At 42.4% G+C, this 144,179-nt stretch overlaps 7 protein-coding genes across 11 annotated transcripts in view; 2 read left to right on the forward strand and 5 right to left on the reverse strand.

Moving 5' to 3' along the window:
• Positions 1 to 7,750: 7,750 nt before the first annotated feature.
• Positions 7,751 to 16,321, reverse strand: zfyve21 (zinc finger, FYVE domain containing 21). 3 transcript variants are annotated; one of them, XM_079224487.1, is made up of 8 exons: positions 16,178 to 16,321; positions 14,762 to 14,812; positions 11,970 to 12,138; positions 11,634 to 11,709; positions 11,300 to 11,391; positions 10,923 to 10,976; positions 8,828 to 8,958; positions 7,751 to 8,760 (listed from the first exon to the last, which is right to left on the reverse strand). In XM_079224487.1, the coding sequence occupies exons 1-8, from the start codon at positions 16,301 to 16,303 to the stop codon at positions 8,725 to 8,727; spliced, it is 735 nt and encodes a 244-aa protein (XP_079080613.1). In that variant the 5' UTR covers positions 16,304 to 16,321; the 3' UTR covers positions 7,751 to 8,724. The 3 variants fall into 3 exon arrangements, with proteins under 3 accessions (XP_079080613.1, XP_079080614.1, XP_079080612.1); XM_079224488.1 differs by lacking the exon at positions 10,923 to 10,976; XM_079224486.1 differs by having other exon boundaries at positions 7,751 to 8,958.
• A 233-nt stretch (positions 16,322 to 16,554) lies between these two features.
• Positions 16,555 to 51,155, reverse strand: klc1a (kinesin light chain 1a; the record flags this gene model as incomplete). The annotated part of the gene is made up of 15 exons (XM_079220253.1): positions 16,555 to 20,806; positions 21,666 to 21,732; positions 24,674 to 24,807; positions 32,780 to 32,941; positions 34,242 to 34,350; positions 35,448 to 35,515; positions 41,064 to 41,116; positions 41,290 to 41,389; positions 42,782 to 42,955; positions 43,423 to 43,524; positions 44,962 to 45,049; positions 46,023 to 46,251; positions 47,842 to 47,920; positions 49,917 to 50,147; positions 50,889 to 51,155. The coding sequence occupies 15 exons, from the start codon at positions 51,153 to 51,155 to the stop codon at positions 20,741 to 20,743; spliced, it is 1,929 nt and encodes a 642-aa protein (XP_079076379.1). The 3' UTR covers positions 16,555 to 20,740.
• Positions 51,156 to 57,809: 6,654 nt separating this feature from the next.
• Positions 57,810 to 65,464, reverse strand: coa8 (cytochrome c oxidase assembly factor 8). Its single transcript, XM_079232785.1, has 5 exons — positions 65,213 to 65,464; positions 62,741 to 62,938; positions 61,656 to 61,719; positions 60,603 to 60,693; positions 57,810 to 58,011 (listed from the first exon to the last, which is right to left on the reverse strand). The coding sequence occupies exons 1-5, from the start codon at positions 65,336 to 65,338 to the stop codon at positions 57,897 to 57,899; spliced, it is 594 nt and encodes a 197-aa protein (XP_079088911.1). The 5' UTR covers positions 65,339 to 65,464; the 3' UTR covers positions 57,810 to 57,896.
• Positions 65,465 to 66,935: 1,471 nt separating this feature from the next.
• Positions 66,936 to 74,393, forward strand: bag5 (BCL2 associated athanogene 5; the record flags this gene model as incomplete). The annotated part of the gene is made up of 4 exons (XM_079226332.1): positions 66,936 to 67,027; positions 70,825 to 71,305; positions 72,394 to 72,812; positions 73,853 to 74,393. The coding sequence occupies 4 exons, from the start codon at positions 66,936 to 66,938 to the stop codon at positions 74,391 to 74,393; spliced, it is 1,533 nt and encodes a 510-aa protein (XP_079082458.1).
• A 25,028-nt stretch (positions 74,394 to 99,421) lies between these two features.
• trmt61a (tRNA methyltransferase 61A) lies at positions 99,422 to 126,089 on the reverse strand. The gene is made up of 4 exons (XM_079226373.1): positions 126,010 to 126,089; positions 124,714 to 125,060; positions 118,281 to 118,547; positions 99,422 to 100,074 (listed from the first exon to the last, which is right to left on the reverse strand). Exons 2-4 carry the CDS (start codon positions 125,042 to 125,044, stop codon positions 99,782 to 99,784), a joined length of 891 nt encoding a protein of 296 aa, XP_079082499.1. The 5' UTR covers positions 125,045 to 125,060; positions 126,010 to 126,089; the 3' UTR covers positions 99,422 to 99,781.
• A 718-nt stretch (positions 126,090 to 126,807) lies between these two features.
• On the forward strand, positions 126,808 to 129,657 carry ckba (creatine kinase, brain a; the record flags this gene model as incomplete). 2 transcript variants are annotated; one of them, XM_079224446.1, is made up of 8 exons in its annotated part: positions 126,808 to 126,899; positions 127,351 to 127,552; positions 128,149 to 128,303; positions 128,381 to 128,513; positions 128,655 to 128,826; positions 128,895 to 129,018; positions 129,097 to 129,286; positions 129,367 to 129,657. In XM_079224446.1, the coding sequence occupies 7 exons, from the start codon at positions 127,360 to 127,362 to the stop codon at positions 129,543 to 129,545; spliced, it is 1,146 nt and encodes a 381-aa protein (XP_079080572.1). In that variant the 3' UTR covers positions 129,546 to 129,657. The 2 variants fall into 2 exon arrangements, with proteins under 2 accessions (XP_079080572.1, XP_079080573.1); XM_079224447.1 differs by lacking the exons at positions 126,808 to 126,899; positions 127,351 to 127,552 and adding an exon at positions 127,861 to 128,038.
• Positions 129,658 to 130,393: 736 nt separating this feature from the next.
• mark3a (MAP/microtubule affinity-regulating kinase 3a) overlaps positions 130,394 to 144,179 on the reverse strand; it is a 38,330-nt gene continuing 24,544 nt past the window's right edge. Inside the window, exons 11-17 of one of the 2 annotated variants that reach the window (XM_079220430.1) lie at positions 140,903 to 141,015; positions 140,212 to 140,356; positions 139,263 to 139,459; positions 138,938 to 139,044; positions 137,350 to 137,625; positions 131,679 to 131,723; positions 130,394 to 131,187 (exon numbers count right to left, since the gene is read on the reverse strand). In XM_079220430.1, the coding sequence (XP_079076556.1) occupies positions 130,842 to 131,187; positions 131,679 to 131,723; positions 137,350 to 137,625; positions 138,938 to 139,044; positions 139,263 to 139,459; positions 140,212 to 140,356; positions 140,903 to 141,015 (1,229 nt within the window). In that variant the 3' untranslated portion in view covers positions 130,394 to 130,841. The remainder of the gene's footprint in view (positions 131,188 to 131,678; positions 131,724 to 137,349; positions 137,626 to 138,937; positions 139,045 to 139,262; positions 139,460 to 140,211; positions 140,357 to 140,902; positions 141,016 to 144,179) is intronic. The other variant, XM_079220429.1, reaches the window with a different exon arrangement.

Below are 144,179 nucleotides of genomic sequence, written 5' to 3' on the forward strand. Positions count from 1 at the left end.
AATCCCCAAAGGATCCCCAAATCAACTTACCTATTTGGCATCTTGAAGCTCCGTCTGCCTTCTTCTGGAAAGGCTGACGTATCCTCAGCAGCCTGAGAGGTGCAGCACTGCATAAACACACATGAGAGAGGACTGACTGTAATTAGACAATTAGCAATATAACGCTTGCGTTACTTTAAAAAATGATAATTCGGTTGAACTGGACAAAAAATAAACGATTGTATGCAGTAACTGATTCATATGGAACTAATTAGCTTTAAAGTTAATCCCATGCAGTGCCCATGTAGTCAAAGGAGCATTTACAGTGTTTGCTATTTTACTGTCCTCTATGCACATTAAAACAATACAACACTGTCAATCCTCCACATTGAGCTCTCTTGCCCACATTGTCGAGTTTGATGCTAGATAGTTAGCCTTATTTTGGCTTAACTGTGCAGCACATTTAAGCTAACCTCCAACTAGGTCACGTTAGGCCTCTGCTATACAGTATTTCAAGATAAAAAAACAACTGCAGTGTATGTTTAACAACAATATAAAGGTATTCTAATTATTCTCTTCTGCTTAAATGTCAAAATGGGGTTTCAGAAGTGATTTAGAGAAACTTACCACAGTCTTTTGAGAAGTGCAAGATGGCGCAGTGAGAAAACGTATGATCCATTTGAGAGGAGAAGGAGGTGAGCGGAGCCTCATAGAGTACAGAGTACTTTCCAGAGTACACTACGTCCGTTTCTCAATACCCAAGTACGGACTTTTGGAGTCTGGACTTGGAGTCTGGACTTTAAGTCCAGACTTCCAGGCTTCGCGGACCCGTTTTCAGTGAATCGCGGACCTTTGCATGGGCCTTTATTTTGAAAGGGATTTTTTATGTGCTTTTATTTTGAAGGCGTTTTTTTTTATGGAGCAGTATGCCATCTATTCACACTCACGTGAGTTTACACTGGACTATTGGACTAGTTGTGATAGTTCGCTTTATTCCCAACCTTTTTTATTTCATGTTTGTGCATGAAAACACTGAGCCTTAAAAAAGGCTGAAGTTATAAAATGATTATGTGTGTTGTATTACCTCCTGTCCTTAAGATGCACTTTTTGGTTTTTAATTGAGTGTAAAAGGGAATATTTAAAACTATTTTGTTTTGTGTTGGCATACTGTGATATTGTGTACTTTCTCAGGTTTAAACTGCACCATATCATTAAATTAATTTGAGAAGTTGAAAATGTTCCTTGCATTGGATCTCAGCTTGTCATGAAGGGGTCAAGGTGGGTCCTGCAGCCAGACCAGTTGAACCACTGCCCCAGACCACATGCATGTTCTTATTTGCTCACAATTATTTGTTGGACCAGTTATGTCCTTCTCAACTGTGACAAAAAAAGCTTTGAAGAAAGTTAATATAATAACATGCGTTTGATCTTTGTCTTTGTTATTTTCTTCTGTTTTAAGTTTGATTTTTTTATAATTGTATATTTATTATAATTTAGTATTGTGGGTTTCTTAACCCTAAATTAAATGAATTTCTGTCATAGTAACAGAGGAATTTGCTTACATATATTTTTACATTTATATAAATGCATGTACAATATTTTTACACTTGAATAAACAATAATCTAATACAAAGACAGTGTAGCATCCCCGGCTGAATTATGGTCTAAGGTTTATTGAACTCACCGTAAGAACTCGGAAGAAAAACGGAAATAGCAGTTGATTAGATTAAGCTCTGACACAGACAAAAAACGTAACAATCTAAAACAATATTTTCTCAAAAGATGAACTTTAACAGGTACAAACCTTGTGCCCATATCAGCAAGGTGCTAAACAAATACATACGTAACCTTTGTATCACTGTTTTCTCGTTGTTATGGCAACTTTTCCTTTCTGCCGTTTCTTACGAACAACTTCCGTTTTTTCTACCTTCAAAATAAGAGCACAACCAGAAATGCACCAACTGCAGTAACAAAACGGACTAAAATAAAGGACAAAAAAAAAGGAACAAACTATTACAACACTTTAAACTCTCTCTCTCTCGTTACAGACAGTTATTTAACATTATGTTTGGGAGGAGTTACATTTATACAGTGTTACAGTTACAACCGGCCCTTTGAGGACGATCATGATGCTGATGTGGCCCGGGGTGAAGGAGTTCGTTAGAGATCAAGTAACATATGGTCTGTTATTCAAATCAAGGTCATATGAGCTGTAGAACACTTAGGGTCCTCTAATTAGGGGACCATATAGGGCTTATTTATGTCTCTCTTTTTTGTAATTATTATTAGGGGTTGCTTTAACCATGTTTTAACTATGTTTTTATTTGGTTTACTATATTTTGGCTCTGTGGCACTCTGAGTTTCTTCAGAAAGAAAAGTGCGTTTAAAGATGAAATTTATCATTATTATTATTATTATTAATTAATTAAGAGTCTGCGCTTCAGTCTGAGGGAGGGAAATATTTACACGAAGAGCAAAAATACTCCATCCATCCATCCAATCCATCCATTTTCAGCCGCTTATCCGGGGTCTGGTTGCGGTGGCAGCAGGTTCAGCAGCCCGACCCAGGCTTCTCTCTCACCCGCAACACTTTCCAGCTCATTCTGGGGGACCCCGAGGCGTTCCAAGGCCAGCCGGGAGATATAATCCCTCCAGCGTGTCCTGGGTCTTCCCCGGGGTCTCCTGCCTGGAAAACTTCTTATGGGAGGCGTCCAGGAGGCATCCTGACTAGACGCCCGAACCACCTCAGCTGACTCCTTTCGACATGAAGGAGCAGCGGCTCGACTCCTGATGTTCGAGCTCCTTACCCTATCTCTAAGGCTGAGCCAAACAGGACCACATCATCCGCGAATAGCAGAGAGGCGATCCCGAGACTCCCGAACCAGATCTTCTCCGCCTCCTGGCTGCGCCTAGATATCCTGTCCATGAAAGTCACTAACAGGACCGGTGATAAAGGGCAGCCCTGGCGGAGGCCGACACCCACCGGGAACGTGTCTGACTTACTACCTATCATTGTCCATGTGAGCGTTGAAGTCTCCCAGAACTATGGAGTCGGCAGGCGCCGACCTTTCCAGGACCCCTCCCACCGACTACAAGAAGGCCGGATACTCTGAAATGCTGTTCGGTGCACAAGCATAAACAACAGTCAGAGCCTTACTCCCCGCAACCCGTAGGCGCAGGGAGGCGACCCTCTTGTTCTCCGGGGGAAACTCCAACACAGCGGCGCTCAGCTGGGGGCTCGTGAGTATCCCTCCTCCCGCCCGGCGCCTCTCACCCTGGGCAACTCCAGAAAAGGACAAAGTCCAACCCTTGGTTCCAGAGCCCGTGCTGTGCGTGGAGGTGAGCCCAACTATATCTAGCTGGTACCGCTCCACCTCCTGCACCAGCTCCGGCTCTTTCCCCGCTAGCGAGGTGACGTTCCACGTCCCTAGAGCTAGTCTATGCTGCCGGCGATCGGCTCACCCAGGCCCCCTGCCTGGCCCGCCGCCCGGTCTGCATAGCAACCGACCCCGATGCTTCCCCCTGCGGGTGGTGAGTCCACAGGGTTGCTGGTCCATGATCTTTTTTCGGGCTGAGCGGCCGGAAAAGTCCGGCCACCAGACGCTCGCTGACGAGCTCCCCTCCCGGGTCTGGCTCCGGGAGGGTGCCCCGGTTTCCTTTGTCCAGGCGAGGTAGCTTCATTCTGTGGGCCGTAAATCATCAGGGTTTTTTGAACCGCTCTTAGTCTGGGCTCTCCCCCGAGACCTGTTTGCCTTGGGAGACCCTACCAGGGGCTGATGCCTCAGACAACATAGCTCCCAGGATCACTGAGCCACTCAAACTCCTCCACCACATTAAGGTGGCGATTCGCGGAGGAGCTCCAACAAATACTCCAACAGTCACAAAAGCCTCCAATCAAAGTTTCGCTGAGAGGCCGAGTGAAGGATGGGACACTGGTTTGAGTCCAGAAATCTATAATTGTATTTGACGAGAGAATACAATCATTAGGTCCCACAATTCAACTTCAGCACAGACAAAGATTTAATCAACTTCAAATAAAGATTATAATGTTTTTCTACAATGGCAGGTAGGTATTGATGGCAGATATTCATATGTTACCCATTATGTGTATTAATGATCTTCCCCTGCCCTGTAATACACGTGTATCCCAAATATTATCGTCGGCAAAACTTGAAGCATTTAGCTGGTTATATAATTACAGAAATCATCGCTGCCGTTTTAAACTTGATTATATTGGTCGCAAAGAGATTACGTCTCATGCAACAGGAAGCGGCTGCTGACAGCTGCTGAATTTTTGGTCCTAGTTGGTTCTGGTAGAAAAAAAGAGAAAGATCACTAAGGCGAAACAATTGATGATTATGATTATTGGACATTCAGCCACGTCAACTGCTCGATGCACAGAATTGCAAAGTAGGCATCAGAAAGGATCTTTTATTAAACCTAACTAAGTATTTCATCATCTTTACTAAACCTAACTAAGTATTTCATCATCCTTACTAAACATAACTAAGTATGTAATCATTTTATTAAACATAACTAAGTATGTAATCATCTTTATTAAATATAACTAAGTATGTAATCATCTTTATTAAATATAACTAAGTATTTCATTCTTTATTAAAACTAACAAAGTATTAACGATCTTTACCTAAACCTAAATAAGTATTTAACGATCTTTACCTAAAGCTAACTAAGTATTTAACCATCTTTACCTAAAGCTAACTAAGTATTTAACCATCTTTACCTAAAGCTAACTAAGTATTTAACCATCTTTACCTAAAGCTAACTAAGTATTTAACCATCTTTACCTAAAGCTAACTAAGTATTTAACCATCTTTACCTAAAGCTAACTAAGTATTTAACCATCTTTACCGTCAAAATGTTTGGTTGTTTTGCTTTGTTGTGCAGATTGAATAAAATACTTGAATAAACGGACGACAGTGAGATTAATTAAAGCATTTAAAAGAGATATAGTTGCAATACCTTTAGGTGGTGAGAACAAATATACTGCGTCACACCCGAAGCGCAAACGTTTAACTACACTGAACTTCTTCAACACAAAGCCCGACCAACATTTAGAGAAAAACAACCAGACAAATAAGAAACAAAGGAAACATATCAGAGAAATTAAGATTAAAGAAGAATTCAGAGGCTGCATCCCGATGAAGTATAGTCTTACTCATGAGAACCCAAAACCTTCGACAGTTCTGACTCGTTCATTCTATGATTTCCGTTGCTGCTCGGACGAAATTAACTGAATTAAGTCATCGAACAACCTGATGTAACACGGACCTTGTGGATAAGATGAATGTCATAATAAAGTTATTACAATACCTGTTTAGTTGGTGAAAAACAAAACTGCGTCACTGTTGAAGGAGACAGTGAAAGTAAGCAATTAAAGTAAGTAATTAACCCCTCCCCATGACGTCACCTAGAAAGGCCCTGTCCTCTGTGGTGTTACGTAACACCAACTATTTGATATAACACGTCAAAAACAACTTTATTTTGGACATTATATGAAATCCAATTATAATAAAAATCTGAAGTTACACCACTGTACTGTTTTTAAACAAAAAAGGGCTCGGAAATTCTAATAATAAAAATAACATTTGATCTGTATCGGTTTGCTAAAACTTGCACTGGATTGTTCATGATGTATGTGTATATATCTACATATTTATACATGTCAGATTTCATGTGACTTTACTCTACAGGTTTTGAGAAAAAGGCAAATTATGAATATAATTTCATTTGAGCTGACTTTGCCTTTAATTTTCTAATATATCATATTATTACATGTAATATAACTGCTTTAGGAATTCCTGTAATCAAAGTCCAAATACGAGGGAATTATGATTGTGAATGCCATTTTCCCCTCTGTTTATCTGTTAATGGAGGAATCTACTCTTTTTTTCATAAAGACACAATCGACACCACAAAATGTACAAACATTTGATTTTTATTCAACAGAATAAACAAAATGTGCAGAAGCGTTGTAATAAATGAACCGCTGGGATCGAACGCCCGGCATCGGGTCAGCTTTAAAGTGCAGGAACGAACACCGAGCCACGGGTGCTTCGTCCACGAGGAACCGAGACGCTCAGAGAGCTGCACAGAGAACATCACGTGACCATTCGCTTTATGAATTATTACCAATACAGAATCACTCATATTGGCATAGCAGGGAGCTTTACATGTTTAAAGCTGGCATGTGCTTTAAATGGAAATACAAAATGTAATTAAACTGCAGAAATGAACAGAAGCTTGTGTGTTTTTGTGATTTTAAATGAAAACGGGCAATTGTTTTTATAAAAAGAAAAATTAACATAAGTGCTAATACCACCAGATTTATATTTTTAAACTTGAAGAGATGGTGCATCTTACTGGTGGAAGTGGTTATTTTAGCCAACATGATAATTCCTGTTCAGTAATCGTCTCTTTACTGGATCAGCGCCGTGAAAAGCCTCAAACTAAACGACTGAACTGGTAGTTTGATTTCTTCGGTGAGCAGCGTATAAAAATAAACTTTATGTTACAAAGTGGAGGTGCTGAACGTTGTTTAATTGGGCGTTAGTGACACAAACAGGTAAAATACCAACAAATCCAATTCTGTTCATCAAAACCGGGAAGACACACGAACGGCAGCAGGATTAAAAAACAAAAACAAGCTAATTATCGTGAAAACGACGATACTTGGTAATCTTTACTAAATGCATCACATAGTGTTAGAAACCAGAAGAATAACAAACCCAGTAAGCGGACGCAGAGTTAAGATTCTTGTGTTACGACACTTAGTTCTTACGATATCGATCTCAACATCATAGACGAAACCTTCCGTGAGCTCGGAAAACGCAAAGCAGTTTTTAAAAACCTTAAAGAGTGACGCGGCATGATCAGCGCTAGGAAATGTTTAAATGTCGACTTAAAAAGCTATTTTTCGGCATTTTACATTTCGTGAGGAGTTGAACTCTGACTTTTAGTTTGTGCCTCTCGTGTAGCAGTGTTAAATGCTTTTAACGTGACGCAGAAGCAGCTAACGGCTAACAGCTGTCCCTCCCCATCCGGTGTGCCACCTTATTTTGGGAGAAAACAAGAGACACATATATTGTATTGATCCTGTTTGATTTTTGCCATGAAATAACATATTAAAAGATAAACAATTTTCTTAAATAAAGTCGTAGTTTGTCGCACAACGTCCAACACCAACATGGCCGTTAGCTTGGCTGGCTAGCGAGCTAGCTAACGTAACGGTGTTCCACACACAAGTGTAATGTTCCAACACTTTAAGGTCTGTAGTTTTTCTAATTACGTATTTTTTGTTCTATATGTCCTGTCGGGTCCGTTTTGCGACAAAAATGTGACTTTCTTGAGATGCAAAATTATCTTTTAAACTGACAAACATCCTCTGTGTCATTCATGGCACAATTCAAATGAAATGACATCATTGTTTGTCTCTTTACTGATGTAAATATATTTTTTACCCAATAAAAAAGGCCCAGTAGCATTACAAATAAAAAAGACCAGATTCGCCCCCCCCCCCCCCCCCCCCCGAATATTTATAGTTAAGAAAAAACAACAACGTGTAGTTCAATGTTTCGTCAAACTCTGACTCGACCAGAACTAAATGGCATTTGATTGATGGAACAACTCTGTTTTACAAATGTTACAAAAACGACACATCAGCGGTCAAAACGCCGTGAGAACGCACACACCGTGGGTTAAAAGTAGGAATCGTCCAAAATAGCTTGTACAAAACTTCAATACATGAAACTACATTTAAAGCATTTATTCGTGTGTTTAGTTTTTAAGTAGTCGTAGCAAAGAGGAGAATTATTAATATAACAATTTACAGAAAAGAAGCACAAACGTGTCACCGGAACCTTCTTCTGCCTCTAAAAGGACTAATCCAACTATTTTCTATTACTTTGTGGATAAATCAGAGATGTTCTTTGCATGTCAGGACGTACTCGCTCACGATATTTTCCCAGAATGCCTTTCACTCCGGCTCAGAACTCGAGCTGCTCTCTTATGTGCACATCAGGGTGTTTTTTACAGGAGGATTTGTCCGTTAACCTGCAGGAGACGTCTGGAAGTCTTGGTCCTGCTGAAGGACACTTACCCTCTACTTGGTGCCGCTGAGCCAAAATTAGGAATACAAAATAAAAAACATCCCGACAGGAAGCCGTAAAGTGTCTCATCACAAAAGAACTGCAGCATATAAAATTATTAAAACAACCGTTCCTCCATCTGACGTGTTGCTGCATCGCTGAGGTTATGAAAGACGCTTTATGAAAAGTTGTAATGACACATTTAACAATTTGTTATCATGTGACAACCTCTACCTTATCAAAGCATCATGAGGCTCACAAACAGAGAGACTGAGTTGAAACCTTCTTTTCCGGCTCGGTTTGCTCCTCGTTCATGTGGAAACATTAACGCTGCCGATTCATGTGTGAAATCAAAAATTATTAAAGAACTCTGAAAGACGTCAAATGCAACAATAAGATCTGCCTCTTTGTGATAAACAAGGTGTACAAAGTTCTGCTATAGAGGTAATAAATGTTTTCTGTTTCTATGTAAATCAACCGATCAGACGGAGAAGCAGAATCAAAACCGGCGTTAATAATAACCCAAACGATACCGAACTTTCCCAACCCCACCCCAAAATGTGTGTGCGGGTGTCTGTGTCTGCATGTGTGTGTGTGTGTGTGTGTGCAGCCTGGAGGGCTGAGGGCCGCCGGCACCTCACTGGTCCCGAGCTTCATACAGCAGTTTGGCTGCCTGAGGAAAAATGGCGATGATTAAAAAAAACATTACAAACTTTTCCACACGTGTGTGTGTGTGTTACCTTGTGCATCGCAGTCAGCCAGGACGAGGCCACCTTCTTGTCGTCTGCGGCCTCCATGCGGAGCTGCTGGGCGTCCTGGGAGCCCATCGGCTTGTAGTGGAGCAGCATACCGGTGGGGCACGACGTCCCTCCTGCACACACACACACACACACACACACACACACACACACACACACACACACACACACACACACACACACACACACACACACACACACACACACACACACACACACACACACACACACACACACACACACACACACACACACTTTGAGGAAAGCTATCTCAACATTTTAAAGTCTTTCTTTCTTTCTCTCGCCTCACGGTGTTTGTGTAAAGTTCAGGTTGAGGTTCAGGAGGTTTGAGGTTCAGGGCCCTATTTCTCGTACCTGGCTTACTGAGTTAGCGGGCTAATTGTCATTGCTGATAAGATGACTGATATAAATCACCATAGCAACACATCCAAAAATTTAAACCTGCTCCCGGGCAGGCTTACGGAAATTCACTGGATAAGCTGGACACTCCCACGGACAAAAACGGCAGCTCCCTTCCTCATTGATGAAGGAGCGATATTAGTTATATTAGTTTTATAGGGAGAGAGTTCTTCCAGATCGCCAGGATCCATCCTTTACATTATCATGACTTCCTGTACGCGGCGCTATAGATTTTGACGGCAAGAAATAATTTATTTAGGAAAGCTTCTCGAGCCGCGGACATTGATCACCACAGGTGCAGCTGATGGCCCATCTCAGACATAGACTATCAGCCGCTGCATGCTGTTCTTACGTTTATTTAGCTCTTAAGAAACGTATGGATGTGTTGAAAGCACTCATAATTATATGACAGTGTTATTAGTACACCATACATATCATTATTGTAGAACATGATTAAGGTGATCGTGATGAGATTACAGAGAATCACACATAATTTATTTTCACTGCTTCAATTGATTGAATTTCTGATTATGAATAATACATACATACTGATCCGCCCATACACATATTCAAACTCATATACACATATATAGTACATGATTCATACGTGCACAGTATATATATCCTTATAAGGATATATGTATTCGTAAATATAAATCTGATTGAGTTGGGTGATGAAGCACTTCAAATTAGCCGATACATTTTCTCAACACTGACGCATTTAACTTGTCTGATATATTTGCGACGCTTATGTCTCGCAGCCGGGGCTGTTAAAGTTGCGTTCACGGCAACAATGTTGCAAAAACGTTGGAATATTCGCAACGCGTTTGCTGTGAATGACTACGGTATTGACTTCCTCATATGCCTTCATGATCATCTCCTGCTTCTCATTAGAGAAATAAAAAGAGGTTCCTCTGAGTTTATTTGCCATTGTACTGTTAGAACGTCGTGGTGTCAGTGCTCCATTATTATCCCTTCTGAAGAGGAGCGGGCGCGCGCATTTATCCAGGTGACTGACGTCTGGCTAGAATTAACGAGACCGTTTCAGCGCGGATCAGCTGTGAAGAAACCCAGATAGCCGGATGTCAATCATCTCGCTAATTTAAGCTGGAGATTAGGACATTTGCTTGACTTTGTTTAGCCAGGTACGAGAAACAGGGCCCAGGAGGTTTGAGGTTCAGGAGATTTGAGGTTCAGGAGGTTTCACAGGTTCTAAACATAAAGAATAACTCGTCCCCTTTTGGCTTTTAAGATGCAGAATGTTTACCTGAAGGTATTATGTCTCCTGAACTAAATTAATCAAAACATCATTCTGCCCTCGACAAAACTAAACAATAACAAACCCTGAGCCCAAAACGCTGCACTGTTTATTATCTTAACACGTCTTATTCTACTGTAACTTGTTTGTATATTATGTCGTCTTGACTCTTAAATCACAGCTTTTAATTGAATTTAAGTTTTTATTTTGCACTTTTTTGTTTGATGTTTTACGCTCAACGCTTTGAATCGCCTGAAACTTTTTATATAAATAAACTTGCATCGCTTTAACAAATGATTAATGCGTGCACAGACACACACACAAAGAAATGGGAGGGAAATGAAGATGGTAAAGATGATCAAGATGATGAGCGAGCCGACGGGTGGGAGCAGAGCTAACCTTCAGAGAAACACTGACTGTCCAGCAGACTGGTGTAAGTGTGAATGTCATTCTCTGAGTCCAGAGGAAGAGGAGGAGGAGGAGGAGGAGGAGGAGGAGGAGGAGGAGGAGGAGGAGGAGGAGGAGGAGGAGGAGAAAGAGGAGGAGGGGGAGCCGCGCCACCAGAGTCAAAGCAGCAGAGGACAAAAGAGTTTGTTAGTGGAAAAGTTAATCAAGAAATCTCTCAGCTGGTTAGAGGATTCATTCAAGAACTGCAAGTAATTGAAATATAAAACAGAAGTAATAGTTTCACTAAATATTCATAAACAAGAGGTCTGATCTCTAAATATTCATAATCTCTAAATATTCATAAACATGAGATCAGGATTGATTCTCACCTCCTGGACTCGAGCCGTCTGTCAGAATCTGCATGCTGGAGATCCGAGACAACTCCACCTCGAAGTGGCTCTCACCGTCCAGGAACAAATACCTGAAGGAAGAAGAGGAAGATGAAGATGATCTTCTCAAAACCAATCAAAGCAGTGTGATGACCATCGAGGCTGAGGACTCCGTTATGTTTTTCATATTGTTTCGCACACAAAATAAAGTTTTCCATTGAACAGTTATTGTGTTGAGTTAGAGGAGAATGTCTCAAAGACTGGAGCAGAAACAACGTGTGATCATCGTGTTATTATGTTATTGTGTTATTGTGATTTTAAATGTAGAACTGACCTGTGGTTGTTGGAGAGGCGACACGTCATTGTCTCAGACTTCTCCGACGTTCCCAAAGTGACGACGAAGGTTCCGCCTGCAAACACAAGAACACGAGAACGGGAAGAGACGGGACGGCATCTGCAATACAGCAATATTTACTAAAGACAAAATACCATTTAAAATTAAATAATGTGGCGCTGTAGAAGACGTCCAGGCCGACACATCACATTCTACAGACTTAAGAAAACCTCTTCTTTTGGTGCAGATCCTCAAAAAAATTATAAATGATCCCACACTAATTATTTAATGTTTAAAAAAAAAAGAATATGAAATACATAAGTAAAAGCGTCTCACCTCCCAGCAGCACTTTGATCTGCTTGTCGTAGAACTCCGCCTCCTTCTGGGAGTTTAGGCTGCACTCGGCACACTGACGCACCGGATCCACGAAGCACATGCGCGGCAGCGCCACCTTCTTGCTGCAGCACTTGTCACAGAAGCAGCGGCCGCACCGCCGACAGTGATGCTGCAGGAAACGGGAGTTACAGTTTACATTGAAGGGACCTCGCTCATATTAAATATTACAACCATAAAGAAGTAAATCTTTAATAAGAGTGTGGGGTGGTCATCAGAATCAGAAACCGTTTATTGCCAGGAATGTTTGCACAAACAAGGAATTTGGTTAGGCGGAAGGTGCATACATTAGACGAGACAAACAACAACCAACGACAGCAACAGTGCAATGATGTCTAAATCAGATACGGATAAAGTGCTCAGACAACAGATAACATTAATATAAGTGTATGTTAAAGTGACGTGTGTGTTTAAGTTAAAGTTAAGTGTATGTGGCATGAGTGTTTATTCATTTACACTAGTCATGGGGTTATTCATTTCATTCACCAATGCATTAATGAGTCCTCATGAGGCCATTAAAGGTTCAGTCGGACAATTTTTTTTTCATCATTTAAAAGTATAATAAAAGACTTCTGGGGAAATAACACATGCAGCAGTAATACATCCTGCCCTCGAGACTTCACAGTATCTAAGTTGTGTTGCAGTTTGGGCAGAAAGTGGTCATTTAACCAGAAATCTTCAGAAAATCTGATCTACTGGAGTCATCTGGTGGGACAGTGAACAAGAACATGTTGAGTGCAGCACTTTTTAGAAGAAGGCAGGAAATAAAAATAAAACATCCGATTGTTTGTCCAGAATAATGTGAATCACAAGAAAAACATTGACTCGCCAACTTTTAGTAGATTTACAAAAATAAATAAAATGCAGACCAATATTAAAACAGGTTTAAACGTCTGGCCACTGAGCCCGCGGTTTCGCGTGGTGACACTCGAAACGTTTCTCTAAGTTTCTAAAATATTCACAGCTTCGCAATTATACATTGCAGAAATATAATTTTATGTCTGGCGGAAAGAGGAGACTTCCTGCTTCCGGGTGCCTGCCCAGGCAGAGCCCAGCATAATTTTAACATCATCAAGCAAGCGAAAGGGCAGCAGTGTGTCATCTGACGCTGGTAAAAAAAAAAACGAAAATCCTTCTCTGTGATTTGTTGAATCATATGTCCGTCGCCATTTCGTGAACTAAACAACCAATGTACACTCAGGAAGTCTCAAAGCAATACCCACCTGAGCATATACACACGCTACAGTGTTCAGTCAGAGAAAAGCGACATCATGACGGCAAAGAGATCCAACATGGAGGAAGCAAAACGCATGATTCTGGAGAGCAGCAAGGAGGACGACGACATGGCATCGTCGTCAGAGCTCGAAGGCTTTAAGTGTAGTTACTAAACTTTGCTACGTGTCTGTAAGACTGCATGGTGCAAACTAGTAATGTGTACACTGTGCACGAGAGCGCGCCACGCGGTGCACACTGCTGCTCAAATTACCACCACAGTCATGATCTGAGTAATATTTACACATAGTATGCGGAGCACTCTGCTCAAATTACTACGACAGTCATGATCTGAGTAATATTTACACATAGTATGCTCAATCGTTACGTCATCTTTCCGAGAGGCTCCATGAGATGGATCTGTGATGGCCACATCGTCTATGTGAAGTGGATGGACACGAAGCAAGTATTGGCCTGCTCCACATCCTCATGCCATGGCATGCCATGGCATGAGGATATGCCATTGAAGCAAAGCAAGCCATACTTGTATATTGTAAATAGTCTGACTAGTTTTTGTTCTGTTTTATATTTCTCAATATATATTCTGTACATACATATTTTTATTTCCAAAAAAAAATTGTTGTGAAGGTAATTTTTCCCCATGAAGCTTTATCTGTAGTATGAAGTCATTTCTCAGTCCCATTTCATCATTTTGGTGAAAGGTCTGAGAGACCATATCTCTACTCAAAAAACGATAATAAAAAAATTTAGTTTTAGACATTTATTTACATGTATCTACCATTTTATTCATATATTTCACTGCTTTTGTGAATCTAAAACCTTTGGTAAACCAATTTCCATCACCTAAACAGAGTTACCACATGAGTAAAGTTAGGTTTTTTTCAAGCGATCTGAATAATTTCAATTTTTCAGCTTTAGTGTCATATTGTTACGTTTTTCTCTTTACACTTTTGCCTTATGACAATGGTGCCTCCTTATATAGATATCTGAGATTGTTCTGCAATTTATGATGTAAAACATGGGTATGTATCTTATATGAAAGTGCCTTAAAAGGTGAATGTAAGAAAATTATGTCAAATCGAGAAAATCGACTAAAAATTACCTCCAGTGTTCAGTGTGTTAAACTGTGAGGTCATTGATGAGTGACCCATCTGTCACGCAGACGTGTTACTTTAAGTTTAGTTTAAAGTACACATGTAATAAAGGTGCAAAGAGAGATTGGAAAATTCTTCTGCTGATAGAAGGAAAAAAGTACTTTCTTGCAAATATGCAAAGACATTATGAGCAAGGGAACAGATGTACGGTGATATCATGTCAGTCGTCGTTGGAAAGAAGTGTCAGCAGAGCCTTCAGCGGGACTCTAAGCAAAAACAAATGAAATAATTCACCTCAACATTCACTTAATAAAAGCCTCAGATTCTTCAGTTTAACCTGCATGTGTGTCCTCGTTTTGTTCTTAGTCAGAGAAAGCTGTGATTGTTTTGGCAAAACAGGAAACCAACCTTTCTCCTGATGAAGTCAAACTTGGTGTCACACTGCTGACATCTCGGGCACTGGGAGACGGGAAAGAGCACAAACAGGATGTTACGCAACATGTGGAGTCGGGCGGAGTCAAGTTCAACAGCAGCTCAGAGAAACACTTTATAGATCTGCTTCAACAAAACAAAACAAAACAAAACAAAACAAAACAGACTCTACTGATATGTTGGTTTTGTTGCTGTGAGAAAGCCAAATACACCATATATACCAATATTGCAACACAATATAATAAAAACTGAACTAAAATAAACACATAATATAACAATAATATACACAATCATGCACTTTTTAGGTCAGAAATATAAGGGTGTATGGTCCTTGAAAGGAAACAAACAAATATTCACATGTGAAAGTCAAAACCAGTTACATTTTAGGCACTTTAAATCTGTTTAAAATGCTACAAAAGTAATTTCCAAAATGCAGGTAAATAAAGACTTAACTGCATTTAAAGAATACACAATGCCTTAGTGCTCTACTGCTTTATGGAGGATGATTAATTTTGCTGGGTGTAGTTTTGAAACCAGATGGAAACCAGTCGGAGTTTCTTCTTCTGTATTTGTTTTGCTGTAGCGACACAAACCCGGAAGCTACAACAAGACAAACAGGAAGCTGGCTCAGAGCAAAACCAACGGGTGTTTTTTTGTCGCTTTAACTGTCGCCAGGCCAGATATAACATCGTGACTTTCGTGTGACAGTTAGTTTAAGTCGTTAAAAAGCTGGTTATCGGGGTAAAGACGTGGTTAGCCGCCGGGCTGGCCGTGTAACGCACAGAGTCCTGCTGCCAGTTACCCGCAGTTCGAAACGGAGGAAACCGGATGTCAAGAGGCTTTCCACCCTTGAAATTAAAAGCGCTTTACTCAAAACAAATAAAGTGCTGTGCAATTCTTCCGGTATTCACACTACTACGACAACATTTTGGATGTTTTACTGCACAAGGATTTGACAGAAAGTACATATTTTAGTAAATTAATGTAGGAACTTTCCACCACTTCATACAGTTTAATAATTAATCCAATCCCAAAACTAGTTCACAGCCTCTCAGTTGTGAATTTTTGAAGGATCAGGTTGACACATTTCCTTTACTACTAACATATGCAAAATATGTTTTCTAGGAAATTGTACAATAACAGCAAGATTGTCTGAAAAGTGTCACTTTATACAAAAATACTAAAACATTAATATGTTTATACTAAAACACAATGTTTATTTAAAATCACTGCTTGATTTAAATGCTTGTTTATTTGTTTTTTAACTCAATTTTGTTAAAGTATTTTCAGTTCATAAACTGCTTTTATTCTGAAAGTCTCCACCGGAACCGTTCTGTTGACAGCCATCCTGCTTCTCCCGTAGCTTCGATAGCTCCCCCCGCCTCGCCTCACCTCCTTATCCGGGACCCACTGCGGCTCGTCGAGGGAGAAGGGGCTGTTGAAGGCGCCGTTTTCGGGCACCATGCGGAGGCCGCTGGGGCTCCGGACGAGCTTCTTCCCATCGGGCACCGCAGACATTTCCCCCCGTTAGCAGCAGGGACGCCGTCAGCCACGAAGCCCCGTCTGGACACGCCCTCCGCGGGATGATTGGCAGGGGTGTTGGACGAATCAGAGCAGAGAGCCGATGTCCCGTGGTCTCTTCCTGGGAAAGTGTAGTGTTTTTTTGTTTTTACAACTCCGCCCACAATAATCACGCTGGTGGATTCATTGTTATTTATGCTAATTCTAACAATTTAAAAATCACAGTATAAACGTGAGTTTGGGCATTTTTATTGAAACACAGGAAATCTAAAACAACATCAGTTTGCAGTGTAGTCAGTAAAGAATGGCGTTGTTGAACATGTTGAGATATTTATTATTACTTATTTCATCTCACATCCCCCCCCCTGTCCCCCTCAAAAAACAAAACAATGGAGGACAACTAAGACATTCAATGTTTTGTCTCGTTAATTTACATTTTACAAACCGGACGAAGGGAATGTTTCATAAAGTTTCAAACAAACAAACAAACAAATCGCTTCTGATCGACAAAAAAACGAAAAGTCTTTTTCAAACACATTGTACTTCTGTTTATTCCCTTAACAAACTCCAGTTAATGTCTAAAGGAGCGAGGAACAACAAAATACAGTTTAAAATTTCTCCAGAGTGACTTTAACTAAAAATAATTATAATATATATAGAGAAAGTAGTGAGAGTTGGTGTCACGTTTTATTTTGTGTTAATTTATTTTGTGATAATTTTTTTTTTCATAATTTATTTTGATCAAGAGCATAATCCGCAGATCAATCATTAAATAAATAGTAATGCACTTACCACCTGCTCATTTTGTCACATTTTCTCAAACAAAACATAATTTAACATTAATATGTTTTAATTTCTCCAATTAGATTTAATCAGTTTGTGTAAAAAGGGAAACGTTTTATCAATATTGATGCAATTACCACAGACTGCTGCTGCTGCCAGAAGGCGGTAAAGGTTAACCTTTAAAATAATAATAAAAACCTGACTTCACTTTATGTAAAGAAATAAAAGAGTTTTTTACCTAAACTGCTTTACACATAAAGTTACATAAACTCTGCGATTCCATAAGCCTTTAAATTTACTTTGACGTCATCACAATCATCAGAAAAGTTTTGTCCGTTTATTGAGTTCCTAAGGTACATACAGTAAATACACACAAGAAATATTAAGATGAAAACCAGAGGATGGATTATTTCAACTACAAGTTTTCTATTGAGAGCAAATTGTAAAATGCTTTCAAATCTTTTAAAATGTAGAAAGTTTGCCTTTTTTTTTTTAACCACAAACAGTACATTTTATCAAATAAGTACGGAAGCAAAACAAAAGGCGAAAATATTTGTAATCTTAACTTCATCTATTTTGAAATTTAGTCAAAACTGAATATTTATTGTGGGAATTTTAATACATAATTTATATAAATTTATATATATATATTTTCCGTATTTATGTACACATATGTATGTATATATATATATATATATATATATATATATATATATATATATATATATACATATGTGTACATAAATACACAAATATATATATATATATACACACATATCACACATTTCAGGCAGAAAATTCGGTCCAAATACATTATTTTAACTATATTTAAATATAATAATTTCAGTTTTTTTTCTCTAATCTAAAAACCAAAGTCGAGCCAAAAAAAGAACAAAAATAAATTATGATAAATTCAACATCAGATTTTGTTCTATAAATGATGTCATCCAAAAAATAATTTGAATTTGCAAATTGAAATAGCAGAACTTAAAATGACCTTCAGAAAAATGTAAACCCCATAAATTCTGTTTCAGATTTTAATTTCAACAACTGTTAAATTTCAAATTTGAATTATTTCGCCATTTCTTTGCTTCCGTAAATAAACTAATTAGCATTGTATTCTTGTGTAAACTACATTCAAACATTATTCATCACATATTCACAACATTTTGCCACTTTGTTGCCAGTTGCCTGTCTATTGTTGCCCTAAATGTTGCCCGAATTGTTGCCCTAAATGTCTAATGTTGCCCCAAATGTCTAAAGATGCCCTAAATATCTAACGTTGCCCTAAATGTTGCCCGGTTCACCATAAACCAGCAGCCATGGTAAAGGTATGTGCCTCGTTACTTTGTGGGACAATAAGACAACAAGGATTTAAAAAGACTGATCAACAGTCACGTCAAAAAATAAAAAGCTCATTCGGAATATTAGATATTTAACATTTAAAAAATACAAATCACTTTGACTAAATTATTGCCGGCACAAGGAAAAAGTAACCGTGAATATTAATATAAGTCATCAAATGTACTTATTTTTCCGCTTATTTATTTACATTTCTTCTTTCTTCTTTGTTCTTTAAAAAAAGGTATTTATATAAAATAGTGTTTGGACTGAAAGCCTTCATTTAAATTCTCTACTTCACTCCGGATATTAATTATTTCCATCAAATCAGATTCAGAAGAGTTATTTTTTTACCCCAACAAAGTCAAACAAAAGCTTTTTTTGTTCTATAAGTTATATAATATTATGCTCATTGCTCATCTCTGCAAAACTACAAAACGGTCCACATACTCACATAAAAACAAAGTTATATAATAATGCAGTATGCAATTTTTTCTTTTACATATTTTTTAACTTATTCCAGTTTCAGATTTTATGTTCTGAGGATTTGCAGCTTTTCTTTCTCTAGATGTCAGTAGATTTAATACTTTTTGGGAGTTTTGCAGTTGCTTTATTTTCTTAAGTCTGTTTTGAGTGACATCAAATCAACTGTAATTTGTGTTTTGAATCCAGCTGCTTGGAGAGATGTTTCGTTCCTTCTTATTCCTTCTTATTATAGTTTTAAATAAAACACTGTGGATTTCAAAGCGAATCGCTGATATCGTCCGTAACTTTAACGTTAACGTACTTTAACATATTTTAATGTATTTCAACATATTTTTACGAATTTTAACGTATTTTAACATTAACATACTTTAACATACGTTAACATACTTTAACGTTAACGTAATTTAACGTACTTTAATGTACTTTAACGTATTTTTACGTATTTCAACATATTTTTTAGTATTTTTAGATATTTTACGTATTCAACGTTTACGGCGCTGCGATTCTCGAGGCTTTTATTTTTTACAGGAAGATATTAGGCTCGTTCGTTAGTGCTGCGCCTCGCCTGGAATATTTATTTATGTAGAAATGAGTGTGTAGCTGCATCCTTTGGGATTTTTATGTCTGCCTGTGAAATACATTACTACTGGTTTAGATATGTGTTATGAAAATAAGATTTTGTATTATCAACCACACAAGATGTGTTTTTAGATTAAACATGAGACGAATAGTCAATAATCGAGGGTTAAGTATTACAACTACACATAAAATAAGGATTTTCTCCAACACGTGGTGTTTGCTGTCAGATCTAAGAGCCAATCAGCTCTCTGATGTGGCGACAGCCAGGTGTTTCCCATCATGCACTGGGCCACGCAGTCGTTGGAGAGCAACTGCGGCGGCTGACTCTGAAATCGACGGCGACTTAGTCTCGTGAGAGTATCGTTCACCACGTGTGCATGACGTCAGAGCAAGTCGGGACCAAGTCGGACACATAATTTACAAAAAAAACAAATGTAAACGTAGAACTTCATACAGAAAAAGCAAAATCAACGCAGAACGGAACATTCTAGGAAAGAGGCGAGGCTTGTTGTCTAATTAATGCAGAAAATAAGGTTTATCAAACATTATCTGTTGGCTTGTGATGATCCTGAATATCACTTTGCAACAGATCTCATGTGTTTTTAATGTTCAGAGCTCAGCTGACGTCCGGTCGGCCTCTGAAGAGACGTCATCGCTGCACGGCTCGTTCCCTCGGTGTGCAGTTCAACTTCAGTGAAGGGTGAGTTTGTAAAAGTGTCAATGAATTTTAAATCTTTCATTCATTCAAGAGTTCCGTGTCAGTGAAACTGGACGAAAATGTAACTTTTAAAACTTCACTTTGAGTTCAGATTTGATGAATTTTACTTGAGGAAATCTTTCGTGAATTTTAACCGGATTTCTGGATCTTTTACGGTTCCCATCAATCACGTCACATGCTCATTCGTAACGGTGACAATATAAATATTCATATTTAAATATTTAACTGGACCAATGAGATGAGAGAGAAATGTTTGTTAATTTTTTTTTTTTAAATCGCATTTAAGCGTCAGCATTTAAGCGGCAGCATTAAATATGAATCACAGTACAGAGTACACATTCAAGATGCACACACACACAAACCTTCCAAAAAGTGCAGCGACACACAGAAACCTGCACAGTGAGCACTTGGTGGTGTGATGCTGATCAGGGGGCCGGCTAACAGGAAGGGGAGGAGTCTGTACAGGAAGTGACCCCTCAGGCTCCGCCCACCCCCCAAAACATCCTCCAGGGTCACGGAATCGACCTTCAACGCGCCAGGTCGGTGTGACTGGCACTCAGGTCACGACTCATTCTCAGACGATTATTTCGTTGCTGGAGGAAAAAAACAAGAAAAAAAAGTTACATTATTATTATTAGTTAAATGCTGCTGGATCATTTATGAATTCCCCTCCTGGGGATCGATAAAGTATTTTCTTATAATAATAATAATAATAATAATAATACTTTATTCATTGATTATATTTTGTATCATTGAAGTAACTAAAGGTATCAAATATAAATAATAAAGTGGCGTGAAAAAAAATACAATATTTGTCTGAATGAATTGAAGTGAATTAGAAGTAGAAAATAGGAGAAAATGGAAATACTCTAAATTATTAAGTTATATTATTACATTGAGCAAATGTACTTCACACAGCTGGATACAAAACACAAAAACATTTATTTAAGACTGTTTCTTCTGTTCGGGTATCTCTGTGATAAAAACTTGTCTTGAATATATATATATATATATATATATATATATATATATATATATATATATATATATATATATATGTATATACTGTGATTTTCTTCTTGATAACAAACTACAGTTTATTAAAGTGTCAAATAAAAAATAAAATAAAAAAACACGCTTCGTGTTAATAGTTTGTGTTGATTAGTCAAAATGAAGATGTGTGACGTTAGTGTAAGTCTCACTCTGTTGTTTGATTAGGGAGAAATCTGACACCACAAATACTGTGATTTGGTCACAAAGTACCTCAACAGGAGGTTTAATACACGTGATAAAGACCTGAGAAGAAAGCTCCTCAGCTTAGCTTGGAATGAGTTATCTTATTTTAAATTACAATGAATTGAGTATAAAAGTGGTTTAATATAATAATATTAATATCCTGTTTCAGGAAGAAAAAGCTGTTAAATGTGATAATTTGTTCTCAACTCGTCTTACTTGGTGGAGGTCACTTGCAGGCTTGTCCGCCACGTTAAGAACCCCCAGAGAGCTGGCTCGCTTCATGCTGCACAGGACATGCAGGGATGGGTCAGAGGTCGGAGGGGGGGGGGGGGTCAGCTGTGAGGTGGTTGTGTTGTTAATGTTCACACAAAGGTTAGTTTAAAAACAAAACAACTTCCTGTTTACGAGATTTAGAAAGTAAAATATATAAAACTTTGGCACCAGTTCCTAATAAGTTGTCGGTAAATAATATATATTTTTACTTTTTGTTCCATTAATTAAAACCACAATCTGGAAAAGTCCTGCTTTCACTTTTGCAACTGGTTGTTAAAAAAACTTGATCACATTTATGATTTACTACATTATTAGGAAAATGTGTCATTAACTAAACGCATCAATAAAAGGCATATTAACCATTAATAATGTATGCACATCTAAATAAAAGCTCCTTATTAGAAAGTGACGCCAACATTCTGCTTCACTGAAACAATATTTTTATTGATCGTCTGTAAACTGAAACTCATCCTGTTGAACGGAGACGTCGAGCTGCAGAAGCATCAACAATCATAACATCCATAACATCAATAATGACAAATATTATTGCCTTTATTGTTATTTATCCTGCCGAACGAAACTAAACACAAAGTTTCATGTCTGGCTTCACAGAGAGACGGTGAACTTTAATTTAATGTTTTATTATCAGAAATCACTTTTAGCGTCTAAACCAACTTAATTTGGTAGATGGTGTTTCTTTAATATTTAAAAGGTGCAGAGACTTATTTAACACCACCGATTGGTCCTGATGATGATGATGATGATGATGATGATATCATCCTGTCATCACTAGGGATGGGTATTGTTTGGGTTTTTTTCCGATACCGGTGCCTAAACGGATACTTTTTTTATTGCCAAGGCAATTTTTTTATATTTATATTTATATATATATATATATATATATATATATATATATATATTTATATATATATATATATATATATATATATATAAATAAAATAGTATTAACTGTTTAAAGTATACTATAGATATAAATAAATAAGTACATACAAAACACGCTTCAAACTACAGCTTCAAACCTTTTAACTTCAAACTATAAAAATATATATTTAAAAAAAGAACAGACACAAGCATCAGGTGGCCTGATGGGACCGTGTGCAACAGAACTCAGACTCTGTTGGATCCTAAAACTGCTGCTTTACTGGACTACACGTCATCATTAATATCAACTGGAGAGATTTGTTCCATCAAGCCGAGGACGGACGTTCAAAAGCTCGTGCTCGTGTCTCCAGCGATCTCTGTGTGCGCGCACTGTGTGTGTGAGCGCTGGAAGCCCCGCCCCCTCGAGCCCCGCTCTGCATGCAGGCAGACAGAGAGCAGAGCAGCGAGTGTGCTCTGATCCGCGCTATTTTAATAATCGTTTTTGACGTGCGGGCACCGCGCTACCTTTTTAGTATCTATATACCGTGCAACTTTACAGAGTAGTGTAAAAAAAAAAAGTATTTAAATCGGCTCAGGCACCGGAAGGAAGCACCGAAATCTGCGTTGCTTTTCGGTCCGGTAGGTACCGGACGTGTTCTCGGTACCCAACCCTAGTCATCACCAGAGAGAGAGGAAGATGGAAACCAGTGAGCACACAGATGAGGCATGCAGGTTCAAAACATTCAAATGAACACATTTATTCATAAATAAAAATAAATTCTACAACAACAACAAAACCAAAACATTCATGCAGATGTGTTTGTTCTTTAGAGTAAAATTCACAAAGAAAAAGAAAAGAAAGAAAATAAAATACAAAGAAAGTAAAAATAAACTTTATTTCAAAACAAATTGAAATAAATAGTCCAAAAGCCACAAAATGCAATAAATAGGTTTAACTATTAGTTGTTAAAATTATAAAAAGGTAAATCAGTTCCACAGGCACAAACGCATAAAAGCATACAAGCACAAAAGCATTCCAGAAGTATTAGTTCACGTCATGCGTCAAGTTCAGAGGAGAAGTTGCATTATTTGATTTCTTTATAGTTCTGTACCTGTACTGCTTATTGTACAAGTACTTTGGTTTTATATGCTCAATACTTTATTTATTTATTATGATTATTTATTGTAATATTTCAAGAATAAAGTTGTAATGTTTTAGGAATAACCCGTATTAAAACTTTTGGGGGGAATACTATATTGTCCTAAATAAAGTATAAACACTTTTATATTGTTATATTACAGCATTTACTCAAATATTTAAACCTTTTCCTCAAAATACGATTTTTTTTAAAATCAAAATATTAAACTTTTTTCTTTTGAAATGTTGCAACTTTTTTCCAAAAATACTGCAATTTGCTTTTGAAAATGTTAAATATAGTAAAAACATTTTTTTTTTAATAATGCAACTTTTTTTCTTGACATAATGCCACATTTCTTCCCTAAATATTAAAGATTTGTCAAATATTAAATAAAGTATAAACACTTTTATGTTGTTTTATTAGAGCCCGAAAATATTAACTTTACATTTTACTTGAAATGTTGCAACTTTTCCCTAAAAATACTGCCTTGAAACTTGAACTTTCCTTCTCAAAAATGTGAAACTTAAAAAAATAAATACTGTAATTTATTTTGACATTAAATAGTTTTTTAATTCATCAAAATATTAGGCATTTTTCTTAAAATAATGCAGCTTTTTTCTTGACATGTCTCCATTTCCTCTCTAAATATTGAAGCATCATGTTAAGCCCCGCCCCCCCTATACCTCCTCCACCAACCAGCATGCAGTGAGAGAGGACAGAAAGGACCAACAGGTAAATGTGCCGTGAGAAGCTCCGCCTCCTTTTCGTGTGCAAACAGCTCGAGTCCCTTCACCAGCCAATCAGAGCCGATCCCTTCTTTTGTTTTTGGTTAGTGCGGCGGCTCCTCCTCCGGGCGCTGCCCCGTGCATAAAGTCACTGTGGATAGTTACCCGGGACTGTGGATAGTTACCCGGGACTGTGGATAGTTACCCGGGGTTCTTGGGCTCGCTGTCCCGGGGCGATGAGCCGCCCTTCAGCTTGCGGACCAGTTTCTCGCTGCTGCGACGGATCGACGCTCGTAGTTTACTGAAGGAGCCGCTTCTCTTCAGGGAGCCGGAGCCGTCCTGAAGAAGCACACCTTGTGTTAATGGCTACACGCACACGCACACGCACGCACACACACACACACACACACACACACACACACACACACACAGCTGCTAATCAGAGTCGTTTGCTTTGTTTTTTAATTTAAATCAACAGAATCAGGACTTTTTCAATCTGTAAAACATTGAACATTGCCCACATTTAAAATACTGCATCAATTTTTATACAATTTATTCTTATTAATTTAGTTTTTTTTCTTTTTCCGACATGTCAAAAAAATAAATATTCTGGAATAAATCGAAAGTTACGAAGGTAACTACGGTTCGATGAATCCTGGATGACCGCCAGAGGCAGTGTTTCACGTTTATTTGGATATTCCTCGGAAGGAGGGATAGAAAAAGGTGGCAGGGGCGGGAACGCGCCTGAAGAAAGCACTAGCAGGTGGGGGCTACGGCTATGGCTCAGAACAGCACTCGTCCACACAAGACTTCGCCCCCTCTCTACGATCAGGTTCTGTGCCTGTCTGCTGCCAGTGTGAAGAGGACTCGCTCCACTGTCAACACCCGCAAGGCAACAGGTCCAGACAACATCCCTCGTCGTGTGTTGAGGGACTGCGCAGAGGAGCTTAAGGATGTCTTCACAGATGTTTTTAATACTTCTGAGACATGCTGTTCCATCATGCTTCAAGGCCACCACCATCATACATGTGCCAAAGAAATCCACTCCATTCTGCTTTACTGACTATCGTCCAGTGGCACTTACCCCCATACTAATGAAGTGCTTTGAACGGCTAGTCATGTCACATATCAAATCCATCCCCCGGTGAAAGAACGGAAGAGGAAGAAGCTGATGTTGAAGCAGATCATGCTGGGAACTGACTGACTAATTCACCCATACTATTCAAGTAAAACTGGTAATACCACAGTGGAGAAAGTCCTGCATTTAAATTCAGTAATTATATTTACTGAGCGGAACTTTTTAAAGTGAAGTAAACATAAGGATCTGATGCCGAAGTAAAGAATTAACTTTCAATCTTCATAAAATCATTTAAACGTCAACGGCGTCAACTGAAGCAATGAAATCCTCTCTGCGTGCCAAAAGGATCCAGAAAGCAGAGTTCTCTCTGCAGCGCCTACATGTCCCAGGATGCATTGTGAGCCAGTATTACACTACTCTTTAATAATAAAAGTCTGTGTTTGAAGTTTGATTTCTCAAACTTAGCTATGGCAATGCAGGTCTTGCTCAGTCTCTCACTCACGAGGGCGCCGCGGGGTCACATGATGGCTCTGGCTGCAAGAGGAACAACATACTTCTGCAGCTGTAAACAGAGGAATTTATTGCTTCAAATGGACGACATCATTGATCAAACCTGATTGGACCGGCTCTTAATTAGGGCCACAAACATGTCGGTTCTTTTCGATCTGCTCATGTAGAGATCTCACTAGCTTTAAGTAGTTTTTAACCGAGAACGCTGCTGAGGTGTTACTGCCGTGTAGAGCTCTCTCACTCTCTCACACTCACACACACACACACACACACACACACACACACACACACAAAGAGGCGACAGGCTCAGGTTCCAGGTGAGCAAAGAGTTTAGGTTTTATTAGAAGTTAAGAAAGATAAACTGTCAGATGCACAAACGGGACAGGAAGGATAGCAGAGAGTATTAGCGAGGAGAGCAGAGAGGAGGTGGAGATTCAGGGAACAGACCCCCAGACACACACACACACACACACACACACACAAACACACACACACACACACACACACACACACACACACATCTATATACAGAGACACACAGAAGGTTACAGGCTGGATGCACCACGTTCATTTCTTTTCTCGCCACAAACTCTTTGTAACCTTCCCAGACGACCTCTATCTGGCTGAGAGTTTTAAAAATATAACTTTTAGAGAAGTTAAAGAAACAGCGTTTCTCCCGGAGAGATGTTAGTCTGGTGCTCAGGGAAACGGTGAAAGAATGGAAGAGGAAGAAGCTGATGTTGAAGCAGAGCATGCTGCGGGAAACATCCCGTGACCTTTAACCGCACAAACACCACTTTAGTCCGGACGACGGCGCAGCACAGAGGGACAAGAACCAACTACTAAAACTCTAAACGACGAGCGAGCAGCGTGTCTCGAGCATGCTGACGAGAAGCGGCGCCGATATTTATTTACAGCATCAGGAACCACGATGAGCCTCACGGACGGAGACGAGAAGCTTCTCTCTTACCTCGGTAAGTAACTGAATATGCACTCAACTACTATTTTGACATATTATTTGACAACCTCTGTTTAAAGGGGAATATATTCCTCTTTTTTAAATGTATTTATCTTTATCGCTGTTTTAATCATGCAGACCTTCAAACGTGTCGATCCTTTTTTAATCTTGTTTGTTTGAAATGTTCCAAACAGAACTTACTTTGATCCTTATTTTAACTTGATCTTAATCCGTCGTGTTCCGGATGAATCGTCGTTCTTTTCTCTCTCAATTAAAAGATGTTTTGGTTTGTCTTAAAACGTCAGAATTCAGAGACAAATATTACAAATGACAATTTACCAAAAATCCAAGATGACATTGAAGTTGTTGCTTTCATCTTGGATATTCAGTTTACTATCATCCATGACGAAAAAATAATAATAAAAAAGCATGAAGTCCTCACTGTTGCAAACAACTGGGTTTTTGCTTAAAAACGACCGATTTGCTTCATTGATTATCTGTCGATCGACAGTTTGAAGTTCTAACCAGCATTTTTCATGTTTCTTTACCAGGTAAACTATTAATATGTGTAAAACATTTCAGGTGTTTTGGGGTATAATTTTAAACGTCCAGTTAGCTTTTCTACAGTTTAGTTTTTAAGCTCCGAGAAAGCGAACGCGTTTTATTCTGGTCAGACTCGTTGTGTTTGGGAGAGATTTGAGAGAGTTCTGCTTGGCAAGGTCGGCTGAGAGGACAAAGTATACCTGTCAAACTCCCCCCTCCCCCAAAACAACCAAACAAATCACATCTACAGCATGAAAGTTCAGTTCAAAGACATTGGGGAGTAACAGAGAGGAAGTAGAGGAGCAGAGCGTTAAAAGACATGAGTTTAATGTTGCCAGAAAGAAACATCACAAACCACGAACACACACACACAGCCTTAAAAGCAACATTATCGCTGTGATTCGACCCGGCATGAAGAATCTCCACCAGAACACCCGGAGGAGGAGAGAGACTCAGAGAGAGAGACTCAGAGAGAGAGAGAGAGAGAGAGGAGGGGGAGGAGTCAGAGCTGAAGAAAACTGCAAAGCTGGAGGTGGAGGAGGTGAAGCCAGGCGGCGTCCGTCATGCAGAAGACAAGTTTTTTTTATTGTGTTTTAGAACCATTAGAAGGCATCTGGAGTTACGCCTGCAGGTCACACGGAGCAGAGAGAAGGAAACACAAAAAGAGAGAAAGAGAGATGAGTTAAGGAGAGAGGAAGCGGAGAGGAAGAAGAGAGGAAGAGGAAACAATGGGTTAAAAAAGAGGCTGAGCAAGTTATGAGTTCCCAGATCAGACACAGTACTTCTCCACCAGCTTGTTCTTCACACGCTTTGGCAAAAAAAAAGCATCGCATTGAAACCATTTTATATAAGAAGAAAACAAAAATTAAAGACGGTCTAGTTTCAGGATAAGAGGTAAAACTCCTAAAAAAAGATCCTAACTGACGGACAGGAGGGCCGAGCGGTTCCTCGATAAAGAAAATTAGAAACTTTGACAAACTGTCAAATAAACATTAAAAACAAGCATAAAGTACGATGAGGCTGAACGCAGCCCGATTATGTACACAAACACATGTGGCAATAAATAAATACATAAGGAAAACCAGACTTAAGCTGATCAACTGTAGCATCACCATCAATAAAAAGTATGTTATTAACAGCCGTAAAATTTCGACTCGATGTTGTAGAATCAGACCAGAAAGCTAAAATATGATATCTGTTCCAACCTCCTTGAGTTCCTAGTGATAACAGAAAACTCCCAGACTTCAGTCCGAAGGACTGAAGTCCGGTCCAGTTCGGTCTAGTCCGGCCCAGTCGCCCACCGACTCGCTGAGAGCTTCCGAATCACAGAAAACTAAACAAACAGAGGTGTTTTTATCAGTTCTGCCTCAATGAAACATCTAAAAGCTTTCAAATGACTGACTGAACCTAAAATAAATGCATCTATAAACTCTGGCTTTGGCTTTTTTGCTGGTTTATATACACAACACACTCTTTACACACTTTATAGCCTTTATAGTATTTAGTACATCCATCTGTTTAAGTTCCTGGTTACTTATTTAAAAAGAGATAAATATTAATGTAAACGCAGCACGGCGTCAGATGGCGATCGACTTCATGTGACTTTTCTTTCACCGCCTACGAGTCCACTGTGGTGCAACTCTCAGAGTCTGCCACCAGGTGGAGCCACTGTGCAGTGAGCCGTGATGGAGAGATACTGCGTCTGAGCATCTGGAGCATTCATTAGCGACATTAGCATCAAGAAGAACACGGTTACACTGTTAGAGAGCAATAGAACAACACACAGAGGGGAGGAAGGCGGGAAGTGTGAGAGCAGCCGGGAAAAACACATTTTATCACATTTTACCTCAAATCACTTGTTAAAAGTGGGTGTTTTTGCCTCGAAATTCAAATATATTAAATGTGTTATCACAGAGAAATGAAGACGACTCAAAAATATCCTCATTTGAAAAGCTAGAAAATGTATTTTGTGCAAATTTTGCACAAAAAAACAAAGAGTTCAAGTAATTTTCGCTCTGTAATTCTGTTTGCCTAAAATGTAGCTGTAAAACTGCTTATTAGTGATGATAATAATAAACGATTAAAGCTCACATAGCTTTGGAGGCCGCTTGAAGGATATTTAACACAAGCCAAGCTAAAGACAATCTGCATGTTTTTATGTTTTTTACTTCCTGATCCATTAAACACTAAATCGTCCTCTCCGGCTGCTGACATGCGGGCGGAGCAAGCGGAGGAAAGACACGACGTCAGAAGGTAAATCACACTTTAGGTCGTGAAGCAGCTCGTCACACAGGTGCACAAGGAGACAAGGAGAGCACAAGGAGAGCACACATAAACCCAGTAGAGTACAGTACAGAGCCCACACAGAGTCGCAGTGATCCTCAAGAGGATGAGTTGAATAAATAAATGAGGCTAAACAGCTGCCTGTGGAGAGCTGAAGAGGAAGCTGGAGGTTTGTGACGGCTGCAGGGAAGCAGCGGCCGTTAGAAAATACCCAGAATGCCAAGTTTTAATCAAACAAAAATACTGGTTCAATACAATATCATATATAGGTGGTAAAATGATTGTTATGTTGTTCATTGGTCACATGACATCTATTGTACTTCTGGTCACATGACATCTATTGTACTTCTGGTCACATGACATCTATTGTACTTCTGGTCATGTGACATCTAATGTACTTCTGGTGTTCTTCTGGTCACATGACATTTATTGTACTTCTGTCCATCCTGATAGAGGATCCTCCTCTGTTGCTCTCTCTGAGCTTTCTGCCCTTTTTCTCGCCTTAAAGGAGTTTTTAGGTGAGTTGTTCCTGAACCGATGTGAGGGTCAAAGGTCAGAGGAGGTTGTATGCGTACAGATTGTAAAGCCCTCTGACGGGAGTTTACGATTTGGGATATATAAAATAAACTAAAAAGAGGGCAAAACAAGAACGGTGTTATTATTAAAGTGTGTTTCCAGCTTCAGCTCTCTCCAGATAAGACGGCTGCCTTCCTGATATAAATCTGTGCAGAGATCAGCTGGTTTGCATCAGCATCGACTCGACTCAAAGCAGACCTCCCAGGAGGAGGAGGCGCTGCGATGGCTGTTGCTATGTGAGGCAGCAGAAATCAGAAGAGAGCAGCCGCCTGCAGAAACTCTGCATCGACACGTTCTTGTTACTGCGGTTGCTCGAGGCTGAGAAACGAATCTTGCATTTGTATGAAAATGCCCCGGCTCAGTTAGAAAAAGCTTTGCAGCAGGGGGAGGAGTCAGCTGGGGGCTGTACATGTGCTGTGAAGGCAGCTTTTTAAAGAGTCGCAGTTAGTTTGGAAAAGCTCGAGAGTTTAGTGGTTCATTACGGATAAAGTGCGACAGCGTGAAAGCGGTTTAGGATCCAGCCAGAGAGCTTTAAGAGGCGCCAGATGTTTCTCATCGTTAACGGAGGACAGTAACAACCTGACGGCATCTTTCCTGACAGAAACCACCGGGAGACAATTCTACACTTACAGTCAAAACAATGAAATTAACTTTGACTTTAAGGACAATAAATGGTTTAAATGGCACTGACAGGGTTTCTTTGGTTCAAACGTCATCAAAAAAGGGACGTTTTTTTTTTATTGAGCAGAGTTGATATTTTCTGTCGTCTTGAGACAGAAATCACTGGTTAACCTCTTAACATTCCTGCAAAGTTTGACAAAAAACGCCTATCCAGGTATACCCAAAGTAAATTGCAAGCTGTACTTGAACTATTTGGAGTAAATGCATGGTCTTGGTCTCTTTTGAAAGGTAACAATCTGAAGCTTTTTTCCCCTCAATAGTCAGAATCACTTTAAGTGCTGCTGACACGGAGTTATATGAGTTTGAACACACTAAAGTATAAGGTTTTTATTTCCGCCTGAACATTTCTTTGTAAATAGATGCCTGTAGATGACTATAAATGGGACTTATGGACTGGAAAACACAATGGGACCATAGCCTGAAGCCTTTTCTAGTCTAAGTAAAAAGCAGATAACAATATCACAGAAAATGTATATTTTACACATGTTTTTCTAATGAAATGTCTAGGCGTTTTTTCATTTTGAGACTGAAAATATTTCTGATATATATACTATATGCCTATTAAAAAGGCTTATAGTCTTGCAAACTTATAGAGGTACTATTCATATATACTACCAGTATTGCTGACACAGAGAAAATGAAGTATAAATGCATTTTTATGCTAATTTACACTAATTTACACAGCTCTATCAGCAGCTGTCTCTTCTCATCAAATTGAAGGCTGTTGGGATTATTTGCCCCCCCCCACTCTTCCTGCCTATCGTTTTTTAGGGAATTTCATTGGCTGTCCGAAACGCCTCTCATCTGAGCTGTACTACGCGACAGGCTTGAGCCACGTAAGAAAATAGAGGCTGAGCCTAAACTTCAACGTAGCTTCTGGTTGGGTAATGTAGCTTGTCAGTCAGGACATGAAGCTCCTATTGGTTCAAGTGGGGTCTCATTGGAAACGTTAGATTTCGGCGGACATTTTGATAGCGAGTTTGTAGCTGTGCGCTGTGCAAAGGTTTTTTTTTCTTCCGTTTTTCGTTCATAACTTCCAGCTGCAATGAAATGATGCAACGCCAGTTGGTGGATATTTATGGATGTAATCACGTGTTTTGGACTAAATCTTTTATGGGATTTATTTTTATTGGACCTTCACGACGTAACAACACCGTTTTTGTTGGAATATTATGGATTTATGAATCAATATGAGGCCCCATCGGTGAGTTGTCTATTTTCAAATCGCTTGTTTGTTTGTTGTTGTTTGACAAAAGTATTTATTGTAGCTGCTTTGGTGGTCTGATCTTGAAATGGAGTGGACAGCTGGAATCACAAGAATCGTAGGTTTCCAGAAACATATGGTACTATAAATAGATGTACAGTGTACAACGGAATGTACAGTGTATAGTTGAAAAGTTGAAAAGGACGCCCGCGTGACAGCAGAACGTTAAGAGGTTAACTCACTAGTTTGTTCACTAGATTTCTCACTGGACTTTAAGGAGGGGAAACTAGTGACATGCACATCATCACATGTGCTGCAGCTGAACACCGACCATCGAAAGCAGTTGATCTCCAGAGTTTGAATGATCTGCATGGCGGGTGTCTATATCTATTTATATGTGGCTTCTGTCCTGAAAGAGCCTGCGTGATAGAACCATGTGGAGACTCATGGCGTGCAGCGGGCTGTGTACTGTACTTACCCCGTTCCACTCCACGCTCATACTCACTTCCTCGCCGCCGTCTGGCCCGCTCTCGTACTTCACCGTGTCAGAGGTCAAGCTCTCGCGGCTCCGCTGTTTCTCGCGGGCCTCTGGCTCGCTCAGGACCTCCGCCACGCGCTGCTTGTGCACATTGTCCAGACCCTGACATTGTGTGTGTGTGTGTGCGCACACACACACACACACACACACACACACACACACACACACACACACACACACACACACACACACACACACACACACACACACACACACACAATAAATGCCAATTCAACTAATCCAGTTAAAGCGGAGAGCTGAGCACACATCACACACATGGTGACAGAACAAGTAACACTTCATCCAATTAAAGGTAAAGCTGCAGACCTCTTCCACTTGCTGCACTAAACCAGAGCTGCACACACTCACACTGTTGCACAACAGCAGAGTCAACTCCAGATGCAAAACTCTTTGAACATTACTGTGATGGCTTTAATTGTGTTTTTGTCTTTTTTATACTTATCTTGTTTATTGTATATAATATGTATGTATGTACGATGAGAGCTACGTTAAATTCCATGTATGTGTAGACACACATGGCCAAGAAAGCTGATTCTGATTAATGTGAAGCTGTACTTATTTTTCAAATCTTTGGATTGTTTTAAATGTAAAAGCTTTTTTTTTAAAACCTATGACCACATCAATCCAGATATCACAAATTGTCAAATCAATTAAAAAGAAATGCTGTTCAGATCTATAATAAAGCCCTGAATATACCTGATTTATTATTATTAAATAATAATAAGTCTCTCCAGCTGCAACACTGTAGGACTCATCATGGGTTCACCTCCCAACTGAAAAATACTAAAAAGATATTAAATCTTGGAAGGAAATCCTAATTCATGATAAAAGCTGCGTGGCTTCGCCCCTTCTCATCTCCACAGGAAACCCTGTTAGCTCTCACAAACGGCGCTTAATCTGAGCGTTCATCTTGGTCTCTAAATTGCATCCCCGTTTCCCTCACTTGCGTCATTTCCTTGCATCTTAGTCCCTCCCACCAGGGATACATGGAGAGACGCAAGAAAACCAAGCGAGGAGAGAGGACGTGAGGAAATATGTTTTAAGAGACATGAGAGGTCCTTTCCTCTGAAGCGTCACGTGAAGCAACGTCGGTTTCTGATGACTGATGACAAAGTGTGTGATATTTATACAGTGTTCTGTGTCCTGCTTATATGCAGGATCGATTTCTACATCACATGATCATTATAAAATAGCTTTGGGACGACCGTCAAGATGGCGACGCAGAACCACTTCCGGTTCAATCTAGGAGCGAGGAAACGACAATTTAGAGACTTGGGATGCACCCATTGATCCTTTCTGCCTTTTAATCTGCGCTGACCCACTTCTTCTTCTGCCGCTTTAACAGCAGCAGCGCTACGGGTCATGTGATCCGGACACACACCTGCTTTCTGGAGCGCATGGCGGCCTCCTCCAGAGTCTCGGCCGCCTCGAACTTGCCCTGCCGCCTGTAGAGGGCGCCGAGGTTCTTCAGGGTGGTGGTGACTGTGGGGCTGAAGAGGAAGAGGAGGAGGAAGATCTCACCACAGAGAATCATTCACAAGGAGGAGTGATAACACTTATTTACTAGAAGAATATGCTGATTAATACATTTCAATTAAGTTGTTTTCTTTGTCAAATGTCTTTAGATAAAGTAGCAAACTATGAACCTCATGAACTCTAACGTCTTGTTTTGTAAAAACAAATACAAAACCATAATAAATGAATCTGATTTTAATCAGGATCTGATCTCAGACCAGCATGATATGTGATTAAAATACAGTGTTTTTGTAAATAACATTCTTGTGCGTCTAAAACTAAAGCTAGGTTGAGTCCTAACTGTAAAAAGGTCGACTGTGTTAAAGGGTCATTCAGGAACCTCCTGCTAAGAAGACGTTGACATTAGGGCTGTGCGGTATGGGCAAAAATTCACTCGATCACGGTATTTTGTAAGATTCTGGCAGTTTCACGGTATATCACGGTATATATTTTTTTAAACAAGTAAACACATTGATTCCATTAACAGCACCAGTCAACTAGCCAGCAGTACTGTCAGCAAGCCGTCCATAGCCACAACAACAGCAGGCAGCAACATTTACTTTTTACAGTTTAATACTGGGAGTGCAGTGGAGCTACTTATCTGTCAGTGTAACTGGGCTCAGGCATGGTTCACACTTGTTATAAAATTACAGCGCCGAATTGCATGCTGGGTAGAGTTCGCGCAAAAAAAAAAAAGAGGAAGACACAGACCGGAAGACACCACACAAACAGCTGTTCGCCGCCCAACTTCCCAGCATTCAATTTGGCCATGTAATTTGAACCATAAGTGAACCAAGTTACCCTGACAGCTAAGTAGCTCCACTGCGCTCCCAGTATTAAACCTTTAAGAAAAATGTTGCCGCCTGCTGTTCTTGTGGATATGCACGGCTTGTTGATGGCGCTGGTCGCTGACGGCACCACTGTCTAGTTGACCGCCGTAGCGCAATAACAGTTGCTACGTGTAATCACCGGTATGACGGTATATGAAAAATTCATACTGTATGGAAATCTGAAACCGGTATACCGCACAGTCCTAGTTGACATGAACGTTTCCTCGTGAAAACAAACTGACCTGTCCACTTTGCAGGCCTTGTACCAGCCTCCGTATTCCCCAAACGGGGAGCCGTCCTTCTGCTTCCCCTGAGAGACAAAACACATCCGCTCACCACCAGACCGGCAGGATTTATCCTAAATATGAACAGGGAGCACGAACCCATGAACTAAAACGAGACGGGACTCGAGCATTAACAGGATTTTGAAACCTGAGGTTTTTTGTGTTTTTTTTACGCCGTCAAAGACGACATGAAGGGATTCAGCGTTACAGAGTCAGGTTTCCTCCTCTGAAGGCGTTTAGAACCGTGACGATAATAAAGTCTCTCACATCAGCACCGGCTGGATGTGAGAGACTTAATCTGCTAATGCAGCTCCAGAGAGTCAAACCTTCAGTCTTAAATACCTCCAGAAGAGAGTTTAATGCAGCCGGCGCTGCTGATCATAAGAAGGGGACAAACACTAGATCCACGAAATATGAGTGCATATATATATATATATATATATATATATATATATAAATAAATACAAATAATATATAAACAAATATATTAATATATATACAACAAAATATATATGTAAATATTTAATATATATATATATATTTAAAAAAACATATATATATATATATATATATGGATGACCTTTCAAAAAAGTTAAAAGAGTGTAAGACAGAATGTATGGTGGGGGAAAGTCTTATCAACCATCTGATCTATGCTGACGACTTAGTGGTGCTGTCTCCTTATAGCGCTGGTTTACAGCAATTGCTCAGAGTCTGCTCAAGGTATGGTGTGCACTATGATATAAATTTCAACTCTAAAAAAAGTGTTATCATGACAGCTAAAACCAAGGAGGATCAGAAGCTACATTTTCCTTCTTTTTTTTAAATGGGCGACCAGGAGCTAAATATGGTGGACAAAGTCAGATATTTGGGTCACATCATCAGGAATGACCTAAGTGATGATGACATAGTGCAGTGGCAGTGTTGCAAACTTTATGCACAAGCCAATATGTTGGCACGTAAATTTCACATGTGTACAGAGGATGTTAAAACTGCTCTCTTTAGAGCCTACTGTACTCCTCTCTATAAAGCCCACCTGTGGTGCAGTTATAGAAAGGCAAAAATGAAAAAGATTCAGGTGGCATTTAATGATGCTTTCAGAATCTTACTCAAGCTTCCCAGATAGACAAGTGCAAGTCACATGTTTGTGACTCGTAATGTTCCCACTTTCCATATTGTGCTGAGGAATTTTATTTACAAATGTAAATGTAGATTAAATGAAAATGTAATCATAAAAGCCTTAACTGAGCCAACACAGAGTGATACGAGGTATTCTTTCTGTTTCTGGAAACATTGGAACAAGTGTATGTATACTTTTAACCACGAGTGACTTTCTATTTCATCCTTACTGACCGCCAGAGGCAGTGTTTCACACTGGATATATTCAGTATCGCGCTTGCGCAGTTCGAGTATTTATAACAACAAAGTCACGTGTGACCTCGGATGACCCCCCCAGCCGGGTATAACTTCCGGCGTCATCCCGAGTCAATCCTTTTTCCTCTTCTTGCTGCGCAGGCTAACTAGTGTGTTAGCATCAGCTAAGGCTGAACTTGTGTAGAAGAAAGCTCGTCGCCTGTAGCCTTGTGACCTCCGGTCAGAGTTGCAGGTCTCTCGCCCTCCAAAGGCTAACCTGCTAGGAGGAGACGGTGCGCTTCTATGTCCGGACCATCGAGCCGGACGGTGTACCTATGTTCGGTCATCACCGGCTATCTTCACACCGTGAAGCAATACCAGGTGAGATCGAAAAATATTGTTTCTGCAACAGCAGCCACCGGCGCTCTCGCTCCCACTAACTAAGTGGAGCGCTGACGGAAGCGCGCCGCTCGGCGTGGCTACATCGCTACTGTCGCGGCCGGCTTTCAGTAAGCAGTGTCCCGTGCAGGCTGACTGAGGGGACGCTAACGAGAGCGACGTTGGTAAACATTTTGGCTGTTATAGGTGAGTTAGCCTGAGAGTCCCCACTCAGGCTAACTGAGACCACCAGGCTAACTGCTACCGAGGTTACGCCGATAACGGTACTAACAGCGATGACGGTACTGACAGCGTGTACATCAACGTCGGTAAACATCGCGGCTGTTATAGGTAGCGGAGTGTTCCCACTCAGGCTAACTGGTGGGACGCTACCGGGGTTACTTCGATGACAGTACTAACAGCGATGACGGTACTGACAGCGTGTAGCTGCTGATACACTATATAATAAATACAATAATATATACAATAATCACAGCTACTATACTAGCACAGCTACTAGACTAGTCACAGCTACGGTACTAGTGAGGAAAGTTTCCTAGAAGTGCTCCCCTCTCACTAGACAGACCACGTCTGACCTGTTTCCCCAGGACTGGTCTCCACAGCAGTACAGTGCTCTCACTGAAGCTACTGCTAGGACGCCAATAATCACAGCTACTATACTAGTCACAGCTACTATACTAGTCACAGCTACTATACTAGTCACAGCTACTATGCTAGCAACAGCTACTATGCTAGCAACAGCTACTATACTAGTCACAGCTACGCTACTAAGGGAGGAGCGTTTCCTTGCTCCCCTCTCACTGGACAGACCGCGTCTGACCTGTTTCCAAAGGACTGGTCTCCACAGTCCTAACTAAGTCAGGCTGTGCCTGTCCTGTCATCCTGTCACAAAGGGACCGGCCTCCACAGTAGCACCGTGCTCCCGCTGTAGCTGACTGCTAGGACGCCAGGGGCCACAGCGACTGTACTGGTGAGGAGGGTGCCCTTGCTCCCTCCCACTAGACAGACTGTGCCTGTCCTGTTCCACAGTAGCACAGTGCTCCCGCTGAAGCTTACTGGTAGGACACCAGGAATCACAGCTACCGCACTAGCGAAGAGAGCCGTACTAGCGAAGAGAGTGCTCTAGAAAGAGATAGAAGCGCTCCCTTCACACTAGACGGACTGTGTGTGACCTGTTTCCACAGGAGCTGTTTCCACAGTAGTAGAGTGTTCTCGCTTGGCTTACTGCTAGGACACCAGTAATTACCGCTACCATACAAGGGAGGAGAGTGTCCTCACTCCCTCTCTCTTACTGTTCCCTGCCCCTTCTCTAGCAGTCAGCAGAGCTGACTTCGTAATCCACATCGATTAGTGGGGAAGGGTCCTCTCAGACTCGTACTTAGGTGTAACCTTGCCAGCTGTGGGACCTGTGCGGTTCCTCTCCAGCCTGAAGACGGCCATGACCCTTGGCCTCGAGCCCCAGGAAGGTTCTCTCGCCTTCCACCCTAGTGTGGAGAGGACTGAGGCAATAGACCCATCAGACCCATCCCAGAGGAGGACATTATGTCACTGGCGTCCGGCAATTTCTTTACCGAGTACAGTGGCGAGCGGCCCTCCCATGCTTCCAGGCCTGGTTCCCGTTCCTCAGGCCATACCCCTTCTGCGGGGGCAGTCGACGACTCCAGGGGGTCTGTCATCCGCAGGGCGCTGGCAATGCCTTCTTCAGGCACATTCCCGCCCCTGCCACCTTTTCTGTCCCTCCCTCTGAGGGAGTTGCACGCATGCGGGGGAGACACCAGAGGTGCTCTCTCCTGTCTTATGGCAGATGGCCGAAACCTGGCATCCATAAAGGACGGGGCAAAATGGGGCCTTGAGGCCAACAATTGAGCCGACTATTGCGTCTTGCATAGTTGAGGCCCCCAGCTCACCCCAATAGCCACCAGCGGCCTCAGCGTCTCGCTGAGAGGGAGAGCCGCTCCCAAACGCGACTCTTCCAAACGCGAGCCTTTAGGGGCAGGGACTGAGGTCCTCAGACCGGCTGTAGGTTATTTCTCCCAGCGGCATGTCAGCGACTGGGCACCTCACGCTCCAGACCCCTGGGTGGTTTCCAAGGAAGCCCTAACCCAGGGGTACAAGCTTCAATTCCGACACCGGCCCCCAACCTTCAGCCGGGTCAGGGGGACTACCATCATCGACCCAGCAAAGAGGTGGTGGACCCCCGGTCACAGCCCGGGGGGTTCTACTCAACCTACTTCCTCGCAAGGAAGAGGGACGGCAGACTGCACCCAGTCCTAGGTCGGAGGGGACTCAACAAGTCCTAGGGTCTTGCCATTCATAGGCTGAGCACAGCAGGCACCCTCCAGAGGAGACTTGAAGGATGCCTATATTTAGGTGCCCATTGTCACTGCTGCTCCTCCCTCCCCTAATCACAGGGCGCGAAGACACTGCCGTACCCGGACGATTGACTAATCTGTGCAATTCCAGTTTCAGGCTGCACAGAAAACTGCTCGCCTCATCTCTTAGATGGCCCTGTGGGGTATCTGGGCAAACACAGGAAAGAGCTCTCTGAGCCCTTCTTAGAGCATAACCTTCATCGGTGTAGTTCCGGATGCAGCCACTATGAGGGCCCGTTCGTCGCGCCAGCGTGGGGATGACATCATCCGCAGCCTTCCCCTCTTCCGAGCCTGTGGCCGGTTGCCCTACATCCTCTTTCTTTGCCTATTGGGCAAACTGACAGTGGCCTTAGCTGTCGCTGCACCCCTTTGCAGAAGTGGCTGAACAGCCTAGGCTTGTGTCACAGGCACAGGACAGTAGAGGTGTCACAGCATTTGCCTTATCGCTCTATCCCCGGGGAGGGAGAGAGCATACCTGTCAGGGTATGAGGTGGAACTCAAGACAGGCCTAATGTGGTCTAATGCAGTGTTTCCCTACAGGGGTGTGGGAACGCTTGTATCTCAACCAGCCTATCCAGCTGGCACAGTCAGAGCTTCTGTGCCCGGTGTGGGTCCTCGAAACCTAGGTCAAAGCCACCGCATGCATACGGCAGTTGGGCCAGTTTTGTTGTCTTAGGACGGACATAAGAAGGGCTGTGCCCTTTCTAAACAGCGCTTGTCCCACTGGATAGTGGAGGCCAGGGCCTGTGCATACAGAGCGAACGGCAGGGTACGGTGCCATTCTACCAGGAGTGTCTCCACATCAGGGGCAACCTTGAGAGGTGTGCCCGTGGATGATATACATGCTGCAGCCTCAGGGGCATCACCCAGCACATTCAACAGATACTAAAGAGTGAACTGCCAGAGTTCCTGGTCATGTGATTCCGTGAGAAGATTCCGCCGGATTGAGCTCGGGATGACGCCAGAAGTTATACCTGGCTGGGGGGGGGAGGGGGCTCATCAGAGGTCACACAAGACTTTGTTGTTATAAATACTCTACGCAAGCGCGATACTGAATATATCCAGTCTGAAACACTGCCTCTGGCGGTCATCCAGGATTCATAGAACCGTAGTTACCTTCGTAACTTTCGTTTTAACCGCAATGATTATACCTGTGTCCTCGTATTGTATTATATATATTGTTGTTGTATTTATGTTTTTGCTATATGGACCTATGAGTCTGAAATAAAAGGAATAAATATATATATATATATATATATATAGATATATATATAATAAATATATATTTAAAAAAATATATATTTTAAAAAATATATATAATAAATATATATTTAAAAAATATATATATATATATATATTTAAAAAAATACATGAATATATATCTAAAATATATACATAAATAAATTGTAATTTGTAATTCTTGTTTTTCGTCTACTTGACAGATGTGGCTCACCTTGCTCTGCTCCTCTCTCTCCTCAGCATGCATCCATATGGGTTTGTTCTCATCTGCAGAGGAAGTGAATCAGCTGATCAACATTCGCTCAGACAAACAGAGTTCTAAAGAGCGCTTGCTTTTCAGATAAAAAAAAAAAAAAAGGTCAACCGAAAATAACAACCTTTACATGAGAAGAAGAGGACAGCGGGAGACTCTGGATGTGTGTTTGTGTGTGTCAACATACCATCCACCGAGCCGAACTCCCTCTCGTGAGCGCGGGTGAGGATTTCTTTGTACAGCGTCTCCGCCTGCTTGAACTTGCCCTGCTTCAGGTAGCAGGACGCCTGAGAGGTCAAAGGTGAAGGGTCAGTACGACACGGACAATTAACACCGAACGTGTTCCATAAAGCGCTCTTATGCCGTGTTCACGCCGTCCTCTGTGAGAGACAAGCGATGGAGCTTTCATTTCCGCTATCGACCATGAAATAAATAACCACTAGTTCTGCTTTATACTTGTTGTGGAAGTCCCAAACATGTCGGAACATGAAACACCCTTGTATTTGCGTTCATAACATCATCCGTAGCCGCACACAGCTCGGTGAATTTCACCGACTCCTCCAGGAACTGCGTCTCGCGTATCTCCGTAAAACGATAGCGATTATGCCATCCACCATGGAAATAACCACTAGTTCTACTTTATACTTTTTGTGTTAATTCCACATATGTTGGAACATCAAACTCCATGGTGTATTGGTTCATAATATTATCCGTAGTCCCACAACAGCGTCTCAATGAAGCCGCTGTCAGCGCTGGTTCAGGCGGAGCAGCAGCAGTTTGATTCAGCAACGGCAGGACGGCGGTGATGACGGGCGGAGCTTCTCAAAGCTGATTGGCTGCCGCAACTTTGCGTCACGCGATTTCTCCGCCGGAGTTGGGAGAATTCAACTCACGCGAATTCGCGCCGCGTCTTTCGCTTTGTCCGCCCCAGGTCAAACGTTCTGTTCGCGCCGCCTCAAACGCGTCTATCTCGCCGCCCCGCGAGTAAATCGCCAATTCGCGTCTCGGTGCGTCTGTGGATTGACTTTACATGTAATCTGGTCACGCCGGTGTGAACACGGCATTAGGGGAGTCGTGCTTTTAGAAGTGTTAAAATAATCCAATAATCAAAACGAACAGATGTATTATTGACTCCGTCCTCTCAGGACGCTACAGTGTCTCACTATCGCCCTCTGGAGGTACAGGTGGTACTACAAGAACAGGAGCCGGGCTAGCTGGTTAGCATGCTCCTCCATAGTGAAATACAAAGACGTGCAACGTCAACACTTTGACCTCTTAACAGTCTATTTATGATGGGAGCTCATTCTTTGTCGTGTTTTTAAACTAACATTTTGGCCAGAATTTACACATTCCACCTTTATGTAATAATTGAAGCATTCAAGATGTTGATCCAAGTCAAACTAAACTCCTCTCCAACTACTACTATTATTATTATTATTGTGATCAAATCAGGCAGAAAAGGTATTAACATTAGCATTACGGCCAAATGTGAAATAAAATATCCTTATCTAAATAAAATCAACATATAAAAACAAGAAGATTTTGTTGCTTAAATCGATTCATTTCTGATGTAATTGCTGCGATGTGGAGGCCGCAGGCTCCGTTAGCGAGTTAAGATTCAGATTCAGCCTCCTGAGTTAAGATCCAGTCTCTTGATGGACCGGCCGGCTCCCCCTCACCAGGTTGTTCTTGGTCTTGGCCACGTTGGGGTCGTCGGGGCCCAGCTTGGTCTGGTAGATCTCCAGAGCCCTCATGTAGTAGTACTCAACCTCCTCGTACTTGCCCTGGTTCTGACACAGCAGGGCCAGGTTGTTCAGCTGCTTGGCCACGTCTGGGTGGTCCTTCCCCAGCACCTAGGAGAGGAAGGAGGGTAAAACAACATCACTAAAGCAACTAAATGAGTCTCAGGGGACAAACAGAAGCTCATGGGGCCATTTGGTCAGCAGGGTGAGAAAACTACCGCCAGCAACTACCACCAGCAACAACCACCAGCAACAACCACCAGCAACAACCACCACATGTTGTCCGCCAGCATGTTGTCCGCCAGCATGTTGTCCACCAGCATGTTGCCCACCAGCATGTTGTCCACCAGCATGTTGCCCACCAGCATGTTGCCCACCAGCATGTTGCCCGTCAACCTGTTGCCCGTCAGCATGTTGCCCGTCAGCATGTTGTCCGTCAACATGTTGTCCGCCAGCACGTTGTCCACCAGCATCTTGCCCGTTAACATGTTGCCCGTCAACATGTTGCCCGTCAACATGTTGTCCACTAGCATGTTGACCGTCAACATGTTGTCCCTTGACCTTTCATCCACAGCTACCTTTTCTCTGATCTCCAGCGCCCTCTTGCACAGAGGCTCCGCCTCCTTGTACTTCCCTCTCTTCCCGTACAGGACAGCCAGGTTATTGAGGGTGGCGGCAACCTGACGGGAATACAAACACATGCGTCATGTCATTTCATGTTGAGACAATGTAATTCATTGTTGGCGATGAGCCTCAATCAGCTTCAAACACACTTGACTCCGCCACAGCAGCAGCAAAGCGTCATTGATCTGGTGGGAGAGCAATCAGCAGAAACAGGAAGATGAAGTAGTCCGACTCCCCGGACATAGACTGCGGGTAGAACGTCACACAAACAGGCCAGACTGTTGTCCCAACTGTTGTCGCTCTTCAGCAGGCAGCAAAATGTAATGTTCACAGCTCCCCACTGAGGGTGGAGCGGTCTGAGCTACTTACGTGTCATGGTTATAACTTTAGTCATGGTTATAACTTTAGTACAACAATTAATAACCCACAACAAACGCTCTTTAACAGGGCAAAACACCACGACACAACAGTTTGTGACACATAAACAATTTGTAACACTAATAATTGTACATTTATAAAATTACACCGCCAAACTGCATGCTGGGTACAGCTCCAGGTAGCGCCAAAAAGCACCACGTAGCAGCACATAGCACCACATGGCACCAGGAAGCACCACGTAGCATCACGTAGCACCCAAAAAGCACCACGTAGCACCAAAAAGCGCCACATAGCACCACATAGCACCAAGTAGCAACACAAAGCACAGCATAGCACCACGTAGCTTCTCAAGCTCTGTCATCAGGAAAACACGCCTCAAAGCCGGAACTCAAACTGTTATTACCGGGACAAATATGTGCAGTTTAACGAGATGAAAAAAACACATGTTTCTTCCCCTCCATTAAATGCATTAACTCCAGTAAAGTGTGTATTATTAGACAGCCAGGAATCTGGTGTTAGAAGTTAAACTTTGAGAGCTTTCTTGCTTTCCTGAGAGAGACGAGAGGATCAACACGCTGGTGTCTGTAGCATAAAGACTGCAAACAGAGGAAACAGCTAGAATGAAGTAATCAGTAATTGGCTGCACATCACCGCTCGTTACACAGCAATGTGCCATTTTTAAGCTTTGCTTTTTTTAAATTAAATAAACAACATGTTAATCAGAGATCTTTAAAAGTGCAGGGATCCCGTCATCTTTGATATATATATTATATAGATTTATTGCACTCTGTTTAATGTTAAATGTTATGCACCTTCCCCCAGGACAAATTCCTTCTATGTGAAAACATACATGGCCATAAATGGTTCTGATTTACGCTAAACTAAGCTAAGCTTACCACCCAATTGTTGCAGCTTCATATTTACCGTAAAATAATCATCCAACTTGTACAGACAGGTCAATGTGCTAAAATAGGATTTTTTTTTCTTCTTTCATGCAAGGGCCCTCTGCCCTCCAAGATATTGTGTTAAAGTGAGATGAATCTCTATAATTCAGATCAAATTAAAGCAATGTCACAAAAGTATTGTCCAGAAGAACCCGGGACAGAAGCACTCACAGCTGGATGGTCCCTGCCGAGCGTCTTCTCCCTGATGGCCAGAGCGTCGTTCAGCAGGTTGGCCGCCTCCTTGTATTTGTTCTGATCCCTGAAAGCAAAAATAAATAAAAGAAAAACACACAGTCAGGCAGAGATACAGAAACACAAAGAAAAGAAACTTAAAACGATGCAAACAATCCCCCCAAACAGCCCTTTTATTAAGGCGATGCGGTCCCAACAGCTCTGCAGCAGTTCCCACAGTTGATGTACCAGTCTGCAGACAACCAGTCCACCCAGTCTGCAGACAACCAGTCCTTCGTCTCTTGCTCCTGACTATTCACTGGAAGAGATTTGTGAGAGTAAGAAACAAGGCTCTTTCCTCCTGCAGCTGGGACATTAACACTCTCCCAGTTAAACCACTGGGCTGTAAATCTTTGGTTGTGTCGCTGTGCTGGCTGAGCTCCACTTCAGGCCTCGAGAGGCATCCGCCTGTTACCTGGGAGGTCCGACAGGCCCGTCACACGATGCTGTGATGGTGACAGAGCGACGACATGCTGTCACCATCATCAGCTTTCTCTCATCGGGGTGAGAACCCTTCCTCTGCCTGATAACGACTAAATCCCCGTCAGCTTCACAGGCTCGACTCTATCCTGAATATATTGGCGAGGCCTTTAAGATACGACGTTCAGGATTTACAAGCTTATACGGACTTTTGTTTAGAAGGCGCTAACGGCGGAAGAAACAGGAGAGGAGCTGTGTTTTAGTCCCAGCACCGACTGCAGTCGTTTAATATCTTCTTCTTCTCCTTTTCCTCATCCTTCTTCTTCTTCATCTTTTTTCTTCTCCTCCTCCATCTCCTTCATCCTTGTTCAACTCATCCTTCTTCTTCTTCGGAAATTGACGGAGAAAGAAAGATCTTATCTAGATCTAAATTCATATTAGAAATACATTAAATAAGCCACCAAATCTGATGAAATTAAGTTATTAGTTATTGTTTTGATTGAGGTTAAACTGACTTTGAGGTCATTTTGTGGTTTTGCAGGTGAACTCTGACCCCGAGCTGAACCACCTGGTGAGCTCACCTGTAAACCAGGGCAAGGATATTGAGCATGGTGGCCACGTCCGGGTGGTCGTGTCCGGAGGTCTTCTCCAGGTCCTCCAGGGCCTGCTTGCAGAGCGGCACCGCCACCTCGTAGCGGCCCTGAGAGGCGTACTGGATCACCAGGTTGTGCAGGGTCCTCAGACGGGCCGGGATCTCGTAGCCGCCCTGCTGGGCCGCAGCCGCCGCTGCACTGCCGTGGGTCGACTGGACTGGAGGACACGGAGGAGAGGGTCACACACACACACACACACACACACACACAATGCCATGAAGGAGGAAGAGAGATTTTTTTAAACATGGAACCAATAATCCTCCCCTCCGGCGCGCCGCCCACCTGCTTCCTGTCCTGACGTCCTGTGGGCGTGAACACGTCCTCAGATGAAACCGCTTGTGTTTACTGCATAACTACTTTAAAAATAAATGCTGTTTATCCCAAACCAGACTTGTCATCAGCAACAGTTTATTTGCAAAGTGCTGTGAACGATTCACTATTTGAAATGCATATTTCAGTCTTGGGGGAATCTGACATATTTAGGTAATAAATTACAAATAATAACTATTATTTATAATATCCTATTCTCTTTTTACTGCCCTGATATAAAAACCTCAACAAAATTAATAAAATAAAAGGGGAAAATCTTTCTCGTACACTTAGGACTTCTTGATAAATACCTTGAAACATACGCTACGACCTTAATAACCTTAAGTCACAAACCTTTCATTGAGATTCATGATGTATCTCACGTTCCCCTTATTAACCTTCTCTATTCATACCCAAACACTGAAAATCTGCATAATGAAGCCAGTTTCCACCTAAAAAAACATAAAACAAATTGAGCCTCTCTAGTTTGACGCAGCATCCAGAAACCGACTCTGCTTCATGATTTAGACCCCAAAGAGATGGCAGATAAAATTACACCCGAAAAAACCTGTAAGAGTGGGAGGTCACAGCTGAAACCCAGAGGACAAACTGTTGGATGCTAAAAGTGAAACTTTCATTTCTTCAGTTGAAGAAGAGCATTAGATTTAAAAATGAGCTGCAAATATGGAGCGTCATTGTTTTGCTTTTATCTTTCTGCCTCTTAAAATAAGACAACTATTGAATGCTATTCTACATTTTGTTATTTTGTTGTGGGCGGAGCCAATGAGGGAATAAAGGTCTCTCCCTTCCTCTGCCTCTCATTGGCTCTCAGCCCAAACCTCCTTGAAGCGATGGTACATTTATTTATACATGTCAGCAGAATAATGGCCGAGGTGCTGAGGAACAGGCTATTTAAATCAGAACGCTGGGCTTTCACTTCTCTTTTGTTTGACATTTATGGTACCACGTGTTTAAGCATTTAAATCATATTAAAGCCAAAGTTCATAACAACACCTGCCAAACATTAGTTCACCTGACGACACCAAGAGACCTGGAACTAAACAACACTGTATAGAAGACTTTCACCCCACTGGTTCCCTCCAGGCTTGGGGGTTCTGAGTAATGGGCCTTCACAGCCAACTGGGCTCTGCCGGCCGGCTGCTGAGCCACTGAACCCCATGTTTTACAGAGGAACCCAATCAATTTAAAATCAGGGACATTTAAAATCAATTTAAAATCAGAGGAGAAAGAAATACTACAAATCTAATTTTAAAGACAAACCTGCATCATCATCATCATCATCATCATCATTCGCAACCACCAACAAAGAATCCCGTTATAGAAATGTTATTGCGCAACACAGGAAACCATCTTTTTTTACAAGACAACAAGACGTCCACACACACACACACACACACACACACACACACACACTTACTGCCGGGGGGTTGGTCGTCCTGGTCATCTGGGAAGAGGTCGTCTAAAGTCTCTTTACTGGAATCAGAGTCCTTCTCCTCCTGAGAGGGGGGGGGGAAGGGAGGAAGGAAGGAAGGAACGAAGGAGGGAGGGAGGGAAGGAAAGAAGGAAGGAAGGAAAGAGGAGGGAAGGAAGGAAAGAGGGAGGAGGGAAGGAAGGAAAGAAAGAGAGAGGAAGGGAGAATGGAGGGAGGGAGGGAGGGAAGGAAAGTGGGAGTGAGGGCAGAAGGGAGGGAGAAGGGAGAAAGGGAAGGAAGGAAAGAGAGAGGGAGGGAGGGAAGGAAGGAAGGAAAGAAAGAGGGAGGGAAGGAAGGAAAGAAGGAGGGAGTGGGGGAGAGAGGGAAGGAAAGAAGGAGTGAGGGAGGAAGGAGGGAAGGAAGGAAAGAGGGAGGATGAAGGAGGGAAGGAAGGAGGGAGGGAGGGAAGGAAGGAAAGAGGGAAGGAGGGAAGGAAGGAAAGAGTGAGGGAAGAGGGAGGGAAGGAAGGAAAAGGGGAGGGAGGGAAGGGAGGAGGGAAGGAGGGAAGGAAGGGGGAGGGAGGATGGAGGGAAGGAGGGAAAGAGGGAGGATGGAGGAAAGGAAGGAAGGAAAGCGAGAGGGAAGGAAGGAAGGAAAGCGAGAGGGAAGGAAGGAAGGAAAGCGAGAGGGAAGGAAGGAAAGAGGGAGGGAGGTAGGGAATGAAGGGAAGGAAGGAAGGAGGTGGGAGGAAAGGAAGGAAGGAAAGATGGAGGCAGGGAAGGAAGGAAAGAAGGAGGGAGTGAGGGAAAGAGGGAGGATGGAGGGAAGAAAGGAAAGAGGGAGGGAAGGAGGGAAGGAAGGAAAGAGAGAGGAGGAGGGAAGGAAGAAAAGAGGGAGGGAAGGAAGGAAGAAGGGAAGGAGGGAGGGAAGGAAGGAAATAGTGAGGGAGGATGGAGGGAGGAGGGAAGAAGGGAGGGAGGGAAGGAAGGAAAAAGGGAGGGGAGGGAAGGAAGGAAAAAGGGAGGGAAGGGAGGAGGGAAGGAAGGAAAGAGGGAGAATGGAGGGAAGGAAGGAAAGAGGGAGGGAGGATGGAGGGAAGGAAGGAAGGAAAGAGGGAGGATGGAGGAAATGAAGGAAGGAAAGAGAGAGGGAAGGAAGGAAGGAAAGAGGGAGGGAGGGAAGGAAGGGAGGAAGGAAGGAAAGAGGGAGGATGGAGGAGGGCAGGAAAGAAGGAAAGAGGGGTGGAGGGAAGGAAGGAAGGAAAGAGGGAGGAGGGAAGGAAGGAAAGATGAGGGAAGGAAGGAAAGAGGGAGGGAGGGAGGAAGGAAGGAGGGAGGGAATGAAGGGAAGGAGGGAGGGAAGGAAGGAGGGAGGAGGAGGGAGGAAAGGAAGGAAGGAAAGAGAGAGGGAGGAAGGAAAGAAGGAAGGAAGGAAGGAGAGAGGAGGGCGGGAGCACAAGGAACTTGATGTTTACGTTCATGAAAAGAGTGTTCTCATTCAATCAGAGTCACAGTCTCTGGTTCTTTGATCGTTATCGACTCTGCTCATCATCAGTTTAGGGACGCGGTTCAAAACGCCATGAAGCTGCAAAAAGAGAAGATGCAGCAGGAAACAAGCCTCTTTCAGAAGGAAGAGAAAGACTTTACTCTTTAAAAGCAGAACTTCAAGGGTTTTTAAACCCTAAAAGGACAACTTCAAACCTTTTATTTTCTTACTTATGAAAGCAATTTTAATTTAATTCGAAAATGTTTTGCCATTTTCTCAATAACACATATAAATTGTGTATATTAAGTATACGCTCTCTGATTTATTGCAAAAAAATAAGATGCTCCATTTTTAACCAATTAGCCTCCGTCTTGTTTTAGGGATTCTCATCTGCAGTGTCAGCTGCTCGCCGGAAATAAATATTTGAACCTTAAACACAGGAACATGAAGTCAGTGGTCGACTGACTGAAATAAACTAACGATGACCAAAACATAATTTTATAACGTGCTAAATAAACCCTCTGGTGGTCTGGTGCTGATGCAGACCCTGCTTCAGGGGTCTCGCTAGCGCCCCCTGCAGGAGACCCGGGACTCACCGATGGGGACAGGTCATCGTCGTACTTCTTGAGCTGGTTCATGAACTCCAGGTGCTTCTTCTCCTCCTCCAGCTGGGCCACACTCTGCTCGCTCTTCTGCAGCTTCTGCTGCGTGCCGGCAAGCTCATCCCTCAGCCACTGGTTCTCCTGGCACAGCCGGCGCACCTGAGCCCGGAGCTTCTGCTTCTCCGACTCCACCGAGCTCAGGTGGCTGGACAGCGCCATCATCACCTGGACAGAGAGGGGGGGCTTCTTAACACACCGGGATGCTTCACAGCTCAATCATAAATCAGATCACACATTTGGGGGCGATAAAGTGGACAATATTTCCCGTCCCAGTCGCTCCCAGTAGCTACAACCGATCAAAATCAACAGCCCTGGCACTGCCTTTGTTGTTTAGTTAGTCACTGTACATACTTCTATTTCACTGTATATATATATACTGCCTGCCTGCTTACCTGCCTGCGGGGAGCAGCGTCATTAAACAGAGTTTGAGTCTTGCAGACACTCGGGTGTTAAGGAGGATAATTATGAAATGTGAATCATGCTCTACTTTACAATAACTGCGTTAACAGTTATTGTGTTGGAGGCTCAGTGGAGCAGCGTGTTTATATTTAATAGCTTTTAATATTTAAATAAATGTTCTGTTTTTAAATCTTCTTTTGCATTATGTTTTGATGCTTTTAATGGTTTCATGTGAAGCACTTTGAATTGCCTTGTGGATGAAATGAGCTCTACAAATAAACTTAAGCCTTGCCTTTAGATCTGTGTTTTCTGATCAAGACTATTGGCCTGATTGTTATTATTATTATTAAAGAGGTGTGCATACTACAGCATGTAGCCCATCTTTCATGTAAAAAGATTATCTTTTTTAATGCTGTATGAATGTGTTCACCTTGTTGTGTTGCTGGTTATTGAGGAAGACTAGATAAAGCATGTTGGTGCTACTTGAACAGAAGAACCCGTCAGTACCTGAGCCTCGTCCAGCCCCAGCTCCAGCATCTCCAGGGATTGGCGGATCATGTGGGACTTCTCCTCCACCAGCACGCCCTCCTCGTCCTCCTTCAGGCAGCACAGCGAGCCCAGCAGGCCCTCCAGGATGGAGTGGTGCTCCTGCTTCAGGGCCTCCAGCCCCTGAATCACCTGCTTGGTCCGGGAGATGATCTCATCCTGGGACAGCTTCTCCCCGGGGTCCTCCTCCTCCTTCACGCACACCGTGGTGGACATGTCCTCACGCATCCTGCAGGGTCAACACAGAGGAGCGTTACAGTGAGCCGGAAGGATTCGTCCATTTTAAAGTCTCACGATGTCTGTGCATGAAAGACTCGTTACATGCAACACATCAAAGGCTTATTCAGGGTTAATGTCTGCTGCTGAAAAAACACCAGAAACAAGGATCTCATGGAGTCACAGTTTATTGATTAAATCCCCAATGAGACCGTAATGAAGCGCGTAAGCTTCAGCTGTTTCACTCAGAGTTGCATCCTCCTGATCTTCTCTGCTCTACACGCCTGATGCGTCTCCTTTAAATCAATACCGGCTTCAGCAGCAGGTCAGACCTGAACCAGTGTCCGCCCGGTCCAGGTGGTTCAGGTTGAGACTGAAGGTGGAGAAACGTCCCCCTGCAGCTCCTCCTGAGGTGCGTCTGAGCTGCAGCAGCGACAGGTGGAGTTATGAGGATGGATATATGAGATATGAACATATATGAGATTATATGAGGATGTATGAGATATGAGATTATATGATATGAGGATATATATGAGATATGAGGACATATGAGTTATGAGCATATATGAGGATATGAGATTATATGAGGATGTACGGGATATATAAGATATGAGGATATATAAGATATGAGGAGATATGAGATATGAGGATATATATGAGATATGAGGAGATATGAGGTATAAAAGATATGAGGATATACAAGATATAAAAGATATGAGGATATATGAGATATATAAGATATGAGGATATACGAGATATAAAAGATATGAGGATATATGAGATATAAGGATGTAGGAGATATAAAAGATATGAGGATATATGAGATATGAGGATACATGATATAAGATATGAGGATACATGATATATATAAGATATGAGGAGATTGTGAATGCTGGAACAGCGACGGGCCCAATTGGAGGTGATGTTCTCTAGATCTCTGCAGTCAGCCTAGTTTATGGTTCTCCGTCACGTACCTACGCCGTCGACGTGACGCCGTCGTTGAGCATTCGAAGTTCTGCGTTGAGGGACCGCGTTGCTCTGCAATTAACCGTCATGCCGCCAGGGGGTGTGCCTGTGTGGCTGTGTGGTTTCAGGGGTTATAGCCGAATTCCGGTCACAGTAAACAATGGCGACCAAGTTGGAGCGGCTGCATTAAAGTTGGAGCTCATCAATATTGAAGAGCAAATGCTTATATTGCAAATGTTGAAGCGCAGGCGACAGAGAAGACGTTTGCGGAGGTGGTCTGTACAACCACTAAACCGGTCGAGGCTGGGAAAAAGCAACAGTCGGAAATTACGTTCTGAGCGGACCAATCACAGCGCTTGCGGTCCGCGTCAACGCGACGCGTAGTTAGGATTTTTTGGAGGTGCGCATCAGGCTACGGCGTAGGGGTCTGCGTTGACGGCGTAGCTACGGCGTAGGTACGCCGTCGACGTGACGGAGAACCATAAACTAGGCTTTGACTACGCGTCGCGTTGACGCGGACGGCAAGCGCTGTGATTGGTCGGCTCATGCCGTGTTCACACCGAACCAGTTTACATGTTAAGTCAATCCACAGACGCGCTGCGGCGCGAATTTGCGGCGAGATAGACGCATTGGAGGCGGCGCGAACAGAACGTTTGACCTGGGGCGAACAAAGCGAAGGACGCGGCGCGAATTCGCGTGAGTTGAATTCTCCCAACTCTGGCGGAGAAATCGCGTGACGCAAAGTTGCGGCAGCCAATCAGCGTTGAGAATCAGCGTTGAGAAGCTCCGCCCGTCACCACCGCCGTCTCCCCGTTTCTGAATGAAACTGCTGCTGCTCCGCCTGAACCAGCGCTGACAGCGGCTTCATTGAGACGCTGTTGTGGGACTACAGATAATATTATGAACCTAGACACCATGGAGTTTGATGTTATACATATGTGGAGTTTACACAAAAAGTATAAAGCAGAACTAGTGGTTATCCATGGTGGATGGCATAATCGGTATCGTTTTACGGAGATACGCGAGACGCAGTTCCTGGAGGAGTCGGTGAAATTCACCGAGCTGTGTGCGGCTACGGATGATGTTATGAACCCAAATACGAGGGCGTTTCATGTTCCGACATGCTTAGGACTTCCACAACAAGTATAAAGCAGAACTAGTGGTTATTTATTCCATGGTCGAAAGCGGAAATGAAAGCGCAACCAAAGGTGTCTCTGTGTGTGAGGCAAGCAACAGAGCTAAGCCACGCCCCTTTGGTCGCGCCGCGAATTCGCGTTTGGTGTGAACACCCTCTTTCTACTCACGCGAGTAAACTTCCGCGGTGGACGCGGCGCCGCAAATTCGCGTCGCGTCCGGTGTGAACACGGTATCAGAACGTAATTTCCGGCAGTTGCTTTTTCCCAGCCTCGACCGGTTTAGTGGTCGTACAGACCACCTCCGCAAACGTCTTCTCTGTCGCCTGCGCTTCAACATTTGCAATATAAGCATTTGCTCTTCAATGTTGATGAGCTCCAGCCGCTCCAACTTGGTCGCCATTGTTTATTGTGACTGGAATTCGGCTATAACCCCTGAAACCACACAGCCACACCCCCCTGGCGGCATGACGGTTAATTGCAGGCGACGCAGAACTCCGAATGCTCAAGTACGCCGTCGACCTGACGGAGAAGTACTTGCAGCCGACGATCCTTCAAGAGACTGGCGCCGCTGCAGCACACCTGCCATGGACTGGCCTGGGTAGTTGATGCACCGTGCCATGCTACCTCAGACAGAGGGGTGTCCTCAGCGGCCAGGCTATTCTGCACTACTAGGGAGAGAGGTCGGTTCTCCCCTTCCAATTAACATCGCCGACTGCTATATACCCTGCTGTGGGAGATGGCTCGGGAGTGTCTTCTGTTCCATGGAGCGCTCATTATGTTAGTCTTAAATTCTAGTTCATGAGTTTTGGTAAACCTTAACTAAGTTATGTTGAACTTGCTTATTTGTCACTTCGTTCCGATTTTGTTCCCCATCCGAAAACCTGTAAATAGTATTGGGGCAATAAAATCCTTATTTTTTCACACCTTACCCTGCCTTCCCAGTTTTTGCTTACCGAGGTCCTTCACAGAGATATAAATGATATGAGGATACATGAGATATGAGGATACATGAGATAAAAGATATGAGGAGATAGGAGATGAGGATGTATACGAGTTGAGCATCGTGAGAGCTCTGAAGGGAACAAGTGCAGAGCTTCACTACAGCGTTACAGAGTCAGCAGCTATTAGCTTCCATGTCTCCAGTCAGTTTTAATCACCAACTAAAAACCTACTCAGATATGATATAACAAAGTTTTAATCTGGTAGAATTCTGATGTGATTAGTGTTTAAAAGACGGTCCAGTAAAGTAAAACCAGCCCTGAGCCTTCATATTCACGATGACAATATCTCCAACAATAATCTGCGTCTCAGAGTCTCTCAAAACTGCAAGTTAATATCGGTTCCTCTCACGTTGAAACCTCAACAAACTCCTCATGCACGTTTCACTCACCTCACACACTCACACACACACACATAGAGGATTATGACTGAGTAGCACTTGCACTGAGCTTCCTAATAAATCTACAAACTGAACGATGACAGAAACTAATATAAATACATATGTATAAAAGATATCTGAAGACTGGAGCAGACGAGGCAGATGGAGGACGGGCTACAGTTCATGTGACTCAGCAGCCGGCCTGCAGCACGTCAGCTGACAGCTGGCCGTGCAGGTAAAGAAAACCTCACAAAGAAGTGAAAGATGCAGCCAAATAACACAAAAGGTTGACGCTACTGTGTTCCAGCTTCTTTTCTCTTTTAGCTTGAAGGACGATTCATTGATTAAAAAAGTTTTTAGATATACCTTATGCTAGAAAATAGCTTAACCGCTCCACGAGATGAGAGACAACCAGTTAATGTCCACAGCGACATTAATACGCTGAAATTTCTTAATGCACGCGGGTCACAACCATCATCTGGAGTTTTTATTTATGTTTCAGAGCTCAGCGTTCAGCTTCAGTGGTGATGGCGTACGGCTATGGACGTTATCTCTCAGTGCTCGTCATGCATCATGTCAGGTAACACCGGGTTTCCATCACATCATTCAGCTAATGAGCTGGAAACAGCTCATAGAAAAAAAATGGAAAAACACATATTTAAAGATGTAGCAAACCCATCAAACTGGATCCTCAACAAGAGCCATGCACTGAAACATGGGCATGAATCCCTGTTTTTAATTCTCCAACAACCCAAAACCTCAGAGATTGAGGCGAGCACCAACAAGTGAAGTGGAAGTGACAGCTCAGGACTTTGTGTACATGCTCTGATCCAACAGCCTTTTATTTTGGTCTCGGAGCATAAAGCGCTGCAGGGAAAGGAACAGAAACCACTTCTGAAATGTAGATAGGGTCGAGGCCCTGGTGTCAGCTGGTTGGGAGACTGGGAGGGTACGACACGGGGGAACCAATGAAGAAGAGGAAGAAACACGCTCAGTCACCGACGTGGCCAACAGTCATGAGACGATGAGCCGTGACTCACGTCGACGTTTAAGATAGAAAGTCTGAAAGAGCCTCGACTAGATTAACTTAGTGGATCATTTATGAATCAGAAATAACAGATCTTCAACCAAATGTAAAATATAATGAAAATGCACATTAAAAAAAAGTCTTTAAGCCCAAAGCGATGTCTTCAAACTGCTTGTTTTGTTCCACCAAGCATAAAAAAACAGAGGCCGTTCAGTTAACAATCATAAAGGACACAAAAGGCAAAATAAATAGATCTGACGTGAGGCTTCTCTGTTTGCTGAATGGCAAAAAAGAAAGAAAAAAGTCAAGAAATGAATCAGCGAGTATTTTAATAGTCATCAAATTGATAAAATATTGTTTATTCTAATAAATGCCCGATCAGTAAGTGAGCCGGGCTGATATTGATCGGCTGAGATTCAGTAAGTTATGAGAAATGAAAGCACATAAATGTCAAAAGATGACAGAAGAACTTTAAAAAGGAAGTTTAAAGATTCCTGACAAAACACATCTGCTTACGTTTTGTGTTGTGATAAAAACAAACGGAAAAAATCTGTTATTGTTGGGGGCTCTATTTGAAATATGTAATTCATAAATACCTCTCTGGAAGTAACACGTGTACAAGTACATTAAAAACGTGCTCTGTCTGCAGTGTTTTTAGATATTATGTTTTAGCTGCACGCTGGTTTTGAGCTTTACCTGCAGAAGAAGCTGCAGCACCGCAACCACAACACACACACACTTGGTGTGTGTGTTGTGTCTGAGATTTCTGTCGTGCAGTGTGGACTCAGTCCTGCACTTCAAACATCCTCAGGCACCTCTGGGTGCTCCCCAGCTGTGTGACACCCACACTGAGCTCCACTGTCTGAACACAGGCAGCCTTCTCACCCTGCAGCTCGGCTCTGCATATCAATGAAAGGGTGACATCCAACATCCAAACCGTCACGTGACACAACATCCAGGATTTACGCCGCCTCCCCTCCCCCCATGGTGCAGTCCCCTGCCGCTTCGTGGCTCCAGCTGGCTCACCTACAGTCGGATTAACCTGAAGAACCAGTTCCTCCGCCACTAACTCAACGTCTAATTACCGCAATCAACGTAAACACCCCGCATCAAAGAGGATCCATCTTTAAAAACCTGTGGACCAAAACAACCCGCATAAATACTCATTAAAGCGCGCGCTGTATGCCGATTAGTGAGCTAATGGGAGAAGGTTCCAGGAAATAGACGGATCCGCTCCTACCGTTCTCCAGGACATCTGTCGTCAACGCAGATTTTAACCGTTTGGATCACGTGCTCCTTTTTTTTTTTTTTATAAACGGAGGCCGATACGTGTGTAAAAACAAACAAAACAACAAATCAAAAATATAAAAACATGTACTATAAAACACAATAAACGGTGTCCGCCGTTAGAGATGACCAGCTCGCTCCATAGCCGGCACCCTAAACTGTCAAAACCCTCCTGGCTTTAGTCGGAGCCATCGAAGGAAATCCCGTTCTTGTTGGGGTCCGCTGGACTGACTGCGGCGGCGCGCGAAAATGGCGTTACCCGGCGGGGCGCGAGCGCGCTCCTCGGCAATGATGTCATCGCTGCCCGGTTAAAGGGGAAGCCGCCACATTTATTTTGACTGTGATGATTTCAACAGTGATGCAGCAGGAGCTATAAATGCTATAAATGCTGTTTATATTGCTTGTAATTGGGATCTGTTGAGTATTTTAACATACAATTGTTGGCTGGCTGAATAATCACACAAATAAATAAATATATATTATATAAATAATATACAATATAAAATATGAAGGGTTAATTATTTTTTAATTATTTGTTGTCGTCTAGGTTATATACTGCTGGGAAGTTTAACCTACTATAAGAATACAAAAAATACTTTTTAGTTAATTTTTATATTTTGTATAAATAATATAAACATGCAAAGTAAGTAATGTTGTCAAATAATTTGCCAGAGAATTGTAGTGGAGCAGAAGTATTAAGTAGCATTACATAAAAATATTCTTTATATACTTTAAAACAGTACTTAAGTAAATTTATTTAGATACACACTCAATCATTTTTGGTTTACAATGATACCCAACCACTTATTTCTGACAGGAAAAATTATGTTTATGACTTACAAACTTCAAAAACGTACATCTGCCAACGCTGAATCATATTTTATGAGCGGATGTTTTGTGTGTAAAAACATTTTTAAATGACACAACGAAGCACTGAAAACGGAGATAACGGTAAATATTTATTTATCGTCAGTTCTGTTTTTCTTGCATCTCTCAGTGAACGTCCTCCACGAGTTCTTCAGGGCGACTCGGGCCATGAGCAAGGTGATGAGGAAGTTACGTCGGTACCATTCCCTGCAGACCAGGAGGAGGTTAAATCAGAATCAGAATCCGTTTATTTGCCAGGAATGTTTACACAAACGAGGAATGTTTACACAAACAAGGAATTTTTCTAGGCGGAAGGTGCATGACTTAAATATAATATATACTGGACTGTCTCAGAAAATTAGAATATTGTGATAAAGTTCTTTATTTTCTGTCATGCAATTAAAAAAAACAAAAATGTCATGCATTCTGGATTCATTACAAATCAACTGAAATATTGCAAGCCTTTTATTGTTTTAATATTGCTAATTATGGCTTACAGCTTAAGAAAACTCAAAAATCCGATCTCAAAAAATTTGAATATCATGAAAAAGTAGTAAGGGTAAACTAGTAGGGTATTCAACTGATCACTTGAATCGTCTAATTAAGTCGAAACACCTGCAAAGGTTTCCTGAGCCTTTAAAAACACTCAGCTTGGTTCAGTAAACTAAATCACAAGTATGGGGAAGACTGCTGATCTGACTTCTGTCCAGAGGACCATCATTGACACCCTCCTTTAGGAGGGTGAGACACAAAAAGAAATTTCTCAAAGAGCAAGCTGTTCACAGAGTGCAGTTTCAAAGCACATCCACAAAAAGTCTGTTGGAAGGGGGGAATGTGGCAGGAAACACTGCACAACCAAGAGAGATGCCCGCAGCCTTAACAGCATTGTGAAGAAGAGTCGCTTCCAGAATTTGGGGGAGCTTCAAAGACAGTGGACTGAAGCTGGAGTCCAGGTATCAAAAGCCACTGTTCACAGACGTGTCCGGGAAATGGGCTACAATAGCCGTATTCCCATGGTCAAGCCACTTCTGAACTCAAGACAACGGAAGAAGCGTCTGACTTGGGCTATGGAAAAGAAGCACTGGACAGTTGCAGAGTGGTCCAAAGTCCTCTTTTCAGACGAAAGCAAGTGTTGTATTTCATTTGGAAGTCAAGGCGCTAGAGTCTGGAGAAAGGCTGGAGAGGCGCAAAATCCAAGTTGCTTGAAATCCAGTGTGAAGTTCCCACAGTCAGTGATGGTTTGGGGTGCCATGTCAGCTGCTGGTATTGGTCCACTGTGTTTCATCAAGTCCAGAGTAAATGCAGCTGTGTACCAAGAGATTTTAGAGCACTACATGCTTCCGTCTGCTCGTCATCTCTATGGAGATGAGGATTTAATTTTCCAGCATGATCTGGCACCTGCCCACAGTGCCAAAACCACCAGTAACTGGTGTACTGACCATGGCATTACTGTCCTTGATTGGCCTGCCAATTCCCCTGACCTGAACCCCATTGAGAATTTGTGGGCTATTGTGAAGAAGAAGCTGAAAGACACCAGACCTAACAATGCAAATGAGCTAAAGGCCACTATTGAAGCATCCTGGGCATCCATACAACCTCAGCAATGCCACAGACTGATTGCCTCCATGCCACGACGCATTGATGCAGTAATCTGTGCAAAAGGATTCCCAACCAAGTACTGAGTGCATTAATGGACATTTTCAAATGTTTGATTTTGTTTTGCTGTTATAAATCTTTTTTTTTTTTACTTGGTCTGAGGAAATATTCTAATTTTTTGAGATAGGATTTTTGAGTTTTCTTAAGCTGTAAGCCATAATCAGCAATATTAAAACAATAAAAGGCTTGCAATATTTCAGTTGATTTGTAATGAATCCAGAATGCATGACATTTTTGTTTTTTTAAATTGCATTACAGAAAATAAAGAACTTTATCACAATATTCTAATTTTCTGAGACCAGTCCTGTGTGTGTGTGTGTGTGTGTGTGTGTGTGTGTGTGTGTGTGTGTGTGTGTGTGTGTGTGTGTGTGTGTGTGTGTGTGTGTGTGTGTGTGTGTGTGTGTGTGTATATATATATATATAGGCGGAAGGTGCATGACTTAAATATAAAATACAGTTTTATTAAACAAGTTCAGCTCATTCTACTGTTGACTGTTATTTTACCCCAAACACACAGATGCTTAAAGTATTTAATGAAGCAGAGGTAAACGGTAAAGAGATGAGGGAGCAAGGAAGGACGGAGAGAAGGAGGAAGGAAGGAAGGAAGGAAGGGAGGGAGGAGGAAGGGAGGAAAGAAGTGCAAAGAGGGAGGTAGGGGTGAAAAGAGAAGACAGGTAGAAAGGAAGGGAGCAAGGCACGAAGGAAGGAAGGAAGGACGGACGGACAGAAGGAAGGAGATGAAGATGGAGGAAAGGAGACAGAAGGAAGAAGGGTGGCGAAAAGGGAAGTAAGAAGGCTGGTAAGGAAGGCGGAGAGGGAAATGGGGGAAAAAAGTGGAGGACGAGAGGAGACAGAGGTAAAAGGGTGAGAAAAGAAGGAAGTAAGGGAAAAAGCAAGGAAGGACAATAGCGATGAAGCGGAGGAGATAGAGGGAGGGAAGGAGGTGAGGAGGAAGGGAGGAAAGGAAGGCAAAGAGTTAACAGAATTACAAAAGTAAGGTAGCAAGGAAGGATGCAGAGGAAAGAGAGGAGACAAGTACAAAGGTGAGGTAGCAAGGAAGGATGCAGAGGAAAGAGATGAAGGAGAGGAGACGGAAACAAAGAATTTTACAGTATTTAGCGGAGCAGCTGAAGACGACTCACTTGTTATAATCTGAGTGTCGTCTTCTGTTCGTGTCCAAGAAGCTTTTATAAAACACGGCCATTTCCTCACTGTTCAGGGTCCTCCGGCGCCCTTAGTGGGGAGGAGACAAGGGAGAAAGGAAGAGAGGAGGAGACAAGGGAGAAAGGAAGAGAGGAGACAAGGGAGAAAGGAAGAGAAGAGGAAGAGGAGGTGACAAGGGAGAAAGGAAGAGAGAAGGAAGAGAGGAGACAAGGGAGGAAGTAAGAGGAGGAAGAAGAGAGGAGACAAGGAAACACAGCATTATATTCTCATTAGGACACATTACACTTCTTAAAATCACCAGAGGTTACATAAATATATTGTGTTCTGTGTGTAGTGTACAGGGGGGATTAATGTGAGGGAAGGAGGAGACGGAAGGGGAGAGGAAGGGAGGTGAGGAGAAAGGGAGAAAAGAAAGACAGAGGGAGGTCTGGAAGAAAATTAAAAAAAAATACATAAAAAAGGAAGGAGGGTATGGAGCAAGGAAAGGGCAGAGGGAAGTAGATGAGGAAGAAGGAGAGGAGGCGGAAGGGGGGAAGGAAAGGAAAGGCAGAAATGGAGGTGGGGGAGAAAAGAGGAGCTGAGGAAGGAAGGATAAAATGGAGCAAGGGAGGAGACAAGGAAGGAATGAGTAGTATCCCAGGAGGGATGGAAGGAAGGAGTGAGGAGTAAGAGAGAGAAGAGGCAGGCGAAGAGGGAGGTGGGGAGAAAAGAGGAGGAGTAAGGGAGATAAAAAAAATTAAAAGGTGAGGAAGGAAGGAAGGACAGAGGAAAAGAGACTGAGCGGGGGAGGAAAGGTGAAGATGAAGGGAGAAACGTGAGGTGAAGGAGGAAAAAGAGGAGAAGAGGATACAGGTAAAATGGTGAGAAGGAAGAAGGAAAGACGGAGGGAAAATACAGATCAAGACATTTTTCGTCTCTCACACGTTCTGAACTGGATCAGAGGCCGAGAATAAATCTAATCTAATAATAATATTAAAAATAATAATATAATTATTTAATCTTCGATACGGAGCAGCGCTGCACGTCCTCACCGTTCTCATCGCGGATGCTCAAGCCCTTTACGCTCAGCTGGGAAGAGATGAACGTGTCCTTTTCCTGCAGAGAGCATGAATATAAATATGTATATTATTATTTATTTAATTATAACAACACAAACAAAAAGCCAAGAGTCAACACAATGATTCAGGTCTAACAGACTGAAGAACTATTATTTTAAAAAAAAAACACATAAATCACACAGGGTTGGTCTATATGCGAACAATTAAACAAACAAATAGATAAAACGCAATGAGAATATTCTATATTAAATATTCCGCTTTCCTTTCCTCTTCGTCCAGAGAGACAATGATAATTAGAATTTTTATGTTTTATGTCTACTTATTAAATAGTAAATACATAATAGTTTATTAAAGTCACACACTCACGTAAAATAAGTTTCAAAAAATATCTTCGTTGTTGTATACCATCAAAACTGAAGTCATTTAATTTGTCATTAGGTTTAAAAAAAAAAAAAAAGTCTCAGACTTTACTTTGATGTTTTCTTGTGCGATGCCGCCCCCTGCTGGTGGAAGTATAAACTGACACGCTGAACATAAGAGCTCAGCATGCGAAGGAACCTTTTACTTGATCAATAATGATCACGTGATTGATCATGTGGGAGATGGAGGTGAAAGAGTGAAGACAGAGGTAAAAAGGTGAGAAAGAAAGAGAGAAAATGAGGAAGCAAGGACGGACAGAGAAAAGGAGATGAGGAGAGAGAAGTAGGAGAAAGGAGTAGAGACAGAAGGAGGGTAGAAGCGATGTAAGAAGGATAGGAGGAAATAAAAGAACAGAATGAGGTAAGGAGACAGAGATTAAAAAGTTGGGAAAGAAGGAAGAAGAGAGGACGGGCAGAGGAAAGGATAGGAGACAGAAGGAGGGAAGGAAGGAGGTGAAGAAGAAGAAGAGGAGAAAGCAAAGAGGTGATGATTTAAATTCCCTCATTTTCCACATGAGGTCTATAATTAGTCTTTGTCTTGTACGTCATCTTGATAAACTAGATTTGTTTTTTCCCCGTTAACATTGAATGCATCACTTCTGTGCAACAGAATAATACAAACATAAAGAGAAGGTCCACCTCACTGAACCTGATGTTCTGTTGGGTCCAGAAGTCGTGGTTCCAGGCCTCGGTCTCCTGTCTCAGGCGTCTCAGGCGTCTCTGCAGCTCAGACTCGTCCTCGGGGACAAAGTAGACGATCGGCCGCAGGTTAGAGAGCGGGTTGGGGGGCCCGATCCAGTCATGGGTGGTGCTGGCCGCTGGTCTGAAGGGAGACCTCTGCTCGGAGAGAGAGGGGCCGATTAGACGCGATGCTACATGGTCGGCTAAATTGTACTATTGGCTACATGATCTGCGGCATTGTCGGCTACTTGGTATTATCGACTACATTGTTGGCTACATTGTACTATCGGCTACATTGTACTACCGGCTACAAGATCTGCGACATTGTCTGCTACATTGTATTATTGGCTACATAATCCGCGACATTGTCGGCGACATATTATCGGCTACATTATATTATTGGCTACATAGCATTTTCGGCTACATTATTGGCTACATGATCTGCTACATTAAATTTCGGCAACATTGTATTATTGGCAACATTATATTATCGACTACATTGTACTACCGGCTACATGATCTCCTACATTGTCGGCTACATTGTATTATTGGCTACATAATCTGCGACATTGTCGGCTACATTATGTTGTCGGCTACATTATATTATCGGCTACATTTTCGGCTACATTATATTGTCGGCTACATTGTATTATCGGCTACATTGTATTATCGGCTACATTGTCTGCAGTTTTGGGGAACTCAGAGAGAAGAAACCAGCATTTTTCAGGCTCCGGAATCTCTCTTCATCTTATCCTTTGGTGGCTCTGAGAGCGCAAAAACCCTGCAACTTAAAAAGAGATTTAACATTGCACCCCTTTAACGGCAGTAAAATAATAAGATCAAATGAAAATGTAGCCGTGATAATAAAAATATTCCCATGATAAGTCATTATGACGTTTTATCTCATGATCATTACTTTTTATCTCTCTATAATTACGATTTACCATGAGGATATTTGTACTATCAAGGCTAAATTTTCATCTTATTTTTTTCTTTTACTGGTGGAAATAGTTTCAGAATTGAGAGTATAAAAAAATAAATGAAGGACCAAAAGGAAGTTTGGTTCGGTTGTAAAAATAATAAAATAAAGCTAAAACCAACACACACAAAAACTATTCACCTACTAAAGAGTAAAATAAATAAAGTTTTCTTAATTTTATGGCTCTGCTTTTCTTGTTCCCCCCTTTGCGTTATTGTCCACATTGTGTATTTTCACCTCATAACAACACCACAAAGATCTGCCTCATTAATTTGTAGTTCTACAAAGACGTTTTGAATGGTCTGATTTTAAACAGCTGTCTATTAGTTTGAGAAAGCAGCGATATTGTAAAGTGCTCCGCAGGTCACGTCAACATGCTTCATGGAGTCGCAGTTGGTCGCAAGTTGATCTGGTGGCTCTCTGCCGTTTAAATGTGACTGCTGACTGTGTTGTAGATGATTTCATTGTAAATCCACAAGAAAATCCACTATGTCTATCCTGGTGTAGTGGTAATGCCACTGACCTCTGATCTTTTTCCACCCAATGATATGAGTTCGAATCCCGTTAATTAAACTTATATCTTTTTTCTCTTCTTTTTTCGTGGACTATAGAGCTAATTTACGTGACAGATATTTGCACAAAACAGACTCCACAGTCATTATGTGTTATTTGTAACAACTGGAAAGACAATTTGCTGACTTCCTGTTTCAACACATAAACAACAAGCGACGCTTCCACTCGCGTGGATTATTTCCCAGAAAAGACTCAACAACGTCTAGTCCGGTATGTTTTGACCAGAGACTTTAGACGAGAAGGTTAGACATTGAACTGCAGAATTAAACAATGCGGCATTCACGAGGACAGCTACGTGTTCTCAACATCTGCTGTAACGACGACAACAGGAGACGCTTTCGGCCGAAAGTCGCCAGTTAACATGGTCGCCTGTTAAACCGTAACACCGGATACAGGAACACCAAGCAGGACTCAGAGACCACTATAAAAGGTAGAAACTATGTACTGGTAACACTGGTTCAGCCACTGGGACAATTACATGTAATTATTAAAGTGATTTCAATGAGCAATTTAGTAAGTATTTGTGGGGAAATAGATGACAGTGGTGGAAAGAAACTGAGTAAATTACTCTTGTACTGAAGTACAAGTACGAGGTCCGTGCATTTGTGCATTTACATTTTATGCAACATTTTAGACAGATATTGTATTTTTTTAATCTTTTACATTTGACACTTCAGCTACTAGAACATTAATAAACACAAAACATAAATCATCCTATACAATATGATGTATTATGATAGATTAAAACACTCACTAGTATATCGTAATATATTAAAACGACGAGCACGTTCATGCATCAACATGTTACTGCACAGTGAGTACTTATTGTAATATTTTTACATGGTGTATTTTACTTTTCCTGACATTAATGTACGAACCTTTGTTTTTTGCTGCTGCTGGGTTGCCAGTTTGGAGCTGCACTTCCGCATATTCAGCGCCGTCAGACTACGTGCAGCGCGCAGAACGGAAGGTCTGTACGCTGACGCCGCGCTCCTGGACGCCATTTTTAATTAACTGAAACAAACAGCTGTTTTTTTAGAGGGAGAGGCGACAACTGCCACAGTACGGGGTCTCCAAACGTTAATGTGGTCCCACTTCAGGGGGAGTTCATGTCGATGTCCTTCTGAGAGCAGCAGCCAACCGTCTGGTCACGTGACTCCCACAACGAAAACATGGGCTCGAAAGAGTCACTGGCGCAGCCCCGGGGGCGGGGTTTCCTCCTGAACTACTTACTTATTATTATATACTATTATTATGTTTACCCGCCTGTGGTAGAGAAAGAATAAACCTCCTCCAGGGGTGGTTCAAATAAAGCTGCTAATCCAGGTTGAAACTCGGTTTAAAATGAGCAACAGATTTGATTTTAATCTAGATTTAAATGGAAATTAAACAGAGATTGCCAAAAGGTTAGATTTACCCAGGATTAATTGTAAACTAAGGTTAAACTAGGTTTAAAATGGGGTGCAACTGGATTAAAAGACACACCTGGTTTAGACCTAGTTTAAGAGTTAATCCTTGTTGGTGCAACCCCATTTTATTAATAATATGAAGTTAGTATTAGTATTTCCCCTTAAAGAGTGGCAACTCACAATAATTTACAAAAATATCCAAAGTATAATCATAATAATAATAATAATAATAATAATAATAATAATACGATAAATTCGAGAAAATATTACATATTACTTTGTAAAACATAGTCGATAAAACAACAATATTAAAACGATCAGTTAAAAAAATCGTACTCAAGTAAAAGTACACAAGTATTACAATCAAAATATTTTAAAATACCCCAAAGCAATTAATTTATTTTGGGTGAATTCGAAGTTTGAGTGTAACACCCTTGCCGCTGCGATTAACCGGCACGACCCCGCTCACAAAATGGAGCGCACTACATTATCGGACGGTGGACAACCAAAACTTGCGCTCCGTTAAAAGGAATATAGTTAAGTAAATCACCGTAAAATGACACCTGTATAAAGTTTATTCCACGTCAATATAAATTCACGAGACGATAACTAAACATCCACGAACATGTCGTCGCCCTCAAGCGAAACGAACGCCCACGAAACGCTTTGGGTTCACCCGCAAACGAGCGAAGAAGAACTCCGCGATAGTTCGCTCGCGTGAGCCACCCGGAAAGTAACTCCTCGAAGGTAGCTAGGTAGGCTAATGTTTAGTTAGCTTTAATCGGGGAAGAGGTGCGCACTTTTCCCCACGACCTTTCAGATGGCTGTGCGCTGGCTATGCAGGTGAGTGGGGAACCCCCCACGCGGGTGGTGGGGCGGCGTTTGTACATTTAACACTCCGACAAAAGCTGTCGTTATCTGGGCCCGAAAGGTGGGGCCCGAGTCAGGTGATCAGCTGGAGCTGCGACGCGGACTGACAATGACTCTAACGCGCGGAGCGGGGCGCGATACCGGGGCCAGAAAGAAGCTTTTTAGGGTGTATTTCATGTGTTCTGGGAGATGTGTACTGTGAAGTAAGGGAGGCTCTGTGGGAGGCAGCCGGGAGGTGCTGAGGCTGACCGGATCATCGTTTGGAGGGTGTGTGTGTGTGTGTGGGTGTGGGTGGGGGGGGGGGGGTCGGTTCCTCATCTGGATGCCAGTGTGCTCCACGACCCGCGCCGCGGCGGCCGATGGAAACGAGACACCCGTGAAAATGTGCGCGAATGTGTTCGGAGTTTTGAAAAGGTGAGATGTGTGTATGTGGTGTGTGAGACAGGGAGATGCTTCGAGGTGTTTTTTGCAGCCTGCTTGATCCGGAGGTGTGTTGCCTGTATGTGCATGCGAGAGGACGCGCGCGCACACACACACACACACACACACACGTACCTTCTTTGCACGACAGCTGTGATCTCTCTTCTCTCCCCCCCCCCAAAAAAATGTGCTTTTTGGACGTCGGTGTGGTGCGGCAAAAGCCGTGCGGAACCGCTACGTGCAGGAAAAGATGCGGGAACGTTTATTTATTATTTTTTTGAGGTTGCACGTTAACCAGCTGCACCTTCATGCTGTGACTCATGGGAGGAGATTCTTACTAGAAACCTTTTCTTAGCTTCATCATATCACCCCTCCTCCTCTTCTTTTTATTTTAATGTCTTCTTCTTGTCTCTTGGATCAAGTCAGGAGGTGTTTTCCAGAATGGATGACTGAGATGATCCTGTTAAATGCTCCGTCTGTAGCTCTTCTCCGTCTGTAGCTCGGCATCAGAACACGGTTCAGCCTCCTCCCCGTTACATAAAAGAACTTCAGGCATCGCCGTCTCTTCCAATCCGTGTTATTGATGCCGAATGAGGTAGCGTCACATTGTTTTGGGCTCCGTGCTCGTATGCAGGCAGCTCGACTGATGCCGACCGAACCGCCTCGTGATGCAACCGTCTCCCGGAGTCGTGTGTTGGGTTCTGAACCTACAACCCGTCCTCGTCCTGCAGAAAGTTCACCTCGATGTCCGTGAAACAACATTAACGCGATGCAAAACAACACAAAGATACAAAACAACAACACAAAGAGATGCAACTGCAAGTTGACTCAAAAAAAGACGACAGAACTAAAGAGACACAACTCTACTTCAAAGAGACAACGACAAGAGACATAACACAGAAAGATGCAAAATGACTCACCACAACACACCCAATGACTAAATTGAAAGAGACACAAAAATACACAGTGCTCTAAAATTACTACAAAGAGAAAGATACACAAAACTACAGAGATGCAAATCAACCACTTCAGAGACATAGGACAACAACAAAGATGCAAAATGACTACAAGGAGATGCAAAATAAATGAGATGCACAAAGACTACAAACGATTACAAGCCAGAACCACAGAACTACAAATAGACTAAAAGTGATCGAGACTCAAAGACTCAAGCAGGCAAAGTCACTCAGAGAAGTGATCTCATTAACTTCATCATTGAGGAATCTGCAGATTATTTTCTGGATCAATCATTTAGTTCCTCATGTCGAGTCTGTGACATCACTCGGAGCGTCCAGCCGATGTCTCCAGTAATCTGTTTTTTGTTATTAGATTATTTAAAATTAGTATTAGATTATTTAGATATTAAATTGAAAATGAAATCAGCGTCGTCTTCTTCTTAATCCCCTGAAGCAGCGCTGACGGCTTCATGAGTCGACTGTTTTCATATTTCGTGTTTCGGTCATTTCCTCCTCTGTATTTAACGATGAAGATGATGAAGTTGATGTCGATGAGAATCGGTCGTCATGTGGGCTCCTCTGGTCAGGATGAAATGTAAGTTAACCTCGCTCGTGTCCTCTCGCTTTGCAGCGGGAAGCGTTCCATGTGAACCATCACGTGGGCATTTGTTCTCATGCCGGCTTGAGACGCTTCATGTCACTCCGGTTACACGATGAAGTGCAATCGTGTGAAATGCTATCGCTGGGAGGCTCCAGAAAACAAGAAACTGGCTAAATATATAAGAAATATACAAAAATATAAGAAGCAATGAAAATTTGTAAAAAAGAAAAACAACATGAGGTTAAATAAATCAAATCTAATGTATTATGTTTACAGCATCTATCACAGAGGTGGGCAATTAATTTTCCCAAGGGGCCACATGAAAAATTTGGACCGTTGTGGAGGGCCGAACCAATTCCGAACTTAATTGAATTAACTCAATATTAATGTTATTACTTTATTAAAAAACTGTAAATTATATTGTTTTGAACTGCTACTGGTAAGAATGCATGTTACAATAAGGCTATGAAAATAAGTAAAACAAAATAATTTAATTTTTTAAGATTTGTTTAACCCTTACCTTAAATATGTATGTTAAAGACCAGCAATTTATTAACTTTAAACAAAAGCAATAAGTGCTTTTGATGTTTTCCAGTTCAGTTGTTCTTACTCGGGAGAAAAGTCCAGTCTGTGTTGGTTTGAACAAGAGCATGAAGTCTGGTTGAATGAGGTGGAGATGAAGGACAGCTGAGAGAGAGGATCTGATCTGTTGAACTTCATCACTAGAATGTTTGTTCTCATGTAGGTAGATCCAAAGAGAACCAACATCTTCTGAGCCTCCTCATGTGAGGAAAGTTCTCCTCTTTGAGAGAAGAATAAAAATCCAGAAGTGATCCTGACTTAAAGTGCTCTGCTATAGTGTATCAGACCGCAGGTCAGATCCGCGGCGACTTTGCGTGATTCATTTTCAATCTGGAGGCGGAGACTGCAGCGCGAAGCTCTTTGGGAGGCGGGGGTCTCGCCGCAACACCCACTGCTCGCTGAGGACAGAAACTGCAGAACAATACGCTTTTACTTCAGTCTCCAAGTCGGCAACACTGCCCGTCGTGAGGCTGCGTAAGCGCGTGCGTGCGCGCACACATAAATAAATCGCCTTCAAAGTAAAAGCAGTGCCGTTTGTATTGCACTCATGGCATGCACCTTATTTATTTATTTTTCATTTTTGATTGACCTCACGCGGGCCAGACTGGGAGAGCCGTAAGATGCCCAGGTCTGATCTAACAGGTAGTGCTTTGTTTATTGGCTTTGGACCAGGAAAACAAACTGAACTGGTTCTGGGTTTGGAGTCATTTACCTCGTTTGGTTAAAATCTGTTGATGCTGAAACCAAATTTACTGGAAAAAAGGACATTTTTAAACTCTGAGACATTTCCTCGTTAAATAAAATTATTATTATTATTATTATTAGGGGTGGGAATCACCAGAGGTCTCGCGATACGATATTACCACAATACGTAAGTCACGATACGATATTACCATGATACTTGGGTCACGAAACAATATTATCACGGTACTTTTCGTCACGATACGACACGATACGAGTATTGCGATATATTGCAATTTATTACCTTTTTTTTTTTTTTAACCACAAATTGTCTCCAAAGGAAAACTGTCAACATATCTGATCTAATAAGATAACGTTTTCAGTCTGTTCATCTCACTTCAATCATTATTATTGCAGCAAAATGGGACAAACTGACCAACACTGTCATAAATGTTGCACCTGACGAACTGAACTGTTTGTATTACAGTCTAGGGCTGCAACAATGAATTGATAAAAATCGATTATCAAAAGAGTTGGCAACGAATTTCATTATCGATTCGTTGTGTCGCGCGATTATTACGGCAGTCAATAAATCGTGGAGAAGAAAAAAAGAGAGGAGCAGAGCAACTGGCCTGGCGGCGTGTTTGAGATTGGAGTGAGACACGGAGAAAAGCTGATGTCGTGATAAAAGATCTTTGATGTGTCGAGTCTTGGCCAATCAGCGTTAAGATGTCAACAGCGGCTTTATTTCCCTCAAACTTGTTTTTAATGGAAGCTAGTCAGCTTGCTATCACGTTAGCTAATGTGTTTGGGTTGTGTATTGTAGTTAAAGTCACTTTATGTTCCGTTACAGTTCAATCTTGCTTGTAAAAAAACGAATAAACTTTAATTCAGAAGATCCAAAAAGAACATGACGTTTACATGTTTTATGGTTCTGACTTTCCTTCCTGCTTCCTGTCCGTCTCCTGCAGCCTCTTTGGGAAGCCCTTTGATGGTGGGAAGAGGATGGACCATGGCGTCCCGCAGCAGCAGCATCACCACCACCCAGCGGAGCAGCAGCAGCAGCCGTACCACCCGCAGCACCCGGCCATGATACGACTGTACGAGGTCCACAAGGAGGTGGCGTCTCTGGGCCCGCAGGTGTGCCTGTTCAGTGGCCCGCAGGACGACCGCGACTACAAGCGTCTGGAGCGCGAGCTGACGCGGCTGCTGCTGGACGTGGACCAGGTGGACACGGAGGGCAAGCCGGAGCTGCAGGGCGCGCGCAAGAGGGCGGCGCAGGAGGTGGAGGGACTGCTGCGTTACCTGGAGGAGAACGCCACGCACCCGTCCCGCGGCGCCATCGAGGAGCTGAGCGACGAGGCGCGGCAGCTGGTGGACGACCGCGTGGTGGCGCCGCAGCGCTCAGGCGGCGCAGCCGAGATCAACGACGAGCTGGTGGACGCCCTGCAGGTACCAGGGTTCTTACGGTCGTGGAAAAACCTGGAAAAGGCATTGAATTTTAAAATGGTTATTTCCAGGCCTGGAAAAGTCCTTGAAAAAAATGACATCCCTAAAGTTTTGGAAAAGTCATGGAAATTTGTTATATTCATATGTTCATGATGTTCATTTATGCTGATTTTGAAATAATTAATATGCTTTTAAAAGAAAGACGCTCAAAATATAAGCAGGCGTCCATACAGGCATCTATATAAATGTTTATTCTTTTAATCGAACTATTGTCTCTCATTCATTTGTGTCCTTTAAGGTCAGTGTTTCCCCTACCGTTACATTAGGGGGGCGCCCGCGCCCTGCACGGTCGTTAACAGGTTACACTTATGCATGCATGACTCGCCGATTCTTGGCATTTTGCCAAAAGCCGATCTTTATGAGATCTCCGTGAGGTCTTTTCTGCTGTTGCGTCTCTCATCAGAATACAGATCTAAGCTCAACATTGAGCATGAATTGAGAGCGGCCGTATCAAGTCTACAACCCCGTTTTAAAAAGATTTGTAGAGGAAAGCAGCTCACTGCAGCCACTAATACTGATCAGACTTGATGGCTCACATATCTGCACTCATTCTGTTTTGCAAAAAAATTGCTTATTGCTTTCCACAATAAGCTATTTAGTAGTAACTAAATATTAGTTATTTCTTTGCACGAATATAACTTTATTTTCATTGTGATGACACATATTTTTTTGTCTGATGGAGCAATCTGGTATACTTGAAAGTGATTGCAATGTTCTTTATTCTATTATTTATAAAAGCACAGATGGAGTCACTAGTAGTACTGTGAGGTATTACTTTATAGTACTGTGAGGTACCACTATGTAGTACTGTGAGGTACCACGATATAGTATGTCTGTCGTCATCCCCCCCCCCCCCCTAAAGCTGTAAACCTAGGGGAAACACTTAAGGTATACTGTATGCTTTGGAATTCTCATTGTTAGTTGAAATACTACATTTTCTCACTTTCATGTATACACCGAGATTTCACAAAATAATTGGTCATGGAAAAGTCATGGAAATCCACTGGTCAAACTGTGTATGAACCCTGCAGGTGATCGTGCTGCGGCTCACCCAGGTGAAGACCGAGGGCCGCGTGCCGCTCCGCAAGGCGCGCTACCGGGCGCTCACGCGGCTGTGTGCCGTGCAGGACGTGATCGAGGGCCGCACGCAGCAGCAGACGCTGTCGCTGCCGCTGCCGGGCGACACCCACGAGGCCGTGCACCGCATCAACCAGGTGATGGAGAAGGTGGGCGTGGCGCGCGGCCAGCTGGTGGCACTGCTGATGGGCCTGACCGGCCGGGACAGCTGCGCCCACCTGTCGCGCATCCTGACGGAGATGCAGGCGGAGCTGGACGCTCTGGACGTGTCCGGCAACGCGGCCATCAGGAACTACCGGAAGCAGGTCGTGGAGGAGATCAACGGGCTGCTGAAACATCTGGACATGGAGGGGGAGGGCGAGGACACGCGCAGGTAGGCGGCTCTCTGGAGGATGTGATTCATCTGTGGATAGATTACCCATTTATCAAATAGTTTTGGTCTTTAAAGTCAGAAAACGTCTTGTTTTGTGCGAGCGACAGTTAAAAACCCAAATACGTTCTATTTACTCTCATAAAAGACAACATTTTTGTTGCTTTTGCTGAAAAGATAGTTGCTCATCAGAATAGTTGAGGACCTTTCTGTGGATCCACTAATGGTTTCAGCTCTAAAGATGTTGGATGAGAAGAAATACAACTTTCCAAACAAGAAGTGCCTCGTAAACATTTTCTATTGTTCAAAGTCGATGTTGTCGTCGTCACCAGAGTGCTGCACTGGAGGAGGCAGGTTTTGAATTTTGATTTGAATCGTGCTGCTCAGTCAGCAGTGATTTAGACTCGTCACTAGAGAAGTACCGATAGCACTAATAATAATAATAATAATAATAATAATAATAATAATAATAACAACAACAATAATACGCCTACCGAGTACTCTACACCGAGTACAACTAACACGTTTCTCTTTGTTCTGCCAACCTTTGGAATTCTGTTATGTTTAAAAAAAAAAAAAAAAGCTTGTTTGATGCAGTATGCACCGAAAATTAATATCTTAATGGATAGAAAATATATTTAAATGTTTATTTTATTGCCAATATTAGAGGTTTATAAGTGAGAGACAAAAAGTCTGTTTCAAGGACTGAAAATAAATCCAGTTGAGCTCGCTGCTACGAGCATAACACACCGTTGAGTAGCATTGTGGGTAATGTAGACTCCAGGTTTTGACGCGGAAGAAGAATGCATGAAATTATAATAAAATACCATATTTCTGGTTCTGCTGCAGAAAAGATTTACTAAGAGTGACTATTAAATGAGTGGGTACCGGTACTAATTATTGGTACTCGTATTGGTACTTTTATTGGTTCTCATAGCACTCGTGTTGGTACTCTTATTAGCCCTTTAATTAGTACTCTTATTGGTTGTCTTATTGGTTCTCTTAGTACTTTTATTATTTGACATAAATCTTTGTTTCTCCAGATACGACTTGGCGCAGCACGGCTCCATCCGTGAGATCGAGGCGCTGCGGGCCCACGTGTCCCATCTGCGGGACGGCGTCCTGCGGCACTGCACGGTGGGCGACCTGAGCTTCAGGCCCAAAGCCGAGCTGCAGAGCCTCCTCACGCACCTGGACCAGGTGGACACGGCCAAGAACCCGTGCATTCGGGAGGCCCGGCGCCGCGCCGTGGTGGAGGTCCAGGCCATCATCACCTTCCTGGACCTGCGCGAGGCCCTGGCGCACCGCCAGCCGGGCCCCGCCGAGCACCCGGCGCACCGGGCCGTGTGGCTGGTCCTGGGCAGCCTCTCGGACCTGCAGGCCCAGGCGCTGGGCTTCGACGGCAAGCGGGTCGACAAGAGCTACATCCTGCTGGAGGAGCTGCTGACCAAGCAGCTGCTAGCGCTGGATGCCGTGGACCCGCAGGGCGACGACACAACCAAGATGGCGCGCAAGCAGGCAGTGAAGTTCGCCCAGAACATTCTCAACTATCTGGACATGAAGACGGACGGATGGGAGTACTGAAGCGCTGAGGAGGAGGAGCTGCACCGCGTGGCAGCCATGTTGCAGGAAGGGGGAGGAGCCGAGCATGTAAATAAAAGACCAAAAACAAACAAAACTGGTACGGTATCATTCCACGTGCTGTACATATGGACTTAAATCCCCAGAATGCACTGCAGCAGCGCCTTTTATTTCGTCTCTCTTCGTGGTAGTTGTGGCCGACATGCTGAGAAGAACACACAACTCCTCTTGTGAAACACTTTGAATTCATTTTGTGCGTTTTTTGAAGATTTTCTTTTTCCCAGATGTCTGTCTGTCATGTGTGATTGATCGCTTGGCAGTAACTTCTCGGCCTGATTGCTCTGAGTAGCTGACGTGTGTTTAAATCCAGTGACCTCGCTAAGGAGTCGATCCAGAGGTTGTTCGTTACCTGTTGGTTTCCGGCGCTTTTTTTTGCCGCAGTTTTGATGCTGACACCCAACAAGCTCCGATTCTATTTGGCCGAGCAGATGCTGAGAACAAATGTTAAAATTGAATCTGCATCATGAAAAAAAAAAACATCCGACTGATATGGAAGTCAGCCTCCTTTTCAACTGACTCGAGGTCACTGATTGGAGGTCACTGATTGGAGGTCGCTGACTCAAGGTCGCTGATTGGAGGTCACTGATTGGCGACTGTGAGGTCCCCAGGGGAGAGGACGAGTGAGAGGACGAGGAAGAGGCGGGTGATATCCTCTGGATCAAGGCTGAAGCTCACAGTCCTGTAGAGAGAGGTGATGTGATCGTAGTCGACAGCCTTCTAGAAGCTTCTCAAGCTGCTGCTCGAGAGGAGGAGGAGGAGGAGGAGGAGGAGGAGGGGGAAGGGGAGCGGGAGGGGGGGTCGGCTGGAAGAGAGAACCCCTAAAGAGAACCCCAAAAATCTCCGTGCCTTTATTTTCACCCTTCTTGTAAAACTCCCCGTTCTGTGTCAAAGAGCCTCGTGGACCAGAAGGAATTTGCTCTTCTCGTCAGAAATGGAGGCTCTCTAGAAATCAGTATTTGAGCTTATAAAATAGACAAACAAACAAACAAACAAACAGGGGAGGCGAGCTGGTCCAGAATCTGCGGTGCTCCTTTTGAGGTCGGCAATTAAAAAAAGTTTAATTAAAAAAAGTCACGTTGTGCTTTTCACGACCTCGGCGACGAGGACGACCTTTGAGACAAAATACAGAACAAGATAAAACAACAAAATTATTATTATTATTAGAAGACTGAACTCGAATAATAAATAGTTGTATTTATTTTTTTGAGGCAGAAGGCATTAGAATCTTCAGGCCGACATGAAGGAGAAGTTCTTGAAGAGGAAGACCATGTGATGCAATAGAAAGCTCCACAACACAAACTCAACAATTACAATCTGAGTATTTCCATTTCCTTCATACGTTAAATATTTAACTTTTTATACCTCTTCATCTTAACAGCTTTATTTAATTTGCAGTTCCTGATTATTAATAAAAACACATCAAGTGATGAATGACGTATTATTACAGATTAAACTCTGTTGCAGTATTTTAAAAGCAATTAAAATTATCTCCACTTTATAATATCACTATCAATAATATATGATTATACATTTATTTCTGCATTGGGAGTACTTCAAATATGTTGATGCTAGTACATTTATGTACTTTTACTTGAGTAAGATTTTGAATGAAGGACTTTTTGGTTTTGTTTACTTCACATTTTATTTTAATGCCGTAAACATTTGAATCGTTTATCAAAAGTGTTACAATGTTTCAAAAGACTTGTTACTTTATTTAATGTCTCATAATAATGTTTTTAATGGGGTTTTTTTATTTACATTTTGGTGGCACCCCCATGAGGCATTCAGGGACCATGGAAATTAATTATCTGGTTCTTGAGAATAAAACGGAGGTGAAGCAGCGTTTTTCTAAATTTTACCTGAAGCTGGTCTGGGGTCAGTTAGCCGTGTCTCTACAGACTCCATCAACAAGAAGTGAGGACTTCGTTTTGCACAAGAAAGAAAGAAAGAAAGAAAGAACGTTTTTTTTTCAGCCTGAAAGCATTTGAGTTATTTTGCATGAAAAGTTTGTCAAATACAAAGTGTGATGCAGGAAAAGTCACAGAGCGACGTTTTATAAAAGGACAAAACTGGAATTATTTTGCTGTCATAAAAAATATAAACGCAAGAAATGTTCAGGCCTTTTTTTTTTTTTTTTTTAGCAAAAGTCACTCAAATAAAGAGGAACTGGTGCATTTGGGGACTATTTTCAGTGGCGGATTGATCCACGTTTGGTGTTCGGGTGTCTGTTTGTGGCAGCGGGGCGGTCCATGTGGGATTGAGTCAAAATACATTTGTGTGATTCGTAGATAATTTTTTATTTTTTTAATAGGATAGAAATGTAAAATATTAGCAGATTTATCCTTTAACAATCGAGTTGGAAGAAAAGCCTCAAGAGTCGACTCCTTCCTTCAAATACCGTTCACTTTCTTTTCTCTCTACACACACACACACACACACACACACACACACACACACACACACACACACACACACACACACACACACACACACACACACACACACACACACAGACACACACACAGACAGCTAAAAGCAGCTCTGGGTCGTCCAGAGTGTCTTAACCAGAGCTGGAGTCCATTAGTGGAAAGGTTTCAGTGCCGGTGACGCCGCCTGACGTCCATCAGAAGCATAAACACCAAACCTGCAGATTTCACATTTTCCTGATCCCAAATTGAATGTAGTGATCGAGGAATGTTTTGTCTTTGGAATCATCGTCCTAAAGTTTGATTTCAGAGACCGTCAAGAAAAAAAACTGGCTCACAGAATCTGTGTTTAATTAAACTTTCTTTAGCTTGTTGTGAAGTTAGTTTAGCGACCAGCAGCCGGTTGCACCAGCTGACGCCGCTAACAGCCATGAAACCTGCTTCATTGGCTCCATCGGTGGTGGAAAGTACGACAAAGTTTGAGGTACTTGCGTATGTGTACTTCTGTTTAATGATACTTAACGCCTTTACTGCACTACATTTCACACTACATTTCACTGGAAGATTTTAACGCACAAAACGTACAATAAGTTTATGAAATATGATCCATTCCGACATTAAACTACCAAAAGTATTCCAAGTCGGTAAAATGAGAAACTTTAAAGTACAGCTCACATATTTATACGTCCATGATAATGACCAAATAGTTTCCAATAATATACTAGTACACTTGGACTCTGGGAGTATCCACATTATAAGTACTTCTCATAATGTACCTTTTACGTTTTACTGATTTTGAATGCAGAACTTTTACTTGAAACAGAGTATTTCTACACAGATATTAATACTTTTACTTTAGTATATAATTTGAATACTTCTTCCACCACTGAATTAATGCTAAACCTCTTATATTTACAGATTTCCAAATCTTAAATAGTTAATTTGTATTGTTTTTGACAGAGCCAAGTTAGCGGTTTCCCCCCTTTTCCAATCTTTATGCTAAGCTAAGTTAGCCGGCTGCTAACGGTAGCTTCGTATTTAACATGAAAACACCCGAGAGCCATCTTCTCGGCTAACTCTCGGCAAGAAAGCTAACGGGCATATTTTCCAAAATGTCAAACTATTCCATTTAAGTATAATGTTTTACAAATTTTTAGCGATTACTTTTAGCTGGTGCAACACAAAGCTCAATCCAGCCAATCGTACGACGCAGAACGAAGGTTGATTGTTTAAAGTTGCCGAAATATACGAAGACGTGAGAATGATGTTGGAAAGCAAAAAAAAAGAAGATTTAAGAAAGTAGAAAAGATTTTTGAAAGTAGAAACCACCAGAAAGGAAACAATCTTCCTTCCTGATCTTTAGCAAAAAGCTATTTCATTTTAAAGCGCACTTTCTTTATGTTCCTTATAGTCTTGTTTTTGCTGCTTTGCCTTTCTTTCTGCAAACAACAGAATGTTGTTCTGTGTTGGGAATACAAAGGGATTTGCATCTGTTTTATTTTCCTAATATGTTTTCTTAAGTCGCCTTTAATGCATTGATTGTGGCCGGCTTCTGCTGTCGCTCTTCAGAGACGCGCTTCTACAAAAAACAAAACAAAAAAAGCACTTTGAGACTGAAAAAACTAATAAACAAAAAAAAAGGTTGTGTGAATGCTCCATGGATGGTTGTGTTTTGAATTTGTATTCCCACTGCAAAATAAAGACGGCGTGTCTTGATCAGTGTTTTACGTTCATGTGTGGTTTTATTATTTTTATTTTAGTAACCTGAACAACGAAAACTTTCTTAAAAAGGGCGATCACAAACTTAAAAAAACGCAGACTCAGGGTTACTTTAAGAACACATACAGTATCTGAACCCCGAGAGAAGTCGTTTTCATGCAACACAAACTATCTGCTGTAGGATGGGCATTAAAAGGCTGCTGATGAAGACCATGCACTGCAATAGAAAGTTCCAGAACAAGTGCAGCATGGTGAAACACGTAGAGTCCGTTAAGTAACTGCCTGCCACTGAAGGAGGCAACATGGTGCTTGAGCCGATGATTGATGGGAGTATTGCAGTATTTATACATTTGGAGTATTTTAGTCGTCGGATCTGTGGCGACATTCTCCATTGAATACAATGAGATACAAACCAAAAATAAAGCTGTGCACACAATGCAGAACCAAAGGGATGTTAGTATTTAAATTTAGATTTTCACTCCGCGATTATTGTTTCCAAAATATATTTATGAATTAGTCCAATTCATCTTTAACTGTGTTTATTGTGCTTTTTTTGGCAAATTAATTAAACTCAAAGCGTATGGAGGTGGATAGAAAGCCTGGAGCCATAACTATTATATATTATACTGTTTTATTTAGTGTATAATCACTTGAAAATATGGTGTGCAAAAATCTAAAGTAACTAAAGCCATCAGATAATTGTGGTGGAGTAAAATAAATAATAATTTGAGTGGAAGCATAAAAAGACAGACAGAGAACAAAAAATATGTTTTTCAAAATAAAAGAGCACACCTAATCTGGTGTTGCTGTGACCTCGGACCTTCCCGTAGAGGGCAGAGGTGCAAGTCAGCGTCACGTGGGATGTCCTGCATCATGTCCGCCAACAGAGGGCGCCACATGCTCGGCTCTGCAGGAAGCAGGGGGCGGAAAGAAGGAGCTGCTCTGGGCACATTTTTCCCCTGGTTTTATCCAATGTTCAGGTACATGTTCTGGAAAAGTAGAATTTCAGAAAACTTGTGATACAAAAAATAATCGTTTTAAAGTAAATAATCTACTGGGGAAGTTTCACAGGTAAATCTATTCGTTAAATTCTTGACCCCATTCACCTGTAGTGTCATAACACTCAATCAGAGAGACTGCTATTTGGACCCATATGGAAAAATATGGAAAGTATTGATTATGACCTCTTTCAGCATCTTTAAATTGGCCATATTTTAAGAAGTCTCAGGTCTCTGTATCCTCATCGGGACACCTGTGCTGCTTCATGTAGGTGAAACGTAGTCCACCATGTTGTAGTTTCTCAGGACACATTCTCAGGAATGCAGCGTTAAATCGGAGTCAGAGTCACAAAACAACAATAAAACACGACAACACTTAGTGTACATTTCCTGATATTTTAATCTGTCACACGTCACAATAAAAACCTTTTAATGACTTGAGAGGAGGAAGACATGCAGAGATATGAAGGAGATAGGGCGGTGTGTTTCTACGGACATCCAGAGTGGAGCCGAGGATCACGAGTGAACAAACCTGGAGACGAATATATGAATAAACCCGTGTGTGTGTGTGTGTGTGTGTGTGTGTGTGTGTGTGTGTGTGTGTGTGTCTGTGTGTGTGTGTGTGTGTGTGTGTGTGTGTCTGCTTTTAATGGGTAAAAATAGCCACGAGAGAAGAGCGATGCACGGAAAAACAGAGATGAAGGGAGGACATTGTGTGTGTGTGTGTGTGTGTGTGTGTGTGTGTGTGTGTGTGTGTGTGTGTGTGTGTGTGTGTGTGTGTGTGTGTGGTTATGTCATGCAGTATGCAGTAGGGTCCCTGGGGCTGTGCAGCGCTGCAGAAACAGGCGAGGAGGTTATGTAATGTTTCCAAAGAAAAAGGCCGACATCGACATTGATTTAGCGTCGGGCTGCCGGGCTGAGGGGGTTAAAATAAAATGTTTTTATAATCTGAGTGACGTCTAAGGCAGATTAGGGACGACGTTCCTTCTGTGTTAGCGGGACTGACATGATCGTGTTCGTCCGTGTACAAAACATGCTTGGCATTTTGTGCATTCAATTATATTTTATTATGTTCAACAAACGCTGTCCTTTTGAGATATTAATGCTTTCTGGTTTTGTTGTTATTCAACTCCTCTGGTTGTATAGAAGTCTATGCTTCATGTGTTAAAGCTGCATTCTCGGGACCACAGCTACAGCTCATGACGGCCCGCTGAGTAGGGATCGAGCCCCCGGCTAAACGTTAGTCAAAAAATACTAACACAAAAGAAATATACATTTAAGATTCGACACATCAGGAACGGTGACGAGTCTGCGTACAGACGGGAGGTTGAACAGATGGTCCTCTGGTGTGGTGAGAACAACCTGGAGCTGAAAAAGCTCAAAACTGTGGAGATGACAGTGGACTTCAGGAGGAGCCCCCCAACACACACATCATCCAGTCTGTCCTCTGCTCTTCCATCACTGTGTGGTTTGGATAGGCCACCAAACAGGACAGAGTCAGACTACAGCGGATCGTCAGGTCTGCAGAGATAACTATTGGTTCCAGCCTGCCCTCCATCCTGGACTTGTACGCCTCCAGAGTCAGGAAGCGGGTTGGAAAGATCACTGCAGACCCCTCACACCTTGGACACAAGCTGTTTCAACTCCTCCCCTCTGGTAGGCGCTACAGAGCACTGTGCGCCAAAACCACCAGACACAGGAACAGCTTCTTTCCACTGGCCGTCACTCTCATGAACAATTAATCAAACACCTACATCTGGACTACTTTGAGGAACTCCTAAACCCAGCCAACATATCCCCTGGAGAGGGCGCAGCACCTAAAGACTTGGGGGTGGTTACACCCATATCCCTGGCAGGGGCCACTAAGGTAGTCAATAAGCGAGAGATCTGCCCTGAGATGCTGAAGGCGCTGGACATGCTGTAGGAGTATGGGGTGCCGTATCCGCTGCAACGGGCCATCTGGGTTACCCTCTGTACGCTTGCAGTAGGAGCTGTGTTCGTATCCTCGGTAATAAGTCAGACACGTGTGACACAGACACAGACTCCCTGTGGGTGTTGGCCTCTGCCAGTGCTGCCCTTTATCACCGGTCCTGTTCGTGGCCTTCATGGACAGGATATCTAGGCGCAGCTGGGGGTTGAAGAACATCAGGTTCGGGGGTCTCGGGGTCACCTCTTTCCTGTTTGCAGATGATGTGGTCTTGCTAGCCTCCTCAGACCGTGACCTCCAGCAATCACTGGAGCGGTTTGCAGCCGTGTGTGAAGCGGCGGGGATGAGAGTTAGCACCTCCACATCTGATTATTACGCCGGGCAATAAGTCGCGGAGAAGAAAAAAAAGAGCGGAGCAGAGCAACTGGCCGGCCAGCGTTTCTGAGATTGGAGTGAGACGCGAGAAAAGCTGAGGTTGTGATGTTCTCAAAAATAGAAGATCTTTGACAAGTCGAGTCTTGGCCAATCAGCGTCTTCATGTTCCTCAAACTTGTTTTTAATGGAAGCTACTAGTCAGCTTGCTATCGCGTTAGCTAACGTGTTTGGGTTGTGTATTGTCGTTAAAGTTACGTTATGTTCCGTTACAGTTCAGTCTTGCTTGTAAAAAAACATAACGTGATGAAACATAGCGTCACCCCCCGGTCTGGTTCAGTTCACGCTGTCACTCGTTAACGTTAAACCGGCACACCGGCGGATCTGGCTGCAGGTTGTTTTGTTTTTTTTACTCAAAGTAGAATGAAGCAAATCACGAAGTTGGGCTTAGCCAACAACGTGACGTCGTGGTCATAAGAGACCCAGAATGAAAGAGTTTAAGGAAGAGGACGCTCTATATGGAGCAGTACAGCTTCCCTCTGTCCCAGTATTTCATACATATTGATAAAGCAGGGTATGCTAAATGCAGCCTCTGGAGGGATCAATTACAGTAAAAAGGGCTCACATTTGGCAGATGTAAAGCATAGATGTGTATGTTTTTAGTGTTAGTCCATTTTGTTGTTTTAATTAACAGCTCAGGGATGTTCAAGGAGCAACCTGTTTGTGCACTTTCTGAAGATGTTTTGCACTGTCACTTCTGTTTTTGAATAAAGGGTTGGAAATGAACGCTTTTTTGATAAAAACATTTTTTTATCCGATTAATCGAAAGAATAATCAACCGATTAATCGATTATTAAAATAATCGTTAGTTGCAGCCCTATATATATATATAATAAATATAAATTAATAGGGATCACTGGTATTTGTCAGTATCGGGGCCTGGTGCCATATTTGTCCGGTTGCCACGGCAACAGCAGGAATTATTGTTGCAGCTGCCCGCCGCTTGGCCTGCAGATATTATTGTTGTTGTTGTCGCTGCGTGTCTCCACTCACACTACCACATCTACATTCACTGTGGAGCCGGAGAGCAAAGTGCAAAGAGTGTTAGCAAAGGGTGATGCATGGGCACCCACTGTGTGTTACCTAATGGGATGCATGCCCCTCGCCCCAGAGAACTTTGCAGAGAATTGGTTGCTCCACAAAATGACTTCACATGAGAGCTAAATGGCCCGTGCATTGCACTTTCATGCAGATGCACAAAGAGCAGCATGAGAGCACCGGACGACTGAAGAGGTTGATGTTTTATTCAGATCCATAAAGTCGGATGCAAAGTGCTGTTTGCTGCGGTGGAGAAACATTCTACAGAGAGAGAGAGAGAGAGAGAGAGAGAGAGAGAGAGAGAGAGAGAGAGAGAGAGAGAGCTGCCGTCTCTCTTCAGAACTCAGTTTGTTCACGAGCTGCTCTCCCCTATCTGACCTGCAGGGGGCAGCCGACCATCGTGCTCTCACCTTGAGCAGGACGTGGGCTGTGTTTGGGAATTTAGGACATTTAGGACAACGCCCCTGTGGGAATCTGTACAGTCTGTTCTCACCCTGAGACTCAAATGTTTTACTGGAACAGCAGCAGAGAGAAAAGAGGGAAAATGGACAAAGAGCCTTGAATAATTGCTCTTGTGAACAGGAGGTTGAGGAGCCTAAAAAGGGTAAAAAGGTTGTAAGTCTGAGAAAAACAATCAGGAAGTGAAACAAGACAGAGCGATGAAGTAAATCCTCTTTTGAATAATGATTACAAGGAAAGGGCATCAGAAAGGGGAGGTGACTGGCGTAGGACATTTTATAAAGGCACCTAGTGGACAGATGTGGAATGACACGTTCTAGAAAGGTCCACAAAGATGCTGATGTTGCTCTGAGGAGCTCGTAGTTAAGCTCACTTCCTGTTTCCACCTGCTCAGCTACAGCTCACTTCCTGTTTCCACCTGCCCAGCAGCAAACTAGCTTTTAGAAGCTAAAGAAACAGATGTGTTTTTGGGGGTGGAAACCAAAACCAGGGCCAAAAATAGAGTGAATATTCTTTTTAATATATTTTTTGTTTGCTGTTTTTCCAGACGAGAGGATTTATCATTTATCAGATCCATCCTCCCTCAAGTCTAAATGTATGACACATGATTGTATAGATTCATAAGCAAGGCTCCAGCTATCAACGTGACCGTATTGATCCAGGATCTAACCGTATTGATCCAGCATCTAACGTACTGATCCAGCATCTACATTACATTACATTTCATTTAGCTGACGCTTTTATCCAAAGCGACTTACAATAAGTGCAATTCAACCATGAGTACAAACTCAAAACAACAAGAATCAAGAAAGTATCTTTTCTTCAATAAAGTTAAACCACAAAGTGCTATCGGCAAGTGCCATTTAAGTGCTACTAAAGTGCTACTAAAGTGCTACTACGGCGCTACCTTCCCTATTCAAGATGTAGTCGAAAAATATGTTTTTTTAGTTTGCGGCGGAAAATGTAGAGACTTTCTGCTGTCCTGATGTCAATGGGGAGCTCATTCCACCATTGAGGAGCCAGGACAGCAAACAGTCGTGACTTTGTTCAGTGTTTAGCTCTCAGTGACGGAGCTACAAGCATGATCACCCTCCACACAGTACCAATGTTTTGAAGCAGATGAGGGCGAACAGGTCTCGAACCAGTGCAGGTCGTGGAGGAGCGGAGTACTGTGGGTGAATTTAGGGAGGTTGAAGACCAGTCGAGCTGCAGCATTCTGGATGAGCTGCAGAGGTCGAATGGCACTAGCAGGTAGACCTGCCAGGAGGGAGTTACAGTAGTCAAGGCGCGAGATGATCAGAGCCTGTAAGAGAACCTGTGCCACCTTCTGAGTGAGAAGGGGACGTATTCTCCTGATGTTGTACAGCATGAACCTACAGGAACGTGTTGTTGTCACACCGAGGAATGATTCCATACGATTAATCTTAAAGACATTCAGTCAATCTCTAACTTTGTATCTAGCGCCAACATCAGGTAATAGACAGACATTTATTCGGTCAGAAACCTACAGAAATGCTGACGTTCCCGTCCGTCTGAGACGTACTTAGAGCAGACGTTAGCGTGCCATCCTGCTAAACTAAGCTAAGCTAAGTGAACAGTTAATTTGATCACTGTGAGCATTGTGCTATCATTTAACTCAAAGCATCGAGCTATCATTTAGCTCTTTATTACCAATGACATACTCCATTTGCATCAATATCATTTGTTTATTTTATCATTACTTTCATACTTTATTGACCAAATTTCCATGTTAGTACGTTAACATTTGGCTCCATCGTTGAGTCTACAGAGGAGAGGCTGGAGAGACTCTGTGTGTGGTTACTTTACTCTATTTTACTGTTTTACTCTATTTTACACTATTTTAAGCTGCTGTTTCATTGTAAATAACTTGGTAACTTTTTTTTTTAAAGCACAATCTTAATAAATGTGTTGTTCATATTTGGATGTTAGCCGCTAATGATTAGCGAGACTAAAGTTCTAAATGAGAAACAATCTGTCAATAAAGTTCAATGATCAACGTCTTCTTAACCTCACAGGATTTACTAATAACCTATTGGAGGTATATAATCAACAACATATGGCCTTATTAAAACTTGTTTTTCTCAAAGACTAGTTCAAAACAATGCATGATGCTGCAGCTGAACTTAAACAGTTAAATAATCTGAAATGCCAAAAAGAAATTCCTTACTTAAATATGACCAATTTTAACAAACAAAGAGTTCATTACGTGGCGCTCTGTAAAAGAAACTCATGATGTTTTATTCTGTCCTTAATATTTGAGAAAGGTCCAACAATGTTTTCTATTTTCTGTCATTCTGGTGCGGCGGGGTCATTTCTTACAGCCAGTGGATGTGTCATTCTTCTTCTGTGGTTTCTATTGTTAGCAGCTGTCAGCTGTCTCTGAATGCACTCCTCGTCCTTGTGTTTCCCTTTTTCTGAGAAAAGCACAGACCTCTGATGCTTCTGGATGCTTCTCCTTCATCACATGACGCGCTGACTCAGATGCTTCCTGCACGTCCTCGGGAGGATTCAAGGCAGTTCAATTGTGGACGGTCTTGATGCACTTGAGGGTCAAATAAAACACACGATTGATTATTGTGGTGCAGAGGGAGCTGAGCATCATCTCACTCAGGAGTTCTGGTATTGTTTTATACAAGCAGCCAAGTGAGTCTTTTAAAGTCAGGGTGAGGAAATCAGACATTCGGAGGTAATAAAAAAGCAAGTCAGAGTGGATAAGTGAGTCAAACAAACACAGGACTTTCACCCAGGAAACCACTGTTCGTTTTTTTTATTTACTTAACGCAACAAACACATTTAAAGCCGAACCACGATGTCTCACTGCACATCACCAAGAAGTTTAATTGCGTTTTTTGGTTTTTAATTTCCCACTTTGTTTAAAAACTGCACCTGTAATCCGGGAGAAAGAAAGTTTCCCTTAAGACGTACTTCAGAAAGCAGATTAAACTGGACCGTAACTTTAAAGCCACCAAACCCTTTAACGTGTCGTCCTCTTGACTTCCCTTTGGCCATCCGACCATATTTCTATATTAATGCGCATCATCACTGACGGAGGATCAATGCACAGCGACATATCACCTGACCCTGTTCTCAAACACCTTCATGCAATGTGCAGTGTCCGGCTTGTTGTTTTGTGTAAAGCAGTGGTGAGCCGTCAGGGCCTGCTAAGCCTTCTCTGCTGGCCTAAACAGAATCACAAAGTTATAGCTATTTTATAATTTAATTGTTTTTCACAAATACACTACATGTATTATAAATATTTTTCCCTATTAGCTTATTTTCTCATTGCACAAGCGCCTGTCTTGTCTGTTCCTCAGCTCAGGCCAGCAGCATGGCTTGCTTGACAGCTGGTTAAGTATAGCTCATCATCCAATCAGATTGCACCTCTGTTTCTCTCTATGTTTCTCTCTCTTCTCTCTCTCCGCCAGTTAAACACATGTTGACGGCCAGCAAGGGGGTTCTGTAGGTGTGATTCTTCACAGAGACAGCAGCACCTACCCTGAAGCAGCATACCACCTACTGCACACTCTACTCCGGTACAGCAGGTGGCAGTATGCACCTAGTCAAGTTTGTTGCAATCTGCTATTTTAACTGAAGAAGAAGAAGCAAACTTTCCCTGCAAACTTTCCCTGTGGACACTGTATAACACTTGGACCTGCTGTCCTCCCAGCCACGCGCAATGGAAAGCAGGTCTGCGCTAGCTTGCTGTTAGCTCGCGAGCTAACTAGCGCTCGGGGTGCTGGTGCGGGTGCGCTGAACAGCTGATCCATTGAAGGCGCAAATACAAAACCCACGGCCCGCCACTGGTGTAAAGACACTTCGGCGTGAGGACTTTGGGAAACTGCCAATGCTGAAACTACCGGATCACCGGCTCCTCCTCGGGAACCAAAGCCTCTTTGTTTGCAGCAGGGAGCAAAAGAAAAAGAGAGCGGCCGGTGAACACAGAGGAGCATTTAGCAGCTAGAGAGAGCTGCTGGAGAGCAAAAACAGAGCAAAAAGAAAGAGAATATTGGAGAATATCAGGCTTGCATTCATCCAAATGAACGATATTGGTGCTCCGTAGCAGCCAATAACACAATTAACTTATAAGATGAATTTGTTTTGTGTTCACAGCTTGTTGAGCTGCCTCCGAAATGTCCAAATAAAGCATTTTTACACACTTTTATCCAAAGTGACTCAATAATTGATCAATAAAAGATCACCTTCATACATCAACATCATCAAGTGATGCATTCAGGGACAATAAGAGATCAGATGAATGCTTTTTAAGGTACATTTAAGCAACCAGAACTCTAAAGAACACACAAAGGAAATCCCTTCTGTAGTTTCTGTTTTATTTCTTGTTTATTGTATATGAAACTAGTTCATACGCAGTTTTCCAGGTCATCTGTTTTGTGGTAATAAATCTCTTTGAGTCCGTTTACCTTTTTAAAAATGCCGTCCTGGTTTCTTATCTCCAGCATGTGACGTCTTGCATGTAAAGTCCTGCAGCAGATTAACACGCAGCAGCTCAGGTCACCGGGTCCTTCACTCATATCAACGCTTTATGACCTGTAACTTCCTCAATGCCGAGCGTTTGAACCGTCACGTCAGCAGCAGCCAATTAGAATGCCTGCTGGGATGCGGTGAGAGGTTCATGTTCACCTGATAAACTATTAAACAACATGTTGTTAAGGAGCAGAATTTGTATTTTTCCAAATCAAATATGTATTTGTTTATTTCACTATTTTGCTATCTTACTTTTTTTGTGATGTATTTTCTATTTTATTAATTTAGTTTGTTTATAAGCTTGTATCATTACAACCATGTGTTGCTGCTTTAAACAGACAGAACAACCTCTTTAAAGCAGCTTTAATATTGGCTTTAAGCATGAAACCCCTCATAAGTTTCTTTCAGACGATGATGTCACCTCTGAATGCGGCTGCAGCATGTCTGCGCTCAGCCGCTCCGCGTCCTCAGATTAGATATCTGGGCCGCAGGACGTCCTTCAGCTGCTTTGAGTACAGACACAGATATTACTGACGTGTTGGAAGTAAACAGCTGATTCTGCTGAAGCTCCTTCTTTTAATCAATCTGGGCCCCATTCCTCGTACCTGGCTTACTGAGTTCACTGGATAATTTTCAGGATAAGATGACGCAGGTCAGGCTTTTCGGTTCCACGAAGCAAGTTTGTAAAAATCACCATAGCAACACATCCAAATCCCTTAACCTGCTCCAGCGCAGGCTAGCTGAAATTCACTGGATAAGCTAGCCACTCCCACCAGACAAAAAAGGCAGCTGCCTTCCTCATTGATGAAGGAGCGATATTAGTTATATTATAGAGAGAGAGTTCTCACATCATGATGACTTCCTGTACGAGCGCTATCGATTCTGCCGACAAGGAATCATTAATTTACGAGACCTTCTGGAGCCGTACGTTGAACACCACACACCCAGCCGAGCGTTGGCCGTCTCACATACTGTATGCATAGACTGGATCATAGCCTTGAGCTTTTTAGCGAGTGGTAGAACATCGGGAAAGCCGCTGCATGCCGTGCTGTTCGCAACGTTTATTTAGCGCTTAAGAAACTTATGGATGTGTTGAAAGCACTCATAATTATAATTATGGATAAAGAAACTAGAGTTACTCGTGTCAGTAGGATTTAATTTGCAGCTGTTTGAGGTCAAAAGGTTAAGAAACGTGATATCACTTGTGATGTTTTGTGATGTTTGTCTTAATTAGAGTGACTATATTGATGATCATTTTGGTGTAGAAACTGACCTCAAACAGCAACATCAGTATGAAGCAGATAATAAATCCATCAACAAACCTTTAACTCTTTTTTTGTTTCTTACACTATCCGCACAAATGTTTTGCTAATAAAGATTAAAGTATGGAAAAAATTAGTCTATTTTTGACTATGACGTTAAAGGCCCAGTGTGTTTTAGAGAACTACGGTGGCCTGTCGGAGAGCCAGTGTTTGGTTTGTCCCTTCTGGGCTCCCTAGAACAGGACCTGCCCTGTGTAGATATGAAGGGGCTGTTTTAAGCTAATGGAAACACACGCTTGTTAGCTTCAGTTATTTATACACTGATGAAAACACAAAGTTATGAATCTTCTAAACACTCCTTTAGGCTTTCACAGCATTTAAATCTCTCCATTTCATGTTTGTGTAACACTCAGTGGCGGGCCTTGTATTTTCTCCCTGCGCCAGCTGTTTGCGGCGCCCCCCCCTTTGCGAACTAACAGCGAGCGCTAGTTAGCTCACGAGCTAACAGCGAGCTAGCGCAGACCTGCTTTCCATCGCGCCTTGGGTGGCCAGGCAGGGTGAGATGCGCCGTGGGGCGGGGAGGACTTTTCCTGTGGTAAGTACTGTATAACACTTGGACGTCTTATACAGTACTTACCACAGGAAAAGTATGCAGCTGCTGTTGTTGCTTCTTCTTGAGTTTAATTGTGGATCGCAACCAACTAGTTGCATACCTAGCCACCTAGTGTACCGGAGTGTGAAAGCCCATCTAGCTGGCTGTCACCATGTCGATTAACTGGCTGCTGCTGCGCTGCTGCTGCTGCGCTGCTGATGCTGCGCTGCTGATGCTGCTGCTTGCTGCTTCTTCTTCTTCTTCTTCTTCTTCTTCTTCTTCTTCTTCTTCTTCTTCTTCTTAGAGAGAAACAGAGTTGAAATGTGATTGGACAAGAGCGTTAAGCAGAGCGTTAAGCAGAGCGTTAAGCAGAGCGTTAAGCAGAGCGCTTAAGCAGCGTGAGTAGCACGCACCAGATATATATATTAATTTATTTTAAATTTAAAGATTAAATTATAAAATAGCTATAACTTTGTGATTCTGTTTAGGCCAGCAGAGAAGGCTTAGCAGGCCCTGACGGCCCGCCACTGGTAACACTGGAAGCTCTAAAATGTTTGAGTTACACCTACGATGTCTGCACGACACAACAAGTCAACTCTTTTGATTAAATTAGCTCTTTATCTTGTATTAGCTCTTTACTTTAGCTCCAGACAAAAGAGAACCGAGCGATTGAAACAGACAGGAAGAGAAAGTCGTCAACTTTAATTAAATTTTTTCTCTCTCTCTCTCTCTCTCTCTCCAGAACACAGGATCCATTTTCAGAGCTGCAGAAACTGCAACAAAGACTCAGCTGACGGGTCGGTGACGTCAGAGCGAGACGAACAAAAGCCTCCGAGAAATCTCCCGATAACCCCCCCATGGTGCAAGTCTTTGCTCAAGTCTTTGCACTCTAGTCCTGAATCCTAAACAAGTCCCAATGCACTATATATAATGCCATTTCAATCATCAAAATAATGATTTATTAAATAAATACATAAAAAATATGAATATGCTTTTTAAAATCAGTGTTTATTTGTTATTGTATTTTATACATGATATATGTGTATATATATATATATATATATATATATATATATATATATATATATATACATATATATATATATATATATATATATATATATATATATATATATATATATATATATATATATATATATATGTATATATAGTTTAATTATGAATAACTTTTCTTTTTTTCCTCATTTCCATCTGGACAAACCAGATTGTTTCTGTGTATTTAGAGACTTGTTTTCTGTATTAAAGCCACAAAGTGTCTCTTCAAAGTCTCCAGGTCCCTCTTGACCGAACTCAACTGGCTCTCTTCCCAGAGCCCATAATGGACCCAGTGTGCCCACTGCAAGGCCCATTCTGAGATGGTTGGCCTGCTGCCAACCAGTCCGTCCATTAAACGAAGACTAGCAACGCCATGCTGATTAAGCCACCATTGTTGTCCCCTCCCCCGACACCTCAGTGTAGAAGACAATTGGCCAAGAGCCAAACTGTGTGGCAGGAATGTTGAGGAAGAGGAGGGTGTTGGTTTTAATGAGGCCAGTTCCCAGGGAGGCAGAGAGTCTCTTAAAGCTCAAAAGATGGAAACAGTCAAACTGTAATAATAATAATAATAATAATCTTCATCTCATTAACCTTTTATTCTCTTGCTTTTCACCTTTTATGAATCATGTTCTTTCGATGTAAATCCCATGAAATGAATTTAAAACTGAAGATAATTCCATCTCTTCTGACCCTCGTGTGACGAAGGAAAGATACACTTTGTGATCGTGCCATTTTAAATATTTATATATATTATAACGGTTGAATAATAGATATATTTATTTAGATAGTTTGGTAGTGTTCAGCAGGTTAAAGTGAAGTCAAATGATTTCTCTTCTTACTGCAGCTGCAGCATGCCGGATACATCTAATTGAGATAAACTTAATCACAACACGGCACCTTGAACTTTGACCTCTCGCTCATCTATATCTGCTGTGCAAAGGATTGTGGGTCAAGAAAGATGGAAAATCTGCTGGCTGGCAAACGGCACAAAGATGTGACTGGATGTCATATCAGTTGTGTGACTTTTTACATAACAATAGTTTATTTGAGAAGTTTCAGTCAGGATTTAGAAAGCATCATAGCACAGAGACAGCACTAGTGACAATTAACCAATGATCTTCTAGTTGCATCAGATAGGGGACTTGTCTCTGTACTGGTCTTGTTAGACCTTAGTGCAGCGTTTGACACCATTGACCATGACATCTTATTACAGAGACTAGACCAGTTGATTGGTATTAAAGGTACAGCACTAAGCTGGTTTAAGTCGTATTTATCAAATCGATCTCAGTTTGTATTTGTAAACGATGAGGCCTCAATGACCACTGTCGTTCGCCATGGAGTTCCACAGGGTTCTGTGCTTGGACCAATTTTATTCACCTTATATATGCTTCCTTTAGGCAGTATTATCAGAAAACACTCCATAAACTTTCACTGTTATGCCGATGATACTCAACTATATCTGTCGATCAAGCCAGATGAAACCCACCAGGTCGCTAAACTTCAAGCGTGTCTTAAAGACATCAAAACCTGGATGACCTGCAACTTCCTGCTGCTGAACTCGGACAAGACTGAAGTTATTTTACTCGGCCCAGAACACCTCAGAAATCAAGTATCTGATGATATGGTTTCTCTGGATGGCATCGCTCTGGCATCTACCACCACTATAAGGAATCTCAGAGTTATTTTTGACCAGGACCTGTCCTTTGGCTCCCATGTGAAACAGATCTCAAGGACTGCCTTTTTTCACCTACAGAACATCTCAAAGATACGGCACATCCTGTCTCAAAGCGATGCAGAAACATTGATCCACGCATATTTTACCTCAAGACTGGATTACTGTAACTCCGTATTATCAGGCTGCTCCGGTAAATCCCTTGGATCTCTCCAATTGATCCAGAATGCTGCAGCTCGTGTACTAATGAGGACGCGGAAGAGAGATCACATTACTCCTGTACTAGCTGCTCTCCATTGGCTTCCTGTAAGATCGAGAATCATATTTAAAATCCTTCTCCTTACCTACAAAGCCTTAACTGGTGATGCACCATCATATCTTAAGGACCTTATAGTGCCATATTACCCCACTAGAGCATTACGCTCACTGAATGCATGATTACTTGTGGTTCCCAGAGTGTTAAAAAAGTAGGTTGGGGGCTAGAGCTTTCAGTTATCGGGCTCCTCTTCTGTGGAATCAGCTTCCACTTTCAGTCCGGGGGGCAGGCACGGTCACCTCATTTAAAAGTAGACTTAAGACTTTCCTCTTTGATAGCGCTTATAGTTAGGGCTATTTCAGGCTTATAGTTAGGGCAGGCTCAGGTTTGCCCTGGTCCAGCCCCTAGATATGCTGCTATAGGCCTAGACTGCTGGGGGACATCTTAGGATACACTGAGCTCCTCCTTTCCTTCTCTTCCTTTTTCGCTCGTCCTCTCCTCTTCACCTCTTCTATCTCTCCCCCTGGATAAATGATTGTCTCTTCAATGCACATTACTAACTCTACTTTCTTTTTCCATGGATCGTGGCTGACTGGAACCGGTCCTGCCTACTGCCATGGCCCTGCTGATGCAACTGGCCTGGAACCGGTCCTGCCTGCTGCCATGGCCCTGCTGATGCCCCTCCCCTCTACCTCCTTCTGCTCAATGGATCGTGGCTATCTGGATCATGAACCATGCCTACTACTCATTATATGAATAATTTCTGTCATATTCATTGAATGTGCTGTAACTCTGTTACGTTATTCATTCTGGCCACATGACATCTATTGCTTCTGTCCATCCGGGGAGAGGGATCCTCTTCTGTTGCTCTCCCTACCTGTTTCTTCCTCTTTTTTTCCCAGTCAAAGGGTTTTTACCATCTTTATTGGGGGAGTTTTTCCTGATCCGATGTGAGGTCCCGGGACAGGGATGTCATGTGTACAGATTGTAAAGCCCTCCGAGGCAAACTTGTATTTGTGATGTTGGGCTATATAAAATAAACTGAATTGAATTGAATTGAACTTTACTGGTACTGTTGTTTTGTGACATACTGAATATTTGAATCGGGTACTAAATAGTATGGTAGTACAGGAAGTGGAACAGGAAGTTCCCTCTCTTAGTTTAGTGTGCTAACGTTTGCTAATTAGCACTAAGCACAAAGTAGGGCTCATCGCCCTACTTTGTAGGAACTAGTTTTAGCCGGAATTTAACCAGGTGACTATTTTAATTTGCGATCTTAATTTGTCTTAGTCTTAATTATTTGTTCAATTAAAAGTTTTGTCAATGAAATGTCCGTACGTTGTGAGTGAAAATAATGAATACAAATTTCTTAAAAAGGTCCAAAACCAAAATATATTCAGTTTTCAAAGATATAAAACAAAGAAAACAATTAATCAATTCTAATTTTTGTTTTGCAGATATTTGGTGATAAACCAAAGTACTGCACAAATTAAAATGTTGACCAGATGAGGACGCTAAACGTGAAGTTAAGGACTCACCAGAGTCATTAAGATGTATCCGCTGAGGAACATGAATGGTCGTTCCAAATTTGATGCCAATACGTCCAATAATTGTTGAGATATTTCACTAAAAATGACAAAACCAAACCTCATGGTGGCGCTGGAGGGGAAAGTCAGAGGATCACCAAAGTCAGTAGGATTCATCCTCCGGGGACTTTGAATGTTTGTACAAAAGTGAATAGTTTCGTAACGACCGACAAACAGAAATGATGAAATATCTGATACATATTGAACGTTTAGCATCTTTTTAACGAAATATTTAAAAGCACGCGTTTCATTAATTTCTTTGTCGATTATCACAATAATCAATAATTCATTTTTCTCGCCTCATTGATGAAGTTGTAGCTTTTCCAAGATGGAAAGAGAGGAAATTATTAATTTGCACACAAAATACGAGCAGAAAGAGGACAAGCTGATGTTGGAAACATAACTCTCAGACGTGACGCGGACCGGCATCGGCTTTCCACCCAAAAACGATCGATAGCTGCTCATCAATACTTCAGGCCGCTGGAAACATTCGTCCCTCACGGAAACTGGGTCAGAGATTTCACTGTAACGTTATTATTATTTATTTATTATTATCAACAAATTAAATGTTTCTGTCAGACTGAGCTGCAGAGAAATGATCATGTTTCCTTTTCACACACTTTGAACAGCAGTTTGACTCAAAATGTCTAAAAATAATAATAAGTAGAATTCATCCTCAGGAGACCATGAACATTTAGCTCAATTTTGTTGAGACAAACCAACATCTTCATTCAGATTGTTTTGTCTTGAAAGATTTTCCAGCAACTTATGATAAGTCATTTTTAGTCCATTTATTTCAGTCGCAGTGACGTTCTTGCCTTTATTTTGAAGGTGCAGTCAGACAGAAAGCTCCTGCTCCTCAATGCGTTATTTCAAGATGTAAAAAAAGATAAATTACTGTATTAAAAAAGTCATACAGATTTTCACTCCCTTCTGCTTCAGTGTCCTTGAACAAATACTTTTGACTAATGACTGTGGAGGCCATCTTTTTAGACATAAACACCTCGTGCCTCTCTTTGACTTTGATAAACGCCGTTATTGATCACGTTAAAATCTATTTTCTGCTGCCGTTATGACGACTTAGCCTCTAATCTCTTCATCACTGCTTTCTTCTCCTCTCAGCCTCTAATCTCTTCAAGTTTCCTTTTGAATCCTATTATGATTCTTTTTTCTCTTAATAACTTTATCTCCTTTAATATGGTTAGAAACATATTTATGTTAAAAATTTGTGACTTTAACATAAAAAAACATCTGCATGAAAAACAAGTTTTAATAGTTTTAATTTGATGAGAAAAAAGTCTTAACTGAAAAATATTTGTGTGGAATAATAAAATGCGTCTTTTTTATTTATTTTTATAGCCGACTAGCTGGTGAACCAAATTGGAAGGTTTTAGCAGCTAAAAATATGAACATAAATAAAACCCAAGCTCCGTGCGATCTCATCATCCTCACACCCTCATTCCCTCACATCCTCGTCTTCACATCCTCATTCCCTCACATCCTCATCCTCACATCATCATCCTCACATCCTCATCTTCACATCTTCATCCTCACATCCTCATCACCCTCATCTTCACATCCTCATCTTCACATCCTCACCTTGACATCCTCATCTTCACATCCTCACACCCTCATACTCATATCATCATTCTCACACCCTCATCCTCACATCATCACCCTCATCCTCATATCATCATTCTCACACCCTCATCCTCACATCCTCGTCCTCACATCATCATCCTCATCCTAACATCCTCGTCTTCACATCATCATCCTCACCCTCACATCATCACCCTCATCCTCACATCCTCACATCCTCACACCCTCATCCTCACATCATCACCCTCATCCTCACATCCTCATCCTCACATCATCACCCTCATCCTCACATCCTCACATCATCATACTCATCCTCACATCCTCACATCCTCATTCCCTCATTCCCTCACACACTCACATCCTCCTCTTCCTCACATTCTAAAATATTTGTGTGGAATAATAAAATGCGTCTTTTTTTAATTTATTTGTATAGTCGACCAGCTGGTGAACACACTGTAAGGTTTTAGCAGCTAGAAATACATAATGAACGTAAATAAAACCCAAGCTCCGTGCGATCTCATCATCCTCACACCCTCACATCTTCATCTTCACATCCTCATCTTCACATCCTCACACCCTCACATCACCCTCATCCTCATCCTCACATCATCACCCTCACATCATCATCCTCATCCTCACATCCTCACATCCTCACCCTTACATCATCATCCTCATCCTCACGCCCTCACATCCTCGTCTTCACATCCTCGTCTTCACATCCTCATTCCCTCATTTACTCACATCCTCATCCTCACACCCTCACATCCTCATCCTCACATCCTTATCTTCACATCCTCATCCTCATCTTCACATCCTCACACCCTCACATCCTCATCCCCTCACATCATCCTCATCCTCACATCCTCTCATCCTCATCTCATCACCCTCATCCTCACATCCTCACCCTCATCCTCACATCATCATCCTCACCCTTACATCATCATCCTCATCCTCACGCCCTCACATCCTCGTCTTCACATCCTCATCTTCACATCTTCATCTTCACATTCTCACTCCCTCATCTTCACATCCACATCCTCATCCTCACATCCTCATACCCTCACGCTCTCACATCCTCACACACTCACATCCTCCTCATCCTCACATTCTAAAATATTGTGTGGAATAATAAAATGCGTCTTTTTTATTTATTTGTATAGCCGACCAGCTGGTGAACACACTGGAAGGTTTTAGCAGCTAGAAATACATAATGAACGTAAATAAAACCCAAGCTCCGTGCGATCTCATCATCCTCACACCCTCACATCCTCATCCCCTCACATCACCCTCATCCTCACATCGTCACCCTCACATCCTCACCCTTACATCATCATCCTCATCCTCACGCCCTTACATCCTCGTCTTCACATTCTCATTCCCTCACACCCTCACACCCTCACACCTTCACACCCTCACACCCTCAGCACCCTCACACACTCACATCCTCACACACTCACATCCTCACCCTCACACTCTCACATCCTCACACCTTCACATCCACACACTCACATCCTCACACACTCACGTCCTCCTCACACCCGTCCGTCAGCCGTCTGTCTGCGCTCGGCTCAGAACGCCAAAAGACGAGCTGATTAAGCGGCACGATCTCCAGCGGATCAGAGCAGCTATTCTCGGCCTCGCCCGAGCAGATTAGGACCTCCGGAGCCGCCTGCTGCTTCACAGAGTTTCATCCAGCTTTCACTCAGTTACATGACGCAGCTTTCTGGAAACTGCCCAGAGAAGCTTTGTTTGTTTAATGGAGGTTAAGTCACGTTCTCATCGGCCCCCTAGTGGCTACTACACGTCACATGGTCAGATTTACATCTTTAAGTTAAACTGTTTATTTCTGTGTTCCAAGCATCCATTAGTTTCTATTTGGTACAAAGATCAAGCGTTAAATCTCTGCACTGCATTACTTATAACCATCATTAATGCAAATATGATGCTTACACGACTCAAGTGATTCCAGAGGTCAATAACGGTGTTTTTGTCCGATGAGGAAATAAATGGAAGGATATCTGGGACGGTGGAAATGTTTATTTATCCAGAGGTGACGTTTATATTAAAAGTTATACAAAGACAGAACTTCGGCCAATTCTTATATACAGTCCAAGGTATGAACACATTTGCTGCATTATCATGAATTGACATACACACACACACACACACACACATATATATATATATATATATATATATAACTAAATAAAAGTATATATATATAAAAGTATATATATATAAATAAAAGTATATATTTTATATGTAAAAGTATATAATATATATAAATAAGAGGAACCTTTTGAGGTAACCCTCCAATAAACTGACTCAAACCGAATCATCTTCAGGACTCACTGTGAACATGTTCTGCCTCTTAACACAAGAAGATGAATGTGAAGGTTTAATCAGAGCAATGCCAACTAGTGTCTTCATTTCACACTTGTGTCACATGTAACACAACATGGAAGAGCTGGAAAAGCTTCTTTACCTTCTGTTGGTGAAGCGCTTCAGAGGACGGAGACGTTAACACATAACAAGGCGATAGCTTCATGAACATAAAAGTTTTTAGTGTGTTGCAAAGACTTTTAAAGAGTTTTTGTCTCCAATCCCTTTGAGGAGAATAAAGTTTGAACTTATACTAACTAAAAAGCCCCAAAATTGCTTTAATTTAAAAGGAATAGTCGGATATTTGGGGGAAAACGCACTAATTTGTCTTCTTGCTGAGGAGTTAGATGAAAAGAAAATGAAGCTACAACCAGCAGCCAGTTAGCTTAGCTTAGCACAAAGCCTGGAAACAGGGGAGACAGTTAGCCTGTCAGTGTCAAAGGAAACACAATCCACTGCCAGGTCTCTAATGAAAACGTTACAACTCGTTTGTTAAATCTGTGGCTAGAGGTCTATGTATGCTAAGCTAACAAGCTATGCTAAGCTAACAAGTACAGACATGAGAGACACGTCGATCTGAACATCCAACCCCCGAATTTAACTAAATTAAAAACTTTCACCTGAAGCGATTAACTCGACAATTAAGATTTAGGTTCATTCTTCAACCTTGGAAATAGTTTGCAGACTCAAAGGTCCACTTACTGGCCTTTTTCTCCCCCAGAGCTTTCAACCCCATCGTAGTCTTCATCGATGGATCTTTTGCAACAGCAGCAGCTGTTATGACTCATCCTAAAAACGTTATTTGTTTAGAAAGATATATTTTAAAAAGCCAGTAAGCATCTACCGATGAAGACTGTGTGATGCAGTCGAAAGCTCCATAAAAAGGTTTGTTTTTGGACCAAAATGATGGTTATTAAACAAAACTTTATTTAATTTATTATTTTATTAATTGTAATGAGCTTTACAAACCGTCTTGCTCAAAGGCACTAACACGTTCTTAAACCTTTGAGTCACTTCTCTTCTTGTGGTGCAACAGATTTAAGAAAAACACCAAACTTTTCACACATTTATTGTATTTATTTGACTACAAAAGTGCAAAGAAATCAGGAAAAGAAAAAGAAAATATTTCTTCCCCAAACAACTAAAACAATTGATAAAAAATTAATTAATTTCTTTAATAAAAAAGGGGAGGAGACAAAGTGAAGTCTTTCTCAAATAAAAAAAATTGTGGTTTTCCCTCTTGCTTGATGCAAGCAACGGCCACGCTGCCAAGTGACAGAGGTCAGATTACGTAACACAAGTGTAAATCCTGTCGGTGCTGCAGCGCCAGCCGGGACCGGAGGAGCCTGGTGTCCCCGCTGGATTACCATCGCCGTACAGACCACGCCCCCGTTGACTCGAGCTGGAAATAAAAACACACTTCAGGTTCTCGGTTTGGTGGCGAAGGTGAGGTACCCCGTGTGCCCCGGCATTTCTCTGGGCAAGGTCGTGGCCTTCAAGGAGACGGAGGTCTGAGGCAGTGTCTCGGTGTCGTCATCGCCGCCGTCATCGGTGTCAGGGCCGAAGTCGGGCAGCGGCAGGTAGACGGTCCGCACGTCGTGGACTCTCAGCAGGACCTCCAGGGTGCTGAACTCCTCGAAACCTTCGTCCACCAACGCCTCACACGTCTTCTGGACCTGCTCGATACACGGGGAGAACGAACACACCCGACCTCCTGGAGGGGGGGAGAGAGGTGTAATGATCTCAAAGTGGTTCTCTTAAAACATGAATACCATAGCGAGCGTCTTCACTGAGCACAGAATCTGCGTTCACCTCTTTATGAATAAAAATACTAAAAACAGAAAACAGTTTTCCTTCCTCGCATGGTTATTCTGACACTTTGAGACGAAAGCTTCCTCAAAGAGTCTCAAAAAGAGAGTAAAAGGTTTTCATTGTTAACTTTGGAAGAATTACACTTATGGACGAAAACAAATGATCAAAGCCAGATTGATGAAGTTGCTTCAGCCTCCTCTGGGCTCTCTGTGGTACGACGACTACCACCCGGCTGGAGGTCGGAGCGCCAAGCCGAGGGAACTCTCACCGGCTGACCTGGACAGAACATCTGGGGAGGAGCCAACAAAACACAAACAACTAGTTTCTGTAAGTCTAAAAAGAGATGACGTCATGTTGTCTTGCTGGATTTTACTCGTTATTTAGTGCGGCGGCTGTTAAACTGGTGCAACTGTGATGTGACAGCACCGTATTCATTAATAAGTAAAATACGTCCAACATTCTCTTTGTTGTTGCTCCGTGTTTGGTCTCCACCTCCAGAAGGAAACATCTGGCTCTTTAGCTGCTAAATGCGCTGCTGAGTTTGCTAACTGAGTCCCTCTGTAGTTTGGTGGCTGAGCGGGTCGAGTGTAGTCGTGTAGCCGACTGTAGTCAAGTTTAGCCAACCGTAGTAAGGTATAGCCAACTGTAGTCGAAAGTAGTCTAGTGTAGCCTAGTTTAGCCGACTAGTCGAGTGTAGCCGCCGACTGTCGTCTAGTGTAGCCGACTGTCGTCTAGTGTATCCGATTGTTGTAGAATTTAGCCGATTGTAGTAAGGTATACCCGAGTATAGCCGATCCTAATGTAGTCTAGTGTAGCCAACTGTCGTTGAGTTTAGCCGAGTGTAGTACGGTATAGCCGACTGACGTCGAGTTTAGCCGACTGTAGTCTAGTGTAGCTGTCGTGGAGTGTAGCCGACTGTAGTAAGGTATAGCCGAGTGTAGCCTAGTGTAATCTAGTTTAGCCGACTGTACTAAAGTGTAGTCGAGTGTAGCCGACTGTTGTCGAGTTTAGTAAGGTATAGCCAACTGTAGTAAGGTATAGCCGACTGTCGTCGAGTTTAGCCAAGTGTAGTCTAGTGTAGCCGACTGTCGCCGAGTGTAGCCGACTGTCGTCGAGTGTATCCGATTGTTGTAGAATTTAGCCGATTGTAGTAAGGTATACCCGAGTATAGCCGAGCCTAATGTAGTCTAGTGTAGCCAACTGTCATTGAGTTTAGCCGAGTGTAGTACGGTATAGCCGACTGTAGTAACGTATAGCGAATGACGTCGAGTTTAGCCGACTGTTGTCGAGTTTAGCCAACTGTAGTCTAGTGTAGAAGACTGTCGTGGAGTGTAGCCGACTGTAGTAAGGTATAGCCGAGTGTAGCTTAGTGTAATCTAGTTTAGCCGACTGTAGTAAAGTGTAGTCGAGTGTAGCCGACTGTCGTCGAGTTTAGTAAGGTATAGCCAACTGTAGTAAGATGTAGCCGACTGTAGCCTAGTGTAGCCGACTGTCGTTGAGTGTATCCGATTGTTGTAGAATTTAGCCGATTGTAGTAAGGTACACCCGAGTATAGCCGAGCCTAATGTAGTCTAGTGTAGCCGACTGTCGTCTAGTGCAGGGGTCCTTAACCTTTTTGACCTCGGGGCTCAACTTTTCAAGTTTTAACTAATTGATCTCACTCTTGGTTTGCAATGTGATCATCACAAAGACATTTATTGATCATGTGTATGTAAACCTGAATAGACATTAAGTTAGGGAACAAATCAAGCTGATAGAATAGCTAATTTAAAAAAGGCTCAAGTCAGGCGTATTAACACAAAAATAACTAATAATTTGATTGTTCTACAAAAACAAGGATTTTTTATAAATAATATGTGGTATTATATGTGGTACCTGAATATTTAAGACAGTAAAAGTGAGGTTTTTACTTTCTTAGGAGACTGTGTGCACAGTTATTGGGCAACTGTTAGTGTGCAGACAAGTGTGCACAGTAATAGTTGCAATTCAAAAATAATTTTCAAATTAAATAAACTGTAAATAACATTTAAATAAAGTGCACATTAAAATATAGCCTTATAGTCTGTGAATGATATGCTTCAGCAGTCTTCATGTTTGCAGAACCAGAAGTTGCTCTTCATATCTGTGACAGCACATTTGGAGTTGCCAGTCAGTGACACGACAGACCTTTTCTGCATCTGTAGTACATACCAGTGGTGGGAAGCTGTATTGTAACTGAGCGTCTCATGGACAACAGTAATACAGTGGGGAAAAAAAGTATTTAGTCAGCCACCAATTGTCTCCCACTTAAAATGATGAGTGAGGCCTGTAATTTTCATCAGGTACACTTCAACTATGAGAGACAGAATGGGGGGAAAGAATCCAGGAAATCACATTGTCTGATTTTTAATGAATTAATTGGTGAATTCCTCTGTAAAATGAGTATTTGGTCACTTACAAACAAGATCTGGGGCTCCATGCAAGATCTCACCCCGTGGGGTCAAAATGATCACAAGAACGGTGAACAAAAATCCCAGAACCACACGGGGGGACCTAGTGAATGACCTGCAGAGAGCCGGGATCAAAGTAACAAAGGCTACCATCAGTAACACACTACTCCGCCAGGGACACAAATCCTGCAGTGTCAGACGTGTCCCCCTGCTCAAGCCAGTACATGTCCAGGCCCGTCTGAAGCTTGCTTGAGAGCATTTGGATGATCCAGAAGAGGATTGGGAGAATGTCATATGGTCAGATGAAACCAAAATATAACTTTTTGGTAGAAACTCAACTAGTCGTGTTTGGAGGAGAAAAAATGCTGAGTTGCATCCAAAGAACACCATACTTACTGTGAAGCATGGGGGTGGAAACATGCTTTGGGGCTGTTTTTCTGCAAAGGGACCAGGACGACTGATCCGTGTAAAGGAAAGAATGAATGGGGCCATGTATCGTGAGACTTGAGTGAAAACCTCTTCCATCAGCAAGGGCATTGAAGATGAAACGTGGCTGGGTCTTTCAGCATGACAATGATCCTAAACACACCGCCCGGGCAACGAAGGAGTGGCGTCGTAAGAAGCATTTCAAGGTCCTGGAGTGGCCTAGCCAGTCTTCAGATTTGACGTCTGTCATTGCCAACAAAGGGTATATAACAAAGTATTGAGATGAACTTTTGTTATTGACCAAATACAGTGGCTTGCAAAAGTATTCATACCCCTTGAACGTTTCCACATTTTGTCACATTACACGCCACAAACATAAATATATTTTATTGGAATTTTATGTGAAACACCAACACAAAGTGTCACACAATTGTGAAGTACAAAGAAAATTATACATGATTAAAAAAAAACAATAAAAAAAAACAACTGAAAAGTGCAGTGTGCAAAATTATTCAGCCCCCTTTTCTCCGTGTGCAACCAATTGCCTTCAGAAGTTGCCTGATGACTACTGAATGTTGACCGAATGACTAAATAGAGTCCACCTGTGTGTAATCTAATTTCAGTACAAATACAGCTGTTCTGTGACGGCCTCAGAGGTTTGTTAAGAGAATATTGGGGATCAAACAGGACCAAGAAGTCCAAGGAACACACCAGACAGGTCAGAGATAAAGTTGTGGAGAAGTTTAAAGCAGGGTTAGGCTATAAAAAGATTTCCCAAGCTTTGAACATGTCATGGAGCACTGTTCAATCCATTATCCGGAAATGGAAAGAGTATGGCACAACTTCAAACCTACCAAGACACGGCCGTCCACCTAATCTTACAGGCCGAATAAGGAGAGCACTGACAAGAGATGCAGCCAACAGGCCCATGGTGACTCTGGACGAACTGCAGAGATCCACAGCTCAGGTGGGGGAATCTATCCACAGGACAACTATTAGGCGTGCACTCCACAAATCTGGCCTTTATGGAAGAGTGGCAAGAAGAAAGCCATTGTTAAAAGAAAACCATAAGAACTCCCGTTTGCAGTTTGCCAGAAACCATGTGGGGGACACAGCAAACATGTGGAAGAAGGTGCTCAGGTCAGATGAGACCAAAATTGAACTTTTTAGCCTAAATGCAAAACGTTATGTGTGGCAGAATCCTAACACTGCACATCACCCTGAACACACCATCCCCACTGTCAAACATGGTGGTGGTAGCATGATGCTCTGGTGGTGCTTCTCTTCGGCAGGGACAGGGAAGTTGGTCAGAGTTAATGGGACGATTGTTGGAGCCAAATACAGGGAAATCTTGGAAGAAAACCTGTTGGAGTCTGCAAAAGACTTGAGACTGGGGCGGAGGTTCAGCTTCCAGCAGGACAACGACCCTAAACATAAAGCCAGGGCTACAATGGAATGGTTTAAAACAAAACATATTCATGTGTTAGAATGGCCCAGTCAAAGTCCAGACCTAAATCCCATTAAGAATCTATGGCAAGATCTAAAACCGCCATTCACAAACGCTCTCCATCTAATCTGATTGACCTTGAGCTGTTTTGCAAAGAAGAATGGGCAAAAATCTCAGTCTCTAGATGTGCAAAGCTGGTAGAGACATACCCCAAAAGACTTGCAGCTGTAATTGCAGCAAAAGGCGGTTCCACAAAGTATTGACTCAGGGGGGCTGAATAATTTTGCACACTGCACTTTTTTATTTGTGAATTTTTTTTTTAAAACATGTATAATTTTCTTTGTACTTCACAATTGTGTGACACTGTATTGGTCTTTCACATACAATTCCAATAAAATATATGTATGTTTGTGACGTGTAATGTGACAAAATGTGGAAACGTTCAAGGGGTATGAATACTTGTGCAAGCCACTGTACTTATTTTCTACCATAATTTGCAAATAAATTCTTTTAAAAAAAAAATTAAAAAAAATAAAAATAAAAAATAAAAATCAGACAGTGATTTTCTGGATTTTCTTTTCTCATTTTGTCTCTCATAGTTGAGGTATACCAATGATGAAGATTACAGGCCTCTCTCATCTTTTTAAGTGGGAGAACTTGCACAATTGGTGGCTGACTAAATACTTTCCCCCCCCCACTGTATCTCTGCTGTCTTCAATTGACTTGGCTGCGGCCATATGGTTAAGAATCACTGGTCTAATGTAGCAGACTGTCGTCGAGTTTAGTCTAGTGTAGCGGACTGTAGTCCAGTGTAGCCGGCTGTCGTCCAGTGTAGCCGAGAGAAGTAAGGTTTAGCCGAGAGAAGTAAGGTATAGTCATCTGTAGCCGAGTATAGCCGACTGTAGCTGACTGTCGTTGGGTTTAGCCGACTGTCGTTGAGTTTAGTCTAGTGTAGCAGCCTGTTGTCGAGTTTAGTTTAGTGTAGCCGAGTGTAGTCGAGTATAGCCGACTGTAGTCGAGTATAGCCGAGTATAGCCGAGTGTAGTCGAGTATAGCCGAGTGTAGTCGAGTATAGCCGAGTGTAGCCTAGTTTAGCAGAGTGTAGCCTAGTTTAGCAGAGTGTAGACTAGTTTAGCAGAGTGTAGACTAGTTTAGCAGAGTGTAGACTAGTTTAGCAGAGTGTAGACTAGTTTAGCAGAGTGTAGACTAGTTTTGCCAACTGTAGCCGAGTGTGGCCGAGTTTAGCCGACTGTAGCAAGGTGTAGCCTAGGGTAGCCAACTGTAGTCTAGTTTAGGGCTGCAACTAACGATTATTTTAATAATCGATTAATCAGTTGATTATTTTTTCGATTAATCGGATAAAAAAACAAAAAAATCATTAATTTCCAACCCTTTATTCAAAAACAGAACTGACAGTGCAAAACATCTTCAGAAAGCACAAACTGGTTGCTCCTTGAACATCCCTGAGCTATTAATTAAAAAAATAAAATAAAAATGGACTAACACTAAAAACATACACATGTATGCTTTACATCTGCCAAACGTGAGCCCTTCTTACTGTAATTGATATCCTTGGAGCAGAGGCTGCATTTAGCATACCCTGCTTTATCAATATGTATGAAACACTGGGAAGCTGTACTGCTCCTCTCACGTCTGTTTGGACCTCCACCTGCCTTAAACTCTTTCATTCACATCATCTGACCAATATCTCGGTCTCTTATGACCATGACATCACGTAGTTGGATAAGCCCAACTACGTGATTTGCTTCATTCTACTTTGAGTAAAAATATAAAAACCTGCAGCCAGACACGCCAGTGTGCCGGTTTAACATTAACGAGTGACGGCGTGAACTGAACCAGACCGGTTACAGCATGTTTCATCACGTTACGTTTTTTTACAAGCAAGACTGAACTGTAACGGAACTTTAATGCAAACACTACCCAAACACGTTAGCTAACGTGATAGCAAGCTGACTAGCTTCCATTAAAAACAAGTTTGAGGGAAATGAAGACGTTGAAGACATCTTAACTGATTGGCCAAGACTCGACACGTCAAAGATGTTCTATTTTTGCGAAGATCACGATCTAAACTTTTCTCAGTGTCTCACTCCAATCTCAGACACGCTGGCAGGCCTGTTGCTCTGCTCCGCTTTTTTTTTCTCCGCGACTTATTGACTGGCGTAATAATCACGCGACACAACGAATCGATAATGAAATTCGTTGCCAACACTTTTGATAATCGATTTTTATTGATTCGTTGTTGCAGCCCAGTGTTGCCGACTATCGTCAAGTGTAACCGACTGTCAGAGTTTAGTCTAGTGTAGCCGACTGTCGTTGAGTTTACCAGAGTGTAGCCGACTGTCGTCGGAGTTGAGCCGAGTGTAGGCGAGTTTACCAGAGTGTAGCCGAGTGTCGCCGAGTTTACCAGAGTGTAGGCGTTGGCATTGACGTGGAGCATTTAATAGTGTTTCCACAGAACCCTCTTTTATCAGACCATTGCCTTATAACTTTTGAGTTCATACTACCGGACTGTACGGCATTAGGCAAGAGTTTTTACACCAGACGTCTAACTGACATTGCTGTTAATAGATTTAAGGAAGCGATTCCTTCTGTATTTGATTCATTACCATGTCTCAATATAACGGAGGACTGCTGTGCTAACTATACTCCCTCTCAGATTGCTCAGTTTGTCGATGGTGCTACTGGCTCCCTGAGAGTGACACTGTACTCGATAGCCCCTCTAAAAAAGAGGATCATTAAGCAAAGGAGGCTCGCTCTATGGTACAACCCTCAGACCTGCATATTGAAGCAAGCATCACGGAAGCTTGAGGGTATATGGCATTCCAACGGTCTGGAGGAGTCCCAAACAAACCGGTACAGTCTGAGAACATATAAGAAGGCCCTTCGTAGTGCCAGAGGAGCCTATTACTCGTCACCAATAGAGAAAAACAAGAACAACCCTAGGTTTCTCTTGAGTACTGTGGCCAGGCTGAGAGTCATAGCTCGGTGGATCCGTGTATTCCTACAGACGTCAGTAGTAATGACTTCATGAACTTCTTCAATGATAAGGTTCTGGCTATTAGAGGCAGGATCGGGGATCGGTAATCTCCTGCCCTCGGCTACTGCCGCAGACCCGGCACTTTGGGCGGGCCTTGGGGGGCCGGGCCCGCCCTCGGACTCGGCTGGGCTCGCCCTGGACGGACAAGCCTGTCAGTCACTTATCACGTTAAAAAAAAAAAAAAAAAAAAAAAAAAAAAAAGAGCGCAACTCCCCGTCGCCGGCGACAGGAGCTGTCACAGGAAGCAATATGCAAACAGGATGCAAAACTAAGATTACCGTAACTCCTCGAATATTTACACCATTCCAATGGATTCTGAACGATAAGAAGCGTAGCTTTCCAATGCCATGCGGTCCATTACGGTAATGGTATAGACAAACGGCGGCGAGCTTGTCTGTGGGGGAGGGGTGGAAGAGAGCAGGGCAGAGCAGCAGCAGAGAGCAGGCGAGAGAGCAGGGAAGATAGTTTGACTGGCTTTTCACTGCCTTTTGAGTGGTGTTTTCTTTGCATAGTATTAGTATAGCTTCTGAGAGTTCTGCCACTTGCTGGCCCACCTAAACTCCCAACTAAAGGCCACTTTTCTGTCGACACAAACACAAAGAAGGACAGTGGGAAAAGGACAGGCAGAAAGTCATTTTGGGGAGGAAACACTGTACTAGCTGCCTCTAAAAGCCTGTCTGGATGTGTGCGGAGGGCAATAATGGGTTCTGTCTTCAGCTAGACCAGAACTGCTTCAGGGAGATAAACAAATCTCTAAAACGCTTGGACATGGAGACATATAAAAGCCTATAACATGGACATTGAATGCTCTATGCAAACAAAACAGTTTGAGAAGATGTAAAATAGGTTAAATTTCATTTCTGTAATCTCAAAAGCTTTGGTCATGTTCATTTTCAATTGTTTAGAAATATGATACAAATTCAAATACATTTCTTAACCTTTTACTTTTTACACAGTGTTTTAAGCCTTTATAACATAATGACATACTTGCCAGATTTCTACATTTCTCCTGAAAAAAGGAGTAAAATAATTTTGATCACAGACAGTCGATGCTCCACAAATGAAAGGCTAACCTGATTATGCTTTCGAGAAGGACATAACAAAGAAGTTCAGGAGTGAATGGAGGGACACTGTCCTACGCAGATTTCACTTGGCGACCAATCGTCGTCTCCCGCTCTACTAATGGGGAGTTATCTGGTTTTATCCAGCCTGCTGGCCCTATGGACTAGGCTAAATGATTGGTTGGAGGCCTATGTGTTTGTTCCTTCTTGGAAAAACAAACAAACATGTAATGCAAAGCAATGTCTTCTTAATTTCTATTGTAGGCTAGCTGTTGGTAGGTCCTTTTCGTCGTTGCTGCATGCTGCGCTACGCTCTGTTTCGGACAAACACCGGACAGTGTGTTGTTGTTGAGTGTGTTGTTATCGTTATTGTTGTTGTTAATGTTGTTGCTGGATGCGTTAGCCTAATAATTTTAGACCTTTTTAGGCCTATTTTTTAAATGTCTTGTTGTGGCTGAATCTGCCATCTGCTGATCTTTCAATACAATATATTGTGGGACTTATGTGTTGCTTGATTGCTGTGTTGATTGATTGCCATAGGACTACGGTTCATGTCTAATTGTATTGGGTAGGCTACCTGCTCAGCTGGCCTATTTATTAGCTTGTGAGATTCTAAATAATACCGTCTGTCACCTTTTGTGCCGGAGTTCGATTATAGGTGAAAAGTTGAACTACTATGCAACCATAGGCTGTAAAAAAAAAAAAAAAGTTCCCCCCTAAAGCAACGTAAGGCCCCCCCGCAAATCAGTGCCTGGCGCCGGGCCTGTACTACCGGTCCATCCTAAGGTGGAGTGGCCATGGAGGCGGCTGTGGGCCCTGTTGTGTGTCTCGATGGATTTTCTCCCATCAACCTCGACCAATTGTCTTCAATGGTTTTTACTTCAAGATCTTCCACCCGCCTCCTGGACCCCGTTCCGACGAGGCTGCTTAAAGAAGTTTTACCTTTAATTAGTGCCTCTCTATTAGATATTATCAATGGGTCTTTACTAGTGGGTCATGTACCACAGTCTTTTAGATGTAATTAAACCTCTTCTTAAGAAGCCCACTCTCGATCTAGAGGTGTTGGCTAACTACAGACCTATCTCTAACCTTCCCTTCCTCTCGAAGATACTGGAGAAGGTAGTCGCAAACCAGTTGTGTGACTTTTTACATAATAGTTTATTTGAGAAGTTACAGTCAGGATTTAGAAAACATCATAGTACAGAGACAGCACTAGTGACAATTACTAATGACCTTCTAGTTAGCTAGATAGGTGACTTCTCTGTACTTGTCTTGTTAGACCTTAGTGCAGCGTTCAACACCATTGACCATGACATCTTATTACAGCGACTAGACCAGTCGATTGGTATTAAAGCTACAGCATTGAGCAGGTTTAAGTCGTATTTATCAGATCGATCTCAGTTTATATTTGTAAACGATGAGACCTCGATGACCACCGCCGTTCGTCATGGACTTCCACAAGGTTTTGTGCTTGGACCAATTTTACTCACCTTATATATGCTTTCCTTTAGGCAATATTATCAGAAAACACTGCATAAACCTTCACTGCTATGCCGATGATACTCAACTATATCTGTCGATCAAGCCAGATGAAATCCACCAGGTCGCTAAACTTCAAGCATGTCTTAAAGACATCAAAACCTGGATGACCTGCAACTTCCTGCTGCTGAACTCGGACAAGACTCAAGTTATTTTACTCGGCTCAGAACACCTCAGAAATCAATTATCTGATGATATGGTTTCTTTGGATGGCATCGCTCTGGCATCCACCACCACCGTAAGGAATCAGTTATTTTTGACCAGGACCTGTCCTTTGGCTCCAACGTGAAACAAATCTCAAGGACTGCCTTTTTTTCCACCTACGGAACATCTCCAAAATCCAGCACATCCTGTCTCAAAGCGAAACGTTGATCCACGCATTTGTTACTTCAAGACTGGATTACTGTAACTCCTTATTATCAGGCTGCTACAGTAAGTCCCTTGGGTCTCTCCAGTTGATCCAGAATGCTGAAGCGCATGTACTAACGAGGAATATATGAAAAAATATATGAGATATATATATATATATATATATATGAGATATATATATAGATATAGATAGAGATATATATATAGAGATAGATAGATAGATATATATATATATATGTGTGTGTATGTATGTATAGTGTTGGGGTAGATACTCAGAAAAAGTAACTCGTTACTAGTTAGTTCTGAAAATTGTAACTAGATTACTTTACTAGTTACTGCATTTGAAAAGTAACTTCACTACTAGTTACTTTACTTTCCTTTTTTTTAAGCAAATGTACAAATTAACCGTAAAGATACATGGACAAACATCATGGCCCTTTCATCACTTTATTTTCAATGTTCAATAAAGGGCATCTCTTAGCCTTTCCACATAGTGTATTGTAAACATGTAAAACAAAATGGCATATAAAACTCAGCCATTAACTTGAACGAACATTAACCCTGTTCACACTGTCTGACCAAAGAAATATGCCTCACTTTAAAATCCACAAACAACAGGATACAAGAGGCTGTGTATGGTGGGGACATTCAGGTCGGTCAAACAGCATAACACATTAAAAACAGGCTTTGGGAAACATGAGACCCCACTAAACCAAATGGGGGCCGACTCCTAAGAACAAAACCAGCTTGTTATAGGAATCATTGTAGTGGTTTAAGAAAGATAGAAAAATAAATGGTACTTTTGGTGATTGGACGCTGCAGCTGAGCGGACTGATCTCTGGAGTTTCATACTAGAGTGAAGACGATCACAGATTAAACTCAAGTTATATATTAATTAATATATTGAGGGAAACGGGGATGCAGTTTAGAGACTTGGGACGTACCCTGTGATAGACTGTTCATGCAGGAAGTGTCGTGTGACTCGTACACCACTAAAAGAAAACTTTTCGGACTGGTAAAAATGTCTTGAGTAACGTAAAAATGCGCGTTACTGAGGTCTAGTAAAGTAGTGTAGTTACCAATATTTTGAGTGTAATTACGTTACTGTAATCCGTTACTTTGTAACTCGTTACCCCCAACACTGTAATATATTAATTATATATATATATATTAATTATATATATATATATATATATATATATATATATATATATATATATATATATATATATATATATACATATATACATACATACACACACACACACACACACACACATACATATACATCTCTCTAAATTAAAGCTGCTCGAAGCTGTGACTGGGCCCTCGCTTCAAGCACGTCGGGGTAAGCCGAAGGGTCGCCGGCTCGTCCGTCCGAGAACGTTCGCCTGCCAGGCGGATGTTCGAGGCCGGGAGAGCCGGCGACCCGCAGGCTTTAATTAGGGCCCGAATAGTCAGAGTTGAGGACCTATTGAAATGCTAATGTTTATTAGGGCCCGAGCACTGACGTAGTCAGAGTCGAGGACCTATTGAAATGCTAATGTTTATTAGGGCCCGAGTACCGACGTAGTCAGATCGAGGACCTATTGAAATGCTAAGTATTATTATTAGGGCCCGAGTACTGACGTAGTCAGATCGAGGACCTATTGAAATGCTAAGTATTATTATTAGGGCCCGAGTACTGACGTAGTCAGATCGAGGACCTATTGAAATGCTAAGTATTATTATTATTATTATTAGGGCCCGAGTACTGACGTAGTCAGATCGAGGACCTATTGAAATGCTAAGTATTATTATTCCCGACCTATGCGCAGGGAAAAGAGGTGCTTGGGATAAACCTACATTCTTCAAACTTTGCACACCCATCAGACTCGGCGAAAATTTTAATATAATTTGGGTGTCGACCAAAAGTCTGAGAAAATGTCTCTATAGCGCCCCCTTTTGGCAGAAAGGCTAAGCTTTTTGCCAACTATGGCCGATTGACTTGAAATTTTACACACATGTCCGGGTGGGACTGCTCTACAAAAAACTCATCCGTGAAATTAAAATGTGCCTATTTCGATTTTCCGCCATTTAGAATTTTGTAAAAAACATATTTTTGCCCACTCCTCCTAAACGCTGGGTCCATTTCTTACGAAACTTTCTGTGAATAATCATTGGCTCAATGTAATCAAACGGTATTGTCAACCGTGTTGATATCTCATTGCGTTCAGAAGTTATTAACCAATTAACCTCTTAGGGGCGTGGCTCAATATGTCAATACACATAACTTCCTAATTAGTTGGCCTATCTTCACAAACTTTGTAGCATATGTCAACATCGTGTCCCTTAACGAACCCAAATTGTTTCATAATATTCAAACACTAGAGGGCGCTGCAGTGAACCGATCAATTTTGGCATTTTCCTTGTTTTCAGGCGTTGTATTCTGACGAACTCCTCCTAGAGATTACACCCGATTGATTTCACATTCGGGCAATATGATGTTGAGACCTTTGCAGGGAAAAGTTATCAAAGGATTTTCAAAATATCGAACTATGTGAGCGCAGAGCAGCGGCAAAGAGACACCATTTTCCATGAAAATGGAAGTTGCTTTAACTCGGCCGTACATGATGGAATTTACTCCATATTTCTCATATGCCATGACCTCTTGACCCTGAAGACATCCATATGATCAATTTTCATCCTAGTCATAGCGCCACCTAGAGGCAACAGGAAGTTACATGTTTTCTACTTGTACACCGTGCTCCTCACAGATTATTCAGATCCCTCTCAAAATGCGTCGGAACAGACTTAAGACATTGATAATGCATCACCTTGAAGATTGTAAGGATCCGTTGAACGGCGTAGCGTCGGTCCATCGCAGAAGTTCGATCCGTCGCCATGAACGAATAAACCGATGTAACTCGACTCCACATGATAAGATCCTTTCCAGGTTTCACATGTTTGATCAGCCTCCAGGCCTGAAGACATGTGCAGTCTAATTTTTAATTAGAGTCATAGCGCCACCTAATGGCAACATGAAGTAAATATTTCTATACTTTGGCTTGCTTCTCTTAGTCGGTCAATCAGATCAACTTCCAATTACTTCTAGACAAACATAAGACTTTCATGATGTCAGCCCCTAAAGCTTTTGCTTTTTTGTAAAACGCTGTTGCCGTGGCGACCCATCCTTCGCGGTCAACAACAAAGTCACTTTTGAGGGACTAAGCATGCTCGAAACGTAACTAAACTTGGCACACACAATTAAAGGCAAAGATGTAGTTGCCTGATATGACTTGAATGACTCAAAACTGGAACTTCGGCTCGATAGCGCCCCCTACAAATATTCAATTAATCAGCCCCAGCGCTACGGTTGACCTACATGTATGAAACTGGCTAGGAATATGTAACACATGTAAACTTAGAAATAACTCTCTTGGGACCATGCTCTAAACCGTACAGGAAGTCAGATAGCGCCCCCTAAAAAAACCTGTTTTTTTTGACAACCTGTGAGCTGTGAAAGCCCACAGTTTTTGCCCCCTATCACCAATTGACCTGAAATTTGGCACACATGTCCGGTTGTGTCTGCTCTACAAAAAAGTACGTGGTCGCACTATAGTCCGCCTACTTAGAATTTCCACCATTTTGAATTTTGATAAAAAACAATTTTTTCCTCAAATCTTCCTAAACGCTGGCTTCAATTTTTACGAAAGTCTCTGTGGATAATTAAAGGTTCAATTTCATAAAAATATGTCAAAAGCTTGTTTGTATCTCATTGTGTTCAAAAGAAAAGGACCCATTAACTTCTTAGGGGTAAATTCAACTAAATTCAACAAAGCAGCCCTTGCAGTACGTTCAACATAGATATATAACATATAGGCGTATGTACCACATATAAACTTAAAAATAACTCTCTTGGGACCATGCTCTAAACCGTACCAGAAGTCGGCCAATTTCATTTTCGTCCTTCATTTCTAGTTCAAATTGCCATAGTTTCCCAGTAGGTGGCGCTCTGACTATGAGTTCATATTGGCATGCAGAAGTCTTCCAGCCATGCCTCTCATAAAGCATGTTAACTTTGGAACAGTTTTGACAAAGTACAGTGGAGTTACAACAGCTTGCTGCATGATCTGTCATCACATCAAATGACAGAACTCAGTCTGCGCTTCCCAGATCTTTCTGCCAGTGAGAACGAATTCAAGCTGTTCTCGACTCCCTTCCTGATGATGCAGAAGAAGTGAAGAGAGTCTGAACTAGAACTGATGGAGATGCAGTGATGAATCTCTGAAGAACCAGCTTCAGTTTCTCTCCCTACCGACTTCTACTGGAGCTTGGAAAAGGCCAAATTTCCTCTGATGTGATTTTTTTTTAATATATATATATATATACTTGACCTCAAATTTCCTCTGATGTGATTTTTTTTTAATATATATATATATATATATATATATATATATATATATATATATATATATATATATATATACATACACACACACACACATACATACTTGACCTCATTTGATTCATTTGGCCATATACCTCACCTGAGTAGCCCAGACTTTCATATATTTTTCTGTTTGTGGCCCTCGGTGAAAAACGCTTTGACACCCCTGGCCAATTTCGTTTTCGTCCTTCAGTTCTAGTTCAAATTGCCATAGTTTCCCAGTAGGTGGCGCTCTGACTATGAGTTCATATTGGCATGGAGAAGTCTTCCAGCCATGCCTCTCATAAAGCATGTTAACTTTGGAACAGTTGTGAGAAAGTATAGTTGAGTTACAACAGCTTGCTGCATGATCACGAACCATATGAAATAGTCGTCACACCACTTCCACGCCGTTCCATGAAACCTCAAGCTTTTGAGAGATAGAGATAGATAGATAGATAGATAGATAGATAGATAGATAGATAGATAGATAGATAGATAGATAGATAGATAGATAGATAGATAGATAGATAGATAGATAGATAGATAGATAGATAGATAGATAGATAGATAGATATATATATATATATATATACACACACATATTTACATGTATAAAATATATATACATATATTCCATTTTCCAGAGGTCAACCTTTCTGCGAAAGAGGAAATATGTGTCTGTCATCACATCAAATGACAGAATTCAGTCCCCAGATCTTTCTGCCATTGAGAAAGAATTCAAGTTGTTCTCGACTCCCTTCCTGATGATGCAGAAGAAGTGAAGAGAGTCTGAACTAGAACTAATGGAGATGCAGTGATGAATCTCTGACCACACACAAGTGAATTTGTTCAAGACGTCCATTCCTGTTCAAATGCTCTTTTACTTCCTCCAGCGAGCCACACCTTTGTGTATCAGTTTGACTTTGAGCCTCAGAGGGCGACAGCTGGGCTGTAATCTGCTCCTCTAATCTCAGTCACACTTCAGAGGGGGAATAATCTGCAGTGGTGCGTCTGAGTCGAGTTTCTCTTAACCCAGTGAGACGAACAGAACCAGTCTGCCGAGGGCGTCTGAGAAGCTTCTGGATGTTTCCAACGTGTTTGCAGGTGTCCCTTAACACAGCTCCTAGCAACCAGAACGAGGCACTGGGAGGGTCGGGTTGATGTTACATAAGGAAGTCTGGAGGCATTAAATCATCATCATCATCATCATAATAATAATAATAACCTTAAGTGTCACGCGTACGCCTAATATCTACACAGGGTGCGATTCCTTATCGGGTCGTTGAGTGCTTGAGTTCAGGGGACGTGTTTGCTCTCCTGTTGCATAACGAAAGTCTTAAAGACCAGGATGCCTCTCGGGGGCTGGGGCTGCAGGACCAGGATCCCTCTCAGGGACATGAGCAGAATAACATTCCGTCCACTCCAACGGTTTCTCTTCTTGAGAACAGATCTGGAGTCAGGCGGCGCGGTGATGGATTTGGGCTGCGGGTGACCCGTTACTGTTCGCTTTCCACACGTCTGGTTTTTCAACATCGTGCACTATTTCTATTTCATGTGCAATATTATTTTCATTAATCCAACTTTCTACTACGTTATCAATATCATGCTTAGTATTTCCAGTTTCCATTAAGCAGTGACTGTTATATATAAACCGTTTAATAAACTATATAGCACTTTGAAAAAGTTACTAAAGGCACTTTGGTAAAAACAGAAACAACAAGAGCGGTAAAACAAGAAGATCATTCTAAATTTGCATTATTTGTCAGTAGTATTCCTTTTATTAATTGTTCTTATTCTGTTTTTTTTCGGCACAATAATTTCCTTCAGGATAATAAAGATCGTATCGCATAAGGTGTGCGTGTTCAGCTTGCCCCTGCTCTCTGGAGAAAACACCAGTGTGAGCAGTGGGAAGTAAATGAAGCCTTTCCTTGTGGAGCCACAGTCACCAGCTCCCTGCAGCACCCTGTATGGTCATGGGACTCTCCTACAATGGCTGCACTCTATTTATCTGTGTGTGTGTGTGTGTGTGTGTGTGTGTGTGTGTGTGTGTGTGTGTGTGTGTGTGTGTGTGTGTGTGTGTGTGTGTGTGTGTGTGTGTGTGTGTGTGTGTGTGTGTGTGTGTGTGTGTGTGTGTGTGTGTGTGTGTGTGTGTGTGTGTTCATGAAAGGAGTATGTAGCAGTGGCACCATAAAAGGGATTCACAGAGGAGGGAGAGCAGCATTTCTCTTCATATTGGGGCTTACGTTTAAATCATAATGCATGAACATTAACTCATGAACCTGGTTCTGTGCGTCGAGTCACACACTTTTATTTTGTCAGTTCATTGGATGAATTTATTTGAGCAGTAAGCCATTTCACTTTTTCTAAACCACGATAGCTGGAACATTTATGAGATACCATCATGTGCGTTATTGACATTAATATTACATTTTTTGTAGGTAAGTTATCGTCAATGACGACGTATTGCAACACCCCGAGCGCCAAATATTTACCTTTTTTTGTTTTAGCAGATGTGCTTAAAACGTTTTTCTCCATAAATATAGCGTTAAATAGTGGTTCAACAATCAGTTACGCGGTGATGGAAATACCAGAGATTAGATATATACCCCCCAGTTAACTGCCATCCTGCCCGGACCTGCCCGCTTGTGATCGCCACAGAAACCCCAAACATGAGTTTATTCTGTGACCGAGAACAAACAGTAACACAAGGTCAAAGAGCTAATGAGAACTGTGTCGGCTCAGATCGATGGGCGCTCTGTGAGTGCAGAGAGGCGACGCACTCGAGGGTGGTGTTGGTGGTGGTGAAGGGGATTCACTGGCGGCTGGTATTTTTAAAAAGTGTTCTGTCACAGTTATGCTCCTGCTGTGTCAGGACGAGTCACAGAAGAGTCAACATCAGGGGATGAGGAGTATTTCCTGCCATATAACTTCATATAAACGGACCCGCACACGGTTGTATTGAAGTCTATGCTTTATGTGTTAAAGCTGCATTCTCTCTGACCACCAGGGAGCGACTCCTCTGGTTGTATAAAAGTCTATGCTTTAGGTGTTAAAGCTGCATTCTCTCTCTGACCACCAGGGGGGACTCCTCTGGTTGTATAGATGATGTATAAATGATTTAGTAAATTGTGGTCATTAAGAGTCAAACAGACCATAAAGCAGGGGATGCTTTAGGGCGGGGCTACAAGGTGATTGACAGGTCGACACCAGAGACGTATACTGCATCTCTACGTCACTCCTCAGTCCACATATGGTCACTTCCTGTTCACTGGTTGCAACAAAAAAAAATGGCCAAAGAGATGGCGACGGCCAAAAGGCGAACGCAAGGATTCATAACGACACAAACAAGGCACATGAAGGGGTCCCACCTTGTCTCTTCATGGCGGTCTTGGCGTGCCTCACGGCCTCCCAGGGGCTGGGGATGTCCAGGAAGACGGCGTCCGCCACTCCGGTCACGCCGAAGCCGTCCTTGCACACGTCCTGGTTCCGAACGGTGACCATGCGGTCCACACGGTGCTCCTTGAACTCCTCTGCCGCCTTCTCCGCCCGCTGCTGGTGGAACTCCACCGTGTGCAGGTGACCAGACGGGGCGATGGAGCGCAGGATGGCGTGGGACAGCGAGCCGCTGCCAGTCCCTATGACACGAGAACCGGGAGGATGAGTGGGGAGCAGGGACGCTTTGAAATAATGTTACCATGAAACAATGTTACCATGACGCAATGTTACCACCATGAAACAATGTTACCATGACACAATGTTACCACCATGAAACAAATGTTACAATAAAACAAATGTTACCATGACACAATGTTACCACCATGACACAATCTTACAACCATGAAACAAATGTTACCATGACACAATGTTACCACCATGACACAATCTTACAACTATGAAACAAATGTTACCATGAAACAAATGTTACAATAAAACAAACATTACCATGACACAATGTTACCACCATGTAACAATGTTACAATAAAACAATGTTACCACCATGAAACAATGTTACCATGAAGCAATGTTATAATAAAACAAACGCTACCATGAAACAATGTTACAATGAAACAATGTTACAATGAAACAAGGTTACAGTTGTTATGACGGGTTTAATAGCAATGTCTGAGGAGCAACAACTCATAAATTAAACAGTTGTTTAGCAGATAGAAGAAAATAAAACCCTAAAATGACATGAATAAAAGAGACGTCCTTCCAGTCCGGCGCTCCAGCGGCTCCGACGTTTGAAAGCGATAAATCCCTTTAGAGGTGCCGTTCTGGGTTGATCGTGTCTTTTTATTTTGCATTGGCTTCGCTGCAGTTTAGTGGTATATTGTGACGACGGCCACAGATCTGTCATCAGCGGATATTTGTTATAAATCGATCGATCGGCGGTCTTTATAAAAGGCCGATCAGAAGACGATTGATTCTGAATTTAATGGTTTTCGGGTCTCGTTTGTCAGATTTTTCGCCCGTCTGAAGCGATAGATCGCAGAAATAGGCTGAGGTGCGTCACGGCTCTTACCCAAAAACTACATGTTTTAGTTCTCAAGCTGCTGCAATATGTCCTTTCAACACATTCGAGACTTCACCACTGAATGGAACAAGCACGACTGTGGGATCTCATTCGTTTTGGGGCGTAAACTCATCACCAGGTCTTCAAGTCAGAAAGAACAAAAAGGTCCAACTCTCCTCGAGTAATGTGCGATGTTACAAGAAGTAGAACAACACCCATCTAAGGAGAAAGAGGGGGGTGAAGCATTGAGAGCACAGCTAGAAGCCCCCCCTCCCTCCTCTTCCTCTTCTGATATTACGTCATCACCCTCTTTGTCCGCGTGGTGACAAAGAGGGCGATGTTCACCCCACAGCAGCTCTGACCTGCTGGAAACTCACAGCACCGAGCGTAAATAAGGAAACTGTGGAGATGGGATGCAATAAACTGAGAATATACAGATGTAAATATGTGCAGACAAAAACAGCTGTCTGTTACATAACCACGGGGAGGGGGGAGAGAGAGCGCGGGCGAGAGACCTTTCTGCTGAAATGACCTCATTAGTGTTTTATCATTAAGGACTAAATCTCCTCACTGGAGTTTGTGTAGAAGTAGATATATATATATATATATATATATATATATATATATATATATATATATATATATATATATATATATATATGATCAAAGTAAAAGGTAGTGTAATGGTATGTAAAGCTGCTCACTGGAGAGGAAGTGGCCGTGCATCTCCTCTTCTTCCTCAGTGAGTGATGATGATGGAGCTCCGAGCTCAAACCATCTGAACTCCGTCCGCATTAAAACAAACCATCAATCAGAACAGAACCGACTCTGGACTTCCGGCTTCATGCCAGCATGCTGACGGTTTCACTTCCATCCGAGTGCACCAGAAATACACTATACACACATTAAATATACGCTGTCAGCGGTTTTGTGTAAAGAAATCATGTCAGAAATTTGTAAAAACCAAATGAAATGTGATTATACAGCAGAAAGCTTTAACCTTCGCTCTAAAATGAATTTGTATTCATCCGCAGTGCGTAAAAAAGTGCATTTTGTAGGAAAGGACACGTTTGATAAAAAGGGATTTCTGGTTCATCAAACTGAGACTAAGAGACAGTTGTAGAGTCAAACTTTCCTCTAAAGCCGGACTGTTCATCCGTAAACACAGTTTAGTTCTGGTAAACATCATGACCCAACAGCTCATTAGATGGATTCAGAAGAGGAACAACATGCCAGCTCAGTGGAAATACTTTACTCAAAAAAATGAGGAAAATGACACAAAAACTGCCGAGTGGATTTAATGTACAACTTGAAAAGGACTCTGGAGAAGTGACCAAGGAGACAAGAGCCTTCTCTTGTCTCCTTGGTCAAACAAGATTTTTTTTAAAGCAGGAAACACAAAGTGAGTCACGTCTTGACCTTTGAGTGTTGGACTTTTCTGTAAAATGCTCATTGATCTCGACAAAGTGTGAATTGATGGTTTATTCATCGCTTTATAACTTTTAAAAGAGGATTGAATGAAAATCCATCCAAAAGTTGTCAATAGAGGTTTTTGTCACGATCCATAGAGACGATTAGAATGACATGATATTCCATTATTTCTCTGGATGTGGTAACCTTTGACTTGATGGTGGCGCTAGAGAATTTAAAAAAAAGGATTAAGAAGTCCTTACTATTCATTTGGGGACCATGAATAGTTCACCGTATTTCACTGAACACAACCGCATGGCAATCCATCCAAAAGTATGTATGATCACTTCCTGTTCACTGGTTGCACAGAAAACAAGATGGCGACGACCAAAAGACAAACTCAAGGCTTCATAACGACACAAACAAAAAAGGGTGACGCCACGATGAGTACGAGCACTTCAAGTCTACAAGAATCACACAAGGACCATAGAGATTATTAACTGAAGACCAGAAAACTCAGTGTTTATGATTCATCATGTGAGGACCATGAATGTCTGGACAATATTTGGACCCCATCTATTAAGTAGATGTGGCGCTATTCCACTGGATGATCTCTAAAGTTATTTGGATTGATCATCTGGGGACTATGAACATCTGGACCACATCAGCCCAATTAATCCGGGAGATGTGGCACTATTTCACTGGATGAGTCCATCTTTGACCCCATGGTGGCGCTAGAGGGAAAGTCAGAGGATCATTGAAGTTATAGGGATTCATCATCTGAGAACTATGAAATGCATCCAACAGTTGTTGAGATATTTCTGTCTGAACATTGCACGGCTATAAGTCTCATTAAGTGTTGTGCTGCCTGCATTGGTTCATGAAATGAAGAAGTGGGATCAACTAGTTTCTCAAAGAGGAAATCTTACTCCGGGTGAACTCTTCTACGTGTCAGCGAGAGGACTCGGTGGCCACATTAACCACAAGCTCAGAAACACTCAGAACACTGAGACATGTTTCCTCTGCAGTTGGTCGTAGGTGTGCTGAACACAGCGATGACGCGCTGCCCTTCAGAGAGCTACTTTGATGCACAACGGTCCAAACAACCCGTGACTCATGTTAGCGTCTCCAATCTGCTCAGAAAGAGAAGTCAAGTCAGTGGGCAGCTACTGTACGAGAGGAGGATGATGATGATGGTGGTGGGGGAGGGGCTATCACATACTATCGAGGTGGTTTCCTGGATGAGAAGAAGAAAACCAGGCCAGACGTCCAATAACTGAACTTCCCTTCAGGCAAATGTAGAAAGTGAAAGTAAAGTCGGACAGTTTGCTGCCATGAAACAAGGTTTTGTTTTTAGGGCCGACTCTACAGAGATACTACTCGTATCTCTGAATTCAAGCTGCCCCTCTCTGATCCCTGAGAATCACACAAATCCAGTCAATGTCAAATCATTAAATTCAAGTTGACATTGACCACCAAGAGAATAAACTAGATTAATGAAATGCCTTCAGGGTTAGCAGGAAAAAGAGTAGCTCACTTTTCAGATCAATCTCTTATTTAAGTTCCATAATCTTTCAGGTAAACAGAGCCGGATTCACCAGACACTTTATATTAAATAACATGCTGCGTGTTAAATGTTGGGTCTCCAACTTAAAATTAGGAATGCACCGATAACACTTCTCTTCAGACCAAATAAAGGAATGTAGACATGAGTAGGTGGCGATACGGAGAACCGATACGAGCGCTTCATAATGACGCCACAGTTAGAACGATAACTTTGCTGCAGACATCTTAACGTTCAGCGTTGAGCTTTCCTTTGACAAACACAGCAACACTCATTGCAGAAAGAAGGTTAATGATTAACTCTGCTATCAGGAAATGTTGACAATAAAAACTGAGCCAAACTCAGAGGACTTAATGCCGCTGCTCCCACCTGAAGGGCCCGTCCAATTTAATGACTTATAGTGACTTAAGGATGAAGCCCGTTTTGATGGATTTAACCCGTTTTGTGAGTCAGGTTCTCATATAAAACACAATAAGCGAGAGGTTAACGCATGTTGCATCGGTGTAGTTTATCATCAGGCCCAACAGAGAGACGGGTATCGGTGCCTCCAGACCAAAAACTAGTCATGACCCGATCCCTTACTGGTTCATGATCTTCAACACTGCGATACGAGCCAGAAGCACCACCAGGACCCTACTGGGTCTAAACTCTCTCCTTGCGGGCATTGGTTCCGTACCAGCTGCATCACCAACTTGTCATAGATGTACAACCTCAACACGATGACTCCAAAGGCCTAAAATACAGAGAGCATCAGCTGAGTGGACTGGGGGATGAATGAATGAATAAACCACAGTAAACACTCAGAGCAAGGTGACTCCTCCACATGACCGGTGCTCCTTCAGAAAGTGAGAACAGCCAACAGAACTATCGGCTCTAATCGCTGCATTATTCAGCTCACCGACAGAACAAACAAAAAGAAAGGTCTCCCCTCCAGAGGACAGCGTGTGCTGGTTAGAGACCGGCGGGCTGAACATTACGAGGCTTCACCGTGACGCCCGTTTAGAGCCTCACCGACACATAGTGCTGCTCAAAGAGCAGCTAATGAAACGTTGCGTCCAGGAAGTCGTTTCATGAACTGTGATTACCTCTGAATTTAAAACGCAGGAGGCGGTTTTAATCTAATGCACGGGTTAAATATGCATTAATGCAGAATAATAATGTGATGCCAATGCAGATAGAGCAGCCTCTTGCTGACTAAACCCATTTCCTACTGAGCTCATTCATCACCCCTACAACAACACACACAATCGATAAAGTGACATTGGTGTGGCTGGCAGCAGTAAACCATGATGGGATACTGCACTGCACTGCAACACGCACGCACGCACCCGCCCATCCCCCCCACCATCACTGCCCTTGGCCTGGAGGAAAATGCAGCTACAGCGAGCCCGACAACACACAAGACACACTGGGGAGTGATTGCAATTAAACAAATGGAGCTGAAGGCGAGAGACTAAAAAAAAGAAGAAAAAAGTGACAACGTCAACAAACGCTGAATTACATAATTGTCTCAGGCACATCTGCGCAACATGACATGGTGTTCAATATCACCAGCTGAGGCTCAGACATGTGACTCAGAAAGGTGTGAACACTTAAAGCTGCAGTAGGGAAGATGACAGGAGAAAATACAGACTGCAATAAAGCAAGATGTCCCATCCCCCAACTGGAACCAGGGGAGGAGGACTCAGTACAAGTATTACGACCCCACCGTGAAAACACTGCATTTAATACAAATGTATCATCAGCTACATGTAGTGAAAGTATGAAAAGTAAAAGTACTAAATGCTTCTGTCTGTGTTTGACTGTTGTACCTGATTTTGCGAATGTGTGAATGTATTTTATTTTGCATTGTAACTCCTTTATTCTACATCAATGCATCGTATTCTATGAGATCCTCGTATGTTTGTGTCTCTAAAAAGAACAAACTGCCTGTTTCCAGCTCTGTGACGATGCATTTCTAGATGACCCAAGAGGCTTTCTAAAGAGTTTATTTAGCTGAAGAAAAGACTACTTCTCTTTGATTTATTCCCTCAGTAAACATTGTAAACATGAGTTTATGTCTCAATCTCTAGTTTCAAATCTTCTTCAATACAGCATGATATTCATTTAGAGTAAAACAGACCATAAAGCAGGGGATGATTTAGGGCAGGGCTACAAGGGGATTGACAGGTCGACACCAAAAGACCAATTTCGTCTCAAAACATATTTTATCTCATTTTTAATGCCAATTTCTTTTTAATGCCGAGTTCTTCCATTTCCTATATCTTTTGTTCAGATCGGTCTGTGCTATTGCTATGTATCTGCAGCAACTCACCTGACTCGCAGACCACGGCGCCCGGCTTCAACTCCAGCATCATGGTGATGGTGGCGATGTCGGTGGTGTAGAGGATCTGCGTGCGGTGCGGCAGGTTGACGGTCCACAGCTCGGGCGTCGGGTGGAGCACGTGGACCCAGCCGCCTTTGCTGCAGGTGACCTTTGACCCGTAGCGCCGGCCGATCAGGTCCGAGGAGTGGCGGATGACCCCGTAGCGCGTCTGCGTCTGGGCGCCATGCCGCACCTTCACCGGCATCATGGACTCGTGGCCCAGATAGACGATGGCGACGTCACCGTCCCGAACAAGGTCCGAGTACTCCACAAAACTCATGGCGAGGACCGTTGGTCTAGGACAGGGAGGCCGGAGGTCAACTCAAAACTATTCACACAGTATATCCCCAACAATATTACATTTATGAAAATAAAAAAATGTTACATAATGAAAATGAATTAATTTGAAGTTTCATGTTGTACATTTGGTCCCTGGTGTCGACCTGTCAATCACCTTGTAGCCCCGCTCTAAAGCATCATCTTTAATGTAGCACGCGCACAAACCGTTTTTTTTTTTTTAAAACGGAACAGTTTGAAGTTAAGAATAACAGTTAGTTTATTCTACCAACCGCCGGCGTTAAACTACTTCAGAGAGAGAAGAGGACGCATTCACTTTGCTTCTTCACGAAAGGAAAGATGTCAGACAACATTGAGAATATGTGAGTTAATGGTTATGGTTATGTTTATGTTGTTTATTAGGGGTCTGTTTCTCGTTTAAATCGTTTCTCTCTGTGATTGGGTTAAAGTTAATTTATAGTTTAGGTTTAACTTAACTCCGGGTTAGCGAACTAGCTAACCCGGCTCAGATATATACGGTCTGTTTCTCCATCGATGTATTCCCCCATTACTTTAATCTCAGAAACAGACTTTATAGTTTAAACACATTTGAATGGGTTTATATTTGACGTTAGTGACGTACCAACTGACGCTGCCGTAAGCGGTCATTTAATACAGTTACGTAGCGTTCACGTTAAGTTACTGACTCACATTTTTTTATCTAGTAAAATTATAAGTAACTTTAATTTCTAAATAAATAATAAAAAATTAAAACCCACAGAAAGGTCACAGTGCAGAAACGTCTGACAGCGCAGCGAAGACTAACTGACGTCTCTGACGTCACCGCTTGAACATTGGACGCGGCTAACTAGCGGCTAGCTTACGTGCTACATCGTTAGCTGCCGCGGCCGTTAACCGGCCGACTGGCGCGCGCAGAGCAGAGTAGCCGTTGGCGGACGATCCACCTACCGTCTCGCGCAGCCTGCACGTTTCAAAAGAACAGCCGTTGAGCGACAAACGGTGACCTGTGCTGTTAAATGCCGTTGCACGTGCACGCGTTTCCCTCACGCTCACGTGGGGTTGTTTTCACAGGAAGTGGAGGAGGGGCGAGCGGAAGTAGAATTATTCTTCTCCCCAAAACATGATACGGCGTTTCTTCTTCTTTTCTTTTTACGGTTTATTGACGTTTAAAGGCGTTTAAAGTCGTTTCCTATTGGAGCCTTTTTTAATAATAATAATATTCATATATTAATATTTAGTTGTAGACATTTAAAAGTAAAATGTATACCAACAAATGTGTATATAATAAGAATATTATTTTGAGATTAAAGGTACTCTGATGCTTTCACGTGGAGCCTTTTCATGTTGTTGTCGGTGCTAATTTTAATTTATTTATAACAAAAATTTCAAATGATTTGTATGTAAATGTATGTTTAGCTGATTATAGTTGTTTCTATACATTTTTCTGGCATCACTTGAACGCAAATCGTCCTTCAGTTACACTGAATTCAACGTTATAATTGGTAAAGCAGGTTATTCATTATTATTATTTAACTGTTGGATTGGATGCTTTTTATATTATTTGCATGTTTCTATTTATGACACAAATGATGTAGTTCGTGCGTGTAACCCGTGCGTGTAGCCCCGCTCCCTGCCCCCCACAGCGCGTCCAATTAAATGAATCGGCTGCAGGTTCTGACCAATGGGAGCAGAGCCGCGCTGCTATAAAGGTTCCTCTGGAGCCGCGAGCCAGACCGGAGATCTGCTCTGACGCTGCTGCTGGTTTGAGCTCCTCGGTCGGAACAATAGGGATATTTGTCTCAACGCCCGGTAGCAATAGTCCTCAAATACGACAACAGGTAAGATCACGTTTCATTTAACGGTAAATGCCTTCACACCGGCGGATTGTCTTCTATTTATATTTATATTCATCTATTTATATTTCTAACGGAACGTCCGCTGCTCGGTGAGACGAACTGTCGGGCCTTTATGCAAATGTACATTTTTTTTCGCTCAAAAGATTAACGTTAGGTGTTACCCTAACCCTTTTTTTTATACGTCGGTGTAATGATATAAAATAATCAATTCAAACGATGCGTATAATAATTACTATAAAATACATCTGCTGCATATTTCTGCAGGCTATTTCATCGTCGCACGAGCTCAAATGTAACACCCTTTATTATAATCTGCAGCCGACTCGATGTTTGACTTCCTCCCCCCCCCCCCCCCCCCCCCCTCCACCACCACCCCACACACACACACACACACACACACACACCCCCCCCCCTCCATCCATCATCCCTCTAGGGATCAGCCATGCCTTTCGGTAACACGCACAACGAGACCAAGCTGAAGTTCTCCTCGGAGCAGGAGTACCCGGACCTCAGCAAGCACAACAACCACATGTCCAAGGTGCTGACTGCTGCCATGTACGAGCGGCTGAGGAGCAAGCAGACTCCCAGCGGCTTCACTCTGGATGACGTCATCCAGACTGGGATTGACAACCCAGGTAAAAAACAAATAAAAAGCCGCAACTCTGCACTGTTACCTTGCCAAAGAGGATAAACCCTCATGAGAGCGTAGAGGGCAGCGTCTGTGCCCCATCCCCCCATCAGCGCAGCAGCTTTATAGCAAACGTTAAAGATTAGAAGGTTGCATAACGAGCCGCGCAGCACCAGATAATCCGCTGCTCTGTTTTATAACGCTCACACGGCAGAGCAGCGTAATCTGTCGGTACGCAGGTGACCTGTCCTGCTGCAGTGTAGCGGCCTCCTCCTCCTCACCCTGCAGGCTGTGTTTCTGTTTAGCTCTGCGACTATGGCCAAGCTGACGATGAAGAGGCTGTCAGCCGAGGAAGAGTTCCCAGATCTCAGTCAGCACAGCAACCACATGGCCGCCTTCTTAACCCTGGACATGTACAGGCAGCTGAGGCAGCGGGCCACCCCCAACGGCTTCACTATAGATGGTGTCATTCAGACCGGGGTGGACAACCCGGGTACAGTAGCGCAGTCCACCAGAGACCCGAAGCCAGACAGCACGTTGAGTTAGTGAGGATGTTGTGAGGCTGTCCACCTCCCTCTGTGACCCCGTTGACCTTGTGCGCAGGCCACCCCTTCATCATGACCGTGGGATGCGTCGCCGGAGACGAGGAGACGTACGAGGTCTTCAAGGAGCTGCTGGACCCCGTGATCCAGGACCGCCACGGAGGATACAAGCCCTCAGACAAGCACAAGACGGACATCACCGCCAGCAACCTGAAGGTACGCAGACAGAGGTCAGCTGACTGCCCGCCTGCCATTCTAAACGGGGGTTAAACTAACCAGTGTGTTCTTCTCAGGGGGGCGACGACCTGGACCCCGACTACGTCCTGAGCTCCCGAGTCCGAACGGGTCGCAGCATCCGCGGCTTCTGCCTGCCGCCTCACTGCAGCCGAGGAGAGAGGCGCGCCGTGGAGAAGCTCTCCATCGAAGGTAAAGCTGCTCTACATACAGGTGCTGCTCTCGTCTCCTTGGTGCAGCGGGGGTTCCCTCTAGTGGCAGAACGAGGAACAGCAGCTTGGAGCAGAACAGTGAATGTGTTTGTACTGTGTTGTGGGCTTTCCCTCCCTGCAGCTCTGGCTTCCCTGAGCGGAGACCTTAATGGGAAGTACTACGCCCTGAAGAACATGACGGACGCCGAGCAGCAGCAGCTCATCGACGATCACTTCCTGTTTGACAAGCCGGTGTCTCCTCTGCTGCTGGCCTCTGGGATGGGCCGCGACTGGCCCGACGCCAGGGGCATCTGGTGAGGCCGCACGCCGCTGTGTTCTTTAATTTAGACTAAGTAAAATATTGACTTGTTTCTGTCTGAAGGCACAATGACAACAAGACCTTCCTAGTCTGGGTGAACGAGGAGGACCACCTGCGCGTGATCTCCATGCAGAAAGGAGGCAACATGAAGGAAGTGTTCAACCGCTTCTGCTCCGGCCTCACCAAGGTCAGCAGGTCGCCCGCAGGAGTCGAACCTAAAGAGTCTGGCTTCAGTGACCCCATCATCCTGTCTTTCTGTGACTAGATCGAGACCCTGTTCAAGGAGCGCAACCACGCTTTCATGTGGAACGAGCACCTGGGCTACATCCTCACCTGCCCCTCCAACCTGGGTACCGGCCTGCGCGCCGGCGTGCACGTGAAACTGCCCAACATGAGCAAGCACGCAAAGTTTGAGGAGGTCCTCAAGAAGCTGAGGCTCCAGAAGCGTGGAACTGGTTTGTGTATTCCTCTTTGTTCCACAGTAACTGTTTGTTTTAAACCTTTTATCTGACGTGAACCTTCTCTCGTCCTCCAGGGGGAGTCGACACGGCTGCTGTGGGCGGAGTCTTCGACATCTCCAACGCCGACCGGCTGGGCTTCTCCGAGGTGGAGCTGGTGCAGATGGTGGTGGATGGAGTCAAGCTGCTGGTGGACATGGAGAAGAAGCTGGAGAAGGGCCAGTCCATCGATGACATCATGCCCGCCCAGAAGTAAAGCCCCTCCCCTTTGAATGACTGTTCGACTCCGTCCCTGAAATGCACTATCAGTTATCATTTGTTTGTGTATTTAAGACGAAACTGTTCCTGCAAGGATGGAAATAAAATGCAAAAAAGAAAAGTTCTGTTTACTCTTGTTTGATTCCTTGTAACATTATCATGACTCACTCGGTGACTTAATGTTCAGTCTGCAGCTACTAGTTGTTTCATGACTCTTTAGAGGCTGAAGATAAGACCCAAAGTCTGCAAAAGGGTTCAAACTGGAGCCTCTTTTCAATCCGCTGAACTTTACATGCATCCTCACTGATAACATGGGTCCCTGAACACAGCACGTTGGTCAAACCCTTTCCTGGTTGAGCTGCAGAATCACTATTTACATTTAGTTCAGCATTATGGGAAATTAAGTCTGCAGTATTTGACCCTGTAGTCTCTGCATCTGTTGCACTGATTTGTTTATTAAGGAGTTGGACTTCCTGTCCAGCCGTAGCGAGGCATACTGGCGCTTCAGTCTGAACACAACTCAAAGTAACGTTCACTAACTGGCCAGTGAAGACTGGGATTTGTATCCAGGTTTAAACCCAATTTAACAGGCTGTCTTCTGACCTAAAGGTAAACTGATTACACCAAAGATTACTTTTCCTAAAGAAAATTGTGAAGATGAGGAACCAGATTTACCAAATGACAAACAGTTCCTATAATGTAAAACCCATATCCCTCTAATGCCTTTAACCTTCCATATTCCTTTTCGATATTTCTAAAACCTTTTAGAACACTGAAAAGATCCACACAAAGCTGCATTTCTCAGTATTTCCTCCAGTGAGCAGCGTGAGACATTCAGGTGACACTTTAATTCAGACGGGTGAGCGTGGCTCCTCTACAATAACAATACAAAAGAAGAGAAACAGAGTTGCAGTGAAGCCGTTTTGAAAGTAAAGATACATTATTTACAGCGAGAACAAAAAAAACGTAATTTTTTTATTCTTTTTTTCTTTTTTTCCCCCTCGAAAAAAAAAAAAGTGCAAAATAAATAAGACTAGAAACGTTTCTTTGTCCACATTCACAGCATGACAAATATTCAACTCGTTAACGTCGCCCGAACAGACGGAGAGATTAGTAGGTAATTCAGTGATTATTGCCAAAAAGCCTTAATCTATACATCATAATAATACATACTCTGCATTTTGTTTTTAAAAAAGGAGACATTTGGAAACTGCTACTTGGATGATTGTACAGCTTAAATACTTCTATATATGTATACTTTTAACCCCTTTTTTTGTAGTAGTTTTGTTTTTGCTCATAGCTTTAACTCGTTGGCGACTTTGGAAGCAATGTTTTTGAAAGCGATGGAGGAGCCGGAGATCCGCTTGAAGCGCACCCCATTGAGTGAGAGGCGGGGCAGCTTGCAGACCTCCATCTCCCACTGGACCAGGTTCTCGGCGCGCCCGTCTCCGTGCACGCAAAGCAGCAGGAAGCTCTCCTGCTGCTCGTAGTCGCAGTTGTTGGCGTCGAGCACCTTGCGAATCTCCCGCATGATGTCGGCGGCCTCCATGGAGCTGGTGGTCCTCATACTCCAGGTGAAGCGCAAGGAGCGCGGCTTCCCGTCTTTACCTTCCCCCTTCGGATCCCCAGGAACATGGCGACTGGAGGGGAGCAGAGAGCGAGTCAGAGGGCAGCTTAACCACCAGCTGCTTCGACTGATTCACCAAAAAATAAATTAAAAAAATAATATATATATAGTTTCTCTCTGGGAGATTAAATACTGGTGAGTGCATCAGTCACAGCAGACTCACAAGCTGCATCACCACACATTCAGTCACAAAGCTTGGAGAATAAAATACAAAACTATGCCAAAAAACAAGTTGTCGTCCAGAAAAGAGTTTAAATGGGTTAAAAATCTTGTTAATTGATCCGATTTTAACCCAGATGGTAAAAGTGTGAGGATTAAGACTTCCGTTTGCTCTGTGACTGAATGTAAACATGCACACCATGCTGCATGCCAACACTACACTCTGCTTCAGCGTCATGCAAACAAACACACTTTAAAAACAAGCCAGAAATGCAACACGCTGCTTTTTCAAACATCCCAGAAGACAAAGCGGAGGAAGCCAAGCACACAACGTTTAAACCTCACCTTGAGCCCTCAAGTCTCCCGTTTCTCTCAAACTCGGTTGAGACTCTGAGGAACATGAGAAGATCAGATGGGGAGGAAGAGGAGGAAGAAAAAAAATAAGAAAAAAAAGATGTAGATTTTGCTCAAGAAATTATTTCAATATCAATAAAAATTGTTTAATAATAAATCAATAAAATGTTTAAATCAAAATCAAAAAGAGAGAATATGTGACTGATTAAGACAGACTAGTGTGAAACAGACGAGAGCACCACCACGAAAACACAAAAGAGGACGTTTTTTTATACTTCCAGTGAAGAATCATGAGAATGAAATAAAAATTAAAACAGATGAATGATCTCAATCTGAAACAGAAGACCAAAACTTCTAAAACACAGAAAAACATCTTGTGAAACTGGTGCTTTGGACCCAAAAACGGAACAACAACTCCAGCTGGCAGGGAGATTCAGGGAGGAGCCTCTCAGAGGGAGGAGGAGCCTCAGAGCCTGCAGTTTAGTTTCTTTCCTCAGAATTAAAAATAGCAAATCTTTAATCACAACGGCAAACGCTCCCTTTTATTCCCTTCCTTTGGTTTAATGTTTTAAATTATTTAAAATCATTAATAAGCAAATGTGCACAATCAAGTAAAAATAATTATATATATATATATATATATACACACAAGGTTAAAAGAAAGAAGTCCATCTAATGCATAATTTTACAGCCTTTTTTCTGCATCTGAAGAGCTTTAAAAACAGACCCAGGAGAAGCTCTGCCCACTAAAGGAAGACCATGAGATGTGGTCCAAAGCTCCAGAAAAGGCTCAAGAGTTTAAGGCACTGAAATACACCGTATACCAGGAAAGGATCTATATTCAGCTGTAGTCACATTTTACACAACGATAGATTTAATATCTCTATGTATTAGACTACTGTGGGTAAACAAATATTAAAACATTATAATATATTATATTGAACCTTATTCTATATCTTATGTTCCACACTATACTATGTTTATATGTTATACTGCCTTACTATATTATATTTTTAGGATTCTATTATTGTTATATTAATACAAGACTATCTTTGTCTTAAATACAATTGTACAATTTATTTTTTAACATCTAGACTCATGTACCTTCTATTATTATTATTATTATTAGCTTTCCGATTAATTTAACTGTGGTTATTTTTTATCTTTGTGCTGCTATTGAATATTTATAGTTTTTTACACCCCTATGATAAAGTACTTTGATTTGTATTTTATTTGTTCGATTTGACAAAATCTTGCATTTCTGTGTTTTTTTTCTCGTCATACTTTATTTTTGACGTCGATCAAAATAAAACGTCATAAACTGAGAGAGGATTTCATCCATAAGGTTGCTAGAAAATTAATAATTTTCCTAAAAGACAGCAACATTTCACTGTGAATGAACGGTTCACTGAATCAAAACAAAAAGGAAAACGTCCGAGTAATATTGCAAAAGATTAGATTAAGAACGAGCGAAAATAAGCAGAAATCTCTCACAGGACGGCGTATTGTTATCAGGCTCCCAGCATGCCCTGCAGCCTGGAGAACAGAAACAACAACAAAAACAGGACGAGGTCGGAGGAGGAAGTGACTCCTCCCCGACAACAAGAGGACGAGTGAGCAGACAGCAGATCCTGGGTCAGCCAGAGAGGCCAAGTCACATGACATAACTGAGCTCAGAGGAGAGAGAGAGAGAGAGGGATGAAACAGCCCCTTACTCTAGATCTTCATCTTCCTACAACTCTCTATATCTTCTGCTCCTGAATCTGAAAAGAAAAAATGGGTATCTGAAAAAATTTCCTCAGATGGAAACATGACAAGAAAATAAAATAAAATAAAAAAAAGAGAAAGAGGGAAAGAATATTAAAATGTATGGCTATGAGGACGGGCCGGGGGGAAATGATAAAAAAGATAAAAACCATGGGAGGATGATGATGATGATGATGATGATGATGAGAAGGAAGGAAGGACGGTAGGTAGGTAGGACAGTAGGTAGGTAGGAAGGAGGGAAGGAGGGACGGAAGGAAGGAAGGAAGGAAGGAAGGACGGACGGACGGACGGACAGACGGAAGGAGTACAGGCTGATAGACTGAGGACAGGACTTACTAAGGCTCTTTCCTCCCTGGGTAGAAGGGACGGCCGGCCCTGTTTTGGCCGCCTGCCGTTTGGCCGGGTCAATACTGACCCTGAGAGGAGAGGAAGAGCAGCGAGAGGTCAAAGGTTAAAGGACACAGGAAGGTTAGGAAGACAAAAAACACACAAACTGTGAGGAGGGGAGGAGGAGGAGGAGGAAGAGGGACGTGACTAAATCTAAAAACGCCCCGAGAAGGAAAACGCCAGAAAACTCGCCGGTTAAAGTCCTAGAATGCGTTGAAATGTACGGAGTCGGAAGTGACAAAATGGAGTAAAAAGTTAGCAAACAAAAAATAATAAGAAAATAAAAATGATATAGTTTTTATTTATTTATAAATATACATTATCTATAACTGCATAGATAGTTTAAAAATAAATAAATGTATGAGATTCATACTTTACATTGAACTTTCAATCAGTCGGTATAAAAAGCAATAAATATGATATAATTATTACAAACAAAAACCTTATTGTTGTTGTTGATTATATTTTAGACCCCTTAATTTTTCTATAAATGAGAAATGGGATTGACTTTTTCTTCTTTTTACTGTTTTTTGATTATATATTTATTTTCAACATAAAAATTGCTTAAATAGTTGTTATGAACCAGCGGTCATAGAAAAATTAAGGAGTTTAAAAATAAAATGTGCAACTGAGAGAACAGTCAAATAAAATGATTACTGATTAACGCCTAAATGTAAACTATGAAGCTCATAAACAAACATTTACCCTCCATATGATCATTGAACAATCATATTATTCATTGATGTATCCAAGAAAAATCCCTGGATACATGAATGAACTCATCTAATAATTTTTTTACTGCATTTCATCTCCAGAGAAAATGAAGACAAACGAAAAAGAAAAAAAAAAAACAACGTGAGGCGATCAGAATGAGACAGGAGGTGATGATGATGATGGATGATGAAGAAGATTGTCCACCAATCAGCCACCAGAGGGCGCTGCTGAGCCTCCAGACGGCAACCTGCAAGGGCCAATCAACCTCCTCCACAGTTCCTAAAGACTCGTTCTGGAGTGTCTTAAATGTTTTAGGAATCTGTTTCTTGTGGAGTTTTATTTGTTTCTCTCCCTGAGTTCTCAGAGAAAATGAACTGAAACGACTAAAAAAAAAAAAAAGAGCTCTATTGTTTTGGTTTTTATATTTTATCTTTTGTGTTATATAAGAGAACCACAACCGGCCTGACGGGGACAATTCTTCTTAAAAACGAGTCACCAAAGCCCAGAAATCCAGTTCAGGAACAAACGTTCACAAAAAAATATTTAAACTAAAAACGAACCGGCAGGTCTTTAAAAAGATTTGAACTTTTAGTATAAACACATAACACCACTGGTTGGATCAACCAAGGTCTTACAATTACAAAAAAAAAACTGTTTTATGGTGAATAAATGCAGCAGAATAACATTTAAGTCTACAATGTTTCTACACAGAGTTCGGTCGATAACAACAAACCACAAATCAATATCAGCCTGAGAAGCGACGCATGCGTCAGCGATTGATTAGAGGAGAGCTGCTGCTTGTTGGTTCAATGGACTGATTGGTTGGAGCTCTCCCAATCATCCATCCACACGAAACCTGAATAATGCTGAACTACAGCTCGTGAAATAAATCGCTTTGATTTATAATGATGTTTTCTTCAATTAACTACACTAGGTTTTAAATGAGAAATTCAAATTTGTTTTGTTTTTGTGGACTTAAATATCTAGAAAAATATTTGCTTCATTTCCAAGAGTTAAATATGAACATTGATGCCAAAATATGAATCTGGAGCAATCGGCTCGTTAGCTTAGAATAAAGACTGGAAATGGAGGGAAACAGCTAGCCTCGCTACCAAAATCCATTTCCAAGCCCCTCTACAGCTCCTCGATGATAGTTTAGTTTGTGGCGCATTACAGAGAGAGGCGTTTGTTATTTTTCCCATCCTCATTTACATAATTGGGGTGGACAAAATAATTGAAACACCTGCAGCCTCCAAAATGTCCATAACCTCGAATCAACGCCTCTAAAACAAAACCACAACAAACTTTGTGAAGGTTGGATGTGATGCAGTAGTTCTAGCGAGCTGTACCTAATAAACTGGCTACCGAGTGTCTGCAGGAAAGGTCTAAACAAACGAGACACGACGTGTTCACATGGAGCCACGCTAGCTGTTTCCACCCACTTCCAGTCTTCATGCTAAGCTACACTAACAGACACTGACTGCTGTTTTATATTTACAGTACTGACGTGCGAGTGGCATATATTTTATCATTTAACTCTGAAAGAAAAGCAATAAAACAAATAAAATAAACAAAGACTTGTTTGAAGATTTGTTTTTTTAATGTAAAAACCACAGCGTTGTAACTGTATTTTCTTCCAGTAATGGGAAGATACACTGTGTGCGTGTGCATGTACCCAGAGAGTCCACTTCCTGCCAAGCGGTGCGTTAGTTCAGGACAGCCACCTCAGAGGAAATTTATTTTAAAGAGAAATTTGTCGTTTTTTGGCACAGAGCGAAAAGATAAAAGCTGTACAAGAGTCCTACCTTTTGGAAAACCTGAATGACATGTTTCTAGAACAGAATCAGACAAAGAGACAGTGACAATGGTGAAGGAGGGGTGAGGGAGGATGAGGACCTGAAGGAGCCAACCAAAACGTGGCGATTGGAATCATCGACATGAAGTGAAGATTTATTTCATCATCAAATAATTTAAATTGCTCATTTTGGGTCAGTCGCTGCTCAAGAGCCCAAAATGTTTTATTTTATGATCAAATCTTCTGTTTTTATTATTTGTATCGCCTGCTGATTATTTTCCTTCATTCGGTGAATTACCGTTTGGGGTTCAAAATGCCAGAAAATAGAAAAACAGACGGATTGTCCTTCAAAGTAAAAAATACTGCATTCAGATATGAATCAAAATATAAATTTAAGTATCAAAAGTAAAACATTATTAACCCCTTCATATACCGCTGGGTAGATGAATCTATAATAATGCATTTAAATATATTGAATTAGATTATGATATAGATTCATATTTCAGTAATTCAAGCAGTCAGAAAATTGTAGTAAAAGTACAATATTTCGCTCTGAAGTGTCGTAAATTTAAAATAGCAGAAAATTGGAAATACTCAAATTAAAGTACCTTTAAAACTGAACTCCATTAAAGTACTTAGTTAAAGATATTCAGTTTATCATAACGAGAAGCAGCCAATACTCGTTTATTTCCTTCTGGCTGAAGAGTTTATGTATTTATTGAAGCTCAGGCTTCATTGAAGTGAGTCAGCTGGAAGTGATGTCACTACTTCTTGTGTTTTTAAAGCACATTCTGCATGAAGAGGTCAGAAAACAACCAGCAGACGTTAAAACGGAAACAAGGCGCCGCACAAGGTTTCAGCTCGCCGGTCGGCGTCCAAGTAGCAGCGCACAAAACGGGTTCAGACCCCAGAATAAATCACTTGTACATGACAATGACGGTAAATAACCCCTTAACTCCGCCCACAGCACAAAGACCTAAGCCCCGCCCCCTCGCCTACCTGCGTGTGAGCTTGGAGGTGAGCTTGGAGAAGAGGTTGCTGGTCCCACGGCTGCGTGTCTGGGACAGCGGCGTGGCGTCGTGCGACAGCGTTGGCGAGGCCGGTGGCCCGTTGTAGGTGGCGGTGCGCCGGTCCCTCAGCTGGCCGCCGTGGAACGTGCTGCGGCTGGCGGTGCCGCGTGGGAAGCGCAGCCGGTCGGGCGTGGTGGCGTTGGCGATGCTGTTGATGGACGCCACCGGGGTCCTCTGGCTGCCGGGCGACGCCGCCACGCTGCTGCTGGCAGAGGAGGAGGAAGAAGAGGAGAAGACTGTTAAAGTTATTTCCACACAGACGCATTCTTCAGCGTGTTGTTGGGTCATTTTCTAACTCAAGTAACCCATTAAAAACATTCTGCAGACGTTTTAAAATGTCGTCTGCAAGATTTCTCTCCAAAAACACACAAAGCAGAGTTCACAGTTAAGGCCAAAAGGTCACTGCTGCTGCTGCTATACATAAATAAATGTCACTGTTGATTAATTAATTAATTTCCCACCCTGAGCATCAAAGCTCTTGACGTGCAGCACGAGGAGAAGTGAGTCCTGATCGGTTAAGAGTCTAAACAACAACAGACGATGGGGGAGGGGCATCGTGTCGGTGAGGGGAACATCCAGACGAAGAAGAGACCAGGGGTCAAAGGTCACGGAAGAGGACGGAGAGGAGCAATCAGGAGCAGAGCTGTGAAAGCCGTCATCGCCGTCCGTCCACCCGTGGTTTAGCGGGTTAAAGAGCGTGAAGCCGGCTGGATATTTTGGGGTCAGCGGGGCCGGAAACGAGGAGGCAGACAGACGGAGTGGGTGTTTGGGGCCTTGACGTCTTATTTGGGCAAGCAGTAGTCCAGGGCGTAGGAAGACGAGTGGGGCAGCAGGGCCTGGCCCGCCTGGCAAACATACAGAGGGCCGATGGTTTGATACCTCAGCTGCACCGAGCCGGACGAGGCGGCTCCCACAAAGCCAGAGGAGGAGTGGCTAGTGGCACGAGTCATCTCGGTTATGACACGGTGAGAAAGAACAAATACAAAGAATCCCCCAAAACGAAAAAAAGCACAAACACAGGCAGAAATGAAAGAAGAAATAATGTGATTAAAATAAGAAAAAATAAGGAAGAAGAAATCGAAACTAAAAAATGAATGAAACAAAAAAGGGAAATCTTTTCTTGGGACTTTCTTTCAACAATAAAAAGGAGAATCTGTCCTCTGATGGTGAAACGCTGCCATTAGAGTTCAACCACAGAGAGCGTACGGAGGACTTTTAGCATTATTGTTGCATAAAAAAAAAAACTGAATTTTGACCTCGAAGCTGGAGAAAAAAACTAAACTTCCATGACAGTTCCACAAAAAATGTGCAATATCATCGTGGTTACAAACGCCCGCGATGACATCGTGGTTACAAACGTCCGCGATGACATCGTGGTTACAAACGTCCACTGTGATGACGTCATCTCTCGTTTGTATTGCTGTTGCTTCCATTGTTTGTTTTTATCATGTAAAGTGCCTTGTAAAGCGCTCTACAAATAAAATGTATTATTGGCATCATTATTGTCATCATCTCACCTGTTCTCCTTCCCGTTGGGGATGACGGAGAGGCGGTCCGTGTTGTTTCTGTCGCTGCAGACGTACGTGTTCCTCCGGGTCATCCCCGCCGCGGCCGTCGTGTTATTCTGGGAGGGAATCACACATATTTATAACACAATGAAACGGTTTATTGTCTCTCAGAGCAGCATGTTTTTTAGATATTAAAAAGGGACAAAAGAAAAGTAACATGTGGTAGTTCTATCAAACTAATCCTGGTTAATGTTACGAGTCCAATGCTTGTTCTGTGGTTCAGTTCTTCCAGAAGTAAAAAATGTGAAGTGAAAGTCTTGGTAAAGAGACTCACGCTCGGGCCGGTGGCGGTGCCTTTCCTGCGGTCGGGGATGTCGGCCTTGTTGGGGTTGTTGGCGTTGCCCAGCAACGGGCTCCCCGGGGTGCCGGATTTACGCAGCTGGACACCGCCGTCCTCCTTAGCGCTGCTCTCCGTGGTGGTGGTCTGACTCCTCTTGGGGTGAGACACCCCCGGGTGGGCGTTCGGACCGACTGGAGGGAGGGAGGGAAGGAGGAGGCAGGGATGAAGGGAAGGAAGGAAAGGAGTAAGAGAGGGAGGGAGTAAGATAGATAGGGAGTGAGGGAATAAGAGGGGTAGGGAGTGAGGGAGGAGTGAGAGAGGGAGGGAGCGAGGGAGGGAAGGAAGGTAGGAAGGAAAAAAGGGAGGAAGGAAGGAAGGCAGGAAAAGAGGGAGGGAAGGGAGGAACAGATTGGGAGGAAAGGAGGGAGAGAGGGAGAGGCAGGAAGGAAAGGAAGGAAGGAGTGAGTAAGAGAAGGAAGAAGGGAGAGGGAGATAGAGACAGAGAGAGAGGAAGGGAGGGGGAGAGAGAGAGAGAGAGGAAGGGAGGGGGAGAGAGAGAGAGAGAGAGAGAGAGAGAGAGAGAGAGAGAGAGAGAGGGAGAAACAGCATCTTTGAGTCCGTTTGTACTTCTGGTGAAAAACTCTTTTAATCAAAGTGTTTCATCTGAAATCTGAGAATTCTGACTCAAACTGACACATTAAGATATTTTTAATAATGTAGAGCGATTTAGTTTATATAATTCTTTTTTTTTTTTTTAAACAGCCTCTTGTTGGTGTTTTAATGATCTAGAAGTTTCCTTCAAAACAGAAAATATTCCTTAATATTTGCTGATTTAAACTGAACATCTTTGCTCCGTCTCATCATCCTGAAGACAGAACAATGGTTAATTAAAAGAGCCGCTTGTTCCTGCAGAGAAAGGGAATCGAATGCGTGCTGCTCTCACCCTGCTCGCTGTAGCGCCGCTGCTTGTGGTTGGAAGAGGCGCTCCGCTGGACCTTCAGGTGCGACGGCGACTGGCCGTTGAGCTCGCTACTCGGGCGCGGCTTCGCCAGAGAGAGGCTGCTGCTGGAGGCCGAGTCGCTGGGCTCCTGCAGGTACAAGTACACGTTAGAAACCCAGTACAAGTACACAAGTAGACGATTAGAAACCAAGGACAAGTATACGAGTACACGGTTAGAAACCAAGGACACAAGCACACGGTTAGAAACCAAGAACAAGTACGCGATTATACACCAAGGACAAGTACACAATTACATGGTTATACACCCAGTAAAAGTACATGAGTACACATTAGAGACAAGGGACAAGTACATGAGTACATGGTTATACACCAAGGACAAGTACACGGCTATACACCCAGCACAAGTACGCGGTTAGAAACCAAGGACAAGTACAGTTATACTGATACCATGTTTATGAGATTATAGTGACACGATGTTTGTTGTACTAATACCAGGTGTATATATACACTACACATGACCAGGTGTGTGCTATACAGTACTAATAGCATGTGCATGTATACTACACATGACCAGGTGTGTTATACTGTACTAATACCATGTGTATGTATACTACCAAGGTGTGTGTTATACTGTACTAATACCGTATGTGTACACTACACAAAAGGTGTGTACCTCGGAGGCCTTCCTGCCCAGCAGCAGGTAAGTGGCTGTGATCTCGTCGTACTTCATCTTGGCCAGAGACTCCTGGATCTCCTCCAGGTTGTATCCCATCCCCACCATCACATCTGGAGACGCACAAAGATCACGAGTACACAACAAACATCAGCTCACGAGTACACAACAAATATCAGCTCGTGTAAATACACAAACATCTTTTTAATGAAGAATAAAGTTAGGTAGAACACATGATGAAAAGCACGAACAGGTTTAGTCCGGTAAGCGACAGAATGCTGCCCCCACAAAGGATCTTAACGATCCTTTAAATTAAAACATTTCTGGGAGTTTTTCTCCCAAAAATGGTGAAAATTCTTAATTAGTGCAATTTTTTTTTGTTGCTAACATACATATTCCGACAATGTTTTTTTTTTTTTTTTTTTAAACGTACATATTCTGACAATGTTTTTTAACGTACATATTACGATGTTTCTTTTAAACGTACATTTACGATGATGTTTTTTAACGTACATATTACGATGATGTTTTTTAACGTACATATTACGATGATTTAAAGAAGTTTGTGTTGATCTGGAGGTCAGCTCATCAGAAAGTGGAAAAGCTTTTTGTTTAGTTTTGATGCGTTTGAGATTGATAACCTCGAAGATACATTATTATATTTAGTTTCTTTGCCAGTACGACGTAGTCCGTGTTTCTGTGAGTGATCCATGACGTTCTTTAGTTCACATTGTCCCACATTCAGAAAACAAGTCACAATAAAACTAAAATAGGAAAGATAAGTCGGCTGTTGGAGGTAAATACGGGTTTTAAATGATTGGTAAAAATAGATTATGAAGGAATTCTACCATCATGCAAACATCTACGTGTTTCTACCTTCACGATTCTCCCTGTTAACCTCATTTTTATATATATTTTTTACATTTGAGATTTGCACCTCGTCCCTCTTTGTTGTGTTGTTGAACTAATACAAAATAATCTGGAAACACTTCCAGTAAAATGTGTGCGCTGCAGGAAGAGCGGCGGAGAGATCACAACATCCATCTCTCCCTCTTCTCTCTTTTCATGTGTCTTCGTCCAGCTGGTGAAGGAAAAGAGCTTTTTTGGGAGCGGTTACGTAAACGTTGGTTACAGCTTCACTAGACAGCTGATCCTCTGAAAAAAGGTACAGTAACATCCTCCGGAGGGTTTCTGCTCCTCACAAACGGTTTATTAAACGTCTGCAGCAGTCAGAAGACTTAATGTCACAACATTCACGATTCAGCGTAATGAGGAAGTGACGAAATGTTTCCTTCTGAATCACACGAGGAATATTATTTATAGACTTGAGCTCACACGACGAAGATCCTCCTTGAAATGGTCATTATCGATTCATCTGAAGATGATTTGAATCATTCAGTCGGAATTATTTTTCTCTCTTAGAACTAAAAGTGACGTCTTCAGACACAATTTACCATCACGGACGAAATAACTAGTGATGTGTCCTTTCGTGTCGAGGCTTCGATGCGCGTGTCGAGTAATCCAGGTAGATTTTGGTGAAGCGCGTATCGAGGCTTGTGTCGATGACGTATGCGGTGACGTTCGAAGCCTCGCAAGCCGGCCGTACCACGTGACTGATTCAGAAAATGATTCGTGGGTTTGCCGTGCGATTTGAAATATAAGGGACAGAGAAACTCAATGGATTCCCCCCCTTCCTCTCTGTATCCAGCTTCATGTGGGCCTGTGAAAGGGTATTTTATAAAGCAGGCGAAATAGTCTCAAAAAGCCTAGCACTGTGGAAAGGTTCTTCTTTTTACTTTAACAAAATTGGACACATCAACATGGACTAGCGGAGCCGAGGCTCGAAACACCGATCCTCTGACTGAAAGTCGGATATTCTAACCACTGACCCACAGTCACATCACAACCCTCTCCCAATTTGTTTCAAGTTTTGATTTTGACCCCGCCATTATACCATAAAGATAGACACAATATTAATAAGTTAATAATTGATGTATTGGTGTCACAAACATAATTTATTAAATTCAAAGCTTCACACACCAAAACCATGGTGTCGTTATGATCACTCTGCCTGTTTTACATGTATTGTCCACTTGGTGGCGCAGTAGAGTAAATTAAGTCATTGCCTATATTTAACTGAGTGTAAGGGGGGATTTTCAAAATAAAAAAGTTGCAGGTCAATTTCCTTGACCGCTTAAAATACTAAATATTCCTCTTTTTTATTATTCTTGTCTTGCCTTCATGTGCAAGATGATAATGAAAGACTAAATTACTTTATTATGTATGTATTTGGGGAAAGGTTTGAGTGAAGATGTAAATGCATTATTCAGGTTCAGGCATTCCTCAGAATCATGAAGACATCTCTTCCTCCGCTTCTCTTTCTTCATTCTGGTGACGGTCACATGAGCAGCGCCGGCCAGCAATCCAGCTTTTACATAAGACCCCCCAGGACACGATGGGGGAGGGGGCTCTGCGTGCAACAGCACTGCTCCTCTTTATTTATTCATCATCACGTTTCATCTTTTTCTTTTAAAGCTCTGCAGCGCCGAAATAACGAGAGCAGCTTTGAGTCGAGTCGTTGTCGTTCAGACGCCTCGCGGTTTCTCACAAGAACGGAGATCATTTCCGTAAAAATAATAAATATATATCCCTCTAAATTAAAGCTGCTCGCAGCTGTGACCTCGCTAAATCTGAACAACACAATCGTAACATTTATTGTTTTGTATTTTTGTCACCAAACGCAGAGCTCAGCCCGACATCAGCCACATTTCGTCAGCTTTAAAGGAAGCAATGATGTACATTTTATGATTATGACAATGTGTGTGTGTATGTATGTATGTATGTATGTATGTATGTATATATATATATATATATATATATATATATATATATATATATATATATATATATATATAGTACGTTCTATGTTGAAAGTACTGCGAGGGCTGCTTTGTTGAATTTAGCTGAATCTTTTCCTTAGAAGTTCATTGGTCCTTTTCTTCTGAGCACAATGAGATATAAACAAGCTTTTGCTAAGTTTTGATGACCTTGAACCAATAATGATCCACAGAGATTTTTGTGAGAATTGAACCCAGCGTTTAGGAAGATCTGGGGAAAAAATGTTTTTCACAAAATTAAAAATAGTTGAAATTCTAAGTCGGCGGAGTTTAATACGACCACGTACTTTTTTGTAGAGCAGACACAACCGGACATGTGTGCCAAATTTCAAGTCAATTGGTGATAGGAGGCAAAAACTGTGGGATATCGCAACTCACAG

The sequence above is a fragment of the Taurulus bubalis genome (assembly GCF_910589615.1).
Source record: "Taurulus bubalis genome assembly, chromosome: 1".
Lineage (NCBI taxonomy): Eukaryota > Metazoa > Chordata > Actinopteri > Perciformes > Cottidae > Taurulus > Taurulus bubalis.

Bases quoted from the DNA above. Each gene is read 5' to 3' on its own strand.
- zfyve21 (XM_079224486.1), bottom strand. From the start codon at position 16,303: ATGTCTGCGGTGCCCGATGGGAAGAAGCTCGTCCGGAGCCCCAGCGGC. The intron at 14,813-16,177 runs GTGAGGCGAGGC...CCCGTCTCCCAG, and splicing joins AGTGGGTCCCGGATAAGGAG to TGCCCGAGATGTCAGCAGTG. The intron at 12,139-14,761 runs GTTGGTTTCCTG...CGTTTCCTGCAG, and splicing joins TTGACTTCATCAGGAGAAAG to CATCACTGTCGGCGGTGCGG.
- trmt61a (XM_079226373.1), bottom strand. From the start codon at position 125,044: ATGAGTTTTGTGGAGTACTCGGACCTTGTTCGGGACGGTGACGTCGCC. The intron at 118,548-124,713 runs GTGAGTTGCTGC...CTCGTGTCATAG, and splicing joins CGCCGTGGTCTGCGAGTCAG to GGACTGGCAGCGGCTCGCTG. The intron at 100,075-118,280 runs GTGGGACCCCTT...CCCCCCCTCCAG, and splicing joins GACCGCCATGAAGAGACAAG to GAGGTCGGGTGTGTTCGTTC.
- coa8 (XM_079232785.1), bottom strand. From the start codon at position 65,338: ATGGCGTCCAGGAGCGCGGCGTCAGCGTACAGACCTTCCGTTCTGCGC. The intron at 61,720-62,740 runs GTGGACCTTCTC...TGCTCTCTGCAG, and splicing joins AGAACATCAGGTTCAGTGAG to GAAAAGGACACGTTCATCTC. The intron at 58,012-60,602 runs GTGAGTCGTCTT...CCTGGTCTGCAG, and splicing joins CGACACTCAGATTATAACAA to GGAATGGTACCGACGTAACT.